The 128,157-nt window shown below is 30.8% G+C and overlaps 2 protein-coding genes across 4 annotated transcripts; both read right to left on the bottom strand.

Moving 5' to 3' along the window:
* Nucleotides 1-51,589: 51,589 nt before the first annotated feature.
* LOC119611122 lies at nt 51,590-52,591 on the bottom strand. Its single transcript, XM_037966592.1, has 2 exons — nt 52,311-52,591; nt 51,590-52,251 (listed from the first exon to the last, which is right to left on the bottom strand). Exons 1-2 carry the CDS (start codon nt 52,509-52,511, stop codon nt 51,817-51,819), a joined length of 636 nt encoding a protein of 211 aa, XP_037822520.1. The 5' UTR covers nt 52,512-52,591; the 3' UTR covers nt 51,590-51,816.
* Nucleotides 52,592-60,058: 7,467 nt separating this feature from the next.
* LOC119611124 (rap-GAP domain-containing protein DDB_G0281809) lies at nt 60,059-119,092 on the bottom strand. Of its 3 annotated transcripts, none has more exons than XM_037966593.1 (6): nt 118,543-119,086; nt 99,193-99,219; nt 65,382-65,487; nt 61,824-62,084; nt 61,502-61,748; nt 60,059-61,424 (listed from the first exon to the last, which is right to left on the bottom strand). In XM_037966593.1, the coding sequence occupies exons 1-6, from the start codon at nt 118,543-118,545 to the stop codon at nt 60,590-60,592; spliced, it is 1,479 nt and encodes a 492-aa protein (XP_037822521.1). In that variant the 5' UTR covers nt 118,546-119,086; the 3' UTR covers nt 60,059-60,589. The 3 variants fall into 3 exon arrangements, with proteins under 3 accessions (XP_037822521.1, XP_037822522.1, XP_037822523.1); XM_037966594.1 differs by having other exon boundaries at nt 60,590-61,421; nt 118,543-119,092; XM_037966595.1 differs by lacking the exon at nt 99,193-99,219 and having other exon boundaries at nt 60,590-61,424; nt 118,543-119,087.
* Between the last annotated feature and the right edge of the window lie 9,065 nt (nt 119,093-128,157).

Below are 128,157 nucleotides of genomic sequence, written 5' to 3'. Positions count from 1 at the left end.
AGTCTAGTCTATAGTCTAGTCTATAGTCTACTCTATAGTCTACTCTATAGTCTAGTCTATAGTCTAGTCTATAGTCTACTCTATAGTCTAGTCTATAGTCTAGTCTATAGTCTAGTCTATAGTCTACTCTATAGTCTAGTCTATAGTCTAGTCTATAGTCTAGTCTATAGTCTAGTCTATAGTCTAGTCTATAGTCTAGTCTATAGTCTAGTCTATAGTCTAGTCTATAGTCTAGTCTATAGTCTAGTCTATAGTCTAGTCTATAGTCTAGTCTATAGTCTAGTCTATAGTCTAGTCTATAGTCTAGTCTATAGTCTAGTCTATAGTCTAGTCTATAGTCTAGTCTATAATCTAGTCTATAATCTAGTCTATAGTTTAGTCTATAGTCTAGTCTATAGTCTAGTCTATAGTCTTGTCTATAGTCTACTCTATAGTCTAGTCTATAGTCTACTCTATAGTCTACTCTATAGTCTAGTCTATAGTCTAGTCTATAGTCTACTCTATAGTCTACTCTATAGTATAGTCTATAGTCTAGTCTATAGTCTAGTCTATAGTCTAGTCTATAGTCTACTCTATAGTCTAGTCTATAGTCTAGTCTATAGTCTAGTCTATAGTCTAGTCTATAGTCTAGTCTATAGTCTAGTCTATAGTCTAGTCTATAGTCTAGTCTATAGTCTACTCTATAGTCTAGTCTATAGTCTAGTCTATAGTCTAGTCTATAGTCTACTCTATAGTCTAGTCTATAGTCTAGTCTATAGTCCAGTCGATAGTCTAGTCTATAGTCTAGTCTATAGTCTAGTCTATAGTAGTCTATAGTCTAGTCTATAGTCTATATAGTCTAGTCTATAGTCTACTCTATAGTCTAGTCTATAGTCTAGTCTATAGTCTAGTCTATAGTCTAGTCTATAGTCTAGTCTATAGTCTAGTCTATAGTCTGGTCTATAGTCTAGTCTATAGTCTAGTCTATAGTCTAGTCTATAGTCTAGTCTATAGTCTAGTCTATAGTATAGTCTATAGTCTATAGTCTAGTCTATAGTCTAGTCTATAGTCAAGTCTAGTCTATAGTCTAGTCTATAGTCTAGTCTATAGTCTAGTCTTTAGTCTAGTCTATAGTCTAGTCTATAGTCTAGTCTATAGTCTAGTCTATAGTCTAGTCTATAGTCTAGTCTATAGTCTAGTCTATAGTCGAGTCTATAGTCTAGTATATAGTCTAGTCTATGGTCTAGGTCTATAGTCTAGTCTATAGTCTAGTCTATAGTCTAGTCTATAGTCTAGTCTATAGTCTAGACTATAGTCTAGTCTATAGTCTAGTCTATAGTCTAGTCTATAGTCTTAGTCTATGGTCTAATCTATAGTCTAGTCTATAGTCTAGTCTATAGTCTAGTCTATAGTCTAGTCTATAGTCTAGTCTATAGTCTAGTCTATAGTCTAGTCTATAGTCTAGTGCATAGTGCAGAACGTGGCAGCGGTATGAGAGCCTTTTGGAATTTCCTGGAATTAATAAGCCGAGAGATTTCCGCCACTATAATGTTGAATCTATTTTGGATCAAGGATATCTGGACTAAATTTATGTTAAAGGTTTCAACAGCTCCGAAAATCCTGATGCCCTAAACCTTTAAAAACCTAAATATACTCCTTGTGTATGAATGAGCGTTTGAAAGCAACAACAACATCTACATACATCATATACAACTGATATTTATGTTGCAATAAACGCCCTACCAGCAGTAGCAACGAGTTAATATTGCTTGCAGCTAGCAAAGCAACAACAACAACTGAAACGAAATGTTGGCAGTATTTTAGAAATGATTAAAAGCGAATAGAGCAATGGATATACAAATGCAAAAAGTTTTCTTCTTTTTTCGTAGTTTAAAGCGAAGGCGTTGGTGTGCATTTAAAAACTAACCAAAAAACTGAAAATAAAAAAGTAAAAACATGACTCTGCAGCAATACAAAGGCAACCAGCCAAAGCCATCAACAGTAATACCAGCAACATCATCGTGATTTCAGCAGCATCATACAAGGGGATGTCTAGGCAAGGAGGCAGGCAGGCAGTGCTAGTGATGATGGGTGTAAGGAGTGGAGTATCGCTATGTGAAACCAAGTTGTTCCAGTTTTATAAAAGTGTATTTTGGAATATATTTAATGTTGTTGTTTTTGTTGTTGGTCACTAAATACATGCAGCTACCAGTTAAATGCATGTTAGGTGCGTGCTAGGCGTTTACAAGCATAAACAACAAAAACAACATATATGTTGAATAAACGTACTCGCAGATGAATTGCAAAAGAAACTAAACCAAATGTTGCACGAGGCGATATCAGCAAAACTTTACAATTCATATGTAGACAAATGAATATGCATACGTAACACTCACACTCACCCATACTACATGTTGCAAGTATATGTATTTTTATTTTAAAGCAAAACCAGAAAATAATGAAAACTGAAACAGGAAAAGGAGCAGCAAACAACATGTTGCTTTTGTTGTTGAATGCCTTTGGGTAGGACCTTTTTTTCTTGTTGTTTTTTTTGGTGGTAGTTACAAACAAAACGCTGTATCCCACAAAAATTCTAAAACTGATGATGCTATATTCTCATGCTTTTATACTATATAAGTAACTGCATGCCACAAACATACACCTGATGCAATTGTTGTTGCTGTTGTTCTTCGTAGAAAACAACTTTTAAAGTTTTAGTTGTATTTTTTTTTTGCTTTTGAGGCAAGTTGCTTACATGTTGCTACTGTATAAAATTCATTATTTCTTGATTGTTGCTGTTTTAATTTCTTGTTCATATTTCTCTCAAAATATTGTTGTTTTCATATTTATTTAATTTTTATTATTGTTACTGCTTTTCTTACTGTTGCTGTTGTTGTTTTAGTTTGGTTTCAACAACCAGTAAGTATGTTGCGAGTATAAATAAGTACGTATTTGTATGGTATAATTATTGCATCCATGTCTTAACATTTTGCTACTTCATAAATTAGCATGCTATGTGCTCATTTGTTGTTGTCGCTGTCATTGCCATTGTTGTTGCTGCTGTTGTTGTTTTTTGCTGTCGCCTGTCGACGTTCTCCGTTTGTTACTCTAGTGAACTGTGTTGCTTCTGCACGGCTTAGTACATTTATCATTCGGAAAATGTACTTCAATGTACACTTGGAATAAGAAACTAAAGGATCATGATTCGGTTATCTAAACTATAGAGCAGTCTATAGTCTGGACTATAGAACTGCCTATAGTCTGTCTGTAGCATGGACTATAGAACAGTCAGGACTATAGAACTGTCGATAGTCTGCACTATAGAACCGTATATAGTCTTGACTATAGAACCGTTTTAGTCTGGACTATAGAATCGTCTATAGTTTGGACTATAGAACCGTCTGTAGTCTGGACTATAGAACCGTTTATAGTCTGGACTATAGAACCGTTTATAGTCTGGACTATTGACCCATCTATAGTCTGGACTATAGAACCTTCTATGGTCTACACTATAGAACCGTCTATAGTCTGCACTATAGAAACCGTCTGTAGTGTGGACCATAGAACCGTATATAGTTTATAATAGACTATAAAATCGTCAATAGCCTGGACTACAGAAATGTCTGTAGTCTTCACTATAGCACTGTCTGTAGTTTGGCCTTGACTATAGAACCGTCTATAGTCTGAACTACATCCTACATAGTTTGGACTATAGCCTTGACTATAGAACTATTTATAGTCTGGACTATAGAACTGTCTATATCTGGACTATAGAACTATTTATAGTCTGGACTATAGAACTATTTATAGTCTGGCCTATAGAACTATCTATAGTCTTGACTATAGAACCATCTATAATCTGGAGTATGGAACCGTCTATAGTCTGGATTATAGCACCGTCTATAGTCTGGCCTATAAAACCATTTATAGTCTGGACTATAGAACCGTTTAGATTCGATTATCTAAACTACAGAGCAGTGTATAGTCTAGACTATAGAACTGCCTATAGTCTGGACTATAGAACTGTCTGTAGTATAACTGTTTATAGTCTGGACTATAGAACCGTCTATAGTCTTGACTATAGAACCGTCTATAGTCTGGAATATAGAACCGTCTATAGTTTGGACTATAGAATGGTCTATAGTTTGGACTATAGAACCGTCTATAGTCTGGACTATTGAGCCATCTATAGTCTGGCCTATAAAACCTTCTATAGTCTGGACTATAGAACCGTCTATAATTCGGACTATGGAAGCGTCTATAGTCTGGACTATAGAACCGTCTATAGTCTGGACTATAGAACTATTTATAGTCTGGACTATAGAACTATTTATAGTCTGGATTATAGAACTATTTATAGTCTGGACTGTAGAACCGTCTATAGTCTGGAGTATAGCACCGTCTACACTATAGATCAGTCTATAGCCCGCACTACAGAACGGCATCATTTTTCTCAGTGTAACATTTCACAAATCAACAGCAGCGTTATGACAGTTTTGTTAGATTTTGACAGTGCCAATGGCGTTTGAATATTTTTTTAGCTTTTTTTTCTTGTTGCTGTTATTGTTAATGTTGTCTCTTAACATTTTCATAGTGATTTGCTGAAGAAAGAAAAAAAAAAACAAATCTTGACTACCGGTCAGCCAGTCCCACTTGTAGATAAAGTCGAATTAAAACTTCTAAATAAATATTCATGTTTTGTGAAGCGATTTTCTTGGAAACCTTTGAATGTTAGTAAAGCTAGCAAATCAATGCAATTCTAAAGCAAAATTCTAATATGAATAAGTGTAAGAGTATTGATTATAGCTGTAATCATAATTGTGCTTCCTTTCGTATTTTCCCTCCTTATATTTATTAATGAAAGGATAATAAGGATCATAGAAGTTTTTCGTAATTATAGGCACGACATATTTATTTATGATGGGATATTAGGGGTCATAGGAACACGACATGTAAAGACCATAACTGTATCAATACCAACGTGTTCAAAGCCTACTATTCGGGTCTATATTCTAACCTTTACATTAGTCGATAGTCAGTACAGATCAGTCAATAGTTAAAGCTATAGATCAGTCTTTAAGATATTCTAGAGACAATAAGTTTTATCAGTGTATAGTTAAGAATATAGATCAGCCTATAGTCGAGTCTGTAGACCAGCCTATAGTCATGGCTATAGATCTGCCTATAGTAAAAACTTTAGCTGAGTCTATATTCAAGACTATAGATCAGTCTATAGTAAAACTATAATTCTATGTGACTGCCCAGCCTTACAAGAGCACAGACAACTCTATCTTGGTAGAGCTTTTTTCCATGATCTAGAGATGCGTCACTAATAAACATGATCGGTTTAATTAAAAGCACCGGCTGGTTTACACGGAGACCGAACGAACCAAATAGTCAACGAAACTAGGGAGGGTAACCATTCTCTCAATATTAGGGAATGGTAATTCTAAGGGTATCACAATCGGCCACAAGGCCTCCGAGTGAACTCGCTTGCTAGTGAGCAACCCACGTAACCTAACCTAAAACTATAAATCAATCTACAACTGAGACTATAGATCAGTCTAAAGGCAAACTATAGATCAGTCTACTATCAAGACTATCAGTCAATACTATACATCAGTTTATAGTCTAGACTATACTTAGATCGGTTTATAGTCAAAACTATAAATCAATCTACAACCGATACTGTAAGCCAGATTGAGACTATAGATCAGTTGATAGTCAAGAATATAATTTAGTCTATAGTCAAAGCATAACTTCATTCTGCAGCCAAGACCACTACAAAGTATAGGCCAGTCTACCATCAAGACTATAGATCAGTCAATACCATAGATCAGATTATAGTCAAAGCTATTTATAAATCAATCCACAACCAATTCAATCAGATTGATATCAGATTATAGTCAAGACTATAGATTAGTCGGTAATCAAAACTATAGATCAGTCCATATTAAAAATTCCTAAGACTCCAGATCCAGTCTTTACTATATGACAGTCTATAGATTAGAGATCCATTGATATTATATATCAATCTATAACTAAGATGATATTCTCTTAATATGGCAACACCTAACAGCTAGCTGGTCATGCAGCACCCTGTTCTAGTTATTATATCATATTGTATTGTTTTAAGACTGACGACAATGTTGACCAAAAATACTTGTTTGGTATTAATTCGTATAAATTTAAAATTTATTTACGTATTTTTTTTTTTTTTTTTTGTTTGTTTATAGCGCCTCCAGGGCTGGATGTGGTTTTTTTGTCTCCTGTCTCAAAGTCTGCATGTTTAAGATATGGTGAGTTTTTTTTTTTTTAAGAAGAATTAAGAAAATTTAAAATTTTTGATTTGATTACGAAATTAAACAACAACACATACAATCAAAAATGAAAGACAAAAAAAAAAACAACAATACTGATTTGCGTGTCTCAAGGTTCTTTTGGGGCTGCTTGTTTATTTTCGGTATATTTGATTGTTAAAAAAATTTTATTTGAAAATTTTTAGAAATGAGAAACGAAAACATGAAACAGTACAAGGTGACAGAAAACGCCATTGTTAAAATTTTTAAAATCCATATACAGACATGAAACTGACACAAGCTATGGATGTTTTTGAAGTTTTTTTTTTTTTCAAATTGTTTTCATTTGCATTGGAAAATATTCAATATTTAAATCAATGAAAAACGTTTAATGTTCTTGGTATTTGGTTTTTTATAGTGTAATTTTTAAAGTTTTCAAATAACCTTGAATATGGTTTTGTAGTTTCAATATAAGTGAGTTTTTCTTTTATTTTTTTTTTTTTGGCCAAAAGCATCAGTTGATATCAGCTGAACAATGTCTTAGAGGAAGGAAACCTCTAACATAAACAAAATTTTCCAGTTATTTAAAAATCTGCTAATTTTCTCATTATTAAGGGAGTCTAGATTATATATGGCTGATTTGTTGTTTGCTATGGGGCATACTTCCCTACTTAACCTTAACCTAAACATCAACAATTCAACATCATTAAACACAATGCAGAATGTTGTAAAAACCATCAGCCACAACCAACAGCAACATCTTCCATCACTAACACCGCAAATGGGGCGACTCAAAATGAGATGAGGCCAATGGTACTTTTAACCATTATTTGAACTACTACTTAAGCAACACTGTGTAAATGAATGAAACCAACTAACTGAATCTTCTTTTTTTTTTTGACAAGAAATGGTGGTCAGTCAGTCAGCCAGGCTGGCCGGTAGATCGGTCGGTCGGTCGGCGAGGAGTTTTTGCTTTAAAGTTCCATCATATATTTGTTCGCATTCTAACCTTAAGGCATTATACTACTCTACTACTCTTCTTCCAACGGTTAACACCCAGTTTGTTGATGTTGCACAATACAACAGCAACAAAAAAAAAAAAATCAAAACAATAAAACGAACTTATTTTAGTTAAAAGCTTCAAAAAAATATACTTTCAACCAAACCAATGTTCAGCAACAACTACAGCAGCAGCAGCAACAGCATCATCATCAACAACTACAGCTTTAGTTCAAAGGAAAAAGAAAATAATATAAGAAAACGCTTTAAGGCAGCAACTCGTAAGCGTTTTTGAAGACCTCCAGTACAGCACGCGATTTATTTCAACTGAAATGGCATCTACCGGTCATATTTAAAAACTAAGCAAAAAATCCCAAAAAAAAAAATCGAAATAATGAACCATTTTACTAAGCAAAACTAAATTCAGCATTCGTTTTATGAATTCAGTAGGCTAATTTATTTTTGTTTTATTTCTGAATACCCTACCAACCTTAAAGATCAGTGTATGCTGCTTAAGTCTTTAGAGAAATTCAGTGTTTGTTCTGATCAGTTGGTCGGAGTCATAAACTAAATCGATCCATATTCATCTGTCAGTGTTGATATGAACATTCCACTACTGTGATCGTTTCGCTAACAATATTCTATCATTTTTAGATGTATATTAAAATAGACTAGAATAGATCAAAATAGACTAGAATAGAAATATTTATTTTCTTCGTTGTTTTCGATCACCTCTATGCGTTAGTGTTGTTTCGATCAGTTGGCCTAAATCGTGCCATATTCATCTGTCAGTGTTGATAATAAAATTTCATTACTGTGATCGTGTCGCTAACAATATTCGATCAACTATCATATTAAACAAATATATTAAAAAAGACCGAAATATATATTTTATTTTCTTCGTTGCTTTCGATCACCAGGTACTTGTTTCATATCGATCATGAAAAATCCCATCATTGTGATCGTTTCGCTAAAATTCACAGATCACAATAAAGCGAGAAATATGGATTTATTTCTTATATAGATGCTCTAAATATGATCCTAATGAGTTTTTTCGATCGAATTATATATTTTATTTTCTTCGTTGTTTTCGATCACCTGATACTTGTTTCATAACGATCATGATGCGATATTCATAGAAAAATCCCATCATTGTGATCGTTTCGCTAATACTTTTTAACAGACAGATCAGAATAAAACCAAAAATCTGGATTTGTTTCTTATGTAGATGATGAAAATATGATCCTAAAGAGTTTTCCGATCGGTGCTTATTCATAAGTTGCAAATGGAAAGCTTGAAGATCGTGCTAATATTTAAAAAATATGAATATTAGTCTCTATTATTTGACGAGTTATCTATATTGGTTAGGGATCGCAGCTAAACATGATCTCATTGCGATTGCTGATCGTAGCTGATGAAAAAGAAACCATACTTTGCAACTGGAAACCTTGAAGATCGATACAGATATTATAAAATACCAGTATTTTTTCATTAGGGATTGTATGACATCGATTGGCTTTGAATTCCTTGATTAAAGTATTTTCGGAAACCTTTATCTGTCAGCGATTGGAGCTTAAAATGATCATATTGGATTTGCCAATCGTATCTTATGGAATTCTTGAGGAACAGCTAGATTATCCAAATCGCGCTAATCATCTAAATATTATGAGTATTTGACTATTGAGAATGAATTCCTTATAGATCTATATTATCGCATCTAAAGATAAACCTAAAAAGTTGACCATAAAATAAGAATCTAAAATTTGCAATAAGAATACTTGATGCTAAGACAGCTTAAACTAGTTAGATCAGTCATCCAAATATGAATATGTATTTATCTCCAGAGATTATATGACATCGATTGGCTTTGAGTTTCTAATGGATCAGAATAATTTCGGAAACTATACTCTGTATATTAATCAGCGATCGGAGGTAGAGATGATCGTAATGGATTTTCCGACTGGAGGTGGCGAATTTGAATCCATAGTTACCAATGCTTACGATTGGACCGATTGGTTGCTAATTACAATTAGAATTCTTAGAGATCGGACAGATTACCACAATTAGCTTGTAGGATCCTAGTTTGCCGTATATGATAGGCACGAGAAAGAAGATTCGTCGAAGTGACATTTTAGTCGAACCTGGCCTTGTTTCCTTGGAGTATATTATTCCATAAACCTACTTTGGTTTTCTTTTTAGGAAGGTATTCGAACTTTCTTAGTGAACTAAGTATCAACATTCTGAAAGAGAATGCAATCTGTTATATCCAGACATTTCTAAAACGTTGCATTCGTTATCGAATATGCATCTCGAATAGATAAGATAGTTTTAAAAATCAAGGTCCCAATGTGGGATCGTATGGAGAAGAATGATGCTGAATATTGTTGTTTCCAATTACCAGGATCTTGCGAATAAATTGCTACAGAATATCTCTTAGCACTGACAATAACATAGAGTTTTAATAAAAACTTTCTTAGATCTTTTTCGTTAAGAGAAAGGGTATCAATAAATCGGTTCATTCATACCAACTACTCACACACACACTTTGCTTTAATGATAAAGCAAAAATATTATGGCATTTCTCAACAACCCCCAAAAACATTTGCCCCCATTCTGTGGTCACATTTCAATAAACCAAAAACCTCAAAAAAAAACAGTCTCAAAGGATTTCGTTAACCATGCGTGGTCAAATAAAATGTGGCAAATGCAATTCTCGGTCTCTTGATAAAAACCCTTTTTGCTGTGATTTCAATTCTTGTAAATACAGACTAACAAATGAGTGTTTTAGTGTTGAGTGTGTGCTATTTGATAACTGTTTGAATTTCTGCAGATTTGGGTTTGCATGTGTGCGCTAACTCACCAGCCGCCATATACTAAACCGACAACGACTACTACTTCCCTGCTTAAGGGCACAGAATTTTGTTTTTTACTTTGCATTTATATTTTCTTCCCTTTTTTTGACTTCGGACGACTTTTGGCTGTTGTATTTATTTGAATGTTTTATTAATGATTTCGCTTGAATTTGTCGGCCTTCTCTTGTTCTGCTTTTAAGCTTCTTTTGCTTTTGAATCATATTATGATTGCTAGATCGACGACTAACTAAATGTTGGGGATTTTTCAATATAATATAACACTCCCAGTTAGTTAGGTAGTTAGTTAGTTAGTTAGTTAGTTAGTTAGTTAGTTAGTTAGTTAGTTAGTTAGTTAGTTAGTTAGTTAGGTAGTTAGTTAGTTAGTTAGTTAGTAGTTAGTTAGTTAGCTAGTTAGTTAGTTAGTTAGTTAGTTAGTTATAGTTAGTTAGTTAGTTAGTTAGTTAGTAGTTAGTTAGTTAGTTAGTTAGTTAGTTAGTTAGTTAGTTTAGTTAGTTAGTTAGTTAGTTAGTTATAGTAGTTAGTTAGTTAGTTAGTAGTTAGTTAGTAGTTGTTAGTTAGTAGTTAGTTAGTTAGTTAGTTAGTTAGTTAGTTAGTTAGTTAGTTAGTAGTTAGTTAGTTAGTTAGTTAGTTAGTTAGTTAGTTAGTTAGTTAGTTAGTTAGTTAGTTAGTTAGTTAGTTAGTTAGTTAGTTAGTTAGTTAGTTAGTTAGTTAGTTAGTTAGTAGTTAGTTAGTTAGTTAGTTAGTTAGTTAGTTAGTTAGTTAGTTAGTAGTTAGTTAGTTAGTTAGTTAGTTAGTTAGTTAGTAGTTAGTTAGTAGTTAGTTAGTTAGTTAGTTAGTTAGTTAGTTAGTTAGTTAGTTAGTTAGTTAGTTAGTAGTTAGTTAGTTAGTTAGTTAGTTAGTTAGTTAGTTAGTTAGTTAGTTAGTTAGTTAGTTAGTTAGTTAGTTAGTTAGTTAGTTAGTTAGTTAGTTAGTTAGTTAGTTAGTTAGTTAGTTAGTTAGTTAGTTAGTTAGTTAGTTAGTTAGTTAGTTAGTTAGTTAGTTAGTTAGTTAGTTAGTTAGTTAGTTAGTTAGTTAGTTAGTTAGTTAGTTAGTTAGTTAGTTAGGTTAGTTAGTTAGTTAGTTAGTTAGTTAGTTAGTTAGTTAGCTGGCTCTGACCTTAAACTGACTTTCGCACATTTCACTCTACATCAAATACTTACACTAAATAAAAATTGTTTTAAAGGAGTCAAGTGCTTGTAAATAACATCACTTGAACAATGTCGGCAATTTTTTGAAATAAAACAAATATATTTGAATAATATTTTAATAAGGAACTTCTTGAAACACAAACAAATGATAAACAAATCACATTATAAACCCGCTTCACAATTTAAGCAGCAAAAACAACCAAATATCAAAAGGATAATAATCACATGCCGAAAATCAACAAAAATATTTAATCATCACTCAAGTGGTGCATAAAAGTAGCAGTGATCTCATTATTTGTTTAAGTATCTCGATATTTGCTGCATTACATCTTTATCTCAATTTTATTAAAAGATTATTTAAAATAAGTTACAAAAAACTGCTGACTCAATTTGGGCAGACACAATGAATTCAATTCAATGTGAATGCATATGACCAGTGTTGAGAGAGGCACGACCGATGTTACGACAACAATACGCGCACAATTAATTTGTATGACTCGGTGGGAATTATTGAAATACGTTTCGAATGCAAGCCGTCATCGGTTTTGTCGTTATTTAACGAATATATTGAGTATGAAGTTAAAAGATCATCACCAACACTTGACTTGGGTTACACCTTCACTATGGTTAAAGAAAAGTTTTTTGATTTTTTTTTAAGTAGTGACTCTTGTATCCAAATAAAAAAATATATAGGGAAAAAGAACGACGTCAGTCTTCCCTGAGTGAATTGAATAGTTTATTTGTTGGTTAATAAGGAAAAAATTCGACTTTAGTGATCGCTAAAAACTAATCTATAGTCAAGACTAGAGACTGATCTATAGTCAAGACTAGAGACTGATCTATAGTCAAGACTATAGTCTGATCTATAGTCAAGACTATAGACTGATCTATAGTCAAGACTATAGACTGATCTATAGTCAAGACTATAGACTAATCTATAGTGAAGACTATAGGCTGATCTATAGTCAAGACTATAGACATCCATAGTCAAGACTATAGACATCCATAGTCAAGACTATAGACAGATATTTAGTCAAGACTATAGACTGACCTGTAGTCAAGACTATAGAGTGATCTTTAGTCAAGACTATAAACTGGTCTTTAGTCAAGACTATGGACTGATCTATAGTCAAGACTATAGACGGATCTATAGTCAACACAAGAGAGTAGTCTAAAGTAAAGTCTATTGACTGATCTATAGTCAAGACTATAGACAGATCTATAGACTATAGATTGGGCTATAGTAAAGACTATAGACTGGTCTATAGTCAAGATTATAGACTGGGATAGAAGTAAGACTGTAGACTGGGATATTGTTAAGACTATAGACTTAGCTTTAGTCAAGACTGACTGATAGACTGATCTATAGTCATGACTATAGACTGAGCAATATTCAAGAATATAGACTGAGCTATAGTCAAGAATATAGACTGATTTGAAGTCAGGCCAATAGACTGATCTATAGTCAAGACTATAGACTGATCTTTAGTCAAAACTATAGACTGATCTATAGTTAAGACTATAGACTGAGCTAAAGTCAAGACTATAGACTGATCTATAGTCAAGACTATAGACTGATCTATAGTCAAGACTATAGACTGATCTATAGTCAAGACTATAGACTGATCTATAGTCAAGACTATAGACTGATCTATAGTCAAGACTGGAGAGTAGTCTATAATCAAGACTAGAGAGTAGTCTATAGACAAGTCTATTGAATGATCTATAGTCAAGACTATAGACTGGGCTATAGTCAAGACTGTAGACTGGGCTATAGTTAAAACTATGGACTGGGATATTGTCACTGATCTATAGTCAAGACTATAGACTGATCTATAGTCAAGAATATAGACTGATTTATAGTCAAGACTATAAACTGAGCTAAAGTCAGGACTGATCTATAGGTAAGACTGAGTATGGACTGATCTATAGTCCAAACTACAGACTGATCTATAGTCAAGACTATAGACTGATCTATAGTCAAGACTATAGACTGATCTATAGTCAAGACTATAGACTGATCTATAGTCAAGACTATAGACTGATCTATTGTAAAGACTGTAGACTGATCTATAGTCAAGACTATAGTCTGATCTATAGTCAAGACTATAGACTGATCTATAGTCAAGACTATAGACTGATCTATAGTCAAGACTAGAGTCTGATCTATAGTCAATACTATAGACTGATCTATAGTCAAGACTATAGACTGATCTATAGTCAAGAATATAGACTGATTTATAGTCAAGACTATAAACTGAGCTAAAGTCAGGACTGATCTATAGGTAAGACTAAGTATGGACTGATCTATAGTCCAAACTACAGACTGATCTATAGTCAAGACTATAGACTGATCTATAGTCAAGACTGGAGAGTAGTCTATAATCAAGACTAGAGAGTAGTCTATAGACAAGTCTATTGAATGATCTATAGTCAAGACTATAGACTGGGCTATAGTCAAGACTGTAGACTGGGCTATAGTTAAAACTATGGACTGGGATATTGTCACTGATCTATAGTCAAGACTATAGACTGATCTATAGTCAAGAATATAGACTGATTTATAGTCAAGACTATAAACTGAGCTAAAGTCAGGACTGATCTATAGGTAAGACTGAGTATGGACTGATCTATAGTCCAAACTACAGACTGATCTATAGTCAAGACTATAGACTGATCTATAGTCAAGACTATAGACTGATCTATAGTCAAGACTATAGACTGATCTATAGTCAAGACTATAGACTGATCTATTGTAAAGACTGTAGACTGATCTATAGTCAAGACTATAGTCTGATCTATAGTCAAGACTATAGACTGATCTATAGTCAAGACTATAGACTGATCTATAGTCAAGACTAGAGTCTGATCTATAGTCAATACTATAGACTGATCTATAGTCAAGACTATAGACTGATCTATAGTCAAGAATATAGACTGATTTATAGTCAAGACTATAAACTGAGCTAAAGTCAGGACTGATCTATAGGTAAGACTAAGTATGGACTGATCTATAGTCCAAACTACAGACTGATCTATAGTCAAGACTATAGACTGATCTATAGTCAAGACTGGAGAGTAGTCTATAATCAAGACTAGAGAGTAGTCTATAGACAAGTCTATTGAATGATCTATAGTCAAGACTATAGACTGGGCTATAGTCAAGACTGTAGACTGGGCTATAGTTAAAACTATGGACTGGGATATTGTCACTGATCTATAGTCAAGACTATAGACTGATCTATAGTCAAGAATATAGACTGATTTATAGTCAAGACTATAAACTGAGCTAAAGTCAGGACTGATCTATAGGTAAGACTGAGTATGGACTGATCTATAGTCCAAACTACAGACTGATCTATAGTCGAGACTTCAGACTGATCTATTGTCAAGACTATAGACTAATCAATTGTCAATTCTATAGACTGGGGTATAGTCAAGACTATAGTTAAGACTATAGACTGGTATCTAGTCAATATTATAGAGAAGTCTAAAGTCAAGACTATAGACTATTCTATAGTCAAGACGAAAGTTTGTCAAAAAAGTGTATTTTTTAAGGATACGGGATAATGTCATACATTCTGAATGATTTGATATTTTTATTTATTTGTTAATCCATCCAACTGTGCCCGACATTAATGATACACAAATAACAAAATCAATTTGTTAAATTCCCAATTTTAATCTGTAAAATGAACACATTAAAAAATACCTGACCAACGAACTTTCAAATAACAACAGAGAACCTTTTGATTACAATATTTGATTATGGACCACTGATAAGTGATGCTGCTGTTACTGCCACCAATTTGTTGTAACATCAAAACTACATACATATGTACATAAAAACACCGAAAAAAACCCTCAACAGGTGAGAAAACAAAAGAGGCAACAACAAATAGTTTTTATATGTTTTCAACCATTTTTACCAGTTTTTTAAAAGGGGAAAAGTACCAGCAAAATCAATTCATTCATAAAACTGAACACATAATAGTTATACAAAAAAAAAAAAATCATGTAACCTGTTGACTTTTGGCTACTACCGGTACAAAATTGTCGGTTGCCTGCTCTAGATGATTTCATTTTATTTATTCTTTTACTTTTTACAATTTGTATTGAGTTATAGTTTTTATGGTTGCCATGACTTGCCAATAAAATTATTTCTAAAAAAAGTTTTTGAAACCATTTTTTTTTTTTGGTTTTGTGGTTAGAAAACAATTTTGTTACGTTGTATTAAATCAACCTTTCAATTTGTGATTTTTAATGGAGGTTTAGTTTTTTTTTTTAACACACCTATACCCATTTGGTTACAAGAAAAGAACAGAAAAAATACAACATGAAAATTATAAACGGTTACTCTGTATTAGGGGACTTCCGCTTTGATTGCTGCCACATGATAAACTTGTCTCTTTAATCGCCATTGATTTTTATTTATATCCATATGTAAGGATGTACGTATCAATAATCAAATATTAATTAGTATGATTAATATTCTCACCAAATATCATTCAGTTCTAGTCCGTTCTAGTTCAGTTCTAGTTCGTTCTAGTTCAGTTCTAGTTCAGTTCTAGTTCAGTTCTAGTTCAGTTCTAGTTCAGTTCTAGTTCAGTTCTAGTTCAGTTCTAGTTCAGTCTAGTTCAGTTCTAGTTCAGTTCTAGTTCAGTTTAGTTCACTTCTAGTTCAGTTCTAGTTCAGTTCTAGTTCAGTTCTAGTTCAGTTCCAGTTCAGTTCTAGTTCAGTTCTAGTTCAGTTCTAGTTCAGTTCTAGTTCAGTTCTAGTTCAGTTCTAGTTCAGTTCTAGTTCAGTCTAGTTCAGTTTAGTTCAGTTCTAGTTCAGTTCTAGTTCAGTTCTAGTTCAGTTCTAGTTCAGTTCTAGTTCAGTTCTAGTTCAGTTCTAGTTCAGTTCTAGTTCAGTTCTAGTTCAGTTCTAGTTCAGTTCTAGTTCAGTTCTAGTTCAGTTCTAGTTCAGTTCTAGTTCAGTTCTAGTTCCGTTCTAGTTCCGTTCTAGTTCAGTTCTAGTTCAGTTCTAGTTCAGTTCTAGTTCAGTTCTAGTTCAGTTCTAGTTCCAGTTCTAGTTCAGTTCTAGTTCAGTTCTAGTTCAGTTCTAGTTCAGTTCTAGTTCAGTTCTAGTTCAGTTCTAGTTCAGTTCTAGTTCAGTTCTAGTTCAGTTCTAGTTCAGTTCTAGTTCAGTTCTAGTTCAGTTCTAGTTCAGTTCTAGTTCAGTTCTAGTTCAGTTCTAGTTCAGTTCTAGTTCAGTTCTAGTTCAGTTCTAGTTCAGTTCTAGTTCAGTTCTAGTTCAGTTCTAGTTCAGTTCTAGTTCACTTCTAGTTCAGTTCTAGTCAGTTCTAATTCAGTTCTAGTTCAGTTCTTGTTCAGTTCTAGTCAGTTCTAGTTCAGTTCTAGTTCAGTTCTAGTTCAGTTCTAGTTCAGTTCTAGTTCAGTTCTAGTTCAGTTCTAGTTCAGTTCTAGTTCAGTTATAGTTCGTTCTAGTTCAGTTCTAGTTCAGTTCTAGTTCAGTCTAGTTCAGTTCTAGTTCAGTTCTAGTTCATTCTAGTTCATTTCTAGTTCAGTTCTAGTTCAGTTCTAGTTCAGTTCTAGTTCAGTTCTAGTTCAGTTCTAGTTCAGTTCTAGTTCAGTTCTAGTTCAGTTCTAGTTCAGTTCTAGTTCAGTTCTAGTTCAGTTCTAGTTCAGTTCTAGTTCAGTTCTAGTTCAGTTCTAGTTCAGTTCTAGTTCAGTTTAGTTCAGTTCTAGTTCAGTTCTAGTTCAGTTCTAGTTCAGTTCTAGTTCAGTTCTAGTTCAGTTCTAGTTCAGTTCTAGTTCAGTTCTAGTTCAGTTCTAGTTCAGTTCTAGTTCAGTTCTAGTTCAGTTCTAGTTCAGTTCTAGTTCAGTTCTAGTTCAGTTCTAGTTCAGTTCTAGTTCAGTTCTAGTTCAGTTCTAGTTCAGTTCTAGTTCAGTTCTAGTTCAGTTCTAGTTCAGTTCTAGTTCAGTTCTAGTTCAGTTCTAGTTCAGTTCTAGTTCAGTTCTAGTTCAGTTCTAGTTCAGTTCTAGTTCAGTTCTAGTTCAGTTCTAGTTCAGTTCTAGTTCAGTTCTAGTTCAGTTCTAGTTCAGTTCTAGTTCAGTTCTAGTTCAGTTCTAGTTCAGTTCTAGTTCTGTTCTAGTTCAGTTCTAGTTCAGTTCTAGTTCAGTTCTAGTTCAGTTCTAGTTCAGTTCTAGTTCAGTTCTAGTTCAGTTCTAGTTCATTCAGTTTAGTTCAGTTCTAGTTCAGTTCTAGTTCAGTTCTAGTTCAGTTCTAGTTCAGTTCTAGTTCAGTTCTAGTTCAGTTAGTTCAGTTCAGTTCAGTTTAGTTCAGTTCTAGTTCAGTTCTAGTTCAGTTCTAGTTCAGTTCTAGTTCAGTTCTAGTTCAGTTCTAGTTCAGTTCTAGTTCAGTTCTAGTTCAGTTCTAGTTCAGTTCTAGTTCAGTTCTAGTTCAGTTTCTAGTTCAGTTCTAGTTCAGTCTAGTTCAGTTCTAGTTCAGTTCTAGTTCAGTTCTAGTCAGTTCTAGTTCAGTTCTAGTTCAGTTCTAGTTCAGTTCTAGTTCAGTTCTAGTTCAGTTCTAGTTCAGTTCTAGTTCAGTTCTAGTTCAGTTCTAGTTCAGTTCTAGTTCAGTTTAGTTCAGTTCTAGTTCAGTTCTAGTTCAGTTCTAGTTCAGTTCTAGTTCAGTTCATAGTTCAGTTCTAGTTCAGTTCTAGTTCAGTTCTAGTTCAGTTCTAGTTCAGTTCTAGTTCAGTTCTAGTTCAGTTCTAGTTCAGTTCTAGTTCAGTTCTAGTTCAGTTCTAGTTCAGTTTCTAGTCAGTTCTTCTAGTTCAGTTCTAGTTCAGTTCTATGTTCAGTTCTAGTTCAGTTATAGTTCGTTCTAGTTCAGTCTCTAGTTCAGTTTCTAGTTCAGTTCTGTTTTCCAGTTCTCAGTCAGTTCTAGTTCAGTTCTAGTTCAGTTCTAGTTCAGTTCTAGTTCAGTTCTAGTTCAGTTCTAGTTCAGTTCTAGTTCAGTTCTAGTTCAGTTCTAGTTCAGTTCTAGTTCAGTTCTAGTTCAGTTCTAGTTCAGTTCTAGTTCAGTTTTAGTTCAGTTCTAGTTCAGTTCTAGTTCAGTTCTAGTTCAGTTCTAGTTCAGTTCTAGTTCAGTTCTAGTTCAGTTCTAGTTCAGTTTTTATTCACATAAGAACAGTTTTTAGATAGCGATTTGTCAACAAAAATCATGTAAAAACATAAATATTCACCTCTTGACTGTTGATTTTATGACAGAAATCTGCATTCAAATGAACCGCTTCCAGTTATTTTATATTGGGATTCAGTTAATTTTAAATCCGTTATGTATCTTGTCTTAGTTTAGCTTCTGATTGTTTGTTTGTGTTTTGTTAATCACAAAAGCAATTATTAATTAATAAATATTTGATTTTAATTAAAGGTTTTAAATGTAGCTTCTGCCAATGTTTAGATTAATCATTAATTATAAGCCGAATTTAGCGTTAACACTAAGCCCAACAGAGAGGGCTTCGAATATATTGCAAGAAATCGTGTGAAATAATTTAGACAAATCAGATTTAGAAATACAAGAGTTCGGTATATTTGTAACTGTTTTCGGTATAGATATAAGCGATAGTAATGAGGAAACATTTTATTGGTTCGGTGACACCAGTATCTGATCTGACCATACAGACTAATTTTGCAGATTTGCCAAATAAGCTTAGGATTTTATAAGGTACGGTTTTTAATAGTGTTAACAATAAATTATAGTTGATAGTGTAAATACAGTAGCGATGATAAGTTAAATTATATACAATTTTTATATTTATTAATTTGTATAAAAGTTTGTATAAATTCATTAGACATTACTTGCATACATATACGAGGGTCGCAATAAACACAGTCCGGAGTCTTCGATTCCCACCAGAGCGCTGGTAAAGGAGAGTACAGCAGTCTCGATAGTGGCCTGAGTATTTGAAGCAAAATATGAGTGATCAGAAAATAAGAAAACTGTAGCCCAAATTTGTTTCTGAAAACATAGCTTAAAAGTAAACAAATAAGACTAAAACAATTAAGATTTTACCTAAAAACTCTATTTCAAAAAAAGTATAAATAGAAAATAACAAAATTTATTTTCAACCACCTCCATAGAACGACCCTAAAACGTTCAAGTTAAGAACGAGAGATTTAAGCAAAACTGGATTAAGTACTTTAACGCCCCTAATCTGACGAGCTCACACAATAACTACTGGCGCCAGTCATTGTCTACATTAATGGGATCAGTCTGCCATTGCTGCTGGCCAATAGTGAAACCAAAAAAAGAAAACACCAAAATGACCTGGACACTTGTTGTACTCTCAACCCCTAAAGTAAGAGAGAACACACAACCTGGAAAAAGTGTAAACTGTGCAAAAACAGCTAAATACAAAAATTACATTTCAGTTTGTTTCTTCAGTTTCGTTTTGGCACAAAAAGGGTTTAGTTACGCTCATAATGATTTTTGTGCACTTGAGATTAAAGCGTTTAAACATACTAAAAATGCTTTTAGTTATTTGTACTATGTTTCATAAAAGAGTTTACACTTTAACCTAACTATAGGCACTGTTGCCTTTGGCAGCATTCTTTGCTGGTTTTGTTTATGGCTAAAAATAACAAAGGAAATGACACGTATTGACTTTGCTTTTGTTGTTAAATAGGATTTATAAATTTTGTATAATTTCTTAGAAATTTGGATTATTGGTTTTCGTTTTTGGCAAATACAATCCAATCCTATAAATTTGTAATTAACATTATAGTTTAAAGCAATTTCTTTCAAATATGTCGAAGTCATATTTTACGTTAATTTTAAAGAAAGAAAAGCTTCTTTGTCTTAATTAATAAACAAGTAAGAATTTATAGTCGGGCATGGCCGATAATTGACACATAACACCAATCATTATGTTAAAAATTTTGATTATTTTTTTAAATAAAGTATTTAATTATACCTACACCACTATAGTGAGGAGTGTATTATGTGTTTGTGCGGATGTTTGTAAGACCCAAAAATATTGGTCCAGTACCCAGCTTAAAGTAAAACAGTCGGCTCAGAATCACTTCCTGAGACGTTACGCTCTGTCCGTCTGTCAATGTAAAGCTATGCGCACCCCACAGGTTTCAATTTTCAAGATAATTTCATAAAATTTGGCTTATACTCATCTTTTCAAAGATGAAGCCTATTGAAAATTGTCAAAATCGGTCCACTATTTCGTTATAGTTAGTTAGTTAGTTAGTTAGTTAGTTAATAGTTAGTTAGTTAGTTAGTTAGTTAGTTAGTTAGTTAGTTAGTTAGTTAGTTAGTTAGTTAGTTAGTTAGTAGTAGTTAGTTAGTAGTTAGTTAGTTAGTTAGTTAGTAGTTAGTTAGTTAGTTAGTTAGTTAGTTAGTAGTTAGTTAGTTAGTTAGTTTAGTTAGTTAGTTAGTTAGTTAGTTAGTTAGTTAGTTAGGTTAGTTAGTTAGTTAGTAGTTAGTAGTTAGTTAGTTAGTTAGTTAGTTAGTTAGTTAGTTAGTAGGTAGTTAGTAGTTAGAGTTAGTTAGTTAGTTAGTAGTTAGTTAGTAGTTAGTTAGTTAGTAGTAGTTAGTTAGTTAGTTAGTAGTTAGTTTAGTTAGTTAGTTAGTTAGTAGTTAGTTAGTTAGTTTAGTTAGTTAGTTAGTTAGTTAGTAGTTAGTTAGTTAGTTAGTAGTTAGTTAGTTAGTTAGTTAGTTAGTTAGTTAGTTAGTTAGTTAGTTAGTTAGTAGTTAGTTAGTTAGTTAGTTAGTAGTTGTTAGTAGTTAGTTAGTTAGTTAGTTAGTTAGTAGTTAGTTAGTTAGTTGTAGTTAGTTAGAGTTAGTTAGTTAGTAGTTGTAGTTAGTTAGTTAGTTAGTAGTTCGTTAGTAGTTAGTAGTTAGTTAGTAGTAGTTAGTAGTTAGTTAGTTAGTTAGTTAGTTAGTTAGTTAGTTTAGTTAGTTAGTTCGTAGTTAGTTAGTAGTAGTTAGTTAGTAGTAGTTAGTTAGTAGTAGTTAGTTAGTTAGTAGTTAGTTAGTTAGTTAGTAGTTAGTTAGTTAGTTAGTTAGTTAGTAGTTAGTAGTTAGTTAGTAGTTAGGTAGTTAGTTAGTTAGTGTAGTTAGTTAGTTAGTTAGTTAGTTAGTTAGTTAGTAGTTAGTTAGTAGTAGTTAGTTGTTAGTTAGTAGTTAGTTAGTTAGTTAGTTAGTAGTAGTTAGTTAGAGTAGTTTAGTTAGTTAGTTAGTTAGTAGTTAGTTAGTTAGTTAGTTAGTTAGTTAGTTAGTAGTTAGTTAGTAGTAGTTAGTTAGTTAGTTAGTTAGTTAGTTAGTTAGTAGTAGTAGTTAGTAGTAGTTAGTTAGTTGAGTTAGTTAGTTAGTTAGTTAGTAGTTAGTTAGTAGTTAGTTAGTTAGTTAGTTAGTAGTTAGTTAGTTAGTAGTTAGTTAGTTAGTTAGTTAGTAGTTAGTTAGTTAGTTAGTTAGTTAGTTAGTAGTAGTTAGTTAGTAGTAGTTAGTAGTTAGTAGTTAGTTAGTTAGTTAGTTAGTAGTAGTTAGTTAGTTAGTTAGTTAGTTAGTTAGTTAGTTAGTGTTAGTAGTTAGTTAGTTAGTTAGTAGTAGTTAGTTAGTTAGTTAGTTAGTAGTTAGTAGTTAGTTAGTAGTTAGTTAGTAGTTAGTTAGTTAGTTAGTTAGTTAGTTAGTTAGTAGTAGTTAGGTAGTTAGTTAGTAGTTAGTTAGTGAGTAGTTAGTAGTTAGTTAGTTAGTTAGTTAGTTAGTAGTTAGTTAGTTAGTTAGTTAGTTAGTTAGTTAGTTAGTTAGTTAGTCTTGGGCCTGTTGTGATCTCCTTCAACAAAATTTTCGGAATCAAACCCTGGATCTCAAAAATTATTTCTTTCAATCGAAAAAGGAAAACACTTTGCATTTTCCCTTCTTTTCATTCTTTAGCAACAATTTAGTACAAATACAGCTAATTGTGCAATTCCTGTATTAATTTCATATGTTGTTTTCTTTGTATTTTCAGCTCTTTTTTGATTTGCACCGCTAAAAACCGCCCTTGGGTCACAAGATATGTCTTAGCTAGTGGTACCGCTATACAGTTCAGTATTTCGTTTTTGCTAAAAATATACTATAGTATATTATCATGTTGTCTATAAAACAGACTTTTCTTTTGTATTAATAAATAATAGCGCCGACGCGTGAGGCGTGCTAAAAAAATGTTTTTATCATGAATTTTTCTAAATTCATGTTAGAGAGTTTTGTTTAACACTAATGATTAAATTTTACTAAAAACAGAAAACAGCCAAAATCTATAACGCTACTTTTTTGTTTTTTTCGAAAAACCGTTTATTTAATGATCTAAAAAAACATGTTTTTTTAATTTTCTTATATAAAAAAAGAAACAATGTCAATACGACCTCATCCATCAATCAGTTCATTCATTAAGTTTCTTAAATATTCATACAGTTTTCGCGCTATTTTCTAAAATATTGATAGAAATAAAATGAGTAAAAATAGTTTGTGTCATTAAAGTGAAATTCCATTTGTCTTTTACTGTCAAAAAAACAGTAAATGGAATTTTTATTTACCATCAGTTGTTGAAATTCTCAATAGTTTTGTAGACCAAACAGAATTCTAAAGTTCTTTTAAATTTAAATATTTATACATAAATATTGACCCTTTTTTTGTATGAGAAAAAAGTTTTAATTTAAACGCAAAACAAAATACTATTCTATGTATGATAATGCAAGAGAAAGGTTTAAAACTGAAACTCTGGGCTCTATAGACTAGACTACAGACTTGAATATAGACTAGAGAGAGACTATAGACTAGTCTATGGCCTAGACTATAGACTAGACTACAGACTGGACCACAGACTAGCCTATAGACTATAGACTGTAGACTATAGACTAGACTATAGACTAGACTATAGACTAGACTATAGACTAGACTATAGACTAGACTATAGACTAGACTATAGACTAGACTATAGACTAGACTAAAGACTAGACTATAGACTAGACTATAGACTAGACTATAGACTAGACTATAGACTAGACTATAGACTAGACTAAGACTAGACTATAGACTAGACTATAGACTAGACTATAGACTAGATATAGACTAGACTATAGACTAGACTATAGACTAGACTATAGACTAGACTATAGACTAGACTATAGACTAGACTATAGACTAGACTATAGACTAGACTATAGACTAGACTATAGACTAGACTAGACTATATACTGACTATGATAGACTATAGACTAGACTATAGACTAGACTATAGACTAGACTATAGACTAGACTATAGACTAGACTATAGACTAGACTATAGACTAGACTATAGACTAGACTATAGACTAGACTATAGACTAGACTATAGACTAGACTATAGACTAGACTATAGACTAGACTATAGACTAGACTATAGACTAGACTATAGACTAGACTATAGACTAGACTATAGACTAGACTATAGACTAGACTATAGACTAGACTATAGACTAGACTATAGACTAGACTATAGACTAGACTATAGACTAGACTATAGACTAGACTATAGACTAGACTATAGACTAGACTATAGACTAGACTATAGACTAGACCATAGACTAGACTATAGACTAGACTATAGACTAGACTATAGACTAGACTATAGACTAGACTATAGACTAGACTATAGACTAGACTATAGACTAGACTATAGACTAGACTATAGACTAGACTATAGACTAGACTATAGACTAGACTATAGACTAGAATATAGACTAGACTATAGACTAGACTATAGACTAGACTATAGACTAGACTATAGACTAGACTATAGACTAGACTATAGACTAGACTATAGACTAGACTATAGACTAGACTATAGACTAGACTATAGACTAGACTATAGACTAGACTATAGACTAGACTATAGACTAGACTATAGACTAGACTATAGACTAGACTATAGACTAGACTATAGACTAGACTATAGACTAGACTATAGACTAGACTATAGACTAGACTATAGACTAGACTATAGACTAGACTATAGACTAGACTATAGACTAGACTATAGACTAGACTATAGACTAGACTATAGACTAGACTATAGACTAGACTATAGACTAGACTATAGACTAGACTATAGACTAGACTATAGACTAGACTATAGACTAGACTATAGACTAGACTATAGACTAGACTATAGACTAGACTATAGACCAGACTATAGACTATAGACTAGACTATACACTACACTATAGACTAGACTATAGACTAGACTATAGACTAGACTATAGACTAGACTATAGACTAGACTATAGACTAGACTATAGACTAGACTATAGACTAGACTATAGACTAGACTATAGACTAGACTATAGACTAGACTATAGACTAGACTATAGACTAGACTATAGACTAGACTATAGACTAGACTATAGACTAGACTATAGACTAGACTATAGACTAGACTATAGACTAGACTATAGACTAGACTATAGACTAGACTATAGACTAGACTATAGACTAGACTATAGACTAGACTATAGACTAGACTATAGACTAGACTATAGACTAGACTATAGACTAGACTATAGACTAGACTATAGACTAGACTATAGACTAGACTATAGACTAGACTATAGACTAGACTATAGACTAGACTATAGACTCGACTGTAGACTAGACTATAGACTAGACTATAGACTAGACTATAGACTAGACTATAGACTCGACTATAGACTAGACTATAGACTAGACTATAGACTAGACTATAGACTCGACTATAGACTCGACTATAGACTAGACTATAGACTAGACTATAGACTAGACTATAGACTAGACTATAGACTAGACTATAGACTAGACTATAGACTAGACTATAGACTAGACTATAGACTAGACTATAGACTAGACTATAGACTAGACTATAGACTAGACTATAGACTAGACTATAGACTAGACTATAGACTAGACTATAGACTAGACTATAGACTAGACTATAGACTAGACTATAGACTAGACTATAGACTAGACTATAGACTAGACTATAGACTAGACTATAGACTAGACTATAGACTAGACTATAGACTAGACTATAGACTAGACTATAGACTAGACTATAGACTAGACTATAGACTAGACTATAGACTAGACTATAGACTAGACTATAGACTAGACTATAGACTAGACTATAGACTAGACTATAGACTAGCCAAAATTTCCTCTGAGCTAGTTTCCCTATCTATAAAGAACACTAAATATCATTAGCATTTCTTTAAATGTCAATAAAATTATGCGGCTAAATTTAAAATCATTATCATCAATCTGTTCATCTTTCATTCATTCAGTTTCAAAAAAACAATTAAACGGTAGCATTAATCGTTGTATTCGAAATGTAGTATATTAACAAATTTCTGGTTTTCCATATTCATTATTAATTTCTTGATTTTTTAAACATAAAAACAGCCAACAATCAATATTTTACCATCAACTTTTATCATCAATTCATCATCACCTTCGTTGTGATGAATAAAATTGAAATCGAAAAAAAAAACAAAAACTACAAAAATCACATCATAAATTTCAATCAAACATTATTGGGCTCTTAACTGATTTCTTCTCTCTGGCCATATACGATTTTTGCATTGTTTATGAAATCAGCAAAAAAATCGGTAATTTGGCGTAAAAAAGTTCTCATGGTTTTGAGTTGAGTGTGAAAATAAGTTTCAGGTGGATTTTCGCCAAGTCATCATCATTGTTAAAAATGATTTTTTTTTTAAACAATTTAATTGATTTCAATGGCAAGTGGCCGGCCTGACAGAGTGTGTGTGAATTTTTAAATTAAATAAAATTTATTTTATTGATTTAAGCATGTAGCAGGAGAATGATGCTTGAAATTTTTTTTAGGAATAATTTAAATTATATATCGCTCAGTTGCTACAAGACCAGCATAATCCATAAAAAGTCGTTTAGAGGAAAATTGTTTTGAATCTAGTTTATATAGATTATAGACTAGACTATAGATCAGAACATAGACTAGAATATAGACTAGACTATAGACTAGGCTATAGACTAGACTATAGACTAGACTATTGACTAGACTATAGATTAGACTACAGGCTAGACTATCGGCTAGACTATAGACTAGACAATATACTAGACAATAGACTAGACTATAGACTACACTATAGACTAGGCTGTAGAATAGAATATAGACTAGACTATAGACTAGACTATAGACTAGACTATAGACTAGACTATAGACTAGACTATAAACTAGACTATAGACTAGACTATAGACTAGACTATAGACTAGACTGTAGACTAGACTATAGACTAGACTATAGACTAGACTATAGACTAGACTATAGACTAGACTATAGACTAGACTATAGACTAGACTATAGACTAGACTATAGACTAGACTATAGACTAGACTATAGACTAGACTATAGACTAGACTATAGACTAGACTATAGACTAGACTATAGACTAGACTATAGACTAGACTATAGACTAGACTATAGACTAGACTATAGACTAGACTAGACTATAGACTAGATTGTAGACTAGACTATAGACTAGACTATAGACTAGACTATAGACCAGACTATAGACTAGACTATAGACTAGACTATAGACTAGACTATAGACTAGACTATAGACTAGACTATAGACTAGACTATAGACTAGACTATAGACTAGACTATAGACTAGACTATAGACTAGACTATAGACTAGACTATAGACTAGACTATAGACTAGACTATAGACTAGACTATAGACTAGACTATAGACTAGACTGTAGACTAGACTATAGACTAGACTATAGACTAGACTATAGACTAGACTATAGACTAGACTATAGACTAGACTATAGACTAGACTATAGACTAGACTATAGACTAGACTATAGACTATACTATAGACTAGACTATAGACTAGACTATAGACTAGACTATAGACTAGACTATAGACTAGACTATAGACTAGACTATAGACTAGACTATAGACTAGACTATAGACTAGACTATAGACTAGACTATAGACTAGACTATAGACTAGACTATAGACTAGACTATAGACTAGACTATAGACTAGACTATAGACTAGACTATAGACTAGACTATAGACTAGACTATAGACTAGACTATAGACTAGACTATAGACTAGACTATAGACTAGACTATAGACTAGACTATAGACTAGACTATAGACTAGACTATAGACTAGACTATAGACTAGACTATAGACTAGACTATAGACTAGACTATAGACTAGACTATAGACTAGACTATAGACTAGACTATAGACTAGACTTTAGACTAGACTTTAGATTGGACCATAGACTAGACTATAGACTAGACTATAGACTAGACTATAGACTAGACTATAGACTAGACTATAGACTAGACTATAGACTAGACTATAGACTAGACTATAGACTAGACTATAGACTAGACTATAGACTAGACTAGACTAGACTATAGACTAGACTATAGACTAGACTATAGACTAGACTATAGACTAGACTATAGACTAGACTATAGACTAGACTATAGACTAGACTATAGACTAGACTATAGACTAGACTATAGACTAGACTATAGACTAGACTATAGACTAGACTAGACTAGACTATAGACTAGATATAGACTAGACTATAGACTAGACTATAGACTAGACTATAGACTAGAATATAGACTAGACTATAGACTAGACTATAGACTAGACTATAGACTAGACTATAGACTAGACTATAGACTAGACTATAGACTAGACTATAGACTAGACTATAGACTAGACTATAGACTAGACTATAGACTAGACTATAGACTAGACTATAGACTAGACTATAGACTAGACTATAGACTAGACTATAGACTAGACTATAGACTAGACTATAGACTAGACTATAGATTAGACTACAGACTAGACTATAGACTAGACTATAGATTAGACTATAGACTAGACTATAGACTAGACTATAGACTATAGACTAGACTATAGACTTGACTATAGACTAGACTATAGACTAGACTATAGACTAGACTATAGGCTAGACTATAGGCTAGACTATAGACTAGACTATAGATTAGACTATAGACTTGACTATAGACTAGACTATAGACTAGACTATAGACTAGACTATAGACTAGACTATAGACTAGACTATAGACTAGACTATAGACTATACTAGACTAGACTATAGACTAGACTATAGACTAGACTATAGACTAGACTATAGACTAGAATAGACTAGACTATAGACTAGACTATAGACTAGACTATATACTAGACTATAGACTAGACTATAGACTAGACTATAGACTAGACTATAGACTAGACTATAGACTAGACTATAGACTAGACTATAGACTGGACTAGACTATAGACTAGACTATAGACTAGACTATAGACTAGACTATAGACTAGACTATAGACTAGACTATAGACTAGACTATAGACTAGACTATAGACTAGACTATAGACTAGACTATAGACTAGACTATAGACTAGACTATAGACTAGACTATAGACTAGACTATAGACTAGACTATAGACTAGACTATAGACTAGACTATAGACTAGACTATAGACTAGACTATAGACTAGACTATAGACTAGACTATAGACTAGACTATAGACTAGACTATAGACTAGACTATAGACTAGACTATAGACTAGACTATAGACTAGACTATAGACTAGACTATAGACTAGACTATAGACTAGACTATAGACTAGACTATAGACTAGACTATAGACTAGACTATAGACTAGACTATAGTATACTATAGACTAGACTATAGACTAGACTATAGACTAGACTATAGACTAGACTATAGACTAGACTATAGACTAGACTATAGACTAGACTATAGACTAGACTATAGACTAGACTATAGATTAGACTATAGACTAGACTATAGACTAGACTATAGATTAGACTATAGACTAGACTATAGACTAGACTATAGACTAGACTATAGACTAGACTATAGACTAGACTATAGACTAGACTATAGACTAGACTATAGACTAGACTATAGACTAGACTATAGACTAGACTATAGACTAGACTATAGACTAGACTATAGACTAGACTATAGACTAGACTATAGACTAGACTATAGACTAGACTATAGACTAGACTATAGACTAGACTATAGACTAGACTATAGACTAGACTATAGACTAGACTATAGACTAGACTATAGACTAGACTATAGACTAGACTATAGACTAGACTATAGACTATAGACTAGACTATAGACTAGACTATAGACTTGACTATAGACTAGACTATAGACTAGACTATAGACTAGACTATAGACTAGACTATAGACTAGACTATAGACTAGACTATAGACTAGACTATAGACTTGACTATAGACTAGACTATAGACTAGACTATAGACTAGACTATAGACTAGACTATAGACTAGACTATAGACTAGACTATAGACTAGACTATAGACTAGACTATAGACTTGTCTATAGACTAGACTATAGACTAGACTATAGACTAGACTATAGACTAGACTATAGACTAGACTATAGACTAGACTATAGACTAGACTATAGACTAGACTATAGACTAGACTATAGACTTGACTATAGACTAGACTATAGACTAGACTATAGACTAGACTATAGGCTAGACTATAGACTAGACTATAGATTAGACTATAGACTTGACTATAGACTAGACTATAGACTAGACTATAGACTAGACTATAGACTAGACTATAGACTAGACTAGACTAGACTATAGACTAGACTATAGACTAGACTATAGACTAGACTATGACTAGACTATAGACTAGACTATAGACTAGACTATAGACTAGACTATAGACTAGACTATAGACTAGACTATAGACTAGACTATAGACTAGACTATAGACTAGACTATAGTATACTATAGACTAGACTATAGACTAGACTATAGACTAGACTATAGACTAGACTATAGACTAGACTATAGTATACTATAGACTAGACTATAGACTAGACTATAGACTAGACTATAGACTAGACTATAGACTAGACTATAGACTAGACTATAGACTAGACTATAGACTAGACTATAGACTAGACTATAGACTAGACTATAGACTAGACTATAGACTAGACTATAGACTAGACTATAGACTAGACTATAGACTAGACTATAGACTAGACTATAGACTAGACTATAGACTAGACTATAGACTAGACTATAGACTAGACTATAGACTAGACTATAGACTAGACTATAGACTAGACTATAGACTAGACTATAGACTAGACTATAGACTAGACTATAGACTAGACTATAGACTAGACTATAGACTTGACTATAGACTAGACTATAGACTAGACTATAGACTAGACTATAGACTAGACTATAGACTAGACTATAGACTAGACTATAGACTAGACTATAGACTAGACTATAGACTTGACTATAGACTAGACTATAGACTAGACTATAGACTAGACTATAGACTAGACTATAGACTAGACTATAGACTAGACTATAGACTAGACTATAGACTAGACTATAGACTTGTCTATAGACTAGACTATAGACTAGACTATAGACTAGACTATAGACTAGACTATAGACTAGACTATAGACTAGACTATAGACTAGACTATAGACTAGACTATAGACTTGACTATAGACTAGACTATAGACTAGACTATAGACTAGACTATAGGCTAGACTATAGACTAGACTATAGATTAGACTATAGACTTGACTATAGACTAGACTATAGACTAGACTATAGACTAGACTATAGACTAGACTATAGACTAGACTATAGACTAGACTATAGACTAGACTATAGACTAGACTATAGACTAGACTATAGACTAGACTATAGACTAGACTATAGACTAGACTATAGACTAGACTATAGACTAGACTATAGACTAGACTATATACTAGACTATAGACTAGACTATAGACTAGACTATAGACTAGACTATAGACTAGACTATAGACTAGACTATAGACTAGACTATAGACTAGACTATAGACTAGACTATAGACTAGACTATAGACTAGACTATAGACTAGACTATAGACTAGACTATAGACTAGACTATAGACTAGACTATAGACTAGACTATAGACTAGACTATAGACTAGACTATAGACTGGACTATAGACTAGACTATAGACTAGACTATAGACTAGACTATAGACTAGACTATAGACTAGACTATAGACTAGACTATAGACTAGACTATAGACTAGACTATAGACTAGACTATAGACTAGACTATAGACTAGACTATAGACTAGACTATAGACTAGACTATAGTATACTATAGACTAGACTATAGACTAGACTATAGACTAGACTATAGACTAGACTATAGACTAGACTATAGACTAGACTATAGCCTAGACTATAGACTAGACTATAGACTAGACTATAGGCTAGACTATAAGTTGCAAAATCTTGGAAATGCTTAAAAAATCAGGCTATAGTCCAGCCTTTTGTCTATTGTCCAGACTATATGGCAGATAATATTCTGTACTATAATACAGATTATAGTCTAAAATATATATATTATTTATAGTCCTGATCATAGTCCAGAAAATAGATCATTATATATAATCTTAGATTAATCTTGAAAAACATTAACTATTATTTAAAACAAATGATTATTATCAAATATATGTATGTTGTCGTCTTAAAAGAAAAAATACAACTAAATAGAAATAGAAAAAAATAATGTCCCTCGCAAGTCATTAAAATTTTTTTTTTTAATAAAAACTTTGTAGAAAATTACTATGGCGTGTTTAGTATAAGGAAATACGCGTTTTTTTCTTCAATATCACGACAATCATTATCATACCTGAGGAATCTATTTGTGATCTATAAGATTGTGGTGTTTTTCTGTGTTTCGTATTCTTATGATCTCATGATCTCATCAAGTGTTTGTTCGTTTGGCTTCTCGATATGACATGAACAGCAGTCAACAGTCAATCCAATTCCAATGGTTACAAGTAAAACAGGTTGGACATATGATAAAGACAACATTCAATCAGTAACATTTTATTTTGTTCGTTTTAAATTTTTCTTTCTTTTGGAGGGTGTGCGTGCATGCAGATGGAGTATGTAGTTTTTTATATGTGGTCATGGGAAACCTTTAGAAATAAGAAAAGAAATTGTTAGATTGGACTGTATCGGCTCAGAATTAAAAAAAAAATCTATATAAAATTCTTAACCCCTACAAATAATTTCTCCAAAGAGATATAAAACATAAAAATAGGTTGATTGAATTTTCAGTTTTTAAAGTATCTCTGATAACAACATTATTTTACAATATTTAACTGTATCAAATATTACAAACAAGGTTGGACACCCAAGCAAAATATATTTTTTTCTCATTTTTAAGATTGATAAAAAAAATCAGAATGATCTTTTAAAAAACTTTATAAACGGAAGATCTCGTTTTTCTTAACTTTTATAACATCTACTACTATAAAATTCTACATCTTACAATTTCGATCTTAAGAAATAGAACGTAACCAATAACTTAAATCACAAAAAAACTATAAAGTATCTGAAAATTAAAAAAAAAAAACACAACAACATTTATATGAATGTAAAACACATCCCAGCCATACTTGCAGCAAAGCAACAACAACAAACACGAAACAGCAGCAGCAACAACGTCTTTAAGAAAAATGCCAACAATGATGGCGTCTCATGCACATCCGTTTCTTTCATAAAAACGGTTGTAAGGAAAAAAACCAACACCCATGTTTTTAATACTGAAAAAGGCTTGTCAATGTTTGAGGTCTTTTTATTTTCACTTGATTTGAATTGTTGTTCGTACTACTCATATAGAGTCGAGGAGATGTTCATATTTTTTTCTACATTTTCTTAAAAGCCGAGTTTTCATTTTTTCCACTTAGATTGTAGTTTTTCTTTCCATTTCTAAGTGTATGAATAAAGTGGTTTAGAGGTATGATTTTTACATGATTATTGGGGAGGGGAAAACGATGATTCCTAGCAATGAACATATTGGGATCGTGAAATATGTCCCCAATATGTTCAGTTCTAGTTCAGTTCTAGTTAAGTTCTAGTTCAGTTCCAATTCGGTTCTAGTTCAGTTCTAGTTCAGTTCTAGTCAGTTCTAGTTCAGTTCTAGTTCAGTTCTAGTTCAGTTCTAGTTCAGTTCTAGTTCAGTTCTAGTTCAGTTCTAGTTCAGTTCTAGTTCAGTTCTAGTTCAGTTCTAGTTCAGTTCTAGTTCAGATCTAGTTCAGTTCTAGTTCAGTTCTAGTTCAGTTCTAGTTCAGTTCTAGTTCAGTTCTAGTTCAGTTCTAGTTCAGTTCTAGTTCAGTTCTAGTCCAGTTCTAGTTCAGTTCTAGTTCAGTTCTAGTTCAGTTCTAGTTCAGTTCTAGTTCAGTTCTAGTTCAATTCTAGTTCAGTTCTAGTTCAGTTCTAGTTCAGTTCTAGTTCAGTTCTAGTTCAGTTCTAGTTCAGTTCTAGTTCAGTTCTAGTTCTAGTTCTAGTTCAGTAGTAGTTCAGTTCTAGTTCTAGTTCAGTTCTAGTTCAGTTCTAGTTCAGTTCTAGTTCAGTTCTAGTTCAGTTCTAGTTCAGTTCTAGTTCAGTTCTAGTTCAGTTCTAGTTCAGTTCTAGTTCAGTTCTAGTTCAGTTCTAGTTCAGTTCTAGTTCAGTTCTAGTTCAGTTCTAGTTCAGTTCTAGTTCAGTTCTAGTTCAGTTCTAGTTCAGTTCTAGTTCAGTTCTAGTTCAGTTCTAGTTCAGTTCTAGTTCAGTTCTAGTTCAGTTCTAGTTCAGTTCTAGTTCAGTTCTAGTTCAGTTCTAGTTCAGTTTCTAGTTCAGTTCTAGTTCAGTTCTAGTTCAGTTCTAGTTCAGTTCTAGTTCTAGTTCAGTTCTAGTTCTAGTTCAGTTCTAGTTCTAGTTCAGTTCTAGTTCAGTTCTAGTTCAGTTCTAGTTAGTTCAGTTCTAGTTCAGTTCTAGTTCAGTCTAGTTCAGTTCTAGTTCAGTTCTAGTTCAGTTCTAGTTCAGTTCTAGTTCAGTTCTAGTTCAGTTCTAGTTCAGTTCTAGTTCAGTTCTAGTTCAGTTCTAGTTCAGTTCTAGTTCAGTTCTAGTTCAGTTCTAGTTCAGTTCTAGTTCAGTTCTAGTTCAGTTCTAGTTCAGTTCTAGTTCAGTTCTAGTTCAGTTCTAGTTCAGTTCTAGTTCAGTTCTAGTTCAGTTCTAGTTCAGTTCTAGTTCAGTTCTAGTTCAGTCTAGTTCAGTTCTAGTTAGTTCAGTTCTAGTTCAGTTCGTTCAGTTCTAGTTCAGTTCTAGTTCAGTTCTAGTTCAGTTCTAGTTCAGTTCTAGTTCAGTTCTAGTTCAGTTCTAGTTCAGTTCTAGTTCAGTTCTAGTTCAGTTCTAGTTCAGTTCTAGTTCAGTTCTATTCAGTTCTAGTTCAGTTCTAGTTCAGTTCTAGTTCAGTTCTAGTTCAGTTCTAGTTCAGTTCTAGTTCAGTTCTAGTTCAGTTCTAGTTCAGTTCTAGTTCAGTTCTAGTTCAGTTCTAGTTCAGTTCTAGTTCAGTTCTAGTTCAGTTCTAGTTCAGTTCTAGTTCAGTTCTAGTTCAGTTCTAGTTCAGTTTAGTTCAGTTCTAGTTCAGTTCTAGTTCAGTTCTAGTTCAGTTCTAGTTCAGTTCTAGTTCAGTTCTAGTTCAGTTCTAGTTCAGTTCTAGTTCAGTTCTAGTTCAGTTCTAGTTCAGTTCTAGTTCAGTTCTAGTTCAGTTCTAGTTCAGTTCTAGTTCAGTTCTAGTTCAGTTCTAGTTCAGTTCTAGTTCAGTTCTAGTTCAGTTCTAGTTCAGTTCTAGTTCAGTTCTAGTTCAGTTCTAGTTCAGTTCTAGTTCAGTTCTAGTTCAGTTCTAGTTCAGTTCTAGTTCAGTTCTAGTTCAGTTCTAGTTCAGTTCTAGTTCAGTTCTAGTTCAGTTCTAGTTCAGTTCTAGTTCAGTTCTAGTTCAGTTCTAGTTCAGTTCTAGTTCAGTTCTAGTTCAGTTCTAGTTCAGTTCTAGTTCAGTTCTAGTTCAGTTCTAGTTCAGTTCTAGTTCAGTTCTAGTTCAGTTCTAGTTCAGTTCTAGTTCAGTTCTAGTTCAGTTCTAGTTCAGTTCTAGTTCAGTTCTAGTTCAGTTCTAGTTCAGTTCTAGTTCAGTTCTAGTTCAGTTTAGTTCAGTTCTAGTTCAGATCTAGTTCAGTTCTAATTCAGTTCTTGTTCTTGTTCAGTCCTTGTTCTAGTTCAGATCTGGTTCATATGTAAAACAAAATAACTAATTCGTAAAACAGTCTATTGTCGAGACTATAGAACTAGAACTGATCTAAATGTATGTATGTATATCTCTATTTTATACCTCTCGAATTCAATCTTCCCCCTCACTAATAAAACAGTTTTTGATTTTTAAATCATTTTAGCTACTTTTTGTTTGCGTTCAAACATCTTCGTGTCGTGAAGTTGTATATAACATTTTAGTTTTTGTGTTCCTTCATCAACTACTAGAAATATAATTGTATGGGGAAGTGTGTGTACATGTTTGTATCTATGTATGGTACGCATTTAACGTAACCAGTATACTGTGTATTGGAATAGAGAGTGTGTGTGAAATATGAGTGTCGGCAAAAGTGGCCTCTATTATTATAGCTGTCGTCTTAACTGAAATTGGTCAGCACCAATGCGCTTGCATGTTTTATATATTTTTCATTTTTGAAATTTTAGTTTTTTGAAACAGAAAAAAAAATATGAACGAAAAAATTCAACAACACAAAACAATCACTTTTATAAAATTTAACAAAACGAAATACTTTTTGATACAAAAATTTTGATTTACGACTTCCGGTTTGAATTGAATTTTTTTTTTCATTTTTTGTCAGATTCTTGATGTTTTTCCAGTTTTGTTGTTTTGTTTTTATTGTTTTCCAGCTACTTAAAAAAAAAAAATTTGCGGTTTTTAGAATTTTTCGGTATTTTTTTCATTGAATGTTGTTTCATGGCTTTAAGTGGCCACAACAATGATGGTGAAAAAGAGAAAAAAAATTATTTAATAAAATGTAATTTTTGTTTGTTGATGGACTCATTTAAAACGCTTATTAAGCAATATTTTATTAAGCACCTTAAAATATTAAATAAATGTACTTGATTTCTTCATTTTGTTAATAAATTTACCACAAACAATTTAGATATTTTCAGTTATTTATATTGTAATAGTTTAAAGCTTTTTATAAACTTTAGCCGGAAATTAAAGAAAGCAAGTCATTACTTTGTTAAGGATGTTGTAATTACACTTTCATTTTAGAAAATCTGCTATAAGAGTAACGAAAAAGTCAATAAATGGTTTACTTCTAATAATTTCTGGTCCCTTATATGCTAGAAGAAACTTTCAGGATTTCTATGATGGAATGAACTAACAAAATTAACTTTTGTTTGATCGTTCAATCATAACCGACATCTTTGCAACAAAAACTAAACTTCAATTAGATAATGTTAGCAATTATTTTGTAATTGAAGAAAACTTTGAAAAAAACTATTGAAAATTAAATATATTACATATTTCTTATATAGCAATAAAAACTGCCTATTTCCATTGCCTAAATTTCCTTGATCATTTTTATGCCCTTGTTAACTTAACATTTAGTTCGATCAGAAACCCCACAAATTAATATTGTATGCATTAACTTTCGGTTTTTATTTTTTGTACTTGTATGATCTAGCGAGAAATTGTAGGCAATTTATTCATTCATATTAGACTTTGTATTTGAATCATTGTGGTGGTCTATTGTCAAACACTCAGAAATTCAAAAAACAAAAAAAAAAAACTTTGAAAAAGCGGTAACGAAATGGGAAATCAAATTAAAACTGCGTTCAGTCAATTTATTTGCTCAAGTATGCATGCAATTATGGTTTTTTGTTATTGTTGTTGTTGTTAATTTTTAATGACAATTTATTCTTTTTTGTTGTGCTGTTGTAGGAACAACTAGCAACTAATGGTAAACGTTTTAATTTAGAATTCAAATGAGGTTATGTTCATTAATTTGTTATGGACTTCAAGAAAAAATCAGACAAAAAATGGAATCCACAACTTAAAGAGAATAGACATAGGATTCAGAAAAGAACTAGAACAGAACTAGAGTAGAACTAGAACAGAACTAGAACAGAAACTAGAACAGAACTAGAACAGAACTAGAACAGAACTAGAAACAGAACTAGAACAGAACTAGAACAGAAACTAGAACAGAACTAGAACAGAACTAGAACAGAACTAGAACAGAACTAGAACAGAACGAGAACAGAACTAGAACAGAACTAGAAACAGAACTAGAAAACAGAACTAGAACAGAACTAGAACAGAACTAGAACAGAACTAGAACAGAACTAGAACAGAACTAGAACAGAACTAGAACAGAACTAGAACAGAACTAGACAGAAACTAGAACAGAACTAGAACAGAACAGAACTAGAACAGAACTAGAACAGAAACTAGAACAGAACTAGAACAGAACTAGAACAGAACTAGAACAGAACTAGAACAGAACTAGAACAGAACTAGAACAGAACTAGAACAGAACTAGAACAGAACTAGAACAGAACTAGAACAGAACTAGAACAGAACTAGAACAGAACTAGAACAGAACTAGAACAGAACTAGAACAGAACTAGAACAGAACTAGAACAGAACTAGAACAGAACTAGAACAGAACTAGAACAGAACTAGAACAGAACTAGAACAGAACTAGAACAGAACTAGAACAGAACTAGAACAGAACTAGAACAGAACTAGAAACAGAACAGAACTAGAACAGAACTAGAACAGAACTAGAACAGAACTAGAACAGAACTAGAACAGAACTAGAACAGAACTAGAACAGAACTAGAACAGAACTAGAACAGAACTAGAACAGAACTAGAACAGAACTAACAGAACTAGAACAGAACTAGAACAGAACTAGAACAGAACTAGAACAGAACTAGAACAGAATAAACAGAACTAGAACAGAACTAGAACAGAACTAGAACAGAACTAGAACAGAACTAGAACAGAACTAGAACAGAACTAGAACAGAACTAGAAAGAACTAGAACAGAACTAGAACAGAACTAGAACAGAACTAGAACAGAACTAGAACAGAACTAGAACAGAACTAGAACAGAACTAGAACAGAACTAGAACAGAACTAGAACAGAACTAGAACAGACTAGAACAGAACTAGAAACAGACTAGAACAGAACTAGAACAGAACTAGAAACAGAACTAGAACAGAACTAGAACAGAACTAGAACAGAAAGAACCAGAACTAGACAGAACTAGAACAGAACTAGAACAGAACAGAACAGAACTAGAACAGAACTAGAACAGAACTAGAACAGAACTAGAACAGAACTAGAACACAGAACTAGAACAGAACTAGAACAGAACTAGAACAGAACTAGAACAGAACTAGAACAGAACTAGAAAAGAACTAGAACCAGAACTAGAACAGAACTATAGAACAGAACTAGAACAGAAACTAGAACAGAACTAGAACAGAACTAGAACAGAACTAGAACAGAACTAGAAACAGAACTAGAACAGAACTAGAACAGAACTAGAACAGAACTAGAACAGAACTAGAACAGAACTAGAAAGAACTAGAACAGAACTAGAACAGAACTAGAACAGAACTAGAACAGAACTAGAACAGAACTAGAACAGAACTAGAACAGAACTAGAACAGAACTAGAACAGAACTAGAACAGAACTAGAACAGAACTAGAACAGAACTAGAACAGACTAGAACAGAACTAGAACAGAACTAGAACAGAACTAGAACAGAACTAGAACAGAACTAGAACAGAACTAGAACAGAACTAGAACAGAACTAGAACAGAACTAGAACAGAACTAGAACAGAACTAGAACAGAACTAGAACAGACTAGAACAGAACTAGAACAGAACTAGAACAGAACTAGAACAGAACTAGAACAGAACTAGAACAGAAACTAGAACAGAACTAGAACAGAACTAGAACAGAACTAGAACAGAACTAGAACAGAACTAGAACAGAACTAGAACAGAACTAGAACAGAACTAGAACAGAACTAGAACAGAACTAGAACAGAACTAGAACAGAACTAGAACAGAACTAGAACAGAACTAGAACAGAACTAGAACAGAACTAGAACAGAACTAGAACAGAACTAGAACAGAACTAGAACGAACTAGAACAGAATAGAACAGAACTAGAACAGAACTAGCACAGAACTAGAACAGAACAGAACAGAACTAGAACAGAACTAGAACAGAACTAGAACAGAACTAGAACAGAACTAGAACAGAACTAGAACAGAACTAGAACAGAACTAGAACAGAACTAGAACAGAACTAGAACAGAACTAGAACAGAACTAGAACAGAAACTAGAACAGAACTAGAACAGAACAGAACAGAACTAGAACAGAACAGAACAGAACTAGAACAGAACTAGAACAGAACAGAACAGAACAGAACAGAACAGAACAGAACTAGAACAGAACTAGAACGAACTAGAACAGAACTAGAACAGAACTAGAACAGAACTAGAACAGAACTAGAACAGAACTAGAACAGAACTAGAACAGAACTAGAACAGAACTAGAACAGAACTAGAACAGAACTAGAACAGAACTAGACAGACTAGAACAGAACTAGAACAGAACTAGAACAGAACTAGAACAGAACTAGAACAGAAACTAGAACAGAACTAGAACAGAACTAGAACAGAACTAGAACAGAACTAGAACAGAACTAGAAATGAATTAAATGTGGTTAGAACTAAGAACTAAATCTTTTGACCCTATTTACTAATAAATGATACAAAATTGCAAAATCATTGTCGAATCATTTTTCACTTACAACTTTAGAACTAGAACAGAACTAGAACAGAACTAGAACAGAACTAGAACAGAACTAGAACAGAACTAGAACAGAACTAGAACAGAACTAGAAAACAGAACTAGAACGAACTAGAACAGAACTAGAACAGAACTAGAACATGAACTAGAACAGAACTAGAACCGAACTAGAACAGAACTAGAACAGAACTAGAACAGAACTAGAACAGAAACTAGAACAGAACTAGAACAGAATAGAACAGAACTAGAACAGAACTAGAACAGAACTAGAACAGACACTAGAACAGAACTAGAACAGAACTAGAACAGAACTAGAACAGAACTAGAAACAGAACTAGAACAGAACTAGAACAGAACTAGAACAGGAACTAGAAACAGACTAGAACAGAACTAGAACAGAACTAGAACCAGAACCTAGAAAGAACTAGAACAGAACTAGAACAGAACTAGAACAGAACTAGAACAGAACTAGAACAGAACTAGAACAGAACTAGAACAGAACTAGAACAGAACTAGAACAGAACAGAACTAGAAAAAACACTACAATAGAACTAGAAATGAATTAAATATGAGTTAGAACTAAGAACTAAATCTTTTGGCCGCTATTTACTAATAAATAATACAAAATTGCATAATCATTGTCGAATCATTTTTCACTTACAACTTCAATTTTATTTTTAATATTTTGATATTAACAGCATGAAAAACAGAGAATATCAAGTTGGATTGTTTAAATACATTTCAAGGCCTCCCACAGATTTTACAAATTAGCACCAAACCATTCCACTGGGGAAAAAGAAAAAGGTGTTAAGGATTAAATATTTACAAAATTTAAAAGAAAACTAAAATTCGTATAACATTTCACAGCTTGAGTTTTCAACTGGACAAAAATAAGCACTTTTGGTAAAATAATACAAATTGACAAGTATGAAATCTTATTACAAAAAAAAATATGAAATGAACTAATGTCTAAAACATAAAAGTCAGGGGTTGTACAACAAGTTTAAGCGGTAATCTTCTTAAAAAACACTTGTCCTTACTCTCACACACACAACTATTAGTAAAAGAAATGAAAGTCCTTAAAGAAAACAATACCAAAGTCACACGTAACACTAGATAATATTTTGGTAGAATATATATTTAATACAAAAGATTTATTGTTCAATTATGTTCAACACCAGGAAAATAATCAGCAAATAAAAGGAACACAATAAACAGCCGCAACATTGCGTGTACTTGCCACACAATGACGCACAATAAGTAGGAACTTAAAATAAGTATTTCTTCCTTTTAGTTTATGACTAATTTACGAAAAGGTCAAAGTGCTACAATTTATGACTACAAATATTGCTTTCTTTAAACTCAAACACACACACATAGACAGACACACAGCCAAACACTGCCATAATAAATAATAAGGATCTTTTTATGGCTTAAGGTGGGAGAACAAAAAACAAATCGTAAAAATGGTTTATTACTTTGCGGTAGGTCTTTTCTTTTTTTTTAGTTTTATAATAGAATTTTCATAATTTTCTCTTTGACCTTTTGTAAAATATGAGGCGTTTATACTGCCCTGTTTTAATTTTCATAATTTCGTTTTTTGATTTTTTGTTAAAATCAATAGAATTTATGGCTTTTCAATTAACACCTTTTATTGTGCTAGTTTAGTATTTAGTAGTTAGCCGCTTTTCTTTGGTCTTTTGTGTCTTTTTATTCTTTTAGAAGTGTGTATTAAATTGTTGAAATTTTTATGATCTGTTGTTACTAATTCAATCGTTTGTTTGCGGTAATAATGAAAATTTATTACTGCAAACATATGATTTAACAAAAATCGAGAACAGTTGGCTATTTTTATGACAATCAGTTTCAGTTTTTACGCAGTAGAAAAGCCAACCAATTAGAACATTGATTGTACTTACGATCTAGCTCTAATTCAGTTTTAGATCAGTTGTCTAGTTCAGTTCTAGTTCAGTTCTAGTTCAGTTCTAGTTTCAGTTCTAGTTCAGTTCTAGTTCAGTTCTAGTTCAGTTCTAGTTCAGTTATTAGTTTCAGTCTAGTTCAGTTCTAGTTCAGTTCTAGTTCAGTTCTAGTTCAGTTCTAGTTCAGTTCTAGTTCAGTTCTAAGTTCAGTTAGTAGTTCAGTTCTAGTTCAGTTCTAGTTCAGTTCTAGTTCAGTTCTAGTTCAGTTCTAGTTCAGTTCTAGTTCATTCTAGTTCAGTTCTAGTCAGTTCTAGTTCAGTTATAGTTCAGTTCTAGTTCAGTTCTAGTTCATTTATTGTTCATCTAGTTCAGTTCTAGTTCAGTTCTAGTCAGTTCTAGTTCAGTTCAGTCAGTTCTAGTTCGTTCTAGTTCAGATTCTAGTTCAGATCTAGTTCAGTGCTAGTTCTGTTCTAGTTCAGTTCTAGTTCAGTTTCTAGTTCAGTTCTAGTCAGTTCTAGTTCAGTTCTAGTTCAGTTCTATCAGGTTCTAGTTCAGTTCTAGTTCAGTTCTAGTTCAGTTCTAGTTCAGTTCTAGTTCAGTTCTAGTTCAGTTCTAGTTCAGTCTAGTTCAGTTCTAGTTCAGTTATAGTTTCAGTTCTAGTTCAGTTCTAGTTCAGTTCTAGTTCATTCAGTTCAGTTCTAGTTCAGTTCTAGTTCAGTTCTAGTTCAGTTCTAGTTCAGTTCTAGTTCAGTTCTAGTTCAGTTCTAGTTTCAGTTAGTAGTTCAGTTCTAGTTCAGTTCTAGATTCAGTTCTAGTTCAGTTCTAGTTCAGTTCTAGTTCAGTCTAGTCAGTTCTAGTTCAGTTCTAGTTCAGTTCTAGTTCAGTTCTAGTTCAGTTCTAGTTCAGTTCTAGTTCAGTTCTAGTTCAGTCTAGTTCAGTTCTAGTTCAGTTCTAGTTCAGTTATAGTTCAGTTCTAGTTCAGTTCTAGTTCAGTTCTAGTCAGTCTAGTTCAGTTCTAGTTCAGTTCTAGTTCAGTTCTAGTTCAGTTCTAGTTCAGTTCTAGTTCAGTTCTAGTTCAGTTCTAGTTTAGTTGTAGTTCATTTGTAGTTTCAGTTGTAGTTCAGTTCTAGTTCAGTTATAGTTCAGTTCTAGTTCAGTTCTAGTTCAGTTCTAGTTCAGTTCTAGTTCAGTTCTAGTTCAGTTCTAGTTCAGTTCTAGTTCAAGTTCTAGTTCAGTTCTAGTTCAGTTCTAGTTCAGTTCTAGTTCAGTTCTAGTTCAGTCTAGTTCAGTTCTAGTTCAGTTCTAGTTCAGTTCTAGTTCAGTTCTAAGTCAGTTCTAGTTCAGTTCTAGTTCAGTTCTAGTTCAGTTCTAGTTCAGTTCTGTTCAGTTCTAGTTCAGTTCTAGTCAGTTCTAGTTCAGTTCTAGTTCAGTTCTAGTTCAGTTCTAGTCAGTTCTAGTTCAGTTCTAGTCAGTTCTAGTTCAGTTCTAGTTCAGTTCTAGTTCAGTCTAGTTCAGTTCTAGTTTAGTTGTAGTTCATTGTAGTTCAGTTCAAGTTCAGTTTCTAGTTCAGTTCTAGTTCAGTTCTAGTTCAGATCTAGTTCAGTCTAGTTTTAGTTCTAGTTCAGTTCTAGTTTAAGCATTCTTAAATATATCTATGTTTTTATTAAAGCTTTAATATAGTTCTATTTCGTATATTCGTGTTAAAATTAATAAATTCTTTAATTTCTATAAAAGCTACTTTAAATGTAGGTATTTTTTTTGTAAAATTTTTAAACAAATACGAGAAGAATTTTTCTGAAAATTAAATAAATAAATTCCTACATTTTTAAATAAATTACATGCGAGCACGTCATTTGAAATAAAGAAAATTAAATTATTCGTTTTTGATTTATTATACTTTAAAATAAATACTTGAAAAATATTTTATTTATTTATAATAATTTCCATTTTAATGAAATCATAAATAAAACAATTGTAACTTTTATTATCTTTTTATATGATTTTTATTTAATCTGGAAACACAAAAACCAGAAATATGAAAGAAAAAATAACAAGAATTTCAAGTGTTTGTGATTAGCACTTGATTATGGGTTTTAAATTTCTGCAACATGTTTTGAAAAAAAAAAAAAAAAAAAAAAAAATGAAAAATAAAAACATGTCTGTCTACCTTTTTCATGCACAACTATGATAATTTTTCGTTTCCTTTTTAACTTAACGTCGTTTTAGATTTTTTGTCAGATTTTTTCTTTTTTTTCGTATTTTGCAATTCTTGCAACTTTGTGTTTTGAAAATTCAAGAATTACTTACGTGGTTGTCGTATTTAATTTGTTGTTAATTTCTTGTTATAAGTAGTAAGTATATTGTTCGGTTGTGTCAGCTGGTAGTAAGTATTATTGTTATTAAATTAATTGTAAATAAATTCATAAACAAACGAGTACAACAATATTAAATAAGTTTTTCTCTTCTTATGAAACATATAAAATCATGTTGTAAAATTCATTATCAAATCATTGGCAGGTTAAATAAAATAAGAGTTTGTGGCATAAATTACACGCACCACGTTTCACATACATGTGAAAATATTAATTTATTAAGAAATGTTTTAATTAATTACTTGTTAAAAATATTCAATTTACTTTTCAATAAAGCATTTTCTTGCAAACAGTAACAATGCATGTTACAATTCGTTTTTTTCTGAATCATTTAAATTGAGATTATCACAGTCTTTTAGAATCCAATGTGTATGCAGTAGGGAAAATCACTAATTGAATTAGAACTAAAATAAAACGGAACTAGAACTAAACTAGAACTGAACTAGAACTGAGCTATAGAACGAGCTAGAACTGAGCTAGAACTGAACTAGAACTGAACTAGAACTGAACTAGAACTGAAACTAGAACTGAACTAGAACTGAACTAGAACTGAACTAGAACTGAACTAGAAACTGAACTAGAACTAAACTAGAACTGAACTAGAACTGAACTAGAACTGAACTAGAACTGAACTAGAACTGAACTAGAACTGAACTAGAACTGAATAGAACTGAACTAGAACTGAACTAGAACTGAACTAGAACTGAACTAGAACTGAACTGAAACTGAACTAGAACTGAACTAGAACTGAACTAGAACTTGAACTAGAACTGAACTAGGACTAGAACTGAACTAGAACTGAACTAGAACTGAACTAGAACTGAACTAGAACTGAACTAGAACTGAACTAGAACTGAACTAGAACTGAACTAGAACTGAACTAGACTGAACTAGAACTGAACTAGAACTGAACTAGAACTGAACTAGAACTGAACTAGAACTGAATAGAACTGAACTAGAACTGAACTAGACTGAACTGAACTAGAACTGAACTAGAAACTGAACTAGAACTGAACTAGAATTGAACACTGAACTAGAACTGAACTAGAACTGAACTAGAACTGAACTAGAACTAGAACTGAACTGAACTAGAACTGAACTAGAACTGAACTAGAAAATAGAACTAGAACTGAACTAGAACTGAACTAGAACTGAACTAGAACTGAACTAGAACTGAACTAGAACAGAACTAGAACTGAACTAGAACTGAACTAGAACTGAACTAGAAGAACTAGAACTGAACTAGAACTGAACTAGAACTGAACTAGAACTGAACTAGAACTGAACTAGAACTGAACGAGAACTGAACTAGAACTGAACTAGAAACTGAACTAGAACTGAACTAGAAACTGAACTAGAACTGAACTAGAACGAACTAGAACTGAACTAGAACTGAACTAGAACTGAACTAGAAACTGAACTAGAACTGAACTGAACGAACTAGAACTAGAACTAGAACTGAAATTAACTGAACTAGAACTGAACTAGAACTGAACTAAGAACTGAACTAGAACTGAACTAGAACTGAACTAGAACTGAACTAGAACGGAACTAGAACTAACTAAGTAATGAAACTAGAACTTGAACTAGAACGAACTAGAACTGAACTAGAAAATGAACTAGAACTGAACTAGACTGAACTAGAACTGACAGCTAGAACTGGAACTAGAACTGAACTGAACTGAACTGAACGTAGAACTGAACTAGACGACTAGAACTGACTAGAACTGAACTAGAACTGAACTAGAACTGAACTAGAACTGAACTAGAACTGAACTAGAACTGAACTAGAACTGAACTAGAACTGAACTAGAACTGAACTAGAACTGAACTAGAACTGAACTAGAACTGAACTAGAACTGAACTACAACTGAACTAGAACTGAACTAGAACGAACTAGAATTCAGAGTAACAATTTTTTTAACAAAAATTTTAATAATAGCACACGGAGATCTTTTTACTTATTTAATATTTGAAAAATCTTTGCATTTATAATCAGAAAGTCTGGTTATCATGAGCTAATTATGTCGTAATATCCATGATTTTATTGAACAAAAACAAAAGACTTAAAACACATACACAATATGTGACATTAATCTAACAAGTTTGTGGCTTAAGTCTTTTGTTTGCATATCATAACTAAAAACGACAAACATAATTGTTTTCAAAGAAATACAAAGAAATTACGCAAATTTAGTTACAAAAAAAAACAATAAAAAAAAATTTTTATGGTAGAAAATTAAATGTTTAATTTTTACATTTATGTTATTTTCTGTTGAAAAACATGTAGATTGAATTTTTGACTGTAAGTGTTAGAACTTTTCTTGAAGAAATCTACCATTTTATTAATTTCGATTTTCACACCTGTTGCAAAATCAGTAGAGATCAAAATAAACCCCTAAAGTATCGCCTACACTAACACTATTTGGTAACATCTTTTTTTTTCTTAACTAAAGCTGTATTAACATGCAATTTTTTTACTTTCAAGTGTTTTTTTTTTCTAGCCTGCAGCTGTCCATCACTTGTCCATTTGAAATGTATTTGGCATGTGTGATAGAAAACTAAAAATTAAGTAAAACTACTTGTGAAAAAAGGCAATTTAAAAAAGAGATGATCTACAAAATAATCATACACTTGTACGTAGTTAAAGTTAATGGTTTAGAAATATGAAAAAATACATTTTTTCCCTTGAGATATGAAAATTGCAACAGAGACTGTTGGTGCTTCGGATACAGGGATAGAATTTAATTGTATAGACCTATGACTTTACCATAGTGATATTCCTATTTGATCAATGTTATTCAAATTCAATTATTTTTTCTTAACAATTTACGTAAAAATTCACTTTTAAACAGTTTTTCACAATTATTAAATTTTTGTTAGACTTTTTTTATCTTTGTAATCTAATTAGAATTTCAAATGTAGGAATTACATAACAGAGCCCCCTAGCGTTTATTTAATGAGTAAATAATTTATTTTAGTGGTGTAGGAACAGAATAAGTATGTGGTGTCATCTATTGGATGGTAGTTGAACCATCGAAGTTTTATAGTCGATAAAGACGTTTAACAACTATCATCAAAAATATAAAATTTCACATTTCATGATTACAATAGGCTTCGTCATTGAGTCCAAAAATATGTATGTGACAAATTTCATCAAATTATCTTGGAAATTGGGACCTGTAACGTATCCACAAAGTTTACATGGACATACAGACAGACAGACAGACAGACAGACAGACAGACAGACAGACAGACAGACAGACAGACAGACAGACAGACGGACGGACGGACGGACGGACAGACATACATAACTAAATCGACTCAGAAAGTAATTCTGAGCCGATGGTATACTTTTCCAACATCTCCTCTACATTTGGGGGTTCTTGTCTTGACTATTGAACAATTTGCTAGCCGAATAATGTGGAGAATTTTGATACAGTTAAATACTAAAAACTTAGTCTATCTAAAAACTTTAAACTTTAAACTTTAATCTTTTTTTATAGAAAGGTGCAAAAAATTATAAATTTTTATATATTGCACGTTTTAATGACAGTGATCTATGAAAGATTGATATATTTTTGACATAAAATTTTTGCCTATAAATAAGGGACCAGAAAGCATCCTTACAAAATTTGGTAATGAAGTTTTGGATCCTATTAAACTTGTTTGTGTTGATTTTCATCACTATACTTGTATTTTAGCCTGTTGTATGTCGGAACTTTCGAAAGCGGACTCCATATGGGGGGAAGGGTCAATTTTGAATCCATCCTTATTGAATTTGGTACAGATATTTTTTGTTCTTATAAAACCTGTTTGTGTCGAATTTCGTCGCTTACTGCTATTATTAAGTCACTTAAGAGCGATAGGGTCATTTTCTAATGGGGATCTAATATGGGGGGTAGGATCAATTATGAGCCGATCGTCACCAAATTTGGTAAAGTGATTATTGTTCCTGTTTGTGTTGAATTTCGTCATAAAATTGCCATTATTAAGCCAGTTATGAGTGTTAAAATCAAATTTGGAAGATGGAAGATGTCGCATTTCATCTCTATACTGCTACTGTTAAGTCAATTATGATCGTTAGAGTAATTTTCTGGATTGGGGTTGGTCAATTATGGTTCAATGACCGCAATACATAACAGTAAATTTTTTTTTGTATAAAAAAAATTGTGCAAAATTTTATCTCTATTGCAGCCTAATTATATCACCGTCGCTCCACTCTAATAAACTGTTACACATTTATATAACAAGTCTTAAGAAACGCATTCGAATGACCCATAAAAATTCTAAAAGTGTTTGTAGTCAAAAATCTATAAGAAAGATTCCTTGCAGAATCGTCTTGTAGATAATTAAACAAAAAATATGTTTTTGAAGTGAATTCATAAAGTATTTGTAATGTTTTAATAAGCAAACATTTTGTGGCTCTTTTAAAGCCCATGTTCTGTAAACTGTAAATTTTGGCTCTTCAGACTCAAAAGTTTGCCGACCCCTGGTCTAGTCTATAGTCTAGTCTATAGTCTAGTCTATAGTCTAGTCTATAGTCTAGTCTATAGTCTAGTCTATAGTCTAGTCTATAGTCTAGTCTATAGTCTAGTCTATAGTCTAGTCTATAGTCTAGTCTATAGTCTAGTCTATAGTCTAGTCTATAGTCTAGTCTATAGTCTAGTCTATAGTCTAGTCTATAGTCTAGTCTATAGTCTAGTCTATAGTCTAGTCTATAGTCTAGTCTATAGTCTAGTCTATAGTCTAGTCTATAGTCTAGTCTATAGTCTAGTCCTATAGTCTAGTCTATCGGTCTAGTCTATAGTCTAGTCTATAGTCTAGTCTATAGTCTAGTCTATAGTCTTAGTCTATAGTCTAGTCTATAGTCTAGTCTATAGTCTAGTCTATAGTCTAGCTATAGTCTATCTATAGTCTCAGTCTAGATCTGTCTATAGTCTAGTCTATAGTCTAGTCTATAGTCTAGTCTATAGTCTAGTCTATAGTCCTAGTCATAGTCTAGTCTATAGTCTAGGCTATATAGTCTAGTCTATAGTCTAGGGTTCTCATAGTCTAGTCTATAGTCTAGTCTATAGTCTAGTCTATAGTCTAGTCTATAGTCTATCTATAGTCTAGTCTATAGTCTAGTCCTATAGTCTAGTCTATAGGTCTAGTCTATAGTCTAGTCTATAGCTAGTCTATAGTCTAGTCCTATAGTCTAGTCTAGAGTCTAGTCTATAGGTCTAGTCTATAGTCTAGTCTATAGTCTAGGTCTATAGTATAGTCTAGGTCGATAGTCTAGTCTAGTCTAGTATAGTCTAGTCTATAGTCTAGTCTATAGTCTAGTCTATAGTCTAGTCTATAGTCTAGTCTATAGTCTAGTCTATAGTCTAGTCTATAGTCTAGTCTATAGTCTAGTCTATAGTCTAGTCTATAGTCTAGTCTATAGTCTAGTCTATAGTCTAGTCTATAGTCTAGTCTATAGTCTAGTCTATAGTCTAGTCTATAGTCTAGTCTATAGTCTAGTCTACAGTCTAGTCTATAGTCTAGTCTATAGTCTAGTCTATAGTCTAGTCTATAGTCTAGTCTATAGTCTAGTCTAGTCTATAGTCTAGTCTATAGTCTAGTCTAGTCTAGTCTATAGTCTAGTCTAGTCTAGTCTATAGTCTAGTCTAGTCTATAGTCTAGTCTAGTCTATAGTCTAGTCTATAGTCTAGTCTATAGTCTAGTCTATAGTCTAGTCTATAGTCTAGTCTATAGTCCAGTCTATAGTCTAGTCTATAGTCTAGTCTATAGTCTAGTCTATAGTCTAGTCTATAGTCTAGTCTATAGTCTAGTCTATAGTCTAGTCTATAGTCTAGTCTATAGTCTAGTCTATAGTCTAGTCTATAGTCTAGTCTATAGTCTAGTCTATAGTCTAGTCTATAGTCTAGTCTATAGTCTAGTCTATAGTCTAGTCTATAGTCTAGTCTATAGTCCTGTCTATAGTCTAGTCTATAGTCTAGTCTATAGTCTAGTCTATAGTCTAGTCTATAGTCTAGTCTATAGTCTAGTCTATAGTCTAGTCTATAGTCTAGTCTATAGTCTAGTCTATAGTCTAGTCTATAGTCTAGTCTATAGTCTAGTCTATAGTCTAGTCTATAGTCTAGTCTATAGTCTAGTCTATAGTCTAGTCTATAGTCTAGTCTATAGTCTAGTCTATAGTCTAGTCTATAGTCTAGTCTATAGTCTAGTCTATAGTCTAGTCTTAGTCTAGTCTATAGTCTAGTCTATAGTCTAGTCTATAGTCTAGTATAGTCTAGTCTATAGTCTAGTCTATAGTCTAGTCTATAGTCTAGTCTATAGTCTAGTCTATAGTCTAGTCTATAGTCTAGTCTATAGTCTAGTCTATAGTCTAGTCTATAGTCTAGTCTATAGTCTAGTCTATAGTCTAGTCTATAGTCTAGTCTATAGTCTAGTCTATAGTCTAGTCTATAGTCTAGTCTATAGTCTAGTCTATAGTCTAGTCTATAGTCTAGTCTATAGTCTAGTCTATAGTCTAGTCTATAGTCTAGTCTATAGTCTAGTCTATAGTCTAGTCTATAGTCTAGTCTATAGTCTAGTCTATAGTCTAGTCTATAGCTAGTCTATAGTCTAGTCTATAGTCTAGTCTATAGTCTAGTCTATAGTCTAGTCTATAGTCTAGTCTATAGTCTAGTCTATAGTCTAGTCTATAGTCTAGTCTATAGTCTAGTCTATAGTCTAGTCTATAGTCTAGTCTATAGTCTAGTCTATAGTCTAGTCTATAGTCTAGTCTATAGTCTAGTCTATAGTCTAGTCTTTAGTCTAGTCTATAGTCTAGTCTATAGTCTAGTCTATAGTCTAGTCTATAGTCTAGTCTATAGTCTAGTCTATAGTCTAGTCTATAGTCTAGTCTATAGTCTAGTCTATAGTCCAGTCTATAGTCCAGTCCTAGTCTATAGTCTAGTCTATTGCCTAGTTTATTGCCTAGTCTATAGTCTAGCCTATAGTATAATCTAGCCAAGACTACTAGACACTATAGTAGACCTAAAGTTTCCAATTATTTAAAAATTAGTTGTATTAGTATGCAAAATTCACTTTATTCAATATAAGAACAATACCTACTCATACATAAATATAACAATCCATGGATTTGGTTTTGACTTACAATTACGACTAGAATTCTTGTATAAAGATCTCATCTCATTAAAATTTACAAATACAATTATTTACTAAATATTCACCATCACCAACCTATAATAAACCGTTAATGAAATTATCTAATCCATTTGCTTTACCACAATAAACTAAACACGATTATAACGCAAGATATCAGAGTTAAAATTCCCCTCCTGAATGCCAGCTTGATTATAAAGCAGATAATCAGTTCCATCATCTTCACCCAAACCTCTACCAAATATTGGCATATAACCGCCAATATTAAGATCCTGTTTTAAACGTTGATCGGGCCGACGTCCTAACGTAATAACTTTTCCATATAAATCAACATCCAATTGTAGAGCACGATCGAAATCTTTCCAATGAACAAACTTAACATTATCACTGGGTATAGCATCCTTGTCAATCAATTCGATTAGAGTATTAGAATTAACCGGTTGCACCACACTGAGTTCATGTTCGGGCGAGGAAATGCGTGAAGGAGTCATTAACACACGTTTATTGAGATGCTTAAGATAGGATTGTTCATTCAACCAGTTAGTGAGAGAGGAATAGTTGTCCGCCTAATGGAAACGAAAATCATAAAAAATCCTTATGTTTTTTTAAGTATTTAAATACTTACACTTTCCACACTTCTTCCCATTCTGGGTATGGCTTTGTAGTTTTTCAAAAAACTACTTTCAAATTCCTTATCCGATCTTCGACCCAAACGTGGTACATTTTTGGTAATTTTCAAAAAGAACCCCGGACTATCGTCAGTTTTACAATTGCCAATGCCAATCAGCAGGATAATGGCGTAAATAATTAAACAACAGTAATGCATTATTGAGATCTTAAGCGTAAATGTTGGAGTTTATATTTTATTCGTATGTTGTCATATCTTAACGATTAGATTGCGACTGCATTTGTTAATAAGGAATTTTAACTTTTTATAGCAACATGTTTTCTAAGTTAAGCCCGTAACTTTAGGCCATTACCATTTTAAAAGAGTAAAATATACGGGTTGGATTTAGTAAGTCATTTTGTTAATATCTACCTTAAATTTACATTATCGATTAGTTGCTATCACAAAAATAGAGAATTCTTAATGTAAATTAGTTTATAGAATGTTGCAGACATCGAACATTGTCAACTAAAAATACAATTTGTACCAACTGGAACCAACACACCTTGTCTTGTTACGAAATATTTGCATCGTAATAATGGTTTCAGGTTCTCTTTGACGAATGGTTTGGCCAACTTTAGGCAATGGATCGTTTCCGAATTATGTTTATGAGTAGCTCCCCACAAGAGAAAGTTCAAATGGGTCAATGGACATCGCCATGGTGGATGATAACACGATTGTCGAACCTACTAGATTGACTGTTTGATAAACGGTGAGATAGCTTGTAACATACAGATAAAGTATCCCAATTTGACTAACCGGGCGCTTCGTGACTGAATTAATTTCATGTTGCGGAGGAGTACAGGGCAACTGCTTTCTAATAACCTTAACCCATGATTTATGCAGAAGAAGGAGGAAGCTCTTAATACGGTTTTTAGTTGGGCGCTGCTAAATGCGGAATGTCCACCCAACTATAACGAAAATCTCTCATTTCATAATCTTGCCTATTCTGAACCCCGCTTTTCGAACTCGATGGTATCAATGAACGACAGAGTGAAATATTTAGGATCTAGTCTATAGACTAGACTAGACTAGACTAGACTAGACTATAGACTAGACTATAGACCAGACTATGGACTAGACTATAGACTACACTATAGACTACACTATAGACTAGACTAGACTAGACTATAGACTAGACTAGACTAGACTAGACTAGACTAGACTAGACTATAGACTAGACTAGACTAGACTAGACTAGACTAGAATAGACTAGACTAGACTAGACTAGACTATACTATACTAGACTAGACTAGACTAGACTAGACTAGACTAGACTAGACCAGACCAGACCAGACTAGACTAGACTAGACTAGACTAGACTAGACTAGACTAGACCAGACTAGACTAGACTAGACTAGACTAGACCAGACTAGACTAGACTAGACTAGACTAGACTAGACTAGACTAGACTAGACCAGACCAGACCAGACCAGACCAGACCAGACCAGACCAGACCAGACCAGACTAGACTAGACTAGACTAGACTAGACTAGACTAGACTAGACTAGACTAGACTAGACCAGACCAGACTAGACTAGACTAGACTAGACTAGACTAGACTAGACTAGACTAGACTAGACTAGACTAGACTAGACTAGACTAGACTAGACTAGACTAGACTAGACTAGACTAGACTAGACTAGACTAGACTAGACTAGACTAGACTAGACTAGACTAGACTAGACTAGACTAGACTAGACTAGACTAGACTAGACTAGACTATAGACTAGACTAGACTAGACTATAGACTAGACTAGACTAGACTAGACTAGACTATAGACTAGACTATAGACTAGACTAGACTAGACTATAGACTAGACTATAGACTAGACTATAGACTAGACTATAGACTAGACTATAGACTAGACTATAGACTAGACTATAGACTAGACTATAGACTAGACTATAGACTAGACTAGACTAGACTATAGACTAGACTATAGACTAGACTATAGACTAGACTATAGACTAGACTATAGACTAGACTATAGACTAGACTATAGACTAGACTATAGACTAGACTATAGACTAGACTATAGACTAGACTATAGACTAGACTATAGACTAGACTAGACTAGACTATAGACTAGACTATAGACTAGACTATAGACTAGACTATAGACTAGACTATAGACTAGACTATAGACTAGACTATAGACTAGACTATAGACTAGACTATAGACTAGACTATAGACTAGACTATAGACTAGACTATAGACTAGACTATAGACTAGACTATAGACTAGACTATAGACTAGACTATAGACTAGACTATAGACTAGACTATAGACTAGACTATAGACTAGACTATAGACTAGACTATAGACTAGACTATAGACTAGACTATAGACTAGACTATAGACTAGACTATAGACTAGACTATAGACTAGACTATAGACTAGACTATAGACTAGACTATAGACTAGACTATAGACTAGACTATAGACTAGACTATAGACTAGACTATAGACTAGACTATAGACTAGACTATAGACTAGACTATAGACTAGACTATAGACTAGACTATAGACTAGACTATAGACTAGACTATAGACTAGACTATAGACTAGACTAGACTAGACTATAGACTAGACTATAGACTAGACTATAGACTAGACTATAGACTAGACTAGACTATAGACTAGACTATAGACTAGACTATAGACTAGACTATAGACTAGACTAGACTAGACTAGACTAGGCTATAGACTAGACTGTAGACTATATACTATAGTCTAGACTGTAGACTGTAGACTATATACTATAGACTAGAATATAGACTAGACTAGACTATAGACTAGGCTAGAATGGACTAGACTATTAATTTTGATTTAGAAACATACCCATTTAATAAATAAATCTAAGACCTTCAATAATTTTTACTTTTTTTGTATAAACTATTTTTATTCATCCACAAGTTATGCAACACTTTTTTACTTAACTATACAAAATTTAGTGAAGAACACAACCTTAACAAGTAGGTAGTGCAGGGAGACAAATGTAGCATTGCCAGTAGGAAATTATTTAAAAATGTAATTTAAATTTGAGATTTGTTTTATCAAATGAAATTAAAAAGACTTTCTAATTGTTTATATTTTTTAAAATAACTTCTTCAATAAACTAATTTAAAACGCATCAACTTCAAAAATGAAATACCGCTGTTATTTCAGAACTGGCCGAAGATGTTTCCAATATATTAGACGTTACAGGTAAAAAAATTGTAAAGAATTTCTTTTAAAACTTATGACCATGAATTTGATCTCTTAACTTTAGCCCTGATCCTCCAAAAACTTTTAAGGATAAAGGAATGTCCGAAGAAAATCGTTATTTTATGAAAAAGCAAGAGGAAGAAATTAAAAAACTAAGAGAACAAATTATGTGTTTGGAAAGCAATCAAAAGAAATTAGAAGATCAGCTGGATCAAACCAATAAAGCTATAAATAAAATATGTAATTCTAAGGATTGTGAGAAAGAGGAATAAATTTTTGTTGGAATATCGAGGATTTTGTTTATAAAGAATTAAAAAATTGAAGATGTGTTACGATTTCTTAAGATTTCATACGATTTCTTAATTGTATAACAGCAGATCGTATATTACATTTAGAGTCCATCCGATTCCTTAGCCTCTCCAGGCAGAGAACTAGGCAGCTAAACCCGGTCTAACACTAGATATTAAACGAGGTCGGATTTATAAATCCCAAATATGCCGCAGTTAATTGAAACTGAACGGCTTAGGTAAAGTGGAAGGTAGAGATTTCGGAATCAGAAAAGATCAAAAAAACCATCCGATTGCTCCCAAGACATAGAAAAAAAGACAGTTAAAAAAATGACTGAGAAAAACGAGAGCAGATAATTATCTTAAGATCAGTATGGTTTCGAAAAAATTAAGCCGGTTTACTTCCTCTTCTCAGAAGGTTGTAGAACCCGATGAATGAACAATCAATCAACAACGAGGATAAAGGACAAAGAGTATGATAAAGATCTCAAGAGAATCGTATTAGAAAAATAACAATTCAACGAAAACACATGAGGAATAAGGTAAAGATCTCTAAATTAGAATAGTTTCCAAGTCCACATAATTCTTCTCTCCCCAATATTTATAGCAGAAAACTAAATAGTTAAATAGATAATAGTAAAAGTTTAAGATCTCTAGATCAGAGTTGATTCAGAACCGCTTCAATTCTTACGTTCCTTCCAAGAAAAGATCAAATCTTGCTGACATTTATTTAGACTCCAAGGCTAAAGATCTTTATGTCGGTATAGATTTAGAGTCCTCCAACTCTTGCTTTTTACTTGCAGCCTTCAATTTAACTTCTGTAACAAAGGTAATAGTGAAAGGTAAAGGTTAGAGAACCCTAGATCAGGATAGTTTCAGAGCCCCTTCAACACTTGCATTCCATTCAAGGCAAGACAAGATGTAATATTTTCAGAGCCCTTCCAACGCTTGCATTCGTTCTAAGGCAAGATCTAATAGTTTCAGAAACCCAAATACTAGCTGCTTTAAAGGTAATGATATCTTGATCAGAATAGTTTCAGAGCCCCTTCAACTTTTGCTTTATTTATTTCCAACATAAGATCAGATAGTTTCAGAAACGCAAAGCATTCCAATGCTGAGGTAGAAGTCTAAGGTAAAGATCTCTAGATCGGAAGAGATTTAGAGTCCCCCAATTCTTGAGTTTAAAAACCTAAATACTTTAGGTTAGGTTGTCACAGTTAGCCAGAAAGAAATGTGGCTTCACTTGTGTCCTAAGTTGATCCCTTTGTTAGAATACCTGTAAGAAGAGAAAAAAAGAAAGTAGAAATAGAGGGGATAAAAGGAAAGAAAGAAAGAATGATAGAAAGAGAGGAGTCAGGAAAGCATAGCCGACGTGAATGGAAACATATAGTATAACTGTCGTAGAGTAGAGATGTGTAGTAAAGATTACGTACAGCTTGTTGAGAATTGTGATTCACAGCCATTCTGTCGAATTTAAGAACGCTATAAGACGTCCCAATTGAACATTTGATAAGTCAGATGGTCCGGGTTCGAGCCGAAGCTAAGCCAGAAAGAAATATGTCTTCACTTGGGTCCAAAGTTGATCCCTTTGTTAGAATACTTTTTAGAAGAGATTGTTGAAAGAGAGAAATAGAGGGGATAGTAAGAATAAAAGAAAGTGAGGAGTCAGTTAAGCAAAGCCGACGAGAAAGGAAATAGACAGTATAACTGTCTTTGAGACGTGTAGTCATGATTACATTTAGCTTGTTGGGAATTGAGATTCACAACCATTTTGTCGAATTTAAGAATTGAGATAAGACGTTCCAAACGAACATTCGATAAGTCAGATAGGTTCGGGTTCGAGCCGCAGCTAAGGCAGGACAGTTACAGAGAAGATGGTATAACATCTCATCCTTATTCTGACATTCTCTACAGTTAGCCAAAAAGAAATATGGCTTCACTTGGGTCCAAAGTTGATCCATTTGTTAGAATACTTGTAAGAAGCGATTGTAGAAAGGGAGGATAGAAGGGATAGTATGAATTAAAGAAAGTGAGGAGTCAGTTAAGCAAAGTCGACGAGAAAGGAAATATACTGTATAACTGTCTTTGAGACGTGTAGTAATGATTACGTCCAGCTTGTTGAGAATTGATATTCACAACCATTCTGTCGAATTTAAGAATTAAGATAAGGCGTTCCAAACGAACATTCGATAAGTCAGATAGGTTCGGGTTCGAGCCGCAGCTAAGGCAGGATAGTTACAGAGAAGATGGTATAACATCTCATCCTTATTCTGACATTCTCTACAGTTAGCCAAAAATAAATATGGCTTCACTTGGGTCAAAAGTGTATCCCCTTGTTAGAATACTTTTAAGAAGAGATTGTAGAAAGGGAGAAATAGAGGGGATAGTAAGAATAAAAGAAAGTGAGGAGTCAGTTAAGCAAAGCCGACGAGGAAGAAAAAAAGCAGTCAGTATAACTGTTGTAGAGACGAGTAGTAATGATTATGTCCAGCTTGTTGGGAATTGAGATTCACAACTATTCTGTCGAATTTAAGAATTAAGATAAGAGGTTCCAAACGAACATTCGATAAGTCAGATAGGTTCGGGTTCGAGCTGCAGCTAAGACAGGACAGTAACAGAGAAGATGGTATACAGTATCATCCTTATGCTGACAACCTCCACAGAAGTCATTAAATGGAAGACCAATGGCCAGTGACAATCGACATTAGCTTACTTAGTCCTACATGGGTCCAGGAGAAAAAACAGACAGTATAACTGCCGTAGAGTAGAGACGAGTAGTAATGATTACGCCCACATTCTTTATAATTTAAGAATGCAATAAAACGTTCCAGTAGAATATTCGATAAGTCAGATAGGTCTGGGTCCGAGCCGCAGACAAGACAGTTGTAGACAAGATGGGATAACGTCTCATACTCATTCTGACAATTTATACAGGAGTCATTAAATGGAAGACCAATGGCCAATCGACACTAGCCTACTTAGTTGCAGTCTGTGAAGACCAAAAGTTAGTCCTACATGGGTCCATATTGGGCCACAACGCTCTAGCTATCGAGAAGGTGTGCTTACACGACCATTGGTCCTTGGCAATAGAGTAACATTTATTTATAATCTGTCGCAGAACTGTTCAATTTCTGTCGCTCTTGTCAAATTGCCAGCTATATTATTGACATACGTGTTCAGGAACAAGTCTGAATATGGTAAACACACCAGTAAGTGACTATCGGTATAAATTCTGATAGCTCTGTTGGATATAAATAAATCAAACTATTTGTTAATATTTTTTTTTAATTTTTTATTATATTTTTTCGATTTTTAAAAATTTGTTCTGTTTAAAAAAAAAAAAACTAAACTTTACACTTTATTTTAGGAGGTGTTTTGGGGGAGGGGGTTGATTTAGTTTTATAACCTAAAAAAACTAAAGCTAAAAGAAAAGAATAAAAATGTATATAGTTTTTTTTTTTTAAATTACACATAAAATAGAAGTTAAAACTAAACTAAAGTAAATAAGACAAAATTGTTATTAATAAAACTAACTTAATAAGAAGAATAATAAGATTATTAAACTATTTTTCTATACATAAAATGAGGTTAGGTTTGAAGAAAAAAAATAAAATTTTAACAACATAAGATGATATATAGAAGAAGCAATACAAAGAGTTTACAGTCTCTAGGCTTAATTAATAACTAATTTAAGAATATTACTTAATAATATTAAGGAGTTTAAGAGAGTACTAAAAAAGGGGAAAAAAGTAAATATGGCATTTTGTTAGGGAGAGAAAGAGAGAAGAAAATTTTTTTAAAAAACATATACATTAAAGGAAAGGAAACAAATAATAAATTAATTACTAAAATTAGTTTATTTTTTTAAAGAAAAAAAAATTAAAATTTTTATTTATTTTTAAAGAAAATTATTTAAGTAAATTCGTTACTTAGTTTAGCAAATTAGGGATAATTATACAACTTTATTTAAATACTAAAGGTGTGTTAACTTTAACCTTAATAATAGTTTAAAAAAATAACCAGGATTTTGCCTTGTTTAAGTGTAAAAAAAACTTATTTAAAAAGTAAATTAGTTTTTTTTAAATTTAAATTTTCTTTTTTTTAGTTTTAAAAATTAAAACTAAAATTAGTTTTTTGTTAAATATTTTTTAAATATATTTATATGGCTACTTAAATTAAATTGAGGTAGTATTTTTATTTTTGTGTTCTTAAACATATTTATTTTAAATTTTAGCTTAAAAACTAGCAAATATTTTATAACAAATTATTATTATTTTTTTGTATACTTTTTTTTATAGAGATTTTTGTAATAATTTCTTTTTTTTTACAAAAAAAAATTTTACAAAAATTAATTTTTTTAAGTTTTAAGCTGGAAATACTGTATTGGCACATGTTTAGCAATAAAATTATAAATTTTAAGCGATAATTTTTTTTTTCAAAATTAAAAAAGGAATGTGCTTTTTTTTTAAAAAAAAAAGTATTTTCAACGATTTACTTTTTCATAAAATTAAAAACTAACGATAATTATTTTAATAATAATAATAAAATAAATTTCTTTATAAAACGAGCGCAGCTCTTAGAAAGAAAATTAAATCTTTTTAAAAAAAATAACTGCCCAAATTTAAAAAAAAAAAATAAAATTGATAAAAAATATTTAACAATTTTATATTAAAACTAAATTTTTAATTATGAATTAAAATTTAAAAATAATAAAATAATAAAATTGCTTTGACAATTTTTATGTGGTTAAACGTTTACTGGCGTATTCTTGTAGCTTTTGTAAGGCCAGTGTTTTATTGATTTCGACTAAATCGCGACTATATTTGGCGGCCTGTAATTGCACTTCGAGTATGCGCATGCGCATCATGTGTTCTTTATTTTGCATTTCCATAAAGGCCCTCAATTCTGGCGAACTGTCTAAAGTAGGGGTTTTATTGTTATTATTAATATTATGCAAAGAGCTAAGGGAGGGGGCAGAGTTGAGGCAAGTGTTTGAATTATTATTGGGATTATCATTTAAATCTAAATCTCCGCTTAAAGAAGGCGCTCCATTGCCATTGGAAATCGAGGAAGTTCTAGGTCTTTTGGCGGGCATCATTTGTTCTTCAGAGTCCTGTTGTTGCTGCTGCTGCTGTTGTTGTTGTTGCTGCTGCTGTTGCTGCTGTTGTTGAGCCGCTGCCGCAAAATTATTTTGTAAAGCTGCTGCTGCAGCCGCCGCTGCTGAGGGAAATTGACCACTACGCAGGGCATTTAAAGCTTCCAAAGTAGCCGATATATTATTCATATTAAAGCCCGGCTGGAAGCCAGATAAATCATTGCCTCCCTGAGGCAAATAAGCAGCAGCATTACCACCACCGCCACCACCACCAGCTGCAGCATTATTATCCTCATTTGTAGAGAGATTTGTGGGACTATGCATGCTAGAACGATCTAAATCTGAATGAGTCATACGATGTGGAGGTGGTGAATAACTATTCAATTTATCCCCCTCCAAATAGGTATCATTTAATGTTTCATTAGTTTCCTCTTTGATGTCAACATCACACAAGTCTTGAGGCGGTGTACGGCTGCTACTTTTTGTGGTTAAAAGAAAAAAATGTCCAAAAAATTAATTATGTTCAAAAAAATATCCCACAAAAAAACAACTTACTCATCCATATCATGATCATCCTCATTATTATGATCCTCTTCACGATACTCAAAATCCTCCTCTAAAGCTAAAGGTATTTTTGAATAGTCTATGCCGTCTAATGCCTCGGATTTGCATACTTTCTTAGCTTCTTGCATGAATTCCCACACCTCAAAGGTAAAAGGTGAGGGCTTTTTGCGATCGGCCACTTCGGGTCCGAAACGGGTTAAACGATTATTGTAGTCCAATATTTCATTGCGTGTACAGGCTATATACACAAAAACAAAAATACCAACATTAATATTTATTTAGGTTATAGTTTTCAAAATTCTCTTTTACTCACCTTTCATGCGTCGCCATTGTTCTTTTAAACGATTGCACGTACGATCTGTGCCAAATTGATTTGAAAATTTTTGATGTATTATCTTCCAGGCTTTATTTTTAACAGCCGTTAGTCCAGCATCTAGTCTTTTATTCTCGATTATTCTCATGTCTTTGCGACACAAGTCGAGTAGAAATTTCTTCTCTTGATGATTCCAATTTTGGGTGCGTTCACGTTTTTTATACATATTCATCGCTGGACTATTTAAATATTGTGACATTTCTGTAGGGAAGAAGAAGAGAGAAGATCATTAATAATTTCATTCGATTTGTAATTTAGTTCTGTTTTAGTTCAAATCTAGTTCAGTTCTAATTCAGTTCTAGTTAAGTTCAGTTCTAGTTCAGTTCTAGTTCAGTTCTAGTTCAGTTCTAGTTCAGTTCTAGTTCAGTTCTAGTTCAGTTCTAGTTCAGTTCTAGTTCAGTTCTAGTTCAGTTCTAGTTCAGTCTAGTTCAGTTCTAGTTCAGTTCTAGTTCAGTTCTAGTTCAGTTCTAGTTCAGTTCTAGTTCAGTTCTAGTTCAGTTCTAGTTCAGTTCTAGTTCAGTTCTAGTTCAGTTCTAGTTCAGTTCAGTTCTAGTTCAGTTCTAGTTCAGTTCTAGTTCAGTTCTAGTTCAGTTCTAGTTCAGTTCTAGTTCAGTTCTAGTTCAGTTCTAGTTCAGTTCTAGTTCAGTTCTAGTTCAGTTCTAGTTCAGTTAGTTCAGTTCTAGTTCAGTTCTAGTTCAGTTCTAGTTCAGTTCTAGTTCAGTTCTAGTTCAGTTCTAGTTCAGTTCTAGTTCAGTTCTAGTTCAGTTCTAGTTCAGTTCTAGTTCAGTTCTAGTTCAGTTCTAGTTCAGTTCTAGTTCAGTTCTAGTTCAGTTCTAGTTCAGTTCTAGTTCAGTTCTAGTTCAGTTCTAGTTCAGTTCTAGTTCAGTTCTAGTTCAGTTCTAGTTCAGTTCTAGTTCAGTTCTAGTTCAGTTCTAGTTAGTTCTAGTTCAGTTCTAGTTCTAGTTCAGTTCTAGTTCAATTCTAGTTCTAGTTCAGTTCTAGTTCAGTTCTAGTTCAGTTCTAGTTCAGTTCTAGTTCAGTTCTAGTTCAGTTCTAGTTCAGTTCTAGTTCAGTTCTAGTTTAGTTCTAGTTCAGTTCTAGTTCTAGTTCAGTTCTAGTTCAATTCTAGTTCTAGTTCAGTTCTAGTTCAGTTCTAGTTCAGTTCTAGTTCAGTTCTAGTTCAGTTCTAGTTCAGTTCTAGTTCAGTTCTAGTTCAGTTCTAGTTCAGTTCTAGTTTAGTTCTAGTTCAGTACTAGTTTAGTTCTAGTTCAGTTCTAGTTCAGTTCTAGTTCAGTTCTAGTTCAGTTCTAGTTCAGTTCTAGTTCAGTTCTAGTTCAGTTCTAGTTCAGTTCTAGTTCAGTTCTAGTTCAGTTCTAGTTCAGTTCTAGTTCAGTTCTAGTTCAGTTCTAGTTCAGTTCTAGTTCAGTTCTAGTTCAGTTCTAGTTCAGTTCTAGTTCAGTTCTAGTTCAGTTCTAGTTCAGTTCTAGTTCAGTTCTAGTTCAGTTCTAGTTCAGTTCTAGTTCAGTTCTAGTTCAGTTCTAGTTCAGTTCTAGTTCAGTTCTAGTTCAGTTCTAGTTCAGTTCTAGTTCAGTTCTAGTTCAGTTCTAGTTCAGTTCTAGTTCAGTTCTAGTTCAGTTCTAGTTCAGTTCTAGTTCAGTTCTAGTTCAGTTCTAGTTCAGTTCTAGTTCAGTTCTAGTTCAGTTCTAGTTCAGTTCTAGTTCAGTTCTAGTTCAGTTCTAGTTCAGTTCTAGTTCAGTTCTAGTTCAGTTCTAGTTCAGTTCTAGTTCAGTTCTAGTTCAGTTCTAGTTCAGTTCTAGTTCAGTTCTAGTTCGTTCTAGTTCAGTTCTAGTTCAGTTCTAGTTCAGTTCTAGTTCAGTTCTAGTTCAGTTCTAGTTCAGTTCTAGTTCAGTTCTAGTTCAGTTCTAGTTCAGTTCTAGTTCAGTTCTAGTTCAGTTCTAGTTCAGTTCTAGTTCAGTTCTAGTTCAGTTCTAGTTCAGTTCTAGTTCAGTTCTAGTTCAGTTCTAGTTCAGTTCTAGTTCAGTTCTAGTTCAGTTCTAGTTCAGTTCTAGTTCAGTTCTAGTTCAGTTCTAGTTCAGTTCTAGTTCAGTTCTAGTTCAGTTCTAGTTCAGTTCTAGTTCAGTTCTAGTTCGTTCTAGTTCAGTTCTAGTTCAGTTCTAGTTCAGTTCATATTCAGTTCTAGTTCAGTTTTTCTAGTTCAGTTCTAGTTAGTTCTAGTTCAGTTCTAGTTCAGTTCTAGGTCAGTTCTATTCAGTTCTAGTTCAGTTCTAGTTCAGTTCTAAGTTAAGTTCTAGTTCAAGTTCTAGTTCAGTTCTGTTCAGTTCTAGTTCAGTTCTAGTTCAGTTCTAGTTCAGTTCTCGTTCAGTTCGGTTCAGTTCTAGTCAGTCTATTTCGTTCTAGTTCAGTTCTAGTTTCAGTTTCTAGTTCGTTTCTAGTTCAGTTCTAGTTCAGTTCTAGTTCAGTTTCTAGTTCAGTTCTAGTCAGTCTAGTTCAGTTATAGTTCATTTCTAGTTCAGTTCTAGTTCATTCTTGTTCAGTTCTAGTTCTAGTTCAGTTCTAGTTCGTTTTAGTTTCAGTTCTAGTTCAGTTCTAGGTTTTTTTTTTTTTTTTTGTTTTTTTAGTTTTTTTTCTTGTTTCAGTCTAGTTCAGTGTTCTAGTTCGTTCTAGTTCAGTTTTTTAGTTCAGTTCTAGTGCAGTTCTAGTTCAGTTCTAGTTCAGTTCTAGTTCAGTTCTAGTTCAGTTCCAGTTCTGTTCTAGTTCTGTTTTAGTTCTGTTCTAGTTCTAGTTCTGTTCTAGTTCTGTTCTAGTTCTGTTCTAGTTCTGTTCTAGTTCTGTTCTAGTTCTGTTCTAGTTCTGTTCTAGTTCTGTTCTAGTTCTGTTCTAGTTCGGTTCTAGTTCTGTTCTAGTTCTGTTCTAGTTCTGTTCTAGTTCTATTCTAGTTCTATTCTAGTTCTATTCTTGTTCTGTTCTAGTTCTTTTCTAGTTCTGTTCTAGTTCTGAACTAGTTCTGTTCTAGTTCTGTTCTAGTTTTGTTCTAGTTTTGTTCTAGTTCTATTCGAGTTCGGATCTAGTTCTGTTCTAGTCGAGTTCTAGTTCGTTTCTAGTTCTGTTTTAGTTCAGATCTAGTTTAGTTCTAGTTCAGTTGTAGTTCAGTTATATTTCAGCTCTATTTCAGTTCTATTTCAGTACTAATTCTGTTCTAGTTCAGTTGTAGTTCAGTTGTAGTTCAGTTGTAGTTCAGTTGTAGTTCAGTTCTAGTTCAGTTCTAGTTCTGTTCTAGTTCTGTTCTAGTTCTGTTCTAGTTCTGTTCTAGTTCTGTTCTAGTTCTGTTCTAGTTCTGTTCTAGTTCTGTTCTAGTTCTGTTCTAGTTCTGTTCTAGTTCTGTCTAGTTCTGTTCTAATTTTGTTCTAGTTCTGTTTTACTTAGATCTGTTCTAGTTCACGAATAATATAGAGTTTTCAAAAACTTTTTGTTACTCACCTTGTTTTATGTCAACACCCTCCAATAAATTGTGATTTGTTGTTTGCCAATTGGCAGCCAATTTCATGAATGCCTCCAGATCGGTGGCCGAATATTGTTTATTAACCTGTAAATAAAAGAAATAGAAAATTATTAATTTAGTAATTCTAAAACTAAAATAAAAAAAAAAAACAGTTTCAAATAAATTAATTAAAAATTCTCAAGAAAAACCATTTTAAAGTTCAATACATTTTTGTAAAAATTTTAAACCCATTTCATTAAAACGTAAAATATTAATAAATTTTCAAAATTTTATTTAATAAAAATAATTTAAGAAACAATGACCTATAATAAACAAACAGGATGATGATGTTACATTTTATTAATTTTGTTTTAAAAATGGAGGAATTAAATTATTAGTAAATGTGAAAATATTTGAAATTTTATTAATACCCCCACAAAATGGTGGACATTTTAAATATTAAAAGTGTTTTTTTTCTGGTTTGTTTTTGGGTTTAATTTTATATAGATTATTGGCTTGTCAAAAAAAAAAGCAAAAAAATTTTTTTTGAACAAAAAGATCAATATATTTTTTTGTGGCTTTTTTAAAGATTTGTGTTATGAATATGTAAAATACACTCCTTAATTAAAATTTTTGTGTGTGTTTAAAGTTTAAGTGCTGACAGAGAGGTAGTAGAGAAAGGGGGAGAAACATACATTTTTATTAACATTAGATATTAAGATAAGTGCCAAATTTGCAGCAAGTTGAGAGAACTTGTTTTAAAATATAACCACTGGCCCCTTTTCCTTACTTTTTTCAACTACGCCTCTATAATATTTTAACAAAAATGTCTGCATATCTCTATATCTGTATCAGATATTGTTTTTTTTTCTCCTTAGCAAGTGCCATTAAGTAAATGGTGTGATTTTAATAATATTTATATTTTTTTTTTGTTCATCTGCTTTCAAAACGGCATTTCCTTACCCCTTTCCCCCTGCTCTTCAACCCCCTTTTATTAAACAATTATTAAAAATTTCTTTGGAAATTTTAATTTCAAATTAAATGCCAAAACAACAAGATGAATGAATGGAATTGGAAATGTCTGAATGTCTGAAAAAATTAAGCAATCAAAATAATCATAATCACTTCACTTAAATGAATACTTTATATAGATTTGTGCATATTTGTTCTGTGTGTCTGATTTAAGTGGAGTCGTTGGTCGTATAATTTTTAAAAACAAATGTTCTTTTTGAAAATCAAAAACAAATAAACACATATTGTTTTTTTTTTTGGGGAAAAGAGGGTCCATTATAATATTTATGTATAAAAAAAAATAAAGTATTATTTTTCTTTTAACTCCATCAATTAAATTAATGGGGTTACAGAATGTTTCTTTTCAAATAAAATAAATTTTTTGTGGATTTATACTCGCACATGTCAATAATAATGTTATTAAAATTAAAGGAATTTTTAGAAAATCAGCAAAAATATTGAATATAAATAATTATTAAAATTATAACAAAAAAAAAAACATTCTAGAATTTGTTCTATTTCGTTCACAATGTTTTCAGTTCCAGTTCGGTTTCAATTCAGTTCTGGTTCAGTTCTATTTCAGTTTTGGTTCAGTTCTAGTTCAGTTCTAGTTCAGTTCTAGTCCAGTTCTAGTTCAGTTCTAGTTCAGTTCTAGTTCAGTTCTAGTTCAGTTCTAGTTCAGTTCTAGTTCAGTTCTAGTTCAGTTCTAGTTCTAGTTCAGTTCTAGTTCAGTTTCTAGTTCAGTTCTAGTTCAGTTCTAGTTCAGTTCTAGTTCAGTTCTAGTTCAGTTCTAGTTCAGTTCTAGTTCAGTTCTAGTTTAGTTCCAGTTCAGTTCTAGTTCAGTTTAGTTCAGTTCTAGTCAGTTCCTAGTTCAGTTCTAGTTCAGTTCTAGTTCAGTTCTGGTTCAGTTCTATTTCAGTTTGGTCTAGTTCTTAGTTCAGTTCTAGTTCAGTTCTAGTTCAGTTTCTAGTCGTCTAGTCCAGTCTAGTTCGTTCTAGTTCTTCTAGTTCAGTTCTAGTTCAGTTCTAGTTCAGTTCTAGTTCAGTATAGTTCAGTTCTAGTTCAGTTCTAGTTCAGTTCTAGTTCAGTTCTAGTTCAGTTCTAGTTCAGTTCTAGTTCAGTTCTTAGTTTCAGTTCTAGTTCAGTTCTAGTTCAGGTTCTAGTTCAGTTCTAGTTCAGTAGTTCAGTTTTCTAGTTCAGTTCTAGTTCAGTTCTAGTTCAGTTCTAGTTCAGTTCTAGTTCAGTTCTAGTTCAGTTCTAGTTCAGTTCTAGTTCAGTTCTAGTTCAGTTCTAGTTCAGTTCTAGTTCAGTTCTAGTTCAGTTCTAGTTCAGTTCTAGTTCAGTTCTAGTTCAGTTCTAGTTTAGTTCTAGTTCAGTTCTAGTTCAGTTCTAGTTCAGTTCTAGTTCAGTTCTAGTTCAGTTCTAGTTCAGTTCTAGTTCAGTTCTAGTTCAGTTCTAGTTCAGTTCTAGTTCAGTTCTAGTTCAGTTCTAGTTCTGTTCTAGTTCTGTTCTAGTTCTGTTCTAGTTCTGTTCTAGATCTGTTCTAGTTCTGTTCTAGTTCTGTTCTAGTTCTGTTCTAGCTCTGTTCTAGTTCTGTTCTAGTTCTGTTCTAGTTCTGTTCTAGTTCTGTTCTAGCTCTGTTCTAGCTCTGTTCTAGTTCTGTGCTAGTTCTGTTCTAGTTCTGTTCTAGTTCTGTTCTAGTTCTGTTCTAGTTCTGTTCTAGTTCTGTTCTAGTTCTGTTCTAGCTCTGTTCTAGCTCTGTTCTAGTTCTGTACTAGTTCTGTTCTAGTTCTGTTCTAGTTCTGTTCTAGTTCTGTTCTAGTTCTGTTCTAGTTCTGTTCTAGTTCTGTTCTAGTTCTGTTCTAGTTCTGTTCTAGTTCTGTTCTAGTTCTGTTCTAGTTCTGTTCTAGTTCTGTTCTAGTTCTGTTCTAGTTCTGTTCTAGTTCTGTTCTAGTTCTGTTCTAGTTCTGTTCTAGTTCTGTTCTAGTTCTGTTCTAGTTCTGTTCTAGTTCGGTTCTAGTTCTGTTCTAGTTCTGTTCTAGCTCTCTTCTAGTTCAATTCTTCTTAAATTCTAGATTAGTTCCATGAATATAATGACACATTAATAGTATCATAATTTCTTTGAACACTGCTGCACTTTTAATTAAAGGAAAATCTCCTAAAATCGTTTACATTTCTTTCAAATTGATATTAGTTCCCTTTTATTGGGTCTGTCTAGTGTTAATTTTGTACGTGATTTTAATGATATTTAAAATATTATGAATTTAAACCTTAACTTTCATTTCTATAATGAGTATTTCTGCCAACAACATTTTAAATACAATGAATTCCTACTAATAAACCCTTAGTAAATGTAATTCTTTTCAAAGAAGAACTTGTATTTTGTAAAATATGCATTTAGATTCAATGGAATTAATTTTTTTGGAAATTTGTAAATGAAGCAAAATTTTTCCCAAGAAAAGAAAGCAAAATGTGATTTATCAGCTGCCGAGGTTTTCAAACTCATACGTGTTGCAACATAATTTTGAAACAAAAGCGAGCACTTCTGAAATTTATGCTCTACAACGATCACTATTGATCTTAAATAGTTTCGTGATGCTTTAAAAAGACTCTGCATGATCTTCAAATTGAATTAAATTAGAAGAAATTTCATGTAAATGATCCTCTTGGCAAAAATCTAACATGTTCTCAAATGTTGATCGTGTCATTTTAAAATGTATAAAACTCTTTGTCCGATCTGTATTATGATCTTAGAACAGAGTAAAATAAAGAGAAATTATTTAGGTAGAGTTTAAATTTAAACGATGGCGATCACTTTAGAAATTGCTTAATAATTTTTTTTAACAATCGCGATCAGTTTTAGATCACTTTAGAGATTCATCAAGGCGTTATATTCGGCGCTATGATAAGCTCAGTTTGTTACAGACCTCTGCAAGTAGTTCTCTTAATAGAAATTAGTTTAATTATTGTAATAAATCTATAAAAATTAATATGTATTCTTCTAACAAACAAAATAAATTATGTTAAAAGGCGCCCATAATATAATCACTCAAGATATTAAAAAAAAGCGATCATAAAACAACAGAGATCTACAACATCAAAAGAATTTCCACACAATAACTTCAGACAAATTGAGTGAGTGAGTATAAAAATACTTAAAGATCGAATAAATCGTTGTATGTGGATTGTGCATGAGAGTATGTGTCACAATTAAGATCTCTGTTCAATCCCAATTCATCTTATAGAGATATTTTCAATATGTTTTTATTTCATTCTATTTTCACCAAATGTGTACTTGTAGTTCAAAAAAAAAAAAAAAAAAGTATTTAGTAATTTATCTAATACCGCTTTGCCGCCTGTATTATATCATTGAAATGTATTAAAATACATTAATTTGTTAATAGAAGACATATTGTATAGATATAAAGATACAGATACATCGATATTTCCATACAAATAGTTGTATTGTTTGTGTATATTTATTGTTAATATCATTTCTTCTGGTTTAATAATTACGATATTTATTTTTTCGTTTTATTCTTAAGTATTTTTAATTTTTCTGAAAAAACATAACTTTTGTGAAATCATAAAAGTAAAACACATTAAGATTTTTTTGAAAAGATATAGATTGTTTTTAGGTTCATTTTGCTAATAACAATAGTTTCTATTTTATTGTAGGCGTTAGATATTTTTTATATAGTACAAATTATTTAAAATAATGATGGTTTTTTATAAGGAACTAGTTTTTAACTTTATACTTTGATAATGGGATAATGTATGAAATAATTAGGGTCAATAAACCAATAGGTTTTGTCATTAAGTTATAAAGTAGTTATCAAAGGGTTTAATAACTATCTACTAGACGATAAATTTGCGATAAATTTTAAATGGTATGATATATGAAGAACATGTGTTATATGATCTTGCGATCGCAACGCTCTTGTTCCGCTTTAAAAGATTCTGTCACAATGAGAACAAGTCAAATTAAACTTAAGATAAGAGCGGTAGAAAAAGTCCCTTTTGGCAAAATTGTTTCGATCTACATCTTGATCTTAAAGAAGTATCAAGCAAACGATAATTTTGTGATCACTTTTCAATGGAATGAAATATGAAGAAAATGTATTATGTGATCATGCAATCATAACTCTGGTGTGTCGCTTTAAAAAGACTCCGTCACGATCATAGCAATTCATATTAAACTCAAGCTGATCGCGCAAAAAAATGTTTCAATAGTTCCTTTTGGCAAAATCACGTCGGTCTACATCTTGATCTTAAGGAAGAGTCAGACATAGATATTCTAGACGATAAATTTGCGATCGTTCGTATTTAAGTCATATTAAACACAAGGTGATCGCGCTAGAAAAAGTTGCAATAGCTCCTTTTGGCAAAATCGTTTCGGTCTACGTCTTGATCTTAAAGAAGAGTCAATGAGATAGAGAAATTCTTGAGAATGCGAACAAAAGTCAGTAACTGATCAAGCGATCGTTGATCAATAAAAAATGGTCACAATCAATCAAATCAGTGAAAAATTATAAACATGAAAAAAAATTATTATGTGATGTTGCGATCACTTAACAAGTCAAATTAAACTCAAGGTGATTGCGCTAGAAAAAGTTCCAAAAGTTCCCTTTAGGCAATGTCGGATCTGTCTACATCTTGATCTTAAAGAAGAGTCAATCAGACAGAGAAATTCTTTAGAAATGCGCACAAAAGCCGGTAACTGATCAAGCGAACGTTGAACAATAAAAATACTTATATAGAGAAAGGATCAATATCAATCAAATCGGTCAAAAATGATAAACATCAAAAAAAATTGTATTATGTGATCATGCAATTACAACCTTTGTCTTAACAAGTCAAATAAAACTCAAGGTGATCGCGCTCGAAAAAGTTCCAAAAGTTCCCTTTAGGCAAAGTCGGATCTGTCTACATCTTGATCTTAAAGAAGAGTCAATCAGACAGAGAAATTCTTTAGAAATGCGGAGAGAAAAGTTGGTAACTGATCAAGCGATCGTTGAACAATAAAAATACTTATATAGAGAAAGGATCAATATCAATCAAATCAGTCAAAAATGATAAACATTAAGAAAATTTATTATGTGATCATGCGATCACAACGCTTGTGTGCCGCTTAAAAAAAACTCCATCACGATCATAACAAGTCAAATTAAACTCAAGGTGGTCGAGTTAAAAAAAAGTTCCAAACATCTTGATCATAAAGAAGAGTCAATCAGACAGAGAAATTCTTCAGAAATACAAAGAAAAGTCGGAAACTGATCAAGCGATCGTTTAAATCAATTAAAACAGTCAAATCTTGATTTTAAAAATGTGTCAATCATACAGAGAAATTCTTCAGAAATGCGGAGAAAAGTCGGTAACTGTTCAAGCGAACATTTAAATCAAATTAAATCAGTCAAAATTACAATGAATTCTTTAGTGATCGTGATCACTTAAAGACTTATTTCTATAAGATCCTAATCAATATTGTACATCAAACTATTTAAATCATCTTAAAGGTTTTAGCGATCAATTTATACCGAGTATGTAGTGAAATCAGTATCTGATCGAGTGATCGCAGCTCTTTAAACATACTTTTAAAAGTTCCAAAAGGTTCGTTAGAACAATATCAAACAAAAAGTGATATTCTTCTGAAAGAGTTTTAAATGTAAAAAAAAACTTCAATTATCGCGATCACTTTAAAACATCATTAAGATCCTGAGGATCGTTATAGCAAACACGAACTTTTAAAGATAAGTTTCCTAATTTTAGGGATCGTGATCACTTTAAAATTTGTATTTCTGAGCAATTTTGTACAGAATAGTTTCTAATTATTTGAGAAGATCTTGTGTTAGAGAAGAAACCAGAAAAAATAGTACTTTTTCGATCAATTTTGAAAAGAGTACAAAATATGAAGTAAAATCAGTATGTGATCGAACGATCATAACACTTTAAAACTAGTTTTAGTCAATTAAAATGTCAAATTCTTTAGAAAAAGTTTTAATGATCACGATCACTTTCAATGAGTTTATATTCGTTCAGGGGATCATATAATATAAATGTTATTTCGATATTGAAGTTAAGTGCTTTCTGGCCGATCTTGTGATGTTTGTAATGAACGTAAAGCTTTAAATATTCTTTAAGATTCGGATAGAATATATATCAATGATCTATTAGCTGATTTTTCAAGACTAGACAAATTGAAAGGGAAGTGATCAATGATCATAGAACAAATGATGAGTGTCTTATTCGTACATTTTATTAGGTAAACAGTTTACATCTAGAGCAATTTTAAACTGATCGTGATAGAGTTATTTACGATTAAGGACAACAACAATATTAAATTAAAATTTTGAAACAAGTTTAAGTACAGACGTAATTAAGAATTTTATAAAATTTGAAAGACTCCAGTTTTAAGATTTTTCAAACTGTAATATATTTTAATATATGATCTACATATACAAGATGAATTGACAGCAATCAGACACAAACACAAACACACACACACAAACTCTTAAAAAGTCATTCACCCAATGACAAATATTGTATGTAGAAAAAAAAATCAATTGTTTTCTTGTATTAAAAAAAGAAACAATATAGAGAAAAATTTTGTATCCTACAAATAAACTGCCATCAATCTTAAAGATTGTTTTTTTTTTTTTTTGTTAAACAATTAATGCTTGTATTTAAATACATTTTGAGTTGAGGTGTTTTTTTCGAGGTTTGTATTAAAAACCCCAACCCATAAGATAGACAGATAAAAAAAAAGGAAAGAAGAAAGACAATAACAACAAGATACATTAAGCTTAAAAATATAGTACTAAATAGATTTTACATACATATGTATCTACATTTAATAATACTTTCAATCACTTTTATATTTAAACAATATTTAATTTTTAGGTAATTTTTTTTTTTTTTTTTTTTTTTGTAACAAAAAGAAATGTTAATAATAAAAGTAACCATATTTGATTATGCCTTCAAGTGTTTTTATAATTCGGTTGTTTTTTTTTAATCTTAAAATAATAATAATTATTATTTGTATATATATTTTATTATTAGAAATTTTATTTTCTTTTTGAAGATTGAAAGGCATGAAATGTTATAATAATCATATTCAAATTTTAAACAAAAGAAATTATACACAAATACTACTTATTCTAATAATGCCAAGTAGTCAAATTTTTAACATTATTAAGGGGAAGTGAGTAGGTGAGGGGGGGGGGGTTGGTCTAACTTTCTTTTGAAATAAAAAAAAATTTAAAGACAAGTTTCCTACGTTTAAAAATTACATTATAAATCGCTATTTATAACTGTTATAAGATCTATAATTAAGATCAAAATATGATCATGTGATCGTGGCACTTCAAAAGTTTCTAGATTATTGCCCAAGTCTACATTGTGATCTTAGAACAGAGTCAACCAAAGCAATGCTTCAGATCGTGATCATTTCAAAACTTGCTTAAGATCCTTGACCAATTCTTGTACAGAAAAGTTTCATTCAAATATGTTATTTCTTGCGATCAATATATAGCTGGGTACACAATATATAGTAACATCTTTATTTAATCATACGATCATGATATTTGGTAAAGAGTTATTGTGCCAAAATTTCTTTTCAATTCAAAAATGTTCAGTTTTAAACTTCTCTGACAAGATCATTAAAATAAACATCAAAATCTTGAAGCAGATACAACACAAAAGTGAAGTTCTTTAGATAAAGTTAAACGATCGCGATCATTTGAAAATTCATTTCAAAAATGTTCACATTTGAACAAGTTTTATACTTCATTGGCAAGATCGTTCAAAATAAACATCAAGATCATGAAGCAGATACACCACAAAAGTGAAGTTCTTTAGATAAAGTTAAACACGATCGCGATCATTTGAAAATTCATTCAAAAATGTTCACATTTGAACAAGTTTTATACTTCATTGGCAAGATCGTTCAAAATAAAAATCAAGATTATGAAGCAGATACAACACAAAAGTGAGTTAAACGATTGCGATCACTTGAAAATTCATTTAAAAAATGTTCACATTTGAACAAGTTTTATACTACTTTGACAAGATCGTTCAAAAAAAACATCAAGATCTTCAAGCTGACAAGGGAAGTTCTTTAAATAAAGTTAAACGATCGCGATCATTTGAAGATTCTTTAAGATACTGATCAATTATATACTTCACGTTATTTAATTATTTTTTTTACATTTTGTATTAGATTTTAGCGATCAAATTATGTCGTTTATATGCAGTAAAATCGGTAATTGATGAAGCGATCGTACAACTTTAAGTTTCCGAAAGGAACGTAATAGAAAAGTCTGCCAAAAAGAGAAATTCTGTAGTTAAAGTTTCAAGTTGAAATAATATTTAAACACTTGCGATCACTTTTCAACTACCTTAAGATCCTGATCAATATAATACAGAAAAGTTTTTAACTAATTGTCCAGTTACTGCATCAGATGTAAAATCGAGCCATTTTACACGATCAAGCTTGACAAGATCGCCTATTACAATATTGTGATCTTAAAAAGGAGTGAACCAAAAAGACAAATTCTTCAGCTAGAGATAAAACCATTTAAATTTAATTCAAATTTAAATGATCGCGATCAGTTTAGAACCACGATCGGCCAACTCCTATTTTTGTATTGTATTTTGGCCGTTACTAGTTCAAAAAATTTTGTACAAAAAAGAGTGGAATTAATTTCGCAGATTTGTCCTTAAGAAATATCTAGCAAAAAGAGTCACTATTAAAGATCAATTTGGCAAAATCCTGATCTGATCGAGTGATCGTAGCTCTTCATAACAATTTCTATAACTTTACGCAAGCTTAGTAATAGCAACGTCAGGTAAAAAAAGAGAAATTCTTGATATAAAGTTTTAAATTTATATAGAATTTGAACGATCGTGATCACTTCGAAAATTTCTTCAAATTCCGACAAATTTTTGATCGATTTAATCGGATATGGATTATTTTGATCAAATTTCTCTTCCCTTTAACCTATTTTTTTCTGAATGATAATTAATTTAAACCCTTTTTACTTTCATAATGTTAAAAAATATTTTCTTATTTAAAAAAAGTGTTCATTACACCCTCACTCGATAATAAATCCAATAACTTTTAGTATTGCTTTGTTGTTTTTTTCATAGTCTGCTTTTAATGAAAGCATATTTAAATCTTTATAATTTTTTTTTTTAAATATTTCTTTTATTTTTATTTATTTGTCTATTTGAAAAGTAGAGAAGAAATAATAATAATAAAAAAAAAATAATAATAAAGTTTATGATTAAAACCATTAAAATTGAACCAACCCATAATTTTATAAAATTCATATTTATAGTTGTTGTTTTAGAAAACAAAAACAAATGACGAATGAAATTATTTAAAAAAAAAAATCTATCAAAAAAAAAGTAACCCACATCAAATTTATATTTTCAAGTATTAAAGAGTACTTAAGAGAAAAAGCAACAAAATCCCAAAATATTCGAAAGAGTTGTTTTACTTCTTTAGATACTTTTTTTTAATGTTTTAAGACAATTTATTATTTCACATTTAAGTTATTTTTTTTCTAAATTATTATACCAAATTTTCTATTTTCTATTCATTTGTCTGGCTTTTAAAAAGAAAATTATTTTATAACTTAGTTCCAATAAATTTTATCCCCACAATTATTTTCTTAAGAAAATTGTTACAGTTGAAAATTAATATTTTATTTGCAAATGCTTTGCTTTTAAAGTTCATTTGCCTTTTATATTATTTCTTTCTTTCTTTCGATTTCTAGAGTTTTATTGTTTTAAGTGAAATGAAAAATTAACACGGGAAAAAACGGAAACAAAAAAAACAAAAAACAAAAACTAAAGGAAAAAGTTTTTCCTAACAACTTTTGTAGAAAGTTTGCTGTGCAAAACTTTTTGTATCCTTTTTTTTATATAGTTAGGAAGTTAGTTAGTGTAACGGGTTGTTGGACAAATACATACATACGTTGTCGGGCGAGGCCGACCAAATTAGCCTACACCAGTTATAGTCATAATAAAGCAATTAAGTGGAATTGTACCTTGCCTCAGTTATACTTAAGCCATTTATTGTTGTATAAAATTGTGAGCATTTCAGTCATATTTTGCAGGGGTCTCTGTATAGGGGCTAGGGTCAAATAAGGCCCTATAATTATAAAATTAATGAGGGTCATCAAGGCTAATTTAGAACTTGGTTTTGCAGCTTTTTGTCGAGATACAATTATATTAAACATTCCATTATGTACTTAAAAGCCCTATTCGGCGGGTTCAGTTGTATGGGGGCTAGGTGAAATAATGGGCTAATAGTAACCGTTTTTCAATAGGCTTCGTCTCTGGTACAATAGAAGATCATGTGCCAAATTTCATTGAAATATCTTCAAAATTACGACTTGTAGTTTGATTACAAGGTTTACAAGCCCTCCTATTCGGCGGGTTAAGTTCTATGGGGGCTAGGTGAAATAATAGACAGATCTTAACCATTTTCAATAGGCTTCGTCCCTGGGACAATAGAAGATCATGTGCCAAATTTTATTATCTTCAAAATTGCGTTGTGTAGTTTTACATGGACGGACGGACATAGGTAAATCGACTCAGAAAATTTTATTATGCGTTACAAACATCAGCACAAACCCAATATACCCCCCCCCCCCCTTAAAGTGGTGTAGGGTATAATCAGTCGTAAGGAAAAACGTGACCATTAAGGAATCATACAAAAGTAGCATGTATTTTAAAACTATGTTCAAATGTTTGTCGTTCTGTCTATAGGTATGTCTGTCTGTTTGTTTGTTTAAATCAAATTTCTGAAGACTTTAGATATCTTCGGGTTCAAATTCTGTATTAATTCTAATAGACGTAGGATTATACAAAAGTATGTATGATTATGTCCATTCGTCTGTCTGTCTTTATGACTTTCTGTCTGTCGGTCTGTGTTTCTTTTTATCTATATGTTTATTGAACTCATTTTTCTGAAGACCCCAGATGTCTTCGCAAACCAAATCTATCTGTCTGTCTGTCTTTCGTATTGTACGTTTATTGAACTCATTTTTCTGAAGTCCTCAGATGTCTTCGCAATCCAAATCAATCTGTCTGTCTTTCGTATTGTATGTTTATTGAACTCATTTTCCTGAAGTCCTCAGATGTCTTCGCAATCCAAATCAGTCTGTATGTCTGTCTGTCTGTCTGTCTGTCTGTAAGTCTGTCTGTAAGTCTGTCTGTTTGTCTGCATATATGTACATATGTCTGCCTGTCCGTCTTTCTGTCTGTATGTTTGTTGAACTCATTTTTCTGAAGACCCCAGATGTCTTCGCAATCCAAATCTTTAATAATTTTATAAAACATGAGATCATTTAAAAGTATTATTTATATATGATTATGTCCGTATGTCTGTCTGTCTGGTTTGCTGAAATCAATTTTCTGAAGAGCTCAGATATCTTCGAGCTCCTAATCATCCATAATTCTATCAGACATGACATCATCATACATACTACAAAAGTGATAACATTCATACTACTACAATATGTATGTTTATGTCCGTCTGTATGTCTGTCTGTCTATCCGTCTATTGAACTGATTTTTCTCAAGAACCCAGGTTGACTTTGAAATCTAAATCTTCAATAATTTTATAAGATCGAATGAGATCGAATAAAAGTATTATGATGTATGATTTAGCTATAACCATCCGTAAGTCTGTCTACCTAGCCGTCTGAAGAAGCCAGTTATATTCTGGTTCCATATCCTAAATAATTCTATCGGACAAGATATCATACAAATGTATGATTGAGTTTTGTCTATCTGTTTAAATCAGTTTTCTGAAGACCTCATATATTCTCGAGATCCAAATCTTTAATAATTCTATGAGTCTTGCTTTCGATAAGTTTTCTATTTAAAATCAACAAAATTGGTTCTTAAATAACGGTCGTAAGAGCAAAATTTCGAAACAGTACATGAAAATATTGAACATTTTTTCTGACAATACATAGGTAATAACAACAACAACATGCAGTTTCATTGTTTGTTATTGTAGTAAGATTTTATACACAAGAAGTTTTTGGCTGAAAACAACAACAAAATATAGCTTATGTTCTTGTTTTGTTTTATTTATATTACACACAAGATTTTTCAGTGGCTGAAATCAGGGATGGAAAAAATGTATAAGTGTAATTCTTGTTTTCTTTACCATTAAAGGAAACTATTTTAAAGACATTTTGTTTGAATAAAAATTAATGTTTTAACCAATTAATCATTTTGTTAAAAGGGGACATTACACTTTGAGAAATCTTTAATAAAACCGTTAAAACTATTAATAAAAATCTTTTAATATTTTTAATGACAAACTACATAAAATTGTTTAAAAAAAGTTATAGGTTTGATCAGAAATTTAGTTTTATATAAATATTCCACAACAATTTTATTAATAAAATTTAGAAAAAAAAAAAAAAAACAGTTAAACATCATCATAAACAAATCAATTATAAGGTTGTTAAATAAACCGCCTCTACTACTTAGAAATGAAACATTTTATTAGTTTTTTTTTTCTAAAATCATTTCATAATTTTTTTGTTTGTTTTAAAGATCTTTTTTTATAGTTTTTATTATAGACATTTACGAAAATGTTTATGACAATAAAGTAAAACAAAATTTTGTGTACGTGCTACCTTAAAAATTAATAATAATAATAAGAAAATATATAAAGGAAATAATGTGGCTGGGCTGGCTGGCTGGATGCCGGTTCTATGGAAGTGAAACTGTTTATAAGACTGTCAGTCTGTCCGTCTGATTGGTATTTTGTTTGTTTGTTAAGTTATTTGTTATAGTGTCTACTTAAATTAAGTAAAAATTAGTTTAAGTTTTTTTTTTTTTGCTTTAAAGTAAACATGTTTTGGCTTTTTTCTACCAGCTCTTAAGCGAAAATATAAAAAATCTGTACAAAATTTGTCAAATGTCTGATGGTTTAGAGTGGTTGGTGGTGGTGTTGGCGATACTTTTGTTGCTGTTGTTGTTGGTATTAAATTGTACTTTAAAATTTATTTTCTTCTTATTAATCTTGTTGTTAAGGTTTTCAAACTCTTTTTTTTTTCCATAAAACAACTCAGTTCAGTGACATTTTTCATCTGATTTTTTTTGTATAATTTTATTATATAAAAATTTTTATTGTATTTTGCCAGAATTGTGTGTGTTATATTTTTTGCCAGTTTATTGCGTGCGCATAGTATAAGTTTGTTGTTGTCATTTTTATAACAGCTACAAACAGAGAGAGAGAAAAAAAACATTTTTGAAATTAAGGCGCGCATGCGTAGGTACATGTTCAAGTAAAAAACAACAAAATCACTACATCTTACCAAGTACATGAATATAAATAAATAAACATTCATTTAGTTTAAAATACATAAATTTATAAACCATTTTTTGTTTACTCTCTGTTACACTTTTGACAAACACAACAAAAAATGAAACGAAATATTTTCTTTTCTTACACAGCTGTGCTTATACATAACTGTAAGTTAGTTTTGTTGCCTTAGTTATAGACATTTGAAAATAATTTTTCATTGTTATTTAATTAATTCTATTTATTATTAATTAATATTGTTAGAGATTTTTATAAAGCTACACCCTAAACTTAACTTTGGGGACAAATTCAGAGGGGGGAAACTAAAATTTCAAACAAAAACTCAACTTTTTCATTACAATCATCTTTCTAACAACATTTTTATATTAAAATTTTAAATTCCCAATAACATTAGCAAAAATTTCCAAAATTGGGATTTTTCAATTTCGAAATGGGAATTAGGAAAAAGTTTAAAAAAGCCACAAACAAGCAGTTTGTAGCTATAAATTTTATGATAAAACATTTAAATTCTTTAATTTCTTTAAAATTTAAATTCCTAAATCTATTTTCAAAAATCGCCCAAAAAAGGGATTTTCTAATATTGTTTTGGGAATTTGTAAACATATAAACTAAATATGTTTATAAAACTTAATAATGCTTTAGTTCTTGTTATTTTTGAATTCTTAAACTTATAAATAAAAAATTCCCAAAAATGGGATTTTTCCATTTAGAAAAAGGAATTTACATAGAATGCTTTAAAGCACATTATTGAGGCATAAATATGTTCTTTAAACCTTATAATGCATTAATTTCTTTAAAATTTAAATTCCCAAAATAATAACTAAAAATCCCCCAAATGGGAATTTTCAAATTTTACTTAGGTTTTTAAAAAAACTTATAAATCTATGCTATTTAAAGCTAAAAATCAAACAAAAAACTGCAAATATTTCTAAACTTAAACCAAATCTGTATAATCTACAATAAAAACAACTTCCCCCCTTCCTCCTTCCCCGCACTCGCTTTCTCCTACAAATTGTTTAACTTGGACTTGTAATAAAAGTCTTTTAGTGCCTTAAATAGCTGTGTTATATTAATATGTTTATTTATAGCTTTAATGTTTATGTTATTTCAAATTCCTAATTCAAAAACTTTAAATACCCAAAAATGGGATTTTTGAAATTTATTTAGGAATTTAATAAAAAACCTCACAAATTAAAACTACATAAACTAAAATGTAGATTACAAGTATTTATTGCATTAAGAAGTTTCAAATTTATAATTTAAACAACATCCCCGCAATTCCCATTCATCCCCATATTAAAAAAAGATCTTCATTGTAAAACAATACCCGACAATTCTTAAAAATGTTTAATTAAAGCATTTTAGTACTATTAATGCATCTATTTATTGTTATTATAAATTCCCTATACAAAAACTAAAAATACCCATAAATGGGATTTTTGAAATTTATTTAGGAATTCAATAAAAACCTCACAAATTAAAGCTACACAGTCTAAAATATAGTTTACATATAGTTTAGGCATTAAAAAGTGTAAAATTTTTATTTAAACAACTTCCCCGTATTGCCCATTCTTCCCCCACTTCAAAAAAGTGTACTCCAATTCAATTTTTTTCACGGTTTATTAATCTGAACTGTATTTTATAAATAGCTGTTGTTTGAAAAAGTCTAAAATCTTCTTTAAAACACCTTCCCCATAATCACCAATCTTCCCCACCTTCAAATATCCTCTAATTACATGTTTTACCGCAAAACTCTGTTTATTGAATAGAAAAAAGTATACTTAAGCTTTTTTAAGCTTTTACCTGTAAATATTTAAAATTCCCAATTCATTAACAAAAAATACCCAAAATTGGGATTTTTGATATTATAAATGGGAATTTCTAAAAAAATCTAAAATTTCCTTCAATTTAACACAAAACTAAGAAAAACTTACTAAAAGTAATAATTTCTGTAAGGAAGACTAAAAACTTGCCTTAAACAACGTCCCCGTTTACCCAATATTTCCCCACTTTAGGAATTTACTTTGTTCAGACGCACAACCTGATCTATTAAATAAATAACTGTCTTAAAACATATTTACTTATTAATTTAAATTCCTAAGTTATTTACTAGAAATTCCCAAAATGGGGATTTTTATTGGTATAAATAGGAATTTAAAAAAAGTGAAAAATTAATGATTTTAACAATTTAATAGAAAAAGTGAAATGTTAAAATTAAAATTTTTCAATACCAGAACTTTTTTCATTTCCCCTACAAAATTGAAAATCCCAAAAACTTCCCCATTTAAGTTTTTTCAACTTTAAAAAAGTTTTTTTTTAAATAAATATAGTAAATTAATGCTACTAGTGTCTTTAAGCTTAATAATTTTTAATTTCCCAATTCAATAATAAAAAATCTGCAAAATGGGGATTTTTAAAATCCCTCATAGGAATTCACAAAAAAATAACAAATAACATAAAAGCAATCACAATTGTTAAATATTTTCTTCACTTTTTTATTATTAAACCCTTTTTATGAACTATTCTTTTAAACTAAAAAGAAAACCACTTCAAAACTTATAATTTTTTTCAAGTACAATCTTAGATTTGAATTCCATCATTAAAACGTTTTATTTGCTTATGTATTTGTTGCTTAATACTCTTCTATTTACTTAATTATTATTCTTTTAAAGTACACATACACATACATCCATACATTCATACATAAGTTTGTTTAAAGAGGAACAAAAATTTAAAACTCCAACATAATTACTGTAGATGTATTTGATTTCTCTCAAAAAAAAAAAAAATGTAATTTATTTTAATATACGATCCATAAACTAAAATAAATAATTCGTCGAATGAACGTTTAAAAACAACAAACACTTAAACTCATTATAATTTGTTTTTTTTTTTTAATTTTATATTTTTACTAAATCATTCAATTTTGTATTTTAATGTTTGGTCATAAAGAACATTAATTTTGAGTTTCAGTTCTCTCTTCAGTTCACTTTTTGTAAAATAATATTACGATTTCTTAAGAAATTATGAAATGAAAACAAGTAGTTATTGAACAAAATGAAAAAAAAATGGTAGCAATGAATGAAATAACTAAATATGGTTCGATGACATTTCATTTTTATTATATATTTTTTTTCAAAATTTATTTGTTTAAGAAGAAATAAATAAATAAAGTTTGAGTGTATGTATGTCTCGATGGTATCATAAAATTTATTATAATTTTGGAAACAAATAATTTCTAAAAGATATACATACATATATATGTATGTATGTATTTGCATATTTAAGTTTTCCAAAATGGTCCTTCGGTTCTTGAATAATAAAAAGAAAACTGTTGTCGTTGCCGCATCTGAATTGAAAGTGTAATACTACAGTACAAATACAAACAGGTCAAGAAACTAGTGTATAAACCAGTTAATAGACTAGTCCAGAGACTAATCTATAAAATAGTCAATAGACTAGTTCATAGATTAGTCAATCGACTAGTCCATAGATTAGTAAATAGACCAGTCAACAGACTTGTCAATAGATCAGTCCATAGACTTGTCAAAAGACCAGCATATAGACTAGTCAATAGACTAGTCCATTGACTTGCCAATAGACTAGTCAATAGACTAGTCAATTGACTTGCCAATAGACTAGTCCATATACTAGTCAATAGACTCGTCCATAGACTTGTCAATAGACTAGTCCATAGACAAGTCCATAGACTTGTCAATAGACTAGCCCATAGACTAATTAATAGACTAGTCCATAGTCCATAGATTGGTCAATAGACTAGTCCATAGACTCGTCAATATACTAGCCAATAGACTTGTCCATAGACTAATCAATAGACAAGTCAACAGACTAGTTAATAGTCCATAGTCTAGTCAACAGACTTGTCCATAGACTAGTCAACAGAATTGTCCATAGACTAGTCAATAGACTAGTCCATATACTAACCAATACACTAGTCCATAGACTAGTCAACAGACTAGTTAATAGTCCATAGATTAGTCAATACACTAGTCCATAGACTCGTCAATAGACTTGTCTATAGACTAATCAATAGACAAGTCAACAGACTAGTTAATAGTCCATAGTCTAGTCAAGAGACTTGTCCATAGACTAGTCAACAGAATTGTCCACAGACTAGTCTGTATACTAACCAATACACTAGTCCATAGACTAGTCAATAGACTAGTCCATAGACTTGTGAATAGACTAGTCCATCTACTAATCAATAGTCTAGTCCATAGACTAGTGAATAGACTAATCAACAGACTTGTCCATAGACTAGTCAATAGACTAGTCCATATGCTAGCCAATACACTAGTCCATAGACTAGTCCATATGCTAGCCAATACACTAGTCCATAGACTTGTCAATAGACTAGTCCATAGACTTGACAATAGACTAGTCCATTGACTAGTCCATAGACTTGTCAATAGACTAGTCCATCTACTAATCAATAGTCTAGTCCATAGACTAGTGAATAGACTAGTCAACAGACTTGTCCATAGACTAGTCAATAGACTAGTCCATATGCTAGCCAATACACTAGTCCATAGACTAGTCCATATGCTAGCCAATACACTAGACTAGTCCATAGATTAGTCAATAGACCTGTCCATGGATTAGACAATAGACTAGTCAAGATTAGTTAACAGACTAATCTATAGATTATTCAGCAGACTAGCCCAAGGAGTAGTCAATGAACTAGTCAATAGATTACTCAATAGACTAGTTAGTAGACCAGTCAATAGACTAGTCAGAAGGCTAGTCTATATAATAGTCAAGAGGCTAGTCTATAGAATCGTCAATGGGTTAGTCTATATAATAGTCAAAAGACTAGGCTATAGACTAGTCTATAGAATAGTGAGGAGACTAGTATTTTAATAGTAAAGAAATTTGTCTATAGAATAGTCAAGAGATTAGTCTATAGAATAGTTAAGTTACTGGTCTATCGAATAGTCAAAAGACTAGTCTATAGAATAGTCAAGATATTAGTCTATAGAATAGTCAAAAGACATGACTTTAGAATAGTCAAGAGTCTAGTCTATAGAAGAGTCAAGAGATTAGAGTAAAGAAATTTGTTTATAGAATAGTCAAGAGATTAGTCTATAGAATAGTTTTTATACTAGTCTATAGAATAGTTAATATACTAGTCTATAGAATAGTTAATATACTAGTCTATAGAATAGTCAATAGACTAGTCTATAGAAGAGTCAAAAGATTATTCTAAACTATACTCAAGAGACTAGTATATAGAACATTCAGAAGACAAGTCTATAGAATAGTCAAAAGACTAGTATATAGAATAGTCCAGAGACTAGTCTATATAATAGTATATATCATAATCAAGAGATTAGTCTACAGAATGGTCAAAAGACTAGTCTATAGAATAGTCAAGAAACTAGCCCACAGACTAGTCAATGGGCTAGACTGTAGACTTATCAAATAACTAGAGTAGTCAGAATATATGTACTAGTGCATTGATTAGTACTTATCTGAAACATAGAGTGAGACACGATTTTAAATGAGAGTAAAATTGATTGTTAATGTTTTCCTGACAAATGTTCTTCTGGGAGATCATTTCTGATTTGTGTAAATAGTTTGTGGACCGATTTTATAATAAATATTTATTGATTCAAGCGCTGCTATGATCAAGCGATCAAGGCAGTAGTTCCGCTTTAATTTTTTTATGCTCTAATATATCTATTACAAATTCTATTTATAAAATTTTCTATCATAAAATAGAATTAAATAAATATTTGTTAATTTGTGTTTAAAACAAATATAAATCGTCTTTGCGCGCTTTAATATGTATGTATGTATTTAAAAGGAAATTAATATTTATTTAGGTGTGCTAAAGAAATATAAAATACATATTTATTATTATTAATAATAATAATAATAATTCTTATCAATTTGTAAAGACTTGCATGAATAAATAAGTTTTTCTTTTTTTAAAGCGAACTACGAGAAGGTAGTTAAAGGTAGGCAGACAATTAGTTTAAATAATTGAATTTATTTAATATTAAATACAAAAACAATAACAACAACAACATTAAGCATAGCACTAATAAAAAACAAATTAAGTAATTAGTTAAACAATCAGGGTAATTAGTTTGATAACAAATTTGTCTATTTACTTTTAAAAGTCTACTAGCGACGTATTTCAGAGATAAAAAAAAATTAAACACATTCTGGTGTTTTTGGGGAAAATCGGGCGGTATTTGTTACTTTTGCTAAAGGAATTTTTAATAAATAACACAAGGTTTTAAAAAAATTTAATTAAAAACTTATTGAAATTAGTAAGGTTTTTGCTTTCAACAGCAATAAAGGAAGGAAAGACAAATATTTTAGTTGTAATTGCTGTTAAATTGTTTAAATAATGTATTAATGTTAAAATAGCAAAAAAAGGGGGGGAAATAGTAGTTTTAATTGTTTAACATATAGTATTAGACCAGACCAGACCTGCATATAAAAGTGTGCAATCGTTTGGTAAGATAAAGAAGAATTTGAATTTGTACTTTTTTTTTTGAAAATACTAAAGTGGGTTAATTTTTTTGGTTCAATAAGTTTTTGGGTTGTCATTTTAGCTAAAAAATGATAACATTTTTCAAAAAGAGTTACAATTTGTTTGAAATTATTAACCTTTAGTGGACTGTAGATAAGGATAGGTTTCAATGTTAAGGTAATGATAAAATATTATTAAAAACTAGTTTAAACATTTTATAATAAGTTTATTAACCGGAATAAACTAAAAAAATGTTAAAATTAACTACATGAGACACTAGTTACCTTTTAAACTACTGGTAGCTAGTTGTGTAAATGCTAAGAACTAAATGTTGCTTAAATAAAATGGAAAAGAATTAACACTACTTTTTTACGTTTTAATAATTTCCAGTTTATTAGTTAAAATTTTAAGCAAATTTGAAACTTTTATTAAAGAATTAACAATGCTTAGTATCACTATTTACTTTACTAACCCCATGTAATGCAAATAGTGTAGTTTTAATGTAAAAGAGTTAACACTACTTTTTTACTTTTTATTTTTAACAATTTCAGTTTGTTAGTTAAACTTTTAAGCAAATTTGAAACTTTTATTAAAGAATCAACACTGCTTAGTATCACTATTTACTTTACTAACCCCAAGTAATGCAGAGAGTGTAATTTTATTGTTTGTTTTAATTTTAGGCCACAAAAAATAAATGTTATGAATATGTTTATTAATAGCTTAGACTTTGATCACTAGAGAGCGAACTTTGGACACAGAATTAGATCGGTGTCAGATCCAAGAGGAAATAGGAAGAGAATTTAGTTTAGTTTCTCTCTTTAATAAGTCTAAGAGAGGATAAGTAATACTCTCTTTTAAGAACTTCTTCTATAATTCAAAAGCAACTGACATATTGAACTAGTTCTGTGTTTGATAAGAACGATTCTATATAAATATGATGTAGTCTAGTCCAGTCCATTGATTGGTTCTTTGGGGGACGAGAACAGTTTCAGTAAGAAGAAGATCTATCTAAATTATCCAGATGCAGAACAACTGACAGAGAACTAGGTCCGAGATTAGTTCTTTAACACAGAAATCAGGTTAAAGCAATTAATTTGGACCAAGTCCCGTTATTGATTCTTTAGGGCATGAGAATAGTTTCAGTGTGAAGATGATCAGATATAAACAGGTCAAGTTCTAACGTTATTGGACCAACTGATATGGACCAAGTCCCGTTATTGGTTTTTGGAGAACTGGAATAGTTAAAAATATCAGTAGAGAGCAAACTTCGGATGCAAAATTGGACCAGTGACTAGTCCAAGAGGGAAAAGGAAAAGAATTTAGTTTAGTTTCTCTCTTTAATATGTCTTCAATAAAACAAAAGCAACTGACGAGGAACGATTCTATATATGTAAATATGATCTAGTACAGTCCTGTGAATGTTGGGACGAGAACAGTTTCAATACGAAGAAGATCTGTCTTTATAACACAGAAATCATTGGTGAACAACTGATATGGAACTAACCCCGTGATTAGTTCTTTGGGAGTTGAATACAGGTCCAGTTCTAACGTTATTTAGGAAGATAATCTCAGAAATCAGGGGAAAGCAACTGACATGGATCGACTCTTGTTATTGGTTCTTTGGGGGAAAATAACGGTTACAAATTTATATTTCTATGTAGAGAGAATCTTTCTAAAGGACAGCTAGTCCCGCTATTGGTTCTTTGAGACCGTAAACGGTTCCAGTCCTAACTAGAGAATATGTTTTCTTATCCGATTGACTTAAAGTTCGTTTGAATCAATTGGACAGAAAAGTTTAGTTATGAATCCAAGAAGGGGCTTGTGAGGGTTTCTAGTTCCAGAACTTTAATGATAGTCTAGATGAAGAAGAGGTTAAGGAATTTCTCCTAGAGGGAAGAAAGCTGATCGTGATCGATTCATTGCCGGGGTTGAAAAAGTAGTAGCAAAACTTTATGTAAAGCCGACTTCTTACTTTATCATAGTGATGGTCTCTTTTCACAAATGATCCAGATTATAAGTTAGTTTGATGGTCCTGATTACAAGTTAGCTTTAGACAAATCAAGGTTCTAGTACTTCTCAATTACTCCCAGAGAAGTCATGTAAACAGAATTTACCACTCATATGCATTCCATTCGCTACAATCTCTCCACCTTTAAAGGGTTAATTTTATAATTACCCTAATATATACATATACATATAATTAGTTTATTTGTTCTTTAACACTATTTAAACTAGGCGGCATTATTCTTAACTAAAAATTTATAGTTGTTATTATTATAAAAAACTTTTTTTGTGGTATAATTAAAAGTCATGGGAGTGATTTAATTTTTGATTTTCTAACTTGTTTTTTTATACCCTTAACAACATTAAATAATTTATTTGATTAATTTTTAATAACATTAATTGATAAATAAGTCATTTTAATGATAATTTTTGTTAAAGTAAATAATTTAAAAAAAATAACTTAAAGATAATATTTTAGCTAAATGACTAATTAAAGTCATAAGGCTTTGGGCCAAGCGAAAAAAAATCACCTAGGTGTTATTAGTATATTTTTTTATCATTTAATATTTTAATTAATAATTAGTTTGTTTGTTAAGTTATTTTTAAGCATAATTAACTTGTAATTTGTTTTAAAGTCAAAAGATTTAAATGTTAAATATTTTAGAGCAAAAAAAAAATGTAGTTGACACACATGACAAAGTAAAATAAATCTAAATGGAATTGAGTGTTTAGGGGGAAAAAATACACAGACTAATATTAAAACTATTTACAAGACCACCTACTACTGTTGCTGACTGCTTGGTATTTTGAATAAGTCTAACAGAGTACCCTAACTTAAGCAGCAGCTCTCTTATTGATCTCTGTTACTAATCGTTTACTTAAACCCTGGCTTCTTTACATGTGTCCAAACCTTTGAAAGCCAAAGTGTGAGAAAGCTCTTTGCATATCGCTGCTCTATAGCAGACATCGGCAGAGAGTAACAAATAAGATCTTCAATCTTGATAGGAATACCTTTATGTATCGGTTTGCGTTCAAGTGATAGAGACCTATTTGCCGTTATAAGTTCTAATTTTTCATTATATTGGAATTGTTTTCTATTGAAATTGTTAAATTTTCGGAGCTTGTAATTATAATCCTTGAAAAGGGTACTTTAAAGTCGTTTTTGTTATTCCTTAGAACTTTTTCCAAAAGTAGACTCGAGCAAATTTAAACAACTTTACTATTTCATATGTGCTATTATTCTATAAATTCTATTTGTAACCCCAATATTGACCCTACAGTATTGTACATGGCAATGAGACCCTTTGGATAGTAATTTTGACTTTATATATGTATATTGTCTGTAGACTATTCTATGGACTCGGCCATACAGTATTCTATACTAAAGATTTTCTCGACTACTGGGCTATAGACTATTCTGTAGTCTGGAATATACACATTTCTATAGTCTGATCTATAGACTATTCTATAGTCTGATCTATAGACTATTCTATAGTCTGGACTATAGACTATTCTATAGTATGGACTATAGACTATTCTATACTATGAATATTCTATAGTCGAGACTACAGACAAATCTATAGTCTCGACTATAGACTGATATATAGCCTCAACTATAGACTGATCTATATTCTAGACTATAGACTATTCTATAGCCTCGACTATAGACTATTCTATAGCCTCGACTATAGACTGATCTATAGTCTCGACTATAGACTGATCTATAGTCTCGACTATTGACTGATTTATAGTCTCGACTATAGACTAATATATAGTCTCGACTATAGACTGATGTATAGTCTTGACCGTAGACTGATCAATAGTCAAAACTATAGACTGATCTATAGTCTCGACTACAGAATATTCTATATTCTCGGCTATAGACTATTCTGCAGTCTCGATTATGGACTATTCTGTAGTCTCGACTATTATAGACTATAGACCTTTCTATAGTCTCGACTATAGACTATTATAAAATCTCGACTAGAGACTGTTCTATAGTCTCGACTAGAGACTGTTCTATAGTCTCGACTAGAAACTGTTCTATAGTCTCGACTATAGACTATTCTATAGTCCCAACTATAGCCTATTCTATAGTCTCGACTATAGAATAATCCCAACTCTAGCCTATTCTATAGTCTCAACTATAGACTATTCTACAGTCTCGACTATAGACTACTCTATAGTCTCGACTCTAGACTATTCTATAGCCTCGACTATAAACTATGCTATAGTCTCGACTATAGACTATTCTGTAGTATCGACTATGGACTATTCTATAGTCCCGACTATAGACTACTTTAAAGTCTCTAAATACTGTTCCATAGCCTGGACTAAAGACTGTTCCATAGCCTGGACTATAGACTATTCTATAGTCTCGACTATAGACTGATGTATAGTCTTGACTGTAGACTGATCAATAGTCAAAACTATAGACTGATCTATAGTCTCGACTATAGACTATTCTATAGTCCCGACTATAGCCTATTTTATAGTCTCAACTATAGACTATTCTATATTCTCGACTATAGACTATCTTATAATCTCGACTATAGAATAGTCTACCTATCTCGACTATAGACTATTCTATAGTCTCGACTATAGACTATTCTATATTCTCGACTATAGACTATTCATAGTCTCGACTATAGACTATTCTATAGTCTCGACTATAGACTATTCTATAGTCTCGACTATAGACTATTCTATAGTCTCGACTATACACTATTCTATATTCTCGACTATAGACTATTCTATAGTCTCGACTATAGACTATTCTATAGTCTCGACTATAGACTATTCTATAGTCTCGACTATAGACTATTCTATAGACCCGACTATAGACTATTCTATAGACCTGACTACAGACTACTCTATAGTCTCGACTACAGACTATTCTATAGGCTCGACTATAGACTATTCTATAGACCCGACTATAGACTATTGTATAGTATCGACTATAGACTATTCTATAGCCTCGACTATAGGCTATTCTATAGTCTCGACTATAGACTATTCTATAGAAACGACTATAGACTATTCTATAGTCTTGACTATAGATTATTCTGTAGTGTCGACTATAGACTATTCTATAGTCTTGACTATAGATTATTCTGTAGTGTCGACTATAGACTATATTATAGTCTCGGTCATAAACTGTTCTATAGTCTCGACTATAAATTGTTCCATTGTCTTGACTATAAATTATTCAATACTTTTGACTATGTGGGACCATTGACTTTGAAATATGTGCTAAACGAAAATTTGTTGGACATTTACCATGTGATCGGTTTCTTCTAAATAGTCTCCAGAAATGTCAGGTTCTAAATGTTTCAGACTTAAGTGTGTTAAATAATATTTTTAAGAACGAAAGAGAAAAAAAAATGTTATTTTTTCGCCAGCTTGTTTAGGTGACAATATATGGTGTGTAGTTCATACGTAGCAAAGAGACCTGGTTACGATTTTAGTACGTGTGTATTTTGTAAGAAAATAAACCTATAAAGACTGCTGCTGTTAATATGCTGCCGAACACCTGGATTTCTATACAAAAAAAAACTAAACTAAAGATACAAACTATGTATAGTTTTTTTTTTTTTTGTTTTTCTTTATCCATTCTACAATCAAACCTTCAAAACATTCTTAAGTTGTTACAATATTGAACTAATTTTTTGAAAAAAAGTGTTTTTTGGCTCTTACGATTTTCAAGGAATTTCATAATTCTTATTATAGGGTGTTAATCTATATACGAATTTTTGCCATAAAATATAGACTCATATATTCAAGACAAGAAATATTTGTCAGCCTGCATTTTAGTTTATTATATTTATACATATACAGCTAGATATTTTGTTGTAGTATAATTTTATTTAAACAAAATTTTTAAATTGATACCTAACAACTGTGTTTTCAATACTAGTTCAGTTCTGTATTTTTTCTTTTTCTCAAATACATTTTGCTTTTTGATTCGTATAATAAATCCACACATTTATATAGAAGAGAAATAAAAAATCGACCATAAATTTTAAATACCCAAGTGTTTGATTTGTTTTTCTATTTATTGTCTTCGATTATGATTCATATATAAATAGTTTATTCGATTTTTTTTTTTGCACATTTGGTTTTTATTTTGACTAAAGGGTATATTTTGTTTAAATTTAATAAAAACTAAACTGTTTTAGGTGATTATTTGAAAAAGTAGAATATTAACAATGACATTGATTTTTATGTTTGTTAAAAAAATTCCTAGAAAAATACTCATAAATTTTAATTAATTTGTTTAAATTTGTTCGCTATAAATTATGACAATTAAATGAAATAATCCTTTAGCTGGAATTCAGCACAAAATTAAGAAAAAAAGATTCTTGAAGTTGCATCACGACTAGAAACTATTCTATAATTTCGACTAGATACTCTGCTATAATCTCGACTACAGACTGGTATATAGTTTTGACCATAGACTGATCTATATCTTTGACTATAGACTAATATATAGTCTCGACTACATATAAGCTGACCTATATACAGTGCTATAGTTTCGACTCTAGACAGTTATACTTATAGTCTCCACTACAGTATCGGCTATAGAATCTTCTCGAATATAGACTGATCAACAATCTCGACTGTAAACTGATCTATAGTCTCTAATAGAGACTGATCTATAGTCTCGACTATAGACTGACCTATAGTCTCGACTATAAGCTTATCTATAATCTGGACTATAAACTGATCTATATTCTGGATAATAGACTGATCTATAGTCTGGACTATAGACTGATCTATAGTCTGGACTATAGACTGATCTATAGTCTGGACTATAGACTGATCTATAGTCTGGACTATAGACTGATCTATGGTCTGGACTATAGACTGATCTATAGTCTGAACTATAGACTGATCTATAGCCTGGACTATAAACTAATCTATAATCTGGACTATAGACTGCTCTATAGTCTGGACTATTGACTGCTCTATAGTCTGGACTATTGACTGCTCTATAGTCTGGACTATTGACTGCTCTATAGTCTGGAGTATAGACTGATCTACAATCTCGCCTATAGACTGATCTATAGTCTCGGCTATAGACTGCTCTATAGTCTGGACTATAGACTGCTCTATAGTCTGCACTACAGACTGCTCTATAGTCTGGACTATAGACTGATTTATGGCCTGGACTATAGACTGATCTAGACTTTGCACTAAAGACTGATCTATAGTCTGGACTATAGACTGATCTATAATCTGGACTATAGACTGATCAATGGTCTGGACTATTTGACTGATCTATAGTCTGAACTATAGACTGATCTATAGTCTGGACTAAAGACTGATCTATAGTCTGGACTATAGACTGATCTATCATCTGGATTATAGACTGATCTATGGTCTTGACTATTTGACTGATCTATTGTCTGAACTATAGACTGATCTATAGTCTGGACTATAGACTGATCTAGAGTCTGGACTAAATACTGATCTATAATCTCGACTATAGACTTATCTATAGTCTCGGTTTTAGACTAATCTATGGTCTCGACTATAAACTGATCTATAGTCTCGACGATAGAGTGATCTATGGTCCGGATTAAAGACTGATCTATAGTCTCGACCATAGACAGATCTATAGTATCGGCTATAAACTTATCTATAGTCTGGACTATAGACTGATCTAGAGTCTGGACTATAGACTGCTCTATAATCTCGACTATAGACTGATCTATAGTCTCGACTATAGACTACTCTATAGTCTCGACTATAGACTGATCTATAGTCTCGACTATAGACTGATCTATAGTCTCGACTATAGACTGATATATAGTCTCGACTATAGACTGATATATAGTCTCTATAGTCTGATATATACTGATATATAGTCTCTATAGTCATATGTCATATGACACTTTTAGTTTGCACCACACTGTAGCGACAAATTAGTTGCCTTTCTTAGAATAAAAAAAAACAATTGAAAATAATTTAAAACTTTTAATATAAACAATTTTTTTTTAATACACTCATATGTCAACGCCCAAAACTAAAGCAATTAACTTGATACCAACCATTCCAACATACAACAGACAATTTATTAAACAATTGTTTAATAATGATTAGAAAAAAAAAAATAGTAATAAAAATTCCTAATGAAATCTAAGAACCAGTAAAGAAACTAGTTTGAAAATAAGCTACAAAAAAAGAATAGTTTAATAAATGGAAAAATATTTAAACTATTTACATTAAAGTGTTTACATAAATTTTTTATTAAAATGTATAAAATTTTTGGAATTTTGTTTTTTAAACTGTAAAAGTAAAAATTAAGAAAAGAAGTCTTTTAATGTAAAAAATCTATAAATAAAAAGCTTTAAATAGAAACACATTTCTTTCAGGTTTGTTTGTTGCAACATTGTTGCGTTAATATAACAAAAGTATTCATTGAAAATAATGATTGTTACAATTAACAGTAAGTTTTTCGTAGTTATAGAGATGTTTTAAGTAAAACAAATGTATTTTGTTAGATTTTTTATTATTTATAAATCATCTAGTTCTATATCCAGTCAAAATCAAATAATAATTCCAGTACGTGACCAAAAATAAATGAAATGAAAATTGCAATATGAAACTCCATGAGATAACAATTCAAGGTGGAGGTTTTCAGATAATATAAACTGCAGGCTGCAATTTTTTTAAATAATTGAAACAAATGCAGAAAAACCTAAAACCCAGAATTAAATCTAACACAATTAAAAGTATTACGTATTAACAAAAAAGGGGTTGTATTAAATCCCAAACATAAAAAAACTACTTTAGGGGTTAGTAGTCGTTTTAAAAAAATCTCCTGATGATGAATGATTACAAATAGACGAGTGTGGCCTGTTTCATTTATAATTAAATCTTTTATGTTTCAGTTCTGTTTTTTTTTTTTTTTTTTGCACTTTCCCACAAATCTCTTTATAAATCATAAATTACATATCTTAAAAATCTAGAAATTCATATTGAAAGAATTTAAACAGCTGCATTTGGTATATTTCAAAAGCATTTGTAACCAGTTTAAAGTAGGATTTGAAAACTGTTGGAACTCGTAAATAAAGGGTAGTAAATCTTTGTATTTATCAAAAATAGTAACATTTGTCAAAATAACAAAACTATTTTACATAAAAATCTTTACCTCTTGTATATGGATTTCTGTAAAAAATGATCATAATAGTTGAAGAATATTAATGATTTTAGCTACGCCTTTAATAAATTTGATTTTTTTCCAAAAGTTAGTTTCTTATAAAATCTAAATTTATTATAATTATTGTATTTCTTGGCAAAATAAATTACTATTTTAAAATCGGGATTTTGTTATAGGTGTTTGTTAACTGGGAATCTGTTAAATAATGTGGGTGTAATGGACTTATGGAGATACAGTTCACTGTATAGTCAATGCTATAGTATATCATAGAGCCCAAAGGAAGTGTAATGAACAGCTTCGTTTGTAGAACAGTTTTTAGTCGAATCTGCAGGACAGAGTATAGTCAAAACCAAGACGCTAGAGTAATCTACAGTCAAGACTATGGGCTAGTCTATAGTCGAGACTCCAGAGCGAGTCGAGACTATAGAATAGCTTATAGTCGAGACTATAGAACATTCTATAGTGGAGAATGTAGAATAGTCTATAGTTGAGACAATAGAACGATCTATAGTCGAGACTATATAGTCGTGAATATATATAGTCGAGTCTATAGAACAGTCAGTCTATAGTCGAGACTATAGAATAGTCTATAGTCGAGACTATAGAATAGTCTATAGTCGAGACTATAGAATAGTCTATAGTCGAGACTATAGAATAGTCTATAGTCGAGACTATAGAATAGTCTATAGTCGAAACTATAGAACAGTCTATAGTCGAGACTATAGAATCGTCTATAGTCGAGACTATAGAATAGTCTATAGTCGAGACTATAGAATAGTCTATAGTCGAGACTATAGAACAATCTTTAGTCGAGACTATAGAACAATCCATTGTCGAGACTATAGAAAAATCTGTAGTCAAGGCCATATATATAATCGAGACCATAGATCAGTATATAGTCGAGACAAAAGATAAGGCTATAGATCTTTATATAGTCAACTATATATAGATCAGTCTATAGTCGAGACTATAGAGCAGTCTATAGTCGAGACTATATAACAGTCTATAGTCGAGACTATAGAATAGTATATAGTCGAGACTATAGAACAGTCTATAGTCGAGACTATAGAACAGTCTATAGTCGAGACTATAGAACAGTCTATAGTCGAGACTATAGAACAGTCTATAGTCGAGACTATAGAACAGTCTATAGTCGAGACTATAGAACAGTCTATAGTCGAGACTATAGAACAGTCTATAGTCGAGACTATAGAACAGTCTATAGTCGAGACTATAGAACAGTCTATAGTCGAGACTATAGAACAGTCTATAGTCGAGACTATAGAACAGTCTATAGTCGATACTACAGAACAGTCTATAGTCGAGACTATAGAACAGTCTATAGTCGATACTATAGAACAGTCTAAAGTCGAGACTATAGAACAGTCTATAGTCGAGACTATAAAACAGTCTTTAGTCGAGACTATAGAACAGTCTATAGTCGAGACTATAGAACAGTCTATAGTCGAGACTTTAGAACAGTCTATAGTCGAGACTATAGAACAGTCTATAGTCGATACTACAGAACAGTCTATAGTCGAGAAGATAGAACAGTCTATAGTCGAGACTACAGAACAGTCTATAGTCGATACTACAGAACAGTCTATAGTCGAGACGATAGAACAGTCTATAGTCGAGACTATAGAACATTCTATAGTCGATACTATAGAACAGTCTATAGTCGAGACTATAGAACAGTCTATAGTTGAGACTATAGAACAGTTTATAGTCTAGACTATAGAACAGTCTAAAGTCGAGACTATAGAACAGTCTATAGTCGAGACTATAGAACAGTCTATAGTCGAGACTATAGAACAGTCTATAGTCGAAACTATAGAACAGTCTATAGTTGAGACTATAGAACAGTTTATAGTCGAGACTATAGAACAATCAGTAGCCTAACTGCAGATCAGTCTTTAGTCGAGAGTATAGATCATTCCTTGTTCAAGACTATAGTTCAGTCTATAGTCGAGACTAAAGATCAGACTATCTTCGAGACAGTAGATCAGTCCGTAGTCAAGACTATAGTTCAGTCTATAGTCGAAACTATAGATCAATCTATAGTCGAGAGTATATATCAGTTTATAGACGAGACTATAGATCATTCTACAATCAAGACTATAGAACAGTCTATAGTCGAAACTATAGATCGGTTTATAGTCGAGACTACAGAATAGTCATTAGTCGAAACTATATTACAGTCTATAGAATATGGTCTCTACAGTCTATAGTCGAGACTGTAGTTCAGTCTGTAGTCAAGACTATAGATAAGTCTACAGTCGAGGCTATAGACCAGTTTATAGAATATGGTCTCTACAGTCTATAGTCGAGACTATAGATCAGTCTATAGTCTCTACTATATATGGTCTCTACAGTCTATAGTGGAGATTATGGAATGGTAGTCGAGACTATGGAATAGTCTATAGTCCAGACTATAGATCAATATATATTCGAGACAGTAGTACATTCTTTAAACGAACTTGGTTCGCAAAAGAAACATTTCTTAATTTGTTAAAAAAAAATATTTCAGTTACATAATTTTATTGAACAATTTCATAATAGTATGTGTGTATCTATGACTGATAGGGTTTATATAAAAATCAAATTAAAACTCTTGTCATCACATTTTAAGTCTTCTTTTTTCTCGATTCAGTTCTTTTGAAATTAATTTATTTTAGTTGTCGTAACTTTATTAGTTTTTTTGTTTTAGTTTCTTTAGTTTAAGAGTCATATTAATATTTTCATCACATTTTTTAAGTTTTTTTATTTTGGACTTTTTTTTGGTGTTTTTTTTTTTTTTTATTAAAACACACCTTTTTTATTATAGAAAGAATTATTTAGCTGTTTTCGTAGATTTTTTTTGTTAATTTGAGGATTTAGTTGTTGTTTTATTTCTTATTGAGTGGGTTTATTGTCAGTTGTGTGTATATTGTTACGTTTTTTTGAAATTTGTATTTTGTCTTCTCTCTCTCTACTTAGTTTAAGGTTGATTTGGGTTTCAGATTAGTTTAAAAAACTATTTATCATTTCCTCAACTGTGTGCTGTTGGGTTTTATAAGCTTTTTCTGTTGAATTTCAAATAAAAAAAAAAATTAAGAAAAAAAAATCTATAACTTGGTGTTTACTACTTGCTTGTTTAATCATTATGTTATTGATTTTTATTTTTTGGTTTTATTTGTTTAAAATTTATTTTCATTTTATATAATATTTTGCTCCTCTTTTTTTTTGTGTTTTTTTCTTAATTTAAAGAATTTATTTGTATGTTTTGTTTTATTATAATTTAGAGGATTTTGTTTCTGTTTTATTTTTGAATTGAAATCTTTTAATGCATTTTCAAGGTTTTTCTAAGGCAGGGCAAATCAATGTTTAATTTTAAGATTTGTGTTTAAAATGATGATGATTTTTGAAATTAAAAGGAATTTTTGCAAATTTGAATTCCCATGACTGGCAAAATATTTTAATCTACTCTAATCCAAACTAAGAAGGCTATATTTACAAAGAGAAAGAGAGTTTCTTCTTTTCAATAATCGCCTTAAGATATGCTTTATTTTTAAGCATACAGCTACTGCTTATTGGAAACGAATTCTTTGAATATTCGCGAAAATTTTTTTAAATTAACTTTTATCAATAATTTTTCAAAAAAAACGTAACATAGGATATCTTTTTAAGTAAATACAAAATTTAATTAAAAATATTTTATCATTTTAATCTATTGGTTAAAAATTTTTTCAGACATGTTAATTATTTTATATATATTTTTTTACTTACTGTAAAGGAAAATGGAGCACAACTCACCTGAAATTAAAATAAATTATATTTATTAAAAATTTAGTTTAAACGGGACAAAAATAGCTTATAGTTCCTAAACTATATTCGAAACAAATTTGGGATCACTATAAACTATATATACTATATACTAAACTTTACACTAGACTATTGACTAGACTATGGACTAGACTAGGCTATGGACTAGACTATAGACTAGACTATAGAGTAGACTATAGACTAGACTATAGACTAGACTATAGACTAGACTATAGACTAGACTATAGACTAGACTATGGACTAGACTATAGACTAGACTATAGACTAGACTATAGACTAGACCATAGACTAGACTATAGACTAGACTATAGACTAGACTATGGACTAGACTATAGACTAGACTATAGACTAGACTATAGACTAGACTATAGACTAGACTATAGACTAGTATAGACTAGACTATAGACTAGACTATAGACTAGACTATAGACTAGACTATAGACTAGACTATAGACTAGACTATAGACTAGACTATAGACTAGACTATAGACTAGACTATAGACTAGACTATAGACTAGACTATAGACTAGACTATAGACTAGACTATAGACTAGACTATAGACTAGACTATAGACTAGACTATAGACTAGACTATAGACTAGACTATAGACTAGACTATAGACTAGACTATAGACTAGACTATAGACTAGACTATAGACTAGACTATAGACTAGACTATAGACTAGACTATAGACTAGACTATAGACTAGACTATAGACTAGACTATAGACTAGACTATAGACTAGACTATAGACTAGACTATAGACTAGACTATAGACTAGACTATAGACTAGACTATAGACTAGACTATAGACTAGACTATAGACTAGACTATAGACTAGACTATAGACTAGACTATAGACTAGACTATAGACTAGACTATAGACTAGACTATAGACTAGACTATAGACTAGACTATAGACTAGACTATAGACTAGACTATAGACTAGACTATAGACTAGACTATAGACTAGACTATAGACTAGACTATAGACTAGACTATAGACTAGACTATAGACTAGACTATAGACTAGACTATAGACTAGACTATAGACTAGACTATAGACTAGACTATAGACTAGACTATAGACTAGACTATAGACTAGACTATAGACTAGACTATAGACTAGACTATAGACTAGACTATAGACTAGACTATAGACTAGACTATAGACTAGACTATAGACTAGACTATAGACTAGACTATAGACTAGACTATAGACTAGACTATAGACTAGACTATAGACTAGACTATAGACTAGACTATAGACTAGACTATAGACTAGACTATAGACTAGACTATAGACTAGACTATAGACTAGACTATAGACTAGACTATAGACTAGACTATAGACTAGACTAGACTAGACTATAAACTAGACTATAGACTAGACTATTGACTAGACTATAGACTAGACTATAGACTAGACTATTGACTAGAATATAGACTAGACTATAGACTAGACTATAGACTAGACTATAGACTAGACTATAGACTAGACTATAGACTAGACTATAGACTAGACTATAGGCTAGACTATAGACTATACTATAGACAAGACTATAGACTAGACTATAGACAAGACTATAGACTAGACTATAGACTAGACTATAGACAAGACTATAGACTAGACTATAGACTAGACTATAGACTAGACTATAGACTAGACTATAGACTAGACTATAGACTAGACTATAGACTAGACTATAGACTAGACTATAGACTAGACTATAGACTAGACTATAGACTAGACTATAGACTAGACTATAGACTAGACTATAGACTCGACTATAGATTAAACTGTAGCCGAGTCTATGATTTTGACTAAGTCTTTTTGTTGACAGTAGTACTATTCTAATTATTTAATTAATATAACCAATTTTACAGCAATAAGTGTTTTATAACCCTCTTCTAAACTTCTGTTTTTCGTTTTACAAAATCCAAATTAAATGAACAGTTTTCACCCAAAATAAAAAAGAAATTAAAATTAATTACTACAAACTACCGATAATCGTTAGATATCGTGTTTTCTACAAATTTTCAACATAAATTTAACTGTGAAAATATAATATTGAAATTTTTTTAAAACCCTTATAATCTTGCATTTACACACATACACATTCTCAATTAAATAAGTTAATTTTTTCATTCAATACACCCAAAGAAAATTATTAAACGAAACAATAACAAACTAAGAGAGAGAGGAGAAACCCCTTCACTTATAAGACCCTTACATTTAACACTTTATTTTTGCTAAGTGTACTTTTAGTTTGGTAATAAAACTAATAAAAATTAATTTAATTTTTATTGTCATCATAATAATGTGAAGAATGATCATCAACAAAACATTTGTTTGTAAATGCGGGTTGTACGCATTTTAATTTCTTACTCAATTCTTAATTTTTGTTTTTGTTTTTGTTTTTCGTCTAACTTTATAAAATATTCCACACGAATATCTGATATTTAAAAAACAAAATAACTAAAGTTCTGTAAATTGTTTTTATAAAATGTTTTTATATAATTTATAAGCGTTAATATTGTTGTTGATATTTGTGAGTTTTTTTTTTTTTTTTTTTTTTTTTTTTTTGTTACCCCCAAAAGCAAAAGGCGTTAACCATACCCGGCTACTGTTGAGATACTTGTTATAAAGTATCTCAACGATTAAATGTAAACTGCTTGCTTATGAGCTGCTGCTGCTGCTGTAGCGGCTACATATGTTTGTATGTATGACTACATTGTTTTTGTTTTAATTTTTTGTTCATTTAATTTAACTTGAATTTTTAAACAAAAATGGTTGAAAAAAATATGTAGAAATAAAATAAATAAAAATATGTATTTATATACAGACAAATACAAAACAATCATTAATTTATTGGTCTGCATCATGCCAATCAATTGACAACCAATCGTAATTAAATCAGAAACATTAATGGCAATTGAAATTAAAGAATGGAAATTTGAAAAAAAAAAACTACATAACTAAATACTAGTCTTTCTTTATATTCTTTAAAAAAAAATATGTATAAATATTTATATGAAATTGATTACAAAGTAATACATGTTTTGAATGAGAATTTCAATCTTAGAAATGATTGAATGATATCGTAAGGGTTCCAAAGTAGTTTTGCATACTTTTTATTTAAATTATTTTTATTGCTCTCAGCAATTAAGATTTTACATACTTTGTAAAAGAATTGTAATTATAAAAAAAAAAAAATTTGTTTGAAAAATCCTAAAAGTAGGCTTTGGTTTACGGAAATGTAGTCCAGACTATTGACAGTTCTATAGTCCAGATTATAGACAGTTTTATATATCAGACTTTAGACTCTATAGTCCAAACTATAGGCAACTCTATAGTCCAAACTATTGACAACTCTATAGACCAAACTATAGGCAACTCTATGGTCCAGACTATAGACAACTCTATAGTCCAGATTATAGACAGCTGAGTATCCCAGGCTATAGACAGTTCTATAGTCCCGTCTATAGCAAACTCTATAGTCCAGACTATAGACAGCTCTATACCCCAGACTATAGACAGTTCAATAGTCCAGACTATAGACAGTTCTATAGTCCAGACTATAGACAGTTCTGTAGTCCATACTATAGACAGCTCTATAGTCCAGACTATAGACAGTTCTATAGTCCAGGCTATAGACAGTTCTATAGTCAAGACTATAGACAGCTCTATAGTCCAGACTATAGACAGTTCTATAGTCCAGACTATAGACAGTTCTATAGTCCAGACTGTAGACAGTTCTATAGTCCAGACTTTAGCAGTTCTATAGTCCAGACTATAGACAGTTCTATAGTCCAGACTATAGACAGTTCTATAGTCCAGACTATAGACAGTTCTATAGTCCAGACTATAGACAGTTCTATAGTCCAGACTATAGACATTACTATAGTCCAGACTATAGACATTGCTATAGTCCAGACTATAGTCAGTTCTATAGTCCAGACTATAGTCAGTTCTATAGTCCAGACTATAGTCAATTCCATAGTCCAGACTATGGTCAGTTCTATAGTTCAGACTTTAGACAGTTCTATAGTACAGACTATAGACAGTTCTATCCAGACTATGGACAGTTCTATAGTCCAGACTATAGACACTTCTATAGTCCAGACTATAGACAGTTCTATAGTACGTACTATAGACAGTTCTATAGTCCGTACTATAGACAGTTCTATAGTCCCTACTATAGACAGTTCTATAGTCCGTACTATAGACATTACTATAGTCCAGACTATAGACATTACTATAGTACAGACTATAGATATTACTATAGTCCAGACTATAGACATTAACATAGTCCAGACTATAGACATTACTATAGTCCATACTATAGTCAGTTCTATAGTCCAGACTATAGTCAGTTCTGTATTCCAGACTATAGTCAGTTCTATAGTTCAGACTTTAGACAGTTCTATAGTGCAGACTATAGACAGTTCTATAGGCCAGACTGTAGACAGTTCTATAGTCCAGACTATAGACAGTTCTACAGTCCAGACTATAGACAGTTCTATAGTCCAGACTATAGACAGTTTTACAGTCCAGACTATAGACAGTTCTATAGTCCAGACTATAGACAGTTCTATAGTCCAGACTATAGACAGTTCTATAGTCCAGACTATAGACAGTTCTATAGTCCAGACTATAGACAGTTCTATAGTCCAGACTATAGACAGTTCTATACTCCAGACTATAGACAGTTCTATACTCCAGACTATAGACAATTCTATAGTTCAGACTATAGACAGTTTTATATTCGAGACTATAGACAGTTCTATAGTTCAGACTATAGGCAGTTCTATATTCTAGACTATAGACAGTTCCATAGTCCAGACTTTAGACATTACTATAGTCCAGACTATAGATAATTCTATAGTCCAGACTATAGTCAATTCTATTCTCCTGACTATAGACAACTCCATAGTCCAAACTATAGACAACTCTATGGTCCTGAATTTAAACAGTTCTAGAATCCTGACTTTAGACAGTTCTATAGTCCAGACTATAGACAATTCTATAGTCCAGTCTATAGACAACTATTTAGTCAAAACTATAGATAACTCTATGGTCCTGACTTTAGACAGTTCTATAGTCCAGACTATAGACAGTTCTATAGTCCAGACTATAGACAGTTCTTTAGTCCAGACTATAGACAACTCTATAGTCCAGAATAAAGACAACTCTATACTCCAGACAATATACAGTTCTATAGTCCAGATTATAGACAGTTCTATAGTCCAGACTATAGACAGTTCTATAGTACAGACTATAGACAGTTATATAGTCCAGATTAAAGACAGTTCTATAGTCCAGACTATAGACAATTCTATAGTCCAGATTTTAGACAGTTCTATAGTTCAGACTATAGACATTTTTATAGTACATACTATAGACAATTCTGTGGTCCAGACAGTTCTATAGTTCAGAATATAGATAACTCTATAGTCCAGACTATAGACAACTCTATAGTCCAAACTATAGTCCAGACAGTTCTATAGTCCTGACTATAGACAATTCTATGGTCCAAACTGTAGATATTTCTTTAGTTCATCATTGTTACCAGCAGTAGTTGGTACCAACCATTTAAAATAATGATCTGTTCTTCTCAGTTCTTAGTATTTCATCCGCATCTAATATATAATTGTTACATTTTTTTTCTATATTCATATGTTGCTACACAAACAAATTTTCAATTGTAGGTGTTAAAAATAATCTATTCATTTTACAAAAACAACAACAACACAAATGTACGAAAAAAGTGCTAAAGAAAAAGAAAAAGAACACGAAGAAATGATTTGTCAAACTGTCAGGTATATTCAATCATTTTCAGATAAACCTTTATGCTTTACAAACACTCACACACATACAGGCATACATAAAAGTAATTGTTTAAATACTTTTGGTAACTGTGTAAAAATTTCTTTACCACATACGCACAGAGATACTTATGGACACTAGCATGCACACACACACAGATTGATTGATTGTCAGTAGGTTTCCTTTATCTTAAAGTTACAGAAAAAAACCATGAATAGAAAAAAAAAAACAAACTAAAAAAATATTCTTTTTAATTGCCGTCCAATGTTATCTTAACATTAAAATCTTTTAAACACATGAGTTTAAATATATAAATAAAAAAATGTATGAAATTCAAAAAAAAAAGTGTTAGAATTGGTAAAACAGGATGGCATGGCTAAAAAGTATTTGTATTTGTTAAAAAGAAAAGATACTTAACATAGAAAATTAAAATTTTGAATGATGGAACGAATCTAATGAATTATATTTTTATTTAACATTTATTTGTTTAATGTTATTTTTTAATCGTTTTTTTGTTCAATTTATTTGTTATTTTTTTTTTATTCTATCTTACTCGCTCGTTCTTCTTACAAAGAATTTCATACAAATTCAAATCACGTTTTATTTGAATTAAAATTCTTTATAGACGAGAATTATAGAACTAAATACAAACTATGTAGAAAAGACACAGAGAGGATGTGTTTAGTTATTTTAGTTAAAACGAGTAGTTATCGTTTGTTTTATAGATTTATATTTTATTGATTCGGGGTATAGAAGGTGTTGATATAAAAATAAACATTTATTTTTTTTTAACTAAATCATCATCATCAGTTAATGTCATCATCATCATGATTGAGTATTCAATTTTATAAAATTGTTTCATTAATTTTTTTCCTAAAGTATTTATTTCTATTCATTTAAGGTATTTTTTGCAATAAATTGTAATCTTCTGTAAATGGCATACCAATCAATGATTTAATTAAGAATTTGGTTAGATTTTTAAAGAATTTTTTAGACTAAAGACTAGACTATGGAATAGACTATAGACTAGACTACAGACTAGACTATAGACGAGACTATAGACTAGACTGTAGACTAGACTAGAGACTAGACTATAGAACTAGACTATAGAAGATACTATAGACCTAGATTGTAGACTTAAGTGTTGACTAGACTATAGTCTAGAAAATAGACTAGACTATAGACTAAGACTATAAGACTAGAGCTAGAACTATCGGACTATAGACTAGACTATAGACTAGACTATAGACTGGACTTTAGACTAGACTATAGACAACTATGACTAGACTATAGACTGACTATAGACTAGACTATAGACTAGACTATAGACTAGACTAATGAATAGAATATGACTAGACTATAGACTTACTATAGACTAGACTATAGACTAGACTATAGACAGACTATAGACTAGACATAGACTAGACTATAACTAGACTATAGACTAGACTTAGAACACTATAGAACAGACTAATAGACTAGACTATACGATAGACTATAGCTAGACCTATAGACTAGACTATAGACTAGACTATAGACTAGACTATAGACTAGACTATAGACTAGACTATAGACTAGACTATAGACTAGACTATAGACTAGACTATAGACTAGACTATAGACTAGACTATAGACTAGACTATAGACTAGACTATAGACTAGACTATAGACTAGACTATAGACTAGACTATAGACTAGACTATAGACTAGACTATAGACTAGACTATAGACTAGACTATAGACTAGACTATAGACTAGACTATAGACTAGACTATAGACTAGACTATAGACTAGACTATAGACTAGACTATAGACTAGACTATAGACTAGACTATAGACTAGACTATAGACTAGACTATAGACTAGACTATAGACTAGACTATAGACTAGACTATAGACTAGACTATAGACTAGACTATAGACTAGACTATAGACTAGACTATAGACTAGACTATAGACTAGACTAGACTAGACTAGACTAGACTATAGACTAGACTATAGACTAGACTATAGACTAGACTATAGACTAGACTATAGACTAGACTATAGACTAGACTATAGACTAGACTATAGACTAGACTATAGACTAGACTAGACTATAGACTAGACTAGACTATAGACTAGACTAGACTATAGACTAGACTAGACTATAGACTAGACTATAGACTAGACTATAGACTAGACTATAGACTAGACTATAGACTAGACTATAGACTAGACTATAGACTAGACTATAGACTAGACTATAGACTAGACTAGACTATAGACTAGACTATAGACTAGACTATAGACTAGACTATAAACTAGACTATAGACTAGACTATAGACTAGACTATAGACTAGACTATAGACTAGACTATAGACTAGACTATAGACTAGACTATAGACTAGACTATAGACTAGACTAGACTAGACTAGACTAGACTAGACTAGACTAGACTAGACTAGACTAGACTAGACTAGACTAGACTAGACTATAGACTAGACTATAGACTAGACTATAGACTAGACTATAGACTAGACTATAGACTAGACTATAGACTAGACTATAGACTAGACTATAGACTAGACTATAGACTAGACTATAGACTAGACTATAGACTAGACTATAGACTAGACTATAGACTAGACTATAGACTAGACTATAGACTAGACTATAGACTAGACTATAGACTAGACTATAGACTAGACTATAGACTAGACTATAGACTAGACTATAGACTAAACTATAGATTAAATTATAGACTAGACTATAGACTAGACTATATATATAGACAGTTCTATAGTCCAGACTATAGACAGTTCTATAGTCCAGACTATTGACAGTTCTATAGTCCAAACTATAGACAGTTCTATAGTCCAGACTATAGACAGTTATATAGTCCAGACTATAGACAGTTCTATAGTCCAGATTTTAGACAGTTCTATAGTCCAGATTTTAGACTGTTCTGTAGTTAAGACTATAGATATTTCTATAGTACAGACTATAGACAGTTCTATAGTCCAGACTATAGACAATTCTATGTCCAGACTATAGACAGTTTCATGGTATAGACTATAGACAGTTCTATAGTCCAAACTATAGACAGTCCTATAGTACAGACTGTAGACAATTCAATAGGCCAGACTATAGTTCTATAGTCCTGACTATAGACAGTTCTAGAGTCCAGACTATGGACAGTTCTATAGTTCAGACTATAAACTAGATTATAGAATAAACTATAGACTAGGCTATAGACTAGTCTAGGGACTAGAGTATAGACTAGTCTAGGGACTAGAGTATAGACTAGTCTATAGACTAGACTATATACTAATCTATAGACTAGACAATTGACTGGACCATAGACTAGACTATATACTAAACGATAGACCAAATTATAGTCTAGGTTATAGACTAGACTAGAAACTAGACTAGAGACTAGATCATAGTCTAGACTAATACTTAGAATCGACAAACTCTTGCAAACATATTTTAAATTGCCTTTCCATTAATCTTTAAGATAACTAAATGCTCTCATTTAATAAAAACCACATATTTGTATCAACTTTAAAATACAAAAACTACGCCCCATGTAAAACAAAAAATAAATAAATTATAATAATATTAATATAAACAACAACTATAATAAATTTATTTATTTAAGTTTTTTTTTCCTCAAATACACAAAACCATTTGTATATTTGTTTTTATAAAAATATAAAGAAAAAAATTCATATTGTATCTTTTAACTACAACTAGTTTTCAGCCAATCAGTATTTGTTAATTTTACAAAGAAAAAAAAAGAAACAAGATTTAATTTTAATTCTAAGCCAATGAGAAAAAAGTTTATAGAAAAAAACAGGTTCAAAAAATAAAATAAAACAACATAAACAGAGATTTATATTAAAAAAAAAATTCAAAAAGAGGCTGAGAGTTAATCTAAAAAAACTTAAACAAATTATGAAAAAATTAGGAAAATTAATTAAATTAAATTTTTTTAATTCAGCAATTAGGAATTGTGTGTGTGTGTATAGGTATTTATAGTTATATGAATTATAAAATAAATAATTAAAACCATTTTCAATTCTAAGCATTTAATAAATAAATAAACAATTCATTGCACAAATATGAGCATGACATCTTAAAAGATCTCTACAAATGGTACCCGAGTTGCAATAAGAACAAAAAAAAAAAGATACACGCTTATACTAAATAACAACTACAACAACAAATATTTATTATAAATGCATATGCAAGTGTATTTGAAAAAAAAAATAATAATAATAAAAATAAGTGAATGCCAATAAAAATTAATAATTATTCGACTTTTTGTAGTCATAATCGCTCTTTCGCTGCTTAAACAAAATATACGTATTAATGTAAAGAAATAATAATTTTAATTAAAATTGCCCAGAAATGAATAATAAATAAATAATTTATATTGTTTTTCTATAAATGTTTACTTTTTTTTGGTTAAAGTAATGAATTTAAATAAGGAAATTAATAATTGAAAAAGATTTATTAAAAGATTTATTTTAATATTGAGTAGGAAATATGAAATTGATTAGAATGTTTAGAATTGAAACTATAGCCTAGACTACAGACTAAACTATAAACTGAAATATTAACTAAACTATAGATTAAACTATATAGTAGACTATTGACTAGATTTTAGACAAAACTGTAATCTTAGCTACAGTATAGACTAAATTATAGCCACCGTAGACTAACCTAGAGACTAAATTATAGTCTAATATATAGACTAAACTATATACCAACCTATAGACTAAACTGTAAACTAAACTATAGGCTTACAAATTGGCTAACTATAGACTAAACTGAAGTCTACACTGTAGACTTAACTATAGACTGAGCTATAGACAAGAATGTAGACTAAACTATATACTGAACTATAGCCCAAATTGTAAACAAAACTGTACTTAACTAGACTTAAGTATAGAGTAAACTGTATACTAAACTATAGACTAACCTATGGACTAAACTATAAGTCAGACTGTAGACTTAATTATAGACTAAATTTTAAATCAGACTGTAGACTAAACTATAGACTAAACTATGGACTAAACTATTACCCAAACTGTAGTCTAAACTGTACACTTAACTAAAGACTAAACTGTAAACTGAACTATAGACAATACTGTAGACTAAACTATAGACTAACCTGTGGATTAAACTATAGACTGAACTATAACCCAAACTGTAGTTTAAACTGTAGACTTAACTATAGACTAAACTGTAGGCTAAAATGTAGGTAAGACTGTAGACTAAACTGTAGCCTAACTAGTCCAAACTGTAGACTAAACTTTAGACTGAGCTATATACAAGACTGTAGACTAAACTGTAGACTTAACTATAGACTAAACTGTAGACATGACTGTAGGCTAAACTATAGACTAACCTATGGACTAAACTATTACGCAAACTGTAGACTAAACTGTAGTCTTAACTGTAGACTCAACTGTAGACTGAACTATAGACAAGACTGTAGACTAAACTGTAGCCAAACTATAGTCCAAACTGTAGACTAAACTCTAGACTGAACTATAGACAAGACTGTCGACTAAACTATAGACTAACCTGTAGACTAAACTGTATACTTAACTATAGACAAAACTGTAGACTAAACTATAGTGTTAACTGTAGACTAAACTATATACTAAACTGTAGACTAAACTATTGACAAGACTGTAGACTAAACTATAGACTAACCTATGGACTAAACTATTACCCAAACTGTAGACTAAACTGTAACTTAACTGTAGACTATACTGTATACTAAGTTATAGTCTTAACTGTAGACTAAACTGCAGACTTAATTATAGACTAAACTGTAGCCTAACTATAGTCCAAACTGTAGACTAAACTGTAAACTTAACTATAGACTAAACTGTGGACTAAACTATAGTCTAAACTGTAGACTTAACTAGAGACTAAACTGTAGACTTAACTATAGGCTAAACTGTAAACTTAACTATAGATTAAACTGTAGAATAAACTATAGTCTAAACTGTAGACTAAACTATAGACAAGACTGTAGAATATACTATAGACTAAGCTATGGATTGTACTATAGACTAAACTATAGTCGAAAATATAGTCTAAACTGTATACTAAACTAAACTATAGTCTTAACTCTAGACTAAACTATAGACAAGACTGTAGACTATACTATAGACTAAACTATGGACTGTACTATAGACTAAACTATAGTCGAAAATATAGTCTGAACCGTATACTAAACTAAACTATAGTCTTAACTCTAGACTAAACTATAGATAAGACTGTAGACTAAACTATAGACTAAACTATGGACTCAACTATAGACTAAGCTAGAGTCTAAACTGTAGACTAACCTATAGACTTAACTATAGACTAAACTATAGACACAACTGTGGACTAAAGTATAGACTAAACTATCGACTAACCTATAGGCTTAACTATAAAGTTAAATATAGACTAAACTATAGTGGAGACTGAGTATGGTCGTTACTATAAACTAAACTATAGTCTATTTTATAGTTTAGACGACTGTACTCTAGTCTCTATTTAGAATTATGCTATAGTCTAGTCAATTACTTAAACTATAGTCTGCTCAGTGGTTTAAACTGTAGTAAGTAATTTAAACTATAGATAGACTAAGCTGTAGTTTAAACTACAAGACAGACTATAGCTTAAACTATAGACTAACCTATAGTCTAAACTAATGCTTAGTCTAACTATAGTTTAGATTATTAATTGAAATTTTGAAATTAACCTTTCAAAATTAAATTTCTACAACTTTTAAAAAATGTCGATGATTAAATGATATTTCTATTTCTTCTACTGATGATGATGCTCCCAAACAAATGTTTATTAAAATTTAATTTAAGAAAAAAATTTTTTTTCTTCAATAATTTATTTATACAGACATAGACATATGGGTTGGTTTTCTTATATTCGAAGATGTTTTCAAAAATCTATTTTGAAATAAATATGTGTATTAAATAAAAATCGAACCCCAAAACCAAAAAAAAAAAGTTTTTAATATAAATGTGCCAATGAGTGGAAGAGTACATGAACGAGAATATTGAAAAATAAAACAAAGTACTACGAGTATTTATTACATTTCTCCTTTAATGAATTAAATGAAGAGCCCCATCATCCCATACAATAACAACAAAAACAAAAATTATAGACACATATAAAAAAAATAAATATCAAACGCTTTTGAAAACATCTAAACAAAAAAAAAAAAAAAACCAAAATCAAACTGAAATTGTCTATAAAACAACAACCACAAGCAATAGAACAGGCAGCAGTGGTAGAAGTAAGAAAAAAAAATCATTTCGTTTAAATCAAAAAATGTGTTTACAAAAAAGTACCAAAAAGCAAAAACAAAAAAAAAGTATCTCATCATTTTTAAATACTTTGGCTTTATGATTATTATTAAAATAATGTTGCTGCTGTAGCTTCTTCTTCTTCTTCAGCTTCTCCTGATGATGATGATTTAGTTTTTATTTGATTATTTTGTATTTCGAGTGTAAATGAGTGTGTATTTGTTCACATACATTCGTTGATTCGTTTGGTATTTTTTTATTATTATTTGTGGCTGCATCTGCTTAATTGTATCTTAAGCATATTAAAGACCCAAGCAGAATTTTATATACACAAGGAGGCTTTTTACAACAACAACAAGAAAAAAACAACAAATTATATCTGTATAAAATATGAATAATCTATACGATACTTGTACATGAATTATTATAAAGTGTTTTGGTAAATGTATGATTTTTCATTTTTTTCGGATGATGTTTTTTTTTCTTCTTTCTGAAGAAAGAAAGAAATCAAATCATACAGTGATAAGCAAAAGTAGGCGAACAAAATAATAACTTTAACCAAAAACGAACTTTTATTTAAGGATTTCCCACTGATAATTCTTAAAATATTAAAATTTTTATAAAAAAAAATATTCGAATAAAATTAATCGATTAAATTTTTATTCGTTCGAATAATTTTAATCGATTAATTAATTAAAAACTCGTTAAAAATTTACTAATTTTGCGATAGTTTGAATTTTAGAAATTTTAATTTTTTTAGTTTATTCAAAAAGTTAATCGATTAATTTTATTCGAATAATTTTAATCGATTAACTATTATTCGTTAAATTTTTTTATTTTCTGTTACAATTGTTTATTTTTAAAAGATTTGTTATAAATTTTTAAATGTTTTTGTTTAAAGATTCGGAATTTAATCGAATAGTTTCAATCGATTAATTTTTATTCGCTGAAAAATTAAGCTATATTGGCCTTGTTTGTGTTTTACATGATTAAAAAATTATTTTCAATTGTTTTTTAATCAATTCAAAAAGTTAGTCGATTAATTTTATTCGAATAATTTTAATCGATTAATTCTTATTCATTAAATTTTTCTATTTTCTATAGTATTTGTCTATTTTTAAAAGATTTGTTATAAATCTTTAAATTTCTTTGTTTAAAGATTCGGAATTTAATCGAATAATTTTAAGCGATTCATTTTTATTCGCTGAAAAATTAAGCAATTTTAGCCTAGCTTGTGTTTTATATGATATAAAAATTATTTTCAATTATTTTTTAATCAATTCAAAAAGTTAATCGATTAATTTTATTCGAATAATTTTAATCGATTAATTCTTATTCATCAAATTTTCCTATTTTTTATAAAATTTGTTTATTTTTAAAAGATTTGTTATAAATTTTTAAATTTCTCTGTTTAAAGATTCGGAATTTAATCGAATAATTTTAATCGATTAATTTTTATTCGCAGAAAAATTAAGCAATTTTAGCCTAGTTTGTATTTTACATAATTTAAAAATAATTTTCAATTGTTTTTTAATCAATTCAAAAAATTATTCGAATAAAATTAATCGATTAATTTTTATTCGTTTTTATTATTCACCTTTTTCGGTTAACTTTTATATTTCTTAACTAATTTTTACTAATTTTGCAATTTTCTTTTATATTTAAAATTTATTCGAATAACTTTCATCGATTAATCGTCAAAATTTTTGCATAAAATTCACAAATTTTAACATTTACGATTAAATTTTATATTTCTTAAAAATGTTTTACTAATTTTGAAAGTTTTTAAAATTTATTCGAATACATAATTTTAATCGATTAATTTTTATTCGTTTAAAATTATTTAACTTTTTTCATACTTTAAAAATTATTTTTAACAACAATTCAAAACCTATTTCCAATTTTTTAAAATATATTCCAATAAAAATTAATCGATTAATAATTAGTCGTTCAAAACTTTACCGTTTTCAGTGAAATATTAATGTTTTTAAATTGATTTGTCAAAAATTTTACTATTTTTAGGAAATTAGTTAAAATTTATTCGAATAATTTTAATCGATTAATTTTTATTCGTTTCAAATTTTTGGTATTTTTAACATTTTCAGTTAAATAATTATGTTTATTTAATGGCTTGTTTAAAATCTTCAAATGTTATGCTAATTAGTAGAAATTTATTCGAATAATTTTAATCGATTAATTTTTATTCGTTTAAAAATTTTAGTATTTTCCGAAAAAAAATACTTTATAATGGTTTTGTCATGAAATTTGCAATTTTTGGCAAAATTTTTATAAAATTATTCGAATAATTTTAATCGATTAAATTTTATTCGTTAAAATACAAATATTTTTAGCTTGTTTTAAATTTCTTAATTACAAGAAACTAATTCTTGTAAACATTTCAACCATTAAAAAAATTATTCGAATAAAAATTAATCGCTTAATTTTTAATCGTTTAAAAATATACAAGTTTAAGTTTTTTCCATTTTTATTGCTTATTTATAAATTGTACACTTTTTTAGCAATTATTGCAAAATTTATTCGAATAATTTTAATCGATTAATTTTTATTCGTTCAAAATTTTATTCGTTTTGTTTATTTATTTATTTTTTTTTTTTTTGTTTAACAGTTTTGCATTTGATTTGTTATTAATTTGACTATTTTTGGTAAATGTTATAAAATTATTCGAATAATTTTAATCGATTAACTTTTATTCGTTCAAAATTTTATTTGTTTTGTTTAATTTCTTCATTTTTAATAGTTTTGCATTTGATTTATTATTAATTTGACTATTTTGGGTAAATATTTTAAAATTTATTCGAATAATTTTAATCGATTTATTTTTATTCGTTCAAAATTTTATTTATTTTGTTTAAAGTTTTTGTTTTTTAACAGTTTTGTTTCATATTTTTATTACTTTTCTATAATTTTTTAACCATTTCAGTTAAATTTGTTATTAGAAAATGTTGCCGAATACTTTTAGCTTTCACTGTTTATAGTTTCTAATGCTTTTAATATCGTATTTTTTTTGCTGCTACGTAAATTTTAATAATTCTGCTAATATGAATACTATTACTATTTGTTGCTGTTGGTGTTGTTGTAGTTGTAATTTTAGTTGTTGTTATTTTTGGCAAATGCATTTATTATAATTAAAAATAGCTTATTAAATCATAATTTAAAAATCAAAGAAGCCAAAAACAACACCAACAACAAACAAATAAATAAATAATAAGAATTTTATTCATGTGTAATTTATGAACATTTAACAAAAAAAGTTTTCTAAAAAAATTTTTATTAAAAGGTGAATTTTTATTGGATTAATTTATAACATTTTCAAAAAAAAAACCTTAATTAAGATTTTGCAATTCTTGCCTAGAATGAAGAGAACTGCTAAAGAACTATTTCCCTGACAGCTTCTTTGACGATAGTATATTTAACTGACCACATTTCCCTAGTTCATGCACTAGTTCTTTTGCATCTCTTGAAAGATTATAAACATTTCTATCATTAATATTAAGGCATTTCCCCCAACATTCCTCAAAAAAAAAACTAAACTTAATATTAAAATGTGTTTTTCTTTTCCGTTCCTATTTATATTTAAACTTTAAAATTATTAGTTTTAATTTAAATTCTATGACTAATTGAATGTAATTAAAATAACAAAATAAAAATATTGTTTTTTGTTTAAGCAGTTTCAATTAGCTGCCATTATTAGTCATTGGATTTTTTTTGTTTCGAGTGAAAACACAAAAAAAAATTAAATAAGTATATTGAAAATTAACAAATTCAGGCGAAAATTAAGAACAGATGGTTTTTTATTTTAATTAAAAAATAGCAATTTAAAGATTATTTTCGAAATAAATTAAAACACTAAGTAAGATTAATTAATATTTAAGGAAAAAAATAAGAAAATTGATTAAAACAAAAACATTTTAAAATAATCACAAATCTTTCCCAGAAACGCATAACAAACAAGTAAAATTAATCGATTAATTTTTAATCCAGTTACAAATGTTTTAATCAATCTTATTTCAATTATATATTTATTCGAATAATTGTATTAGTTTTCATCGTTACAGTTTTTCATATATATTTTTAAGTTTTTTGCAGTTTTTTTTTAAATTTTTTGTTCAACAATTTTAATTTAATTCGAATAATTTTAATCGATTAACTTTTATTCATTAACCTATTTCAAGTTCAGTTTGAATTTCATAAAAATCTTAAAAAAAAATAACAACATTTTCAGTCGATTACAAAATTTATTCGCATAAAATTTAACCAATTACTTTTTAATTATTCGCAATTTTATGTTTTTTTGCTTAAAATTATATTTCTTTATAGTTTTGTTAAAAATTTTATATATTTTTTGTAAAATTTTCACAAATTTATTCGATTAATTTTGATCGATTAACTTTTAATCGCTAAAAAGTTACACTAGAACTGAACTAAACTAGAGCAGAACTAGGATTAAACTGAACTAGAACTGAACTAGAACTGAAGCAGAACTAGGACTAAAACTGGAACTGAACTAGAACTAAAAAGTTAAACTAGAACTGAACTAAACTAGAACTAGAGCAGAACTAGGACTAAACTGAACTAGAACTGAACTAGAACTGAACTAGAACTGAACTAGAACTGAACTAGAACTGAACTAGAACTGAACTAGAACTGAACTAGAACTGAACTAGAACTGAACTAGAACTGAACTAGAACTGAACTAGAACTGAACTAGAACTGAACTAGAACTGAACTAGAACTGAACTAGAACTGAACTAGAACTGAACTAGAACTGAACTAGAACTGAACTAGAACTGAACTAGAACTGAACTAGAACTGAACTAGAACTGAACTAGAACTGAACTAGAACTGAACTAGAACTGAACTAGAACTGAACTAGAACTGAACTAGAACTGAACTAGAACTGAACTAGAACTGAACTAGAACTGAACTAGAACTGAACTAGAACTGAACTAGAACTGAACTAGAACTGAACTAGAACTGAACTAGAACTGAACTAGAACTGAACTAGAACTGAACTAGAACTGAACTAGAACTGAACTAGAACTGAACTAGAACTGAACTAGAACTGAACTAGAACTGAACTAGAACTGAACTAGAACTGAACTAGAACTGAACTAGAACTGAACTAGAACTGAACTAGAACTGAACTAGAACTGAACTAGAACTGAACTAGAACTGAACTAGAACTGAACTAGAACTGAACTAGAACTGAATTAGAACTGAACTAGAACTGAACTAGAACTGAACTAGAACTGAACAAGATCTCCTTAGAATTTAGTAAGGCCTGTTATTTTAAAAGTTTTCTATTTGGTTTTTGTGATGCCTCTAGAATAATGCTGATCGGATCAACATTTTGTAGATCACGCAGATCATGTCCATAATCGTCTTAAAACTTAGTTTCTTACTCTTCCTTTAAAAGAATGATGATTGTATCAACAGTTTATATCTCAGAATAGGGAAAGGATCTTGCCCATAATGTAAAAGATCATGGCAAGATCGTCTTAATTATCTCTTTATATATAAAATATTTTTATTTTGCTTATATTGTTTATAAAATTTTGCAATTTTCCTGTTTGTTTCTATGGTGATCGTAGAAAAGGAGCTATAATTTCTGGGATTTTTATGAGAGCGTGGAAAGTATATGGTTTTTGTAATCTGCAGACAATATTTCTGATCTTTTAGTTACTCATCTGCTTTAAATCTAAAATTTTAATATGTTTGTTGGAGTTCTTATGTCATTTTTTTAAAGATTCCTAATGAATATCAAAATTAGTATATTCCATCTATCTTGCAAAAAAAGGCTTTTGTATGATCCTCAGAAATACAGCTAGGACATTAGAGGGCCTGTTTTATGGGAATTTCTATTGAGAATCGTAACCACAAGCTCCAGACGAACAGACTAGAACACTAGCAACTAATCTAGCGGAGGCAGCCGAACTACCGAAGGCACTCAATACTATATAAGTTTTTAGTAAATTCTTTAAGACGGCGATCATCTGAAATACCGCAAGATCTAGAATACTTTTGATAACTTAGCGGCATTTGGTTTTAAGTTAAAAATTTAGAAAATTTTCTTAAATTATGTTAAATTTGGGAAAGAGTAAAGAAAAGAATATGAAATATTTACCATGGTGATAAAGTTGTTGTTTTAAATAATCCGAAATTTTTGTTAAAAAACAAAAACAAATTTTATGGAATAGTAAATAAACGGCAACGAAATAATCCAATAAAAGGCAGGAGGCAAATGAATGATGAAATTAATCCTTTAAATAGGGGGGGTGTTGCAGAACAAAATGTTTTTTAGCACTTTTTTTTAGTAAATTTAAAACACAAAACACTTTTTTTGTAATTTATTAAATATTTTTTTAAAAAATTTGTTTTTTTTATTAATTTTTTTATAATTTTATAACTGTCATATATTAAAGTTATAAACTGTTTTATATTGCTATATGACTTGTCATATTTTTGTTGTTATTTTAGTTGTTGCTGTATGTTTTTAAACATAATTTGCCTATAAATGTCATAGTAAAACAAGGAGTAAGAAAAAGAATGTAGAATTTGCGAAAAATTAAACTAAAGCAAAATAAAATTTGCTAAAAAAAAATCAGGAAAAAACACAAAATTGTTTTTATTAACACTGTTATTAAGTTGTTTTTTAATTTTATTTTAAAACATTTTATTTAAAATTTAGTTTCTTGTTGTTGTTGTTATTTTTAATAATTTATGAAAAAAAATTTTCCGTTAGTTTAAGATGTGTTTTTCTTTTAATATATTTCTTTTCTTTCTACAATTTCTTTTTCTTCGGTTTTTAATATAATAATTCTTAATTTTAATTATTATTATTTTTTTGCCGCTCACGCTTGTTTGCTGTTGCACGTTTAGTCAATGACTAAGGGCGCGCAATTCGAAAAAAAATTGAAATCAACACACAATATAACCAAAAAAAAATATAAAATCAACGACAACAGCAACAAACACAAGCTACTAACACCAACAACCATACTAAACTAATGAAATCAACAACACACACTCTCTCTAACAACAGAATTAAAACACAACCATCAAACATTCAAACAAACAAGAAGAACTAACAGCCAACCATGCCACTAACATAACTCACTAACATTTAAACATACACACACACACTCGCACGCACACACAAATTCAAATGAACAACAAAACAATTAAAACTCTGTTAACATAAATATTAACATTTTAGTTTAATTTTTATTTTAACTGCTTCTAATGCACACACATTTTAAAAATTTATAAACAAAAAATCATTTTATTTACTCTCAATTATCAAATAACAACAATAACAAAAAACAAACAAAAATATTTGAGTAAAAACAACCCAACAGGAGGAGCAAAATGGAATAATTATTTAAATCTCCATCTTTTAAAAAATAAAATTCTGTTTTTGATTATTAACAATAATATTTGCAATTAAAAACATTAATTACTTGTTAACTTTCATTTTAATTTAACACTGTAATTGTATTTTACAATGTAATGTTATTCTCCCCTCTCTTAGAATATATTCTTACAAAAACATTATTCTCTCTCACATAAAAATTTTGGTGAGTGTTTGATTAAGCAGTTAGTTTATGATAAACACAGTGGGGCGTTTGTGAGTTTTAGTGGTGATTTTATACTCATCATTATACCCACTAAAGGCTAGACTCTAGATTTGACTAGATAGACCAGACTATAAACTAGACTATAGACTAGACTATAGACTGGACTATAGATAAGACTATAAACTAGACTATCGACTAGACTATAGATTAGACCATAGACTAGACTATAGAATAGACCATAGACTAGACCATAGACTAGACCATAGACTAGACCATAGACTAGACCTATAGACTGGACTATAGATAAGACTATAAACTAGACTATCGACTAGACTATAGACTAGACCATAGACTAGACTATAGAATAGACCATAGACTAGACTATAGACTAGACTATATTCTAGACTATAGTCTAGACTATAGACTAGACTATAGTCTAGACTATATTCTAGACTATAGACTACACTATAGACTACACTATAGACTAGACTACACTATAGTCTAGACTATATTCTAGACTATAGACTACACTATAGACTACACTATAGACTACACTATAGACTACACTGTAGACTAGACTATAGACTAGACTATACTATAGACTAGACTATAGACTAGACTATAGACTAGACTATAGACTAGACTATAGACTAGACTATAGACTAGACTATAGGACTAGACTATAGACTAGACTATAGACTAGACTATAGACTAGACTATAGACTAGACTATAGACTAGACTATAGACTAGACTATAGACTAGACTATAGACTAGACTATAGACTAGACTAGACTAGACTAGACTAGACTATAGACTAGACTATAGACTAGACTATAGACTAGACTATAGACTAGACTATAGACTAGACTATAGACTAGACTATAGACTAGACTATAGACTAGACTATAGACTAGACTATAGACTAGACTATAGACTAGACTATAGACTAGACTATAGACTAGACTATAGACTAGACTATAGACTAGACTATAGACTAGACTATAGACTAGACTATAGACTAGACTATAGACTAGACTATAGACTAGACTATAGACTAGACTATAGACTAGACTATAGACTAGACTACTAGACTATAGACTAGACTATAGACTAGACTATAGACTAGACTATAGACTAGACTATAGACTAGACTATAGACTAGACTATAGACTAGACTATAGACTAGACTATAGACTAGACTATAGACTAGACTATAGACTAGACTATAGACTAGACTATAGACTAGACTATAGACTAGACTATAGACTAGACTATAGACTAGACTATAGGCTAGACTATAGACTAGACTATAGACTAGACTATAGACTAGACTATAGACTAGACTATAGACTAGACTATAGACTAGACTATAGACTAGACCAGGGGTCGGCAAACTTTTGAGTCTGAAGAGTCAAAATTTACAGTTTACAAAACATGGGTTTTAAAAGAGCCACAAAATGTTTGTTTATTAAAACATTACAAATACTTTATGAATTCACTTCAAAAACATATTTTTTGTTTAATTATCTACAAGACGATTCTGCAAGGAATCTTTCTTATAGATTTTTGACTACAAACACTTTTAGAATTTTTATGGGTCATTCGAATGCGTTTTTTAACACTTGTTATATAAATATATAACAGTTTATTAGAGTGGAGCGACAGTGATATAATTTAAAATGCATTTGTCATAATTCAGTATAAAGAGTCACAGTTATGTATATTAATTAGGCAGCAATCGAGATAAATTTTTGCACAAGTTTTTTATACAAACAGAAATTATACTGTGATGTATTGCGGACATTGAACCATAATTGACCAACCCCAATATAATGTTCCATTCAGAAAATTACTCTAACGATCATAATTGACTTAACAGTAGCAGTACATAGACGAAATTCGACATAAAAAAGTTGTATAAGAACAAAAATCTATCTTCCAAATTTGATTTTAACACTCATAACTGGCTTAAATAATGGCAATTTTATGACGAAATTCAACACAAACAGGAACAATAATCACTTTACCAAATTTGGTGACGATCGGCTCATAATTGATCCTACCCCCCATATTAGATCCACATTAGAAAATGACCCTATCGCTCTTAAGTGACTTAATAATAGCAGTAAGCGACGAAATTCGACACAAACAGGTTTTATAAGAACAAAAAATATCTGTACCAAATTAAATAAGGATGGATTCAAAATTGACCCTTCCCCCCATATGGAGTCCACTTTCGAAAGTTCCGACATACAACAGGCTAAAATACAAGTATAGTGATGAAAATCAACACAAACAAGTTTAATAGGATCCAAAACTTCATTACCAAATTTTGTAAGGATGGGTCCTTAATACGCTTTCTGGTCCCTTATTTATAGGCAAAAATTTTATGTCAAAAATATATCAATCTTTCATAGATCACTGTCATTAAAACATGCAATATATAAACATTTATAATTTTTTGCACCTTTTTATAAAAAAAGATTAAAGTTTTGAGATAGACTAAGTTTTTAGTATTTAACTGTATCAAAATTCTCCACATTATTACTATATTTTAAATTTTCAAAATATATGTTTTAATTCGAAAAACACGAAAATTTCGGAATGTATGATCATGATTTACATCTTATCTAATGGCACCTCGTAGGATCACTGATATGATACCCCATTCGTTTATAGGGAACTTTTCAATTAAAACTTTAAAGAATTAAACATTTTCTTACAATATTAGCTTGTACATGGAACAAATTCAATGGGATGATAGGTTGTATGGCTTTAGAAAGCTTGGATTATTCATTTGTTAGTTGGCTTTTTACCTAAATCTTCCAACTTGCTTTTAAACTTTGACAATTTTCCACAACACAAAGTTTTACTTTTTAAATTGATCAACTGCATTTCTAGAGATCCAATACCAATTTCAAATGGCTCAATGAGGATTTAATCTCAAATGTACAATTTTAGGGGCAAATAAAAGCAAGGAAATGAGTGAAAAGCTAATTATGTTCTTTCTTTCTCACTCAAAAAGTATTTGTTTTTGTTTTGTTCATGTACAGAACGATTAAGCAAAGTCAAAAAGTTTTCTATATTGTAGAAACGTTTGCGAAGTGTTTTGTTAGTTTTAATACATATGCATACAAATATTTTTTTATAAAATAAATAAAATTTGTGTATGAAACTAAAGAGCCACAGCTCCATATCCAAAGAGCCGCATTTGGCTCGCGAGCCATGGTTTGCCGACCCCTGGACTAGACTATAGACTAGACTATAGACTAGACTATAGACTAGACTATAGACTAGACTATAGACTAGACTATAGACTAGACTATAGACTAGACTATAGACTAGACTATAGACTAGACTATAGACTAGACTATAGACTAGACTATAGACTAGACTATAGACTAGACTATAGACTAGACTATAGACTAGACTATAGACTAGACTATAGACTAGACTATAGACTAGACTATAGACTAGACTATAGACTAGACTATAGACTAGACTATAGACTAGACTATAGACTAGACTATTGACTAGACTAAAGACTAGACTATAGCCTGGACTATAGCCTGGACTATAGACTAGACTATACACTAGACTATAGACGAGACTATAGACTATAGACGAGACTATAGACGAGACTATAGACGAGACTATAGACGAGACTATAGACGAGACTATAGACGAGACTATAGACGAGACTATAGACGAGACTATAGACGAGACTATAGACGAGACTATAGACGAGACTATAGACTAGACTATAGACTAGACTATAGACGAGACTATAGACGAGACTATACTATACTATAGACTAAACTATACTATAGGCTAGACTATACTATAGACTAGACTATACTATAGACTAAACTGTACTATAAACTCGTCTATAGTCTATACTATAAACTAGAGTTTAGACTAAACTATAGACTGGACTGTTAAAATCTATACTTTTGGTCTTTATCCGTACCATAACCATGGCATAAATAAGAATATGTAATTGAGCAGGGTGCAGTCCGTATCTAAAGAAAGTCCCGATTTGCACGATGTTCTGTAGCCCGGTTTGTTGTTAGTCAGATACATGTTAGTCGGATACTTTCACAATCACGATAGCTATCCCTAATTGAGGAACAAAGCGCTGACCTTCTGTCGGTGGAATACTTGAAGGTACAAAACCGCAATTGTCCTAAAGTCTACCTCACAACTTAAAGAAAATAATTACCTTTTACATAAGGTTATGAAACTGTGCAAATAATTGTCAAAAACCAGGGGCGTTGAACGTCAGACAAGACTGACGGACTTTGGCCATAAACCATTATGTTCCATGATGTCTGAACCTGATCACCTAATGAGGGAACATCTGATTTAGCTGGTTTGGTAAATATTTGCAAAATGAAAATTTATACAAAATTTTCAGTTAACAAACCCACTGTTTATAATTGTAATTTGTATTACAAATTAAAGATGTATGTAATTTATTCTAACTGTTAAGTATGAGTGCATAGTAAACTCTGTTAACATGCACTGTTAATTTTAAAATCTCTTCCCCTTAAAAATGTTATGCTCTTTAACAGTTGGCATGAGGTTTTAATAAATTTAATAAAAGTAAATAAATAAAACAACCCTTTTTTACAATAACAATAATAAATTACAATAAAATATCAAAAATAACACACAGTTTACATTAAAAGTAATGGTAAACTTTATATTTACATGTACATATGTAAGTATGTATGTAAATATGTGAAGTGGAGAATGAGATGGAGAAAAAGACAAAAAAAAAAGTGCGTAAAAAGTTTAAAATTATTGTTAGTAATGTTAAATCAAATGTTAACTGTAATACAAACACGTGCAAAGAAAGAGAATAAAATGCAAAACTCAAAATTTACAATAATCACACACAATGTGCAAAATTTACTCTCTTTTTGTTGTAATAGAAACATAAGTAGCAACAACAAAAACACAGGCAAGTACTCGTACATATTGAAAACAATAACAAAAACACCAAGAACAACATTTAAAATATGTAGTAGTAAATATATTGAGCAAAACAAAATCAAAATAGAAAGAAAATATGAAACAACAACAACAACAATAATATTATTATTATTATTGTAATGTAGAATGAAGAAGAAAGAAATAAATAAAAACAACTACGCTGAAGAAATAATAATAATAACAATAACAATCATAATTATTATTGTAACAGCGTCATCATCATCGCTAACATTGTCGTCGTCGTTAGTTCGTTTGCTTGTCATTTGGTGAGTGAGTGAATGAACCAGTGAGTTTGAACGAGTGACTGAGTGAGCTATTTAATGCTACACGCGTAGTAATCTACTCACACTTCGCCTAACAGCGGCTGGCAACATTTAAATAAATAGTGATGATGATGATGATGACAATAATGATGGTTTTGCTTGCCAGTGCCACTGTGATGGGACAATGATTGTTATTTGAAACTTATAATTCAGCATAATAATTATGTAAAATATACAAACATACCTAAACCCGTACAAACTGTATTTGTAAAATAAAACTTAAATCTAGACTAGGAACATGAACATATCGAAGTGATTCATTGCGAAGGGGAAATTTACGGGAATAATTTATGTTAATCATATTCTGAGTGTTTGTAACAGATTTTTCAAAATAATTTTAAATCATAGGGATGATATTAGGCGAATGAAGACGATGGTATGCGATTTTGTTATGGCACGCCTAAGAAAGCTCTGACGATCGTCATTAGTTATATGTAAGTACATTTACAAGAATCTCATATTATAATGCTTGTTTTTAAGATTCGATATAAATCGGTTGAGGTTAACACTTAAAACAACGGTTCTGTTAGAGTAAAATTTAAAACTTTTTCTAGGTTCTCGGTACGAAAAAGATCTGGCCTTACTGAATAACTAGCTTAGATCAAGCCTAATCAAGCCAAACTTAAAACTGGCGTGGGTGAAGTATTTCAAAACTTCCTTATCGAATAATGTAAAATGTCTATGTTTTAAATTGGACTCTAAATTATCATAGAGTCAAGAAGTCAATGGTGAGCTACTACTACACCTGTCGCAAGTTGTTCGATAGTGGGGACTTAGTCCTAATATAGATAAATAGATCAATATAGCTATATTATGTCATATATGTTATTAAATTGGACTCTAAATTATCACAGAGTGAAGAAGTCAATAGTGAGCTACTACACCTGTCGCAAGATGTTCGATATAAAGTGGGGACTTAGTCCTAATATAGGATATTTGGATCTATATAGCTATATTATAATTAAATTAGATATGTATCAGGTATTGTGAACTGAACTATTCAAAAAAACTTTTGATTGTAGAGCAACTGATTATATAAAATTCAGATCTTTATGAGCTGCCATTGGTATAATAGGTGCACTACGAACTAGTCCCTTTGAAGCATTAAATACTGTGCAGTACCTTGTTCTCATTGATACTTATTTATTTGTTAGTTAGGTAGTTAGTTAGTTAGTTAGTTAGTTAGTTAGTAAGTTAGTTAGGTAGTTAGTTAGTTAGTTAGTTAGTTAGTTAGTTAGTTAGTTAGTTAGTTAGTAGTTAGTTAGTTAGTTAGTTAGTTAGTTAGTTAGTTAGTTAGTTAGTTAGTTAGTTAGTTAGTTAGTTAGTTAGTTAGTTAGTTAGTTAGTTAGTTAGTTAGTTAGTTAGTTAGTTAGTTAGTTAGTTAGTTAGTTAGTTAGTTAGTTAGTTAGTTAGTTAGTTAGTTAGTTAGTTAGTAGTTAGTTAGTTAGTTAGTTAGTTAGTTAGTTAGTTAGTTAGTTTGTTAGTTTGTTAGTTTGTTAGTTTGTTAGTTTGTTAGTTTGTTAGTTAGTTAGTTAGTTAGTTAGTTAGTAGTTAGTTAGTTAGTTAGTTAGTTAGTTAGTTAGTTAGTTAGTTAGTTAGTTAGTTAGTTAGTTAGTTAGTTAGTTAGTTAGTTAGTTAGTTAGTTAGTTAGTTAGTTAGTTAGTTAGTTAGTTAGTTAGTTAGTTAGTTAGTTAGTTAGTTAGTTAGTTAGTTAGTAGTAGTTAGTTAGTTAGTTAGTAGTTAGTTAGTTAGTAGTAGTTAGTTAGTTAGTTAGTTAGTTAGTTAGTTAGTTAGTTAGTTAGTTAGTTAGTTAGTTAGTTAGTTAGTTAGTTAGTTAGTTAGTTAGTTAGTTAGTTAGTTAGTTAGTTAGTTAGTTAGTTAGTTAGTTAGTTAGTTAGTTAGTTAGTTAGTTAGTTAGTTAGTTAGTTAGTTAGTTAGTTAGTTAGTTAGTTAGTTAGTTAGTTAGTAGTTAGTTAGTTAGTTAGTTAGTAGTTAGTTAGTTAGTTAGTTAGTTAGTTAGTTAGTTAGTTAGTTAGTTAGTTAGTTAGTTAGTTAGTTAGTTAGTTAGTTAGTTAGTTAGTTAGTAGTAGTAGTTAGTTAGTTAGTTAGTTAGTTAGTTAGTTAGTTAGTTAGTTAGTAGTTAGTTAGTTAGTTAGTTAGTAGTTAGTTAGTTAGTAGTTAGTTAGTAGTTAGTTAGTTAGTTAGTTAGTAGTTAGTTAGTTAGTTAGTTAGTTAGTTAGTTAGTTAGTTAGTTAGTTAGTAGTTAGTTAGTAGTTAGTTAGTTAGTTAGTTAGTTAGTTAGTTAGTTAGTTAGTTAGTTAGTTAGTTAGTTAGTTAGTTAGTTAGTTAGTTAGTTAGTTAGTTAGTTAGTTAGTTAGTTAGGTAGTTAGTTAGTTAGTTAGTTAGTTAGTTAGTTAGTTAGTTAGTTAGTTAGTTAGTAGTTAGTTAGTTAGTAGTTAGTTAGTTAGTTAGTTAGTTAGTTAGTTAGTTAGTTAGTTAGTTAGTTAGTTAGTTAGTTAGTTAGTTAGTTAGTAGTTAGTTAGTTAGTTAGTTAGTTAGTTAGTTCATCTGTAATACATCTTAGTATAATTCCTATAATTAGGCATCATTACTCATCTGGAGATTTTAAACAATTTGTGAGTTTTGTTGTTGTAGCTCAACCTACAAAGGAGTCTTCTGATACGAAGAAATCAATTAAAATTAATGACTGTTAATTTTACTTTTTTAATTTTATCTAAATTTCTAAATGGCGTCCAATTTCATATCTTAACGCACACACACTGACAAACAATACAAACAATTTTGAATATTTGAGCAATTTTTGAAGAATTTAAAGTGAT

Source organism: Lucilia sericata, unplaced genomic scaffold (assembly GCF_015586225.1).
Source record: "Lucilia sericata isolate MDLA Ls3-8-SP2 unplaced genomic scaffold, ASM1558622v1 Contig001367F_arrow, whole genome shotgun sequence".
NCBI lineage: Eukaryota > Metazoa > Arthropoda > Insecta > Diptera > Calliphoridae > Lucilia > Lucilia sericata.
The sequence above is the reverse complement of the archived record's forward strand: the minus strand, read 5'-3'. Positions and strand labels throughout refer to the sequence as shown.

Coding starts and splice junctions, on each gene's coding strand:
- LOC119611122 (XM_037966592.1), bottom strand. CDS start 52,511: ATGCATTACTGTTGTTTAATTATTTACGCCATTATCCTGCTGATTGGC. Junction 52,252..52,310: donor TGGGAAGAAGTGTGGAAAGT/GTAAGTATTTAA, acceptor CGTTTCCATTAG/GCGGACAACTATTCCTCTCT.
- LOC119611124 (XM_037966593.1), bottom strand. Junction 65,488..99,192: donor GTGCTCCATTTTCCTTTACA/GTAAGTAAAAAA, acceptor TTTTATTTACAG/GTTAATAAACAATATTCGGC. Junction 61,425..61,501: donor GATGATCATGATATGGATGA/GTAAGTTGTTTT, acceptor AACCACAAAAAG/TAGCAGCCGTACACCGCCTC.